The sequence below is a fragment of the Pinus tabuliformis genome, chromosome 5_1 (assembly GCF_031772625.1).
Source record: "Pinus tabuliformis cultivar Carrire ecotype Pingquan chromosome 5_1, CPIR1, whole genome shotgun sequence".
NCBI lineage: Eukaryota > Viridiplantae > Streptophyta > Pinopsida > Pinales > Pinaceae > Pinus > Pinus tabuliformis.
This window is the reverse complement of record NC_142305.1, coordinates 378688902-378832180: the sequence shown is the minus strand read 5'-3', so window position 1 is coordinate 378832180 and position 143279 is coordinate 378688902. Positions and strand designations below refer to the sequence as shown.

The 143279-nt window shown below is 39.4% G+C and overlaps 1 pseudogene; it reads left to right on the top strand.

Annotated features, from left to right (window-relative positions):
• The first annotated feature begins 23580 nt into the window (after positions 1 to 23580).
• On the top strand, positions 23581 to 64861 carry LOC149165028 (uncharacterized; annotated as a pseudogene).
• The last annotated feature ends 78418 nt before the right edge of the window (positions 64862 to 143279 follow it).

Genomic DNA, 143279 nt, shown 5'->3' with positions numbered 1-143279 from the left:
AGCCTTGCAGTCTGAAGATATATTACCATTTGATCCCTATAGTAACATTCCATCCAATCCAGATTTGACACAATTATCACCTAGGGTTTCTGAACTCTTAGATAGGGGAGTTGATTTCAAATCAGCTTTCCTCATTCACTCATTTGAAACGTGTCAAGAACCCCCACTACCATTAGGATCACCTAAATTTGAGTCTGACTTGGGTGTTCATTTACCTGAATACAAACCTACAGACTTCATATCCCCCACTACTTATTCATTTCCTTCCACTTCTGAACAACCTGAAGCTTCCACTTCTGAACAACCTGAGGGGACCTTTTCTATATATTCAAATCCACTCTTTGAAACAAAAGAGGATATTCATTCTCAGGTCCAGAAGTTAGTTATTAAGACTCCCTTAAAGTTATTCAGAACGTCTCCTCCTTCTTTATCCCCTCCTTCTTCACCTCCACATAGTTATACACCCTCTCTATCACCATCCTCTTCTTCTTCTTCTTCATCCACACAAACACCTCATACACCACCTTATACTATGGCATTCCAACCTATTGTACAGGCCAGATATGTAGCTTTAGTCTTACCTCAAAACCTTGATGCATTCCCTCTCGGATATTTAAAACACCTTCCTGGGTATAATGGAGAAACGGGTTCCTTGGCTGAGGACCATCTTCAAGCATTTTTAGATTTTGCAGATAATATGAATATTGAGCAAGAAAATGTTTATATGAGGTTGTTTGTTCAATCTCTTGAAGGAAATGTGAGAACCTGGTTTAGGCAGTTACCTGCAAATTCCATCAGGTCTTGGGAAGAGTTAACAAATATATTCAAAAACCAATGGGGTGTGAAGAAAGATGCTCTTTACTTTTTGACTGAGTTTGAAGAACTTAAAAGAAACTTTGGAGAACCAGTATCTGATTTCATTAAAATGTTCAACAAACTTTATCATAAGATGCCCCCTGATTGCAAACCCCCTGTAGCAGCAGCCAAATCTAGGTTTTCAAAAGTTTTTGAAGATGATTTTGTTGTAATGTTAAGAGAAAGAACTTCTAGGACTCTTGAAGACATGAAAACTAATGCTATAGAGGTGGAAGCAAATAGGGTTGCCTCAGCCACTTTAAAAGAAAAAGAGGAAAAGGCCCAAAGAAAGCTTAAATCTAGTCAAGAGGCCTCTACTTCATCAAAGACTAAAACTGAAGATTCTAAAATAGATGAGATAACTTCACTTCTTAGAAATCTATCCAATAGAATTTCCAAGATTGAGACTCAACCTAGAACAGTTCAACAGATGGTCACTCGACCTCAAAATCAGAATCAAGGTCAATACAAAAGAAATCCACAATTACAAATTCTCCAAAGACCTAGTAATGATCAGTAGGTTCCAACTCCTTTACTGATAGATGATCAACAACCTAATGATAATACCATGACTATCACTGAAGATATTAACAATATGGATACCTCTTCTGGTCAGACCACTATTATTCCTCTTTCACAACATGAGCAAGTTCAACAAGATCAAGAATCCTCACAGGTTTCCAAATACCATGCCTTCTCTGAATTCTTAATTGCAGAGCTAAACAAAAGATATGATCTTAGACCTAGACCTGGCCCTGGAAGACCTCCTAAGGAAACTTCAACAATTGGACCTCATACCAAAGCTATTGAAACTCAGACAACTACTATTCGACCATTAAATCAACCAACTGATACAGCTCAAATTGAAAAAACTGTCTTAACTGCATTTAATGTTGAAAAGGAGTTAGAAAGAGTTAAAATCCCTATACCACTTTCAGAACTTTCCAAAAACCTTAGATATAAAAATCAAGTTTCCAAATGGATACAAAACACCTCTGTTGATGCTGAAAGTGATGTTATTAGCCTTCAAGATGAAAAACCAGCAGTTGTCTTTGGCCCTAGCTCAGATATGATAGATGAAATAGTACCCCCTTTCTATGTGACAGTAAAGACAAATGATTCCATGCTATACAATTGTATGCTTGATTCTGGAGCATCACATAATCTCATGCCAAAAACCATCATGGATCATTTAAATCTTGACATAACTAAATCCTATCATGATTTGTACACCTTTGATTCCAAAAGGGTACCTTGCTAAGGACTGATTAAGGATTTAGTAGTCACTTTTGCCCAAATCCCAGTAAAGAGCATAGTGTTAGATATAGTTGTCACTGATATCCCTCCCAAATTTGGAATGCTCCTTTCAAGGTCTTACTATGCCAAATTAGGGGGAACTCTTCAGATGAACATGTCTTATGCCACTATTCCAGTTTATGGGGGAGAACAACTTAGGTTGTATAGAGAGGTAAGATTTGTGCACACTGTATGCAAAACAGATCAACCAAGGAACCATCCCATCTATGCAATTGATCAAGATTTTGGTTGTTTTCAACTCTCTTCAAATGAAATACATGAATGTTGAAGCAAACTTGTATTTCCTTGGTTGAACCACGCAATCCTCATTGGAATTACTCAATCCCACTGATTGTGCAATCCCACGTAAAAATTGAATATGTAATTGAAAACCCTATACCAAATCAAACTGATGTATGGAAACTATTCTTTGATGGTTCTTGTACAAAGGATGGAGCAGGGTCTGGGGTAGTACTAATCTCACTAGAAAAAAGAAAACATTACACAACCATGTAAACTTGATTTTGAAGTTACCAATAATGTAGCAGAGCATGAGGCTTTCCTTCTAGGACTACAATTAGCCAAGAGTTTAAAGGTACACAACCTGAGTGTTTTCACTGACTCAAAGCTCATTGTAAAACAAGTTAGAAATCTTTGCCAAACAAAACATCCTAGGCTTAGATCTTATCGAAATGAGGTTTGGGATTCAATTGAAAATTTATTTAATGCTTTTAACTTGACTTATATCCTAAGAGACAAGAATATTCATGCAGATTCACTAGCTGCCTCTGCTAGTTCATTTAAAATTTCTGATCAAACTAATATGCTCTATTAAATACAGGCCATCTATCCCAGATAATCTAAAATACTGGTAGATATTTGAAGATGATGAACAGCTAAAATCTTTTCTGCAAGTTGTAGATGAATTTTCAGTTCTACAAATTGATGAAGATAGAACAGAAACAAATGAAAACACAAATGAAAATGATAGTTCAAATTTCAATTCAAAAATTGCCAATCATGATATCATTCAATTGTCTAACAATTTTATTCCCAAAGGTCTCATTCCTTTAGAGAAATTATTTGATCAAAATGATGTCCTCAGAAACCCACAGTCAATTTCTCCACAAGATGACATAGAGGAAGTAAATATTGGAACAAATGAGGTTAAGAACATCAAAATTTGTGCATCCTTAGATCCTGAAATCAAAGCTCAATACCTTAAGTTGCTTGAAAAATATAAGGATGTTTTTTCCTAGACCTATGCTGGTTTAAAGACTTATGATACATCACTGATACATCATAAGTTTCCTTTAAAAACAGAGGCTAAGCCTTATCAATAGAAACTTAGAAGGATTAATCCAGTTCTTCTACCAACTATAGAAAAAGAGCTTAAGAAAATGCTAGATGCCCAGATTATTGTGCCTCTAAGATACTCTGATTGGGTTGCCAATTTAGTTCCTGTTAGAAAGAAGAATGGGGAAGTCAGACTTTGTGTGGACTTTAGGAATTTGAATAAAGCATCATTAAAAGATAACTATCCTTTACCCAAAATGGATCAGTTACTTCAGATGGTTTCGGGAGTAAAAAAAATTTCTATGCTTGATGGCTTTCAAATTAAAATCAGGTAATGGTTGATCCAGCAGACAGAGAGAAGACAACTTTTACTACACCTTGGGGTACATTTATGTATTCTAGGATGCCCTTTGGCTTATCCAATGTTGGAGAAATATTTCAAAGAGCTATGGACATAGCTTTTGTGGGTTAGGTAAACAAATTTGTATCCATTTATCTTGATGACATCATTGTTTTTTCTAATTCTTATCAGAAACATCTAAAGCACTTGATGAAGGTTTTTGACAGGTGTAGGAAATTCGGAATATCCCTGAATCCTACAAATTCTCTATTTTATATCAAAGAGGGGAAACTGCTAGGCCATATAATCTCAAAATAAGGAGTGGTGATTGATCCCAAATGTGTATCTACAATTCAAACATTGTCATTACCTAGAAATAAGAAGGAGATTCAAGATTTTCTAGGCAAGATTAATTTTTTAAGAAGGTTCATCCTGAATTATGTTGAAATTGTTAAAGACATAACTGATATGATCCGAAAGGATCATGAATTCAAATGAACTGTCCCTTCCAGACATGCATTTGACCAAATAAAGAAAGTTGTCTCTGAAGCTCCAACCTTGGCCAGTCCTGATTATACCAAACCATTCAGTATCTTTTCCTTTGCCTCTGAAACAACACTTACTGTTGTTTTATTACAAAAGAATGAAGATTCCCATGACCAACCTATAGCATTTTTTAGTAAGGTTATGAGAGATGCTGAGCTTAAGTATGACATAATTGAGAAACAAGCCTATGCCCTCATACAAGCCCTCAAATCATTCAGGATGTATGTCCTACATTCACCTATTACTGCTTACGTTCCTAACAGTGTTGTAAAAACTGTTTTAACCCAACCAGACACTGATGGGAAGAGAGGTAGATGGATCACTCAAATACTAGAGTATGATATAACTATCAAAACCACAAAGCTAGTAAAGGGTCAGGGATTAGCTAAGCTTCTAGCTGAATCCAACTGTAAAGTGCTAGGCATCAACTCTGTTTTGGAAATACAAGGGGAGAATCCACAAGAACCTTCCCAAAATTCAAATAAGAAGAATCCACAAGAACCTTCCCAAAATTTGAATGAGGAGAATCCACAAGAACCTTCCCAGCATCCTAAAGAAAAGAATCCACAAGAACCTTTACCTTCAAATCAAACCATTTCTGTACACATTGATGAGAAATTTCTTTTATCAGATTGGTATCAAGATATTGTAAATTTCTTGATCCATTTTGAATGTCCATCATCATTCTCCAAAAGTCAATGTAAAACTCTCAAATTGAAAGCAGTCAAGTACTGTATCATAAATGCAAATCTATACTGGAAGGACCCACTCAATATCTTGTTATTATGTTTAACATAATCAGAGACTGAAGGGATCATTGATCAGTTTCATACAGGATTTTGTGGAGGACATTATGCTTGGAGAGAAACATCATATAAGATATTAAGGGCATGATTTTATTGGCCAACATTGTTCTTACAAGTAGGAGCAAAAGTCAGAAGTTGTGTCCCTTGTCAGATGTTTGCTGGTAAGCAAAATTGGCATCTCTTCCACTGATCCCAACAATAGTCTCAGCACCTTTTCTCCAATGAGGATTAGATTTTATTGGAGAGATTCATCCTACTTCAAGCAATCAACATAGATGGATCCTCATTGCAATAGACTACTTTACTAAATGGGTGGAAGCAATTCCAGTAAGAAATGCTACTAATTAAGTAGTAATCAAATTCATTGAAGAAAACATTTTATCTAGGTTTGGTTGCCAAACCCAAATTGTTATTGACAATGCCACATCATTTTCCAATGTTAAAATGATTGAGTTTTGCCAGAAATATCAGATTCTTCTACATCATTCAACTCCATATTATCATCAAGGAAATGGTCTTGCAGAATCATCCAATAAAAGCCTGGTAAAAGTTATCAAAAAAACTTTAGCAGATCATAAAAAGAGTTGGGACACTCATCTAATTTATGCAGTCTGGGCAAACAGGATTACTCCAAAGAGATCTACTAGAAAATCTCCTTTTCAGTTAGTTTATGGGAAAGATGCAATTTTCCCTACCAATTTGGCCTTCCCTGTTTTAAAGTTTCTACAGGATTCAACTGATGAACCTGATGATTTTTCAAGGAGGATAAATCAAATTATTGAACTAAATGAGAACAGAGATGAAGTCCAATACAAATTGAAAAAGTATCAAAATAAGATGAAGAGCCTGTTTGACAGAAGAGCTAGGGAAAGGGACTTCAAAGAGGGTGATCTAGTTCTAAGATGGGATTCCAGAAGAGAAGACAAGGGAAAACATGGAAAGTTTGACAACCTATGGTTTGGACCTTTAGCTATTGCTGAAGTAAAAGGAAACAACACTTTTGTGCTACAAAATCTAGAGGGACTATATTCCACATATCCTGTTAATGGAAGATTTCTCAAGCATTACATTCAGTACTGAGAAGATGAAGTAAATTTCACCACTACCATTGTAAAAAGTCCAGTTTATTTTACTTTTTCAACTGTCAGTGTGATTTTTTCACAGCTAAGACTCCATAGCCTGAGGAGAAGGCACATGGATCTGCAGGTTCTTTGCATTCTACAGGAGAAAGCAGTCCCCAGTTGGAGCCGATGTTGTAGCATTGTTTGGTTTTGGTAAGTTAGCATTTATTAGTTCAAAAAAATGAAAAAATGAAAATATATTTTAAGAAAATGTTAAGTTAGGATATGGACAAAAAAAAGAATAAAGAAACAAAATGTTAGGAATATTTTGATGAATAAGTCCATATCAAATAAAATGTTAGAATAGATGCCCTAAAAAAGGAAGGCAAAAAATAAAATGTTAGATTAGAAATAAAAGAAAAAATAATAAATTCTGAAAGTGTTGCACATCCAAATGCCACTACTCTTAGTCAATTTTATTTTTGCAAATAAAGTTGTGTGCAGATTGTTTAAATGCCACACTAGTTCATACAATCCAATCATACAGTTTAATCATGATTGGATTAGATTTAAATTGTTTGTTAATAGGTAGCAAATAAAATTGGCTCAACAGTTTAATCTGAGCCAATGGAAGCAATAAGGGATAGAAGTAGATTAATCATTAAAAGGAAAATGTTGAGTTGCTAGTCTAAATGCACTTGGGTGACTAAGATTGCAAAAAATGTTAGGAAAGTGATCCAGGTGGATATTGGTGGCCACCCACCAAGTCCACTTGGACCCCCACCATTGTTTCTTTCAGCTTTTCAATTTCCTTAATTGTAGCACAATTTACTATTTTTAGCAGTTTTCCGGGTCCTGAACTTCCGGAGCCGTTTTAAGACCCTAAACGACGTTTTTTGGGAAAACTGGGAGCACCATGGATCCATGGATCGATGTTGCTCTTCCCAAAGTTGCAATTCTCTGAAAGATCTTTCTAACGAGATATTGTACGCGTCAAAAGGAGATCGTATGCCAAAGTTACGACCCCGAGAAGTTGATGTACCAATTTACCCAAACGGGGCCCACAGTTTGGCATTTCATCTTCTAGGGTTAGGTTTTTGGATGTTTAGGGTTTTCCCATGTTTCTCATCAATAAATAGGCCTTCGAGCCTCATTGTAACACAGTTCAGAGGCATGTAGCCGCCACATCTCTTCTCAGAGATAAGCTACCATTGCCCTAGTTGGTTTATTTCCATTGTTGTTTGTAAGCATATTTCAGTATTTTACATTAATGAAATGAAGTATTATTTCTACTGCATCTCTATGTTTATGGTTATCTCTGTAATTTATTGTGTTCCTGTTTAAATCCGAATCAGTGGTATTAGAGCAGTCTGCTTTTTCTCTGTTTTTCTTTGATTGTCCCCAACGAGGTCGGGATATAAGGAGTTGGGGCTTGAACTGGTCGAACCTTTGCAAGACCAGCCTCTTAAATCCCGACGGCCTCCCATGGCGGATGAGAAGAAAGACGAGGGGGCAGGAGATCCTATCAAAATCTTGCTCAAAGAAGCCCTCGAGCGACAAAGGAACGCGATGATGGACAACTTTTCCCAGAGCCTTCAGCGCTACCCAGAGGTGACGCATCGGCTTCCAGCAGCTACTCTGGAAACGCCACGCCCTTTAAGGTACAAGTTAATTTTGAAATCCCCATATTCGAGGGTCAGATAAATGCAGATGTCGTAGATAAATGGTTAAATCTGCTAGAGGGTTATTTTTCTGTTCATGAATTTTCGAGTCAGGAAAAGATTGTTTTGGCTCTTCTCAAAGCAGCCCCCCATGTCAAGGACTGGTGGGAAACCTACTGTGAGCAGAAGGACGAAAATACCGGCTCACTATTTTCAGCCGCACCCACTTGGAATTCATTCCGGGATGCCATCAAGGAGCAGTACTACCTTGTCAGAAGCTATGAGGATCAATACATAAAGTGGACCATGCTGCGGCAGGGAAGGGACCAAGACGTGCCGGAGTTTACCAATATTTTCCATACCCTTCGCACAAAGTTGGGTATCAAGGATTCGGAGCAGCATTTGATACTCAAATACTGCGGCTGCCTGCACAAGTACATCTAGGAAGAAATAGAATTCTTGAACATCTCCTCGCTCGGCACGGCATACCGATATGCCGTTAAGGTCGAGCAAAAGTTTAAACAGAAGAAGTAAAACTTTGGATCTGCAAATCCGAATCAAATGAAAGGTGCCCCCAAACCGCAGAACAAAGGACAAATCCAAGGCGGGGTGGCCCAAGACAACCCGCCAAATCTACAAGCAAAGAATAGTGCCACGAAGCTGAAAAAGGACACGGGAAAATGGTGTGAGTTCCATAAGAGCTCCACTCACAACGCAAGTGAGTGTCGGGCCAAGCAATCATTGGTGGCTGAGCTAAAGGTTTTAGAATCATATGCATGTTCCGACTCTGAGTCAAAACCCGACAAGGGGAATGACAAAGGGAAGCAGATTATCAATGCGGAGCCCAACGCCACCATTGCCACCATGAAGACCCAGAAGGAGGAACTCGAAGATCCAGAGGAGGAGGAGCGTCTCTTCCACTCCTAGATGTGGGTAAAGGGATCCCCACTACAGTTCATTATCGACAGCGGGAGCCAAAAGAACCTCATTTTGGTAGAGGTCGTGAAGCGGCTGGGCTTACCGACCACAGCACATCCACAACCGTACACCATCGGGTGGCTTCACCAAGGACGGGATCTTCACGTGAGCCAGCAGTGTCGCCTTCCATACAACATCAAGCCCTTCATGGATGAGGTATTGTGTGACATTGCTCCCCTTGAAGTTTGTGATGTACTATTAGGACAACCATACTTGTGGAAGTGACATGCTATGTATGAATTAAGGCCCCGTGCTGTTATTATTACTTTGGGAAATAAGTTGTACAGGATACCGGAGGTAGCACCGCCTACCGCCATCTCTTTGGTTACTGCAAAAAAATGCAGTAAGCTCATTTCTAAAACCGGGAAATTTGTTTTCCTGATGATACGCCCTCAAGGAAAGAAGAAGATGGTGGCCACGACCTCCAGACAGGGCCCCTCTGCATGACAACTACAGATGGACAAGGTCGTGGAGGAGTACGAGGACATCTTCACCTCCCCCGCAGGGGTTCCTCTGCACTGTCAGGTCAAGCACTCCATCGATCTGACCCCAGGTGCGTCACTGCCCAATGGACCAATCTATCGGTGCTCCATTCTGGAGAACGATGAAATCAAGAGGCGGATTCAGGAGCTGTTGCAAAAAGGTCACATCCGTCCGAGTTCATCGCCCCATGGAATCTCGATCGTGTTGGTACAGAAGAAGGATGGGACTTGGAGACTCTGTATTGACTATCAGTCGCTGAACAAGATCACTGTCCGTAATACGTACTCGATCCCATGATTGATGACCTGCTGGACCAATTGAAGGGGGCAAAATATTTCAGTAAGATTGATTTGAAGTCAGGATATCACCAGGTACCAATCGAAACCTCCGATGTGTGGAAGATTTCCTTCAAAGCCAAGGAGGGCCTTTTCGAATGGTTGGTTATTCCTTTCGGATTGATGAATGCTCCTGCAACCTTCATGAAGCTAATGGATGACATCTTGCGGCCATTCACCAACTCATTTGTAGTGGTATACTTGGATGACATCCTGATCTTCAGCCGGAGCTGGGAAGAGCACCTCCACCACATCCGAAAGGTTCTCCAAACACTGCGGCAACACAAGTTATGTGCCAATTTGGAGAAATGCACTTTTGGCATGACCCAGGTTCAGTATCTGGGATACATTATTGATGAACAGGGGGTGCATGTGGATCCAGCCAAGATCCAAGTCATTCGGGATTGGCCCTCTCCAACCACTCTAACAGAGCTCCGCAGCTTTCTAGGTCTTGCCAACTTCTACTGTAGGTTCGTGTTGGGATTTTCTCATATCACTTGGCCCTTGAGTCAAGTCATCAAGGGAGGAGCAAAAGCAAAATTCTTTTGGTCTGAATCTCAACAGAAGGCATTCACAGAGTTGAAATATCGCCTCTGCTCGGCACCAGTGCTCGCATTTCCAGACTTGCAACAACCATTTGAGGTCGAGACAGATGCCTCTGACTATGCTATTGGGGCGGTCCTTACTCAACACGAGCATCCAGTGGTATATCATAGTGAGACACTTTCAAACACAGCCCGGAAGTATCCCACTTATGACAAAGAGATGTATTCCATTGTGCAGGCTTGCCGACAATGGAAACATTAAATTTTGGGGAAGGAAACGGTCATCCACATAGACTACTGACCCCTCCAGTTCATATAGACCCAAGGGAAATTGCAGAATGATCGCCATCAGAAGTGGTCCACATACCTACAACAGTTCCATTTAAATATCAAGTATAAGAAGGGCAGCACCAATAATGTTGCAGATTGCCTTAGTCGACCACCGATCATGGCATTAACCACCGTGCTCAACTCTTGTGGGCATGAGACTTCTGACTGGCCACTTCTCTACAAAAGTGACCCAGAATTCGGCCACACATACCAGACACTCTTGGAGGGTCGACATGTTCCAGATTTTCACCTCCAAGATGCCCTGTTATGCCACTTGGGTCACCTTTGTGTTCCTTCAAGCGAGCGTGCCAAGATGATTTGGGAAGCACACTATAGTTGGGTTGTTGGGCATTTCGGGGTCGAGAAAACGGTGGCAGTACTGTAGTAGTATTTCTATTGGTTGAATCTTCAACAGGATGTCGGGAAGTACATCAGATCATGCACTACTTGCGCCATTGCCAAACCGACCATCAAGAAATAAGGCCTCTATATTCCACTGCCTACCCCTAGTCGACCTTGGGAATCCATCTCCATGGATTACATGTCAGGCCTTCCTTCCACTAAGCATGGAAATGACTGTGTTTTTGTGGTCGTTAACAAGTTCTTGAAGATGGCCATTATGGCGGTCTGCAAGAAGAATATCACAGCATAAGCCACTGCTAAACTCTTCTTTGAACGGGTGTGGGTACACTTTGGGATCCCACAGTCTATCATCTCAGATCGGGACAGCAGGTTCCTTAGTATATTTTGGTCCAGTCTTTGGTTGATGCTGGACACCAAACTCACTAAGTCCACAGCCTTCCATCCTCAAACTGATGGCCAAACAGAGGTTGTCAACAGGGTGATTGTACACATTCTGCACATTTACAACTCAAAGCATCCATGCACATGGGACGAGAGCCTCCCCTATGTTCAACACAGCTACAACCGGGCTCTCCATAGCTCAACTGGCCACAACCCTTTTCAAGTGGGCTTGGGATTCCAGCCACTATGTCCCATTGATGTGGCCATGCCATTTGCAGCTACTCACGCAGATTCGGCTCATGTCCAGTCTGAAACAGATAAGGCAAACAACTTCATTGAGCACATCCAACATATTTGCTAGCAGCTCCATGACATTCTGGAGGAATCAAATTCCAAGTACAAGAAGCGACATGATCAACATTGGGTGCCACACAAGTTTCAGGTGGGTGACAAAGTCTTGTTGCATTTGCAAAAGGAACGCCTTACTGGAGCCTATCGGAAACTCAGACCACTCCAATATGGTCCTTACACCATTACCAAGGCTGTGGGAGACAATGCATTTGAGCTCAGCATTCACCCATTCCTTAGCCTGCACCCAGTGTTCAATGTGGACCACCTTTGGCCATACTTTCCACCATTACTAGACACATCTGACATTGCAGAACAGCTCACACCCACAGAGTTAAATCTGGATTGCATGGAACAAGCTGCAATTGATCGGATCATGGACACATAGGTCAAGCAAACTCGCCAGCAGAATATCCAACTGTATCGAATTGTCAAAGCAGGCCAACTCCTTCACCAGGGCAAGTGGTTCACGAGGGACCAAGTTTAGCTGAAGTTTCCTCATCTAATGGAGGAACTCAATGCAATGGGGACCATTGCTTCCTAAGGGGGGGAGGAATGATCCAGGTGGATATTGGTGGCCACCCACCAAGTCCACTTGGACCCCCACCATTGTTTCTTTCAGCTTTTCAGTTTCCTTAATTGTATCACAATTTACTATTTTTAGCAATTTTTCGGGTCCTGAACTTCCGGAGCCGTTTTGAGGCCCTAAACGATGTTTTTTGGGAAAACTGGGAGCAACATGGGTCGATCAACTAATGTTGCTCTTCCCAAAGTTGTAGTTCTCGGATAGATATTTCTAACGAGATATTGTACGTGCCAAAGGGAGATCATATGCCAAAGTTACGATCCCGGGAAGTTGATGTACCAATTTACCCAAACAGGGCCCACAATTTGGCGTTTCATCTTCTAGGGTTAGGTTTTTGGATGTTTAGGGTTTTCCCATGTTTCTCAACAATAAATAGGCATTCGAGCCTCATTGTAACACAGTTCAGAGGCATGTGGCCGCCACATCTCTTCTCAGAGATAAGCTACCATCACCCTACCTGGTTTATTTCCATTGCTGTTTGTAAGCATATTTCAGTATTTTACATTAATGAAATGAAGTATTATTTCCATTGCATCTCTATGTTTATGGTTATCTTTGTAATTTATTGCGTTCCTGTTTAAATCCGGATCAGAAAGTTAAGGGTAGGTAGAAAAATAAAATGAAATTGGAGCATGATAGGATTTTTATCCTAAGTTTAAAAATTGGATATATGTGTATGTAACAAATGGTTTTAATTAACCATAATGTGCTAAATCTCAATGATAATCACGCTTTATCCATTGATTCGCCCCACACCTGTCACATCCGCCATACCTTTTTGACCCCACCATCACCTTTCGCCTCACTCCACTAAACTCCCTCCATTTTCCTTTCATCCCTTGCACCTCCCTTTGATCTGACAGCTTATATTCCTCCTCGAACCTCCCTTGCTATCCGAACGTTATCAGTGGGCAAGGGCGGGGGTGGGGGGCTCTGAATTTGGCAGTTTAAGAAACCGCCCCCCAAAACTACCAACCTCCGCTCCTAGTTGTTCGGGACTTAAAATCCCAAACTGCTTACCGCCCAAACTCACCCCTGAACATGGTTTTAGGCCTTCTCCGTCACCATTGCTCCCACATCACTTCCTTTGTCCCATCATCCTTACGTGGACCAATCTCCCACATGTCTGCCTGTTATCCATTTACTTTGCCACCCCTTCCATAATCAATATTCCATCAATATGTTTCTCAATCTCGTTCGAGAATTAATATGAATTTAGCCATTGATTAACAGATCTGCTCCATTTTATGCCTTATAAACCCCGCTCTTTCATAAAAACTGTTACACAGTGCATTCCCGTAACTCAATTGATCACTGGATACTTGTAGCTTACAGCCAAAACAACAAATTCACCATTCAAGCGAACTTTCTGTCCTGTTCACAAGCAAGCCGACATCCAGGTTCACTCAATCTATTTCAATTGTACTGTTTTTCTGTTATCACTATATTTCAGCTGAATCCTTCCCATTTCTATCACCTTTAGTCTGTAATCCAATCACTAGAATGCATCCTAAGGGGAAGGAAGTTGCAGAAACCCCAAATCCTCTCATTCATCCACAAGTTGATTTCCATCATACTCCCTTGGCTGACAAAGACTGTAAAATCCATGAGTCCTTGTTCGAATTTGACTTGTTTGAGATCTATTGTTGGATGGAGGACCAATTCGTTGATCAAACAGATGAAATTGGACTTTGGGACTCCCATCTTCCTCATTACATCTTCCCTCAAACCCACAGAGCACCTGAATTTGTCAGAAAATGGCAAGCATCTTATGACCCTAGTCAAAGAGCTATTATCTCACCTACAAGAGAAATCTTGTGCTCCATGAATGCTCAGTCCATTGACCAGATGCTGCAGGCCCCAACCATTGTGCCAAACACTCATTTTTCTCATGAAAGCCTAACAAAATCCTATTAGAAACTAGAATTCACTAAAAGAGCTCAAACCCTAGAACTTGTCCTAACAATAGTTAACCCTCTGCCTAAAAGAAACCCTCCCTATGATTCATCAATATTCCCATGCAGAACCAATCAAATTACCACCATTATCTCTTATCTCCTTGGTTACTATTATGATCAATATGTAGATGAAGCCATCATTGGTTTCTTGTCTATCTTTTCTGCTGGTTCCAAACCCATTGTTCTTTTTAACTTTAGTCAATTCCTAGTAGAGGCCATTCATGAATAATTTGTCCAATTTAATACTCAAGAGGTATTCAAGTATGCTTCAGTACTTGTATATCTTTTTATCTATTTTCAGGGAGACAAGTTTCCATTCACTTTGCAGAAGCTAGATGAAGAGGGGAACCAACAATAAGTTATCTTTTGGACTTCTATGGGAATGAAGGAGAAAGAAGAATTTTCATATAAACAGTTCATAGAATTGTTTGTTCATCCAGCCATTAATCTTCTAAGTAGCACTCTAGAACCAAGAATTAGTGATGAAATTGTAAAAGTTTTGCAGCTAGTTGACCAAGCCACAACAAGAGATTGGTACCTTTACCAAAATTATACAGAGATCAGAGTCTATGGCTGTGAGCTTCCACCTTATAAGTTGCCTAAGTACCTCCCTATGAGAATTTTTGCATTAGAATATATTAGGCAGATGCTCAATGCAGATGAAGTGCATTTTGTGGCTGCAAAGAAGAAATCACAGTTTAAGCTAAAGACTCAGGTTGGTCCATTCATCTGTAACACTAGAGCAGCAGGAGAAGAAGCAGACAGGTTATTGAAAGAGATGAAGTTTGGCCTCAGCTTTACTTGGTCTTATGACCCAATGGGAGTGATTTCAAAACTTAGAGTAGAAAATAAATTTACTCCATATCATCACACAACCAGGCCTGAAATTGAGCAATATAAAAATCTGTTAGAATGGAAGGAAAACACCCTTCAAGAAGTTGAAGAATAGGCAGTCTCTACTTCAAATGTACAAACTCCACTTGCACAGGAAAAGACAGCCAAACGAGGAAGGGAAGAACAATCATCCCCTACAACTGAAGTATCAAGTCAAGGCTTTAGAATTGTGCACAGAAAGAAGAGACCTAGGCTCTCTTTGAAGGTCAGTGCAACTAATGAGTCACAGAAAGGAACATTTGACAAACTTGGAGAGACATCTGTTTTCACATAGTTTGGTGGACAGTCTACTCAATCTCCCACTCATTCCACCACATCTCATGAACAGCAGGTGATTCAGACCAGCGAAGGCAGTCAGAAGGATAAAAACCAAGAAGATGATATTTTTCATGTTTTCAGTGAAATTAAGAAGAAGAATGAGGATTTAAAGTTGAGCACTTATACTCAATTCTGGAAACATTCTTCCAGTTCTCAAGCCAGACTTCTTTCAGTGTTTGACTCTGAAAAGGGTAAAATGCAAATGGCTTTCTTACAAGCTTAGATTCCACAACCTGGAACTACTACACATTACCAGAAGAAATCTTCCTTTGAATTCAATGTTAAATATGTACATCCAATTGACCAAATTGAGATGCACAAACAGACTGGCCAAATGATTTCTTCTACTTTAACTAACACTGCCATGAGTCTGTCAAAGATGCAGGTTACCTTGGCTAATACACAGTCACAACTCAAGCACGAGAAAGTTTCCTCATTGGCAAAAGACACCATGATCAAAGCTTTGGAAGATCTAGGGATGAAGATGGGATATGATCCCTTTGATATAAAAGCTGCAGAAGAAATTGTCAAGAAGAAAAATGCTGAGATTTTAGCATTAAGGAAGCAACTAAAATTGCGAGCTTCAGAGGACCCAATGACTAAAGAAATTGAAGAAACTGAGACTCAGAAATCAGACATGATGAAACTCATTATGGAACAAAATCTACAAATAAAACAGATGGAGGAACAAATGGAAAAACTTGTCAAAGAGAAAGAGGAAGCTGTGAAAAAGGCTAATATTCCAATGGATGTAGTTCCTCTTACAACAGTCTCTATAACTACAGTTTCTGCCTCAGGCACAACAACAACCACAGGTACAACAAAAGGAGCTAAACAGCTTGCTGAAGCTGTTCAGAACCTGTCTATTCAGACAGAGGAAATTAAGAAATTGCAGGATCAGCTGAAGACACTACAACACCTGAAAGCAGTTGCAGAGAGCTCACATGTAGTTGAATTGCAGAGGGAAAGAGGTCAAATTGAGAGATTGCATAAAGAAGTCAAAGACTCTTACCTCAGAAATACACTGGGTTTAGTAAAGGAAAATATATGGGGGGAAATTATTGAATCAATCAAATATATTTGGCCTTATATCAGAGTAATTTTTGACCAAAAAGACTTGTTGGAAAAAGCTCAAGAAGCTATTGAAAATTTCTTAAATGAACTTGAGGATAAGCCAGAAACAACCACTGAAATAATCAAGTTTCTGAATTCTAAAGACAACTATGAGCTTGAAGAATTGGGTATTGATGACAGGACAACAGCAATACTGGAAGTGAAGAAAGTTATTACAAAGAAAAATCTCATTCTTCAGTTGAAGGAAAAGTGCATCAGTGTAAATGTCATAGTTCAACATTTTTTCCGCAGGCAGGAACCCTTGACCAGCAAGGGTTTGCCCTCCATATTTTTGTTAAATGATAAGTTAATGCTTATTGAAGACTATGTCTGCAAACTCAGAGAAGTTGCAGCCAGTGCAACTACAATTTCAAATATAAAGGGTACAGCAACACCAAATCTTGTGCTAAATACACTCCGAGATAACTTTTTCATCCTTAATGAAGTAAAACACATATTTTTAGTAAAACCTACTTTTACTAAATATACAGAAATGGATGAGGTTTATCGAAGGGTAATTAAGTTATCTATCCCAGATGAAAAACACTGGGAATAGTTAACTGATTTACTTGATTGAAAGAAGGATCAACAACATTCAGAATTTTGGGGAACAGTCATCAACAGTTCAATAGCAAAATAGTGACAGATCAACTATCAGTTCATTTTTCTTATTTTGTATTAAGCTATTTTTGTAAATTTGTTTAAGATATTTTCTTAACACTAAAACTTTAATAAATAACTCTCTTTCACGATTTATTAAGGGTTGCACCCTTGAAGAAACATTTGTAAGCACTAAATGTACTCAGCTTTTTATGAATCAGTAATAGCAAAGCAAAGTATTCTGAATTTTGATTCATATAGTTTCGTATTCCTTTTAAGTTTTTCCAGTTTTCATTCATTGTGTTTTCTTCATATTCTTGAGTTTTACAAAGATAACCAGGTAGGAGCAGTTGTGTTTCAGTTACTCCTAGAAACTCTCTGAAGTGATCATATTTAAAGCGAATGAATTACAGAAACTACTTGTTTAAGTAATTCCCTCTAAATCATAAAATTATCAGTCTCTTTGTAATCTTAGGCATATTTTGTTAAAACTTTCTGAACATTGTTTGAAGGTTTTTCTTACTTATGGTTATTTTATTTTCTATTTGAAAAATTGTAATAGTCATATCATCTTTCTATTTCTACTCATCACCAAATAAGCTCAATCACTATGTGGATTTTAATATCAACCCTTTGTTTAAGTATTAGTATTATTCAAAAAGGTTAGGCATCATTGTTATAAATTTGTTTCATACATTGGTCCTCCAAAATTAAAACAAAACATCCAAAACATTTTAGATGCTCTGGCATGATAGCTGACCATTATCATCTCAGAGATACAACAATGTATATAACCTTTTTTTGTATGTTATTTTGCAATGTATTCTTGTTGAGAGATTTGCAATGTATTCTTGTAGATTAGTAGATTAGAGTGTTGGAATTTAAGATTTTTACTTCTACAATTTTGAATATAAAGAAATTTAGAGTTTCACATAAAAAAATTGTTTAAATCACCAACTTGTCCAGGTATTTCTCTGTAATAATATTGTTTTCATAAAATTGAGACTTCTAAATGATTGATAAAAGTTTCACTAAAGTCTAAAATAAATTAACTCACATTATCTCTTAAAGTTATTTACAACCCACACTTTCCAAAAGATTTATCTTTTTCTACATTAATGAATGATATTTTAACGTCCACGAGATTAAAATTAGTCCATATGACCACGAACCTCTCTATTTTTCGCCTTTTGCAATTCAATCATTTTCTTACTCAAATTGATGATCCGCTGAAGCAACCTTCTAACAATCCCCTCACTGAAAAGTCAATGCCAAGGAACCGATGCTAACATATTGTCATAATTTTCTTTGATGTCTCTGAAAGCATCACATTCCAAAATGAAATGTTTTTTTCGATTCCATTGCCCCAGAAGTGCAAAAAGTACACACTCATTTTTCCCATGCTTCTTTAGGTCTTTTCCATCGCCCTGTTTCACATCGAAGTTGATGTGAGTTAGTTCTTAATCAAGAAATAAGAATATTTTCTCTCCATGGAATGCTAGCTCCAATGTACTCTTTTTGTTGGAGATCACAGGTGGGGTTGAATTCCCGAACATAGTTCTTCTTTCTACCCAACTATTTTCCCCATATAGGTTTACGAACTTCTCTATAACAAAATTCTTTAACTCCTTGTTATTTGTGTGACAGGCATTAAGGTAAATATTCCATTTTTGCAACCATTTGTTGTTTTGTCTCATCCATGATTTCTTTCTTTAACTCATGCCTTCATTGAAAATAACTTTAGGCCATCACCCTACTCCCATTTGCTCTATTCTTTTTAGGTACCTTATGAAATGCACCATGATTACCTAAAACAATATTAACTAACTCAATTTTTGCTGGTCTCAAAAGTTGAATGGGCAAACCATTTCACTATGTTCCAAATTCTAAAGTCATGATACATATGACTAAGGTAAAAGCTAGTTACATTTTTTTTACATTTGTTGCGAACAAAAATATAATAAAATTAATGAATGTTTAATTTTAAAATTTAAATGAGATACAAAAAAAAAAACATTTTAAGTTAATTAATATATATAAAATAATAAATAAATAAAAATTCAAAATGAAAACAAAATATAATTAAATAATTTATTAATATTTTAATTTAATTGATATCCACTATCACAAATCGACTTAAAAAACCAACATAAAGTAGGGGAGAGATGTCTAATGTTGTGCAGGGACCTGTAGTTATAGTACTAATCCCCCCAAGCCACGAGAAAGCGAGAGATGTGCAACCAATATTTAAACAAAAATATATAACATTAAGTGCAAATATCTTTTAATTTATGTCCAAAATTTCCCAAAATATTGACTGGGCCCACAACAGTCCATAAATAGTATTTTAAATATAAAGAGCACAAAACATCTTATCCCAACTAGAAAATAAATAAAATGGTCTATTCCAGAAGTACAAAGTACCCATCACTTCAACCCCCACTGAACTGAATTGAAGCTATGTATCCCAAATGCACATTCATACCTGCACGTAATAAAATTTAATGTATGTCAGCTAGAATTGTTGTGTTATTCAACAATTCAACCCACTGTGTTCAATAAATGACACCCAACCCATTAAATTTCTCATTAAAACATATCAAAGCACATGGATCAACCATAAAAAATTCCCAACCATTGGATCACATCCAAATCAATCCAGATCACACATTCAAAATTAAAAGATTGCAATCCATGTCAATCCTTACCACCAATTAAATTCAAGTGCAAAAAACTATAAAAGAAGTTCAACCCTTGTTGAAGTTGCATTTTTAACATTCAAACTATTCACCAACCCTAGAGACATACCATCACAAAACATTTCACAGTATATTCAGGTTAGTTATTTTAGTTTTTGCACAGTTTAATTACAGTTTTGTTTTCATTTCTCCATCACAGAACATTTCACAGTATATTCAGGTTATTTATTTCAGTTTTTGCACAGTTTAATTAATTTGTGAAAATCTCTTTGCCACAAGACATGCCTTAAGTTTGTCAATAAACTCATTTGCTACATTAGTGGGTTTGTAGACCCATTTAGAATGAACCAAGTTTCATCCATTCGGAAGAGGAATGAAATCCATGTGTAATTCTTCATCGAGGAAGAATACTCCTCTTTCATGGAAAGATTCCATTCATGTATGGGAGAGCTATTCTGGAAAATGTGAAATGGCATGACTCAAAAGGGAGACAATAGTGGTTGGTGACTGAATATGGTGAGGAATAGAGGAAAAATAGTTAAAATTAGTTGGGTCATAGCCATACATGTGAGGCCTTTTTACTTACAAAATACCCTCCTCAAAGGTTGTTCATGATTTCAGGTTGTTCATTTTTGTTGGTGTTGAAGGCTAATTTTCATCTTCTTAATCATCTTATTGTTCTACACAACCAAAATTGTCATCACCATCTCCATTTTCATCAACATGACAATTTGGAGGAGAAAGAGACAATTTGAGGTTGGAGTTCTCATCAAAATGGACAACCCTTTGAAACAAATTATCTTTTGAAATAAAATCAAACAACATATATCCTTCATATCCTCATATGCCTTAACATGTTGCCCTCGATCAAGGAAGCATATCAAAGAATGTTTTCCCAGGTGTTCCCAGATTGAGACCAAGGCACCAATCCATATCTAGTGCGAAAGCAAATAGATCCAAAGTGAGTCCCTGTAGATCGAGTCTCACCACCATAAGCACTACCAAATAATGTCATGAATAATAGGTGTGTATAAACAACTTGTATAAGCACCTTACTGTCATGACAATGCACCTTACTGTTTTTTTTTTTCCAAGACAACCTGTATAAACTCAACATGTATGAGGATCAACATTTTTAAAGGAAATTAGCAGCTCAATCAAACCTTTACTAAGGCAATCCTAGAGCTTCCTTCATGCCTGGAGAGTGTTATCTATAGGAATAACAATATTGACAAACTCAGAACCATTCCCACAATAGGAGAATCACTAACCATTACTAAGGCAAGCCTAGAGCTTCTATTGAGCGGCTAAATTCCTTTAGCAATGCAAACCTACAAATTCCTTCATGCCTAAAGATTGTTGTCTATAGGTATAACAATATTGACAAACATGAGGCTAAACAATTTAAGTCAAATAACAATTTATAAAAAAAGAAATAGACGAGATCAACATCTTAACTTGAAAAGGAACTAGGTGTCACGTTTTTTAGTTGAAATTCTTCGAACGTCTACATCATTTTATAATAACACATAAAACATTTTATCCAAAACATATAATGATATAATTGAAGGCATATAACCAATTCTAGGTCAATTTCAACACATTGGCAGTGATTTTCCAAGTGCAAATACAGTCATGGTATTTTAAGTGTAAAAACAAGTTATAAAAAAAACCTATCACTGATATATTTGAAGACATACAACAAATTCCTTCTGTAGATTTGATTTTTCAAGGATACTGTCAAAAATGCATATGTATGAAAATTTGTTAAGTTGCTACTAACATACATGTTTTTAATTGCCTATAGGAAAGCAAAAATACTATTAGCTTGTATGAAAGCAAAATTTCAATTATTGTTAACTAAATGCATGCAATAAATATGCAGGTAGTTGCATCTATGGCAAGAGTTAGTTATGTTGCTCGTACAAGGAGAAGTGGCAGGCGAGTGACCAGGGGTGCCTCACTGTGATGTGATTCATCGGATGAGGACGGAACAAATCATGTGAATGCAAACAATGCTCCCAACAATGTTGTTGTTGATGGCCATGCGGCAGAAGTTGATGTTATCCCACCATTAACCACGGAGCCACCATTAACCACAGTACAAGGGGCATGTTCAAGTAACAAGATCAGCGCTATAAGAGGTTGGAAAAAATAAGATATGTTAGCTGTAATTGACGATATATAGTTTAATGGATATTCAATTTGGGCATCTGCAAAGAAGCATGGTATTGCTCCCTCATCAATACATTATTGGATAAATGGGCTCACTCATACAAAACGTAGAGGCCCTCTTACAGTTATGACTGAAGAGGAGGAGGTCGAGGTGGTTGAGTGGTGTAAGGAGATGGCCCAATTAGGACATGGGTTAGAGTTGATACAACTCAAATCCATAGTTTCTCAAATCTATTAGGGGAGGCCAAACCCATTCAAAGATGGGTTTCTTGGTAAATCATGGTGGTTTGGGTTTTAAAAAAGTCACCCAAACCTTGTATTGCGTACAACTGAGGTCCTTGACAAAGACAAAGCTTTAAATTTGTGCCCTGCAATTGTATGTAAGTTCTATGACACTCTTTCTAATGCATACGATAAGCATTCTTATGGTGCAGACCATATATGGAACTATGACGAAACAGGTTTACAGGTAGGAAGGAATTATGGCATGTGGGTAATTTCCAAGAAAGTGAGATGAAACATGCCAAAGATTTTGCCTAAGAGTAGGGAGTGGATAACTATTCAATATTGTGTCAATGCAATTGGTGATTCAATCCTAAGATTTTATCTATTCAAAGGTAAAAATCAACTGAAAAAACTATATACAAAATTGTGGACCACGTGCATGCATGGCTGCACATCCCCATGCATGGATGACTAAATAATTTTTTTTAAATTGGATTTGTCACTTTGCTTCATCTGTACCAGGTGGTTTCTCACCTAAGAACATACACCTATTGATATTAGATGACCATGGAAGCCACGTTGTTGTGCAAACAATTGAGGAAGCAAATAATTTGGGAATCAACCTGTTAACATTGCCCATTCATACCACTCATAGATTGCAACTCCTTGATGTCGGTGTGTCTGGCCCTTTCAAAAACTATTTCAGGTCAAAGCGTGCTTCATGGATGGCAAAGAATCCAGGGGTTGAGGTGAAAATGTTTGAGTTAGCAGATGTTTCAAGTAAAGCATTTAAAAGGGGTCTGACACCATTAAATATCAAGGTTGGATTTAGGAGGACTGGAATCTGGCCACTAAATTATGATGCTCTTATGCATGATACAGGTTGTAGCCAGGTGTTTCATGTGGATGGTCAAGAAGATGGGCATGTCCAACCATATGTTGAAGTGCAAGAAGAAGTAGATGAACAGGATGATGTGGTTGCAGCTAATAATATGATTTCCCACTCTTAAGGACACTTATATGGTGATTATGATGAACATGTAAGTGAAACATAGTATAATCATGAACCAATTGACAGTAACATGGAGGTCATTCTACCAACTGAAGCACGTTGAACTTCTGTTGTTGATATTTTTAATGACTTTATTTAACATGCAACTGATAATGACAATTTAGCTGAAAATGACATTGTTGATATTGCACTAGGAAGCAACAATGAACAATTGGAATTTCCAAGCTAAGTAACCCCACCATCATGGCTGGCAGAAGCCACAATTAATTTGAACAAACATAGTGTCTCAAGAACCAATGAACAAAGCATGAACATGCCTTCACAACTAGCAGAATTGAACAATGAAATTGTTCATTTTTTTGTGGACAATAGATCAATGGAAGAAGATAGTGCACATAATGAGGCATCAGATGAAGAGAACAATATAGTTCAATCAATTGTCCTGGATATTGAAAGGCAAGTGTTAAGCAATGACATGCAGGTGGTAGGGAAGGAGAAGTTACTTGGTCAGTTCCTAAAGCTACCGGTAGAGAGAGTGTTAATGAAAAAAAAAGCAAGGAACACCAGGTAGTCTTCGTTTGGGCCGAAGTTCACAGTTACTCACCTCAGAAGACTATATAACCTTATTAGTTGAGTCTGAAAAAATGAAATTTGAAATTCAGGAATTAAAACAGAAAAAGAAGGATTTAGCCAAGGAGAAGAAGGCAACAAGGGTTGTTGCAGCACAACATCGAGGAGAGGAAAGTCTTGAAAGAGAGAAAGGGAGGTAAGAGAAGGACCATAAAAAGAAATGGCAAGACAGGAAAAGGAAGCAAGAAATGCTTGAAAAGGAACAAGGGATGACTGATATGGTTGACAATTATGCGAGCACAGTTGATGAAACTAGGATGATGCAAACACATTGGACAATATTGCAGATAATACACCATTATTCCAAGACCTCATAAACATTCAAGTCCCTCGCTATCAAAATGGGGGTTTACCCACTTGCTTTATTCCTACCAGTGCAGGTGTCAATTCTATGTATGCTCATCAAACACCTCCACTTAATGTCGGGGTTAATACTGCAAGTGTGAGGTATGGGTACTCAATTCCTCCATGGTTGCAAGGGGAAAATTGGACTCAATCATATGGAAACAATCCACCACATCCTAATCAACCATTATTAGGTAGGCCAACCTACTTGGCTCAAGTAGGCAACTCAACAAGTTTTGGCACTAAAGATTCTCGAGGCCATAAAGAATAGGGGTGTCATATGTTTTTTGTTGTAACCACATTATGTGAATTTTGGATGGATTGCCTCTTTTTCTTGTCACAAGAAGATTTTGGCTTATAACCTAGGTTGTTTTATTTCATATTGTTTTTGCGGCATTGTAACCAAAATCCATTTTAGAAGGAACATTAATAGTCTATTATAATGGAGAAATCTTACCTGAGAATGCAAATGGGATTTTTTGTTATGCCTCTACACACCAAATGATTTACAACACATTTATACCTAAGTTGTTAATTAAATGACAAACGAGTGAATAATGAAATATTGAACAAGTCACTTCTTATAATATGAAAATTCCATAAAACAATGAACAATAAAAGTACCAAACCTCACACCTCATATCAAACCTCATTTACTGTAAGTAAAAGTACCAAAACCTTTCTATCCCCATTTACTGTGATAGGAAAGTAAAAGCAAAAGTATCAAACCTTTCTATCCCAACAGTGATACATGCTGAAATCTGAATAGAATTACTCAAAGTAGAGAAATTGTAAAACCTCATTTATTGTGATATATTCGTAAAAATAAAAGTAAAAGTATCAAAACCTTTCTATCCCCATTTACTGTGATAGGAAAGTAAAAGCAAAAGTATCAAACCTTTCTATCCCAACAGTGATACACTCTGAATTCTGAATAGAATTACTCAAAGTAGAGAAATTGTAAAGATGCCTAAGGCAATTTGAAGACAAACATATGGAAATTCTTGAAAAAATCAATTATCTATAGATTGAAATGAATACCCTACAAATGAGATACAAACATCTTGTCTGAAGCCTCACTTCAATCATGGAGATTCTTATAGGCCAAAGAACTACCATGTAGAAGACTAAAGACAAAATAGTGAGTTGAAGGCAACAATTTCAAGAGTTGTAGCAATCTTCGAAGTAGAATATCAACATATCAATCAATTTCAAACATCAATGTCAATTAAGCTGAGCAAGTTCTGCCATATCTGAATAAAGGAAGCTGAGAAATTGTAAAGATGCCTAAGGCATTTTGAAGACAAACATATGAAAATTCTTGAGAAAATCAATTAACTGTAGATTGAAATGAATACCCTACAATTCTAAAAATGATGGGATAGGAAAGAAAATGTATATTGAGTAAGCAATAGGAGAATGGAGGGTAAAAATATTCTAAATCACGTTTTATTTTAAACAAAACAAAAATGATTGGAATTTTGGTTAATATAAAATTTCTTTTTCAAAATTACATCTTATAAAACATTCTGAGGTTTTTGAATCGAGCAAATACATTGCACTAAATATTATTAGGTTTCCTAACAACAAAACTCAAATTGAGAAGAAAATCATGCCATTAACTAATAACATTGTAATTTGGTGTTTATATTTTTAATTGGGACTCATATAATGATTGACACAAACTTTCCAGAGTCTGCTCATTGATTTTTCTTTGATTTTCCAGAGTCTGTTCATTGATTTCGCTTTGATTGTTCCACCAAATGTTTTATAGTCAAAGAACAGAGAGAGTTACATCTCCAAGTAGCATACCCCATTCGTAGTCTAGATAAACATACAGAGACTATATAAAGAAGATGAAGAAACAGATTTAAAATTAATGGCAATGGACCACTCAGCTGGTACACCAGTGCCTATACAACGCAAACATCCTAGTGAATTGTGAAATCAAACGAGAACAGGTGGACTCTAGAAACATCTGCGATATGGAAATCTCACAAGGTTGACATGCTGGAATGCGCAGAAAGGCATCCAACAAATCATAGAAGGGGAATTGTTATGGAAAACTTAAAATAAAAACAAATATCCATTTATGCACAGAAAAATTATGATGTTGCTCTGAAGGAAGAAACAGGGAATTTGGCCAAGCATGGTTTATAAAAGGGAGTAAACACAATGAAAATCTAACCTATAATTAGAATTTGTGGCACACTGTGGAGCAAGCAAATAGAAAAACCCTAATGTACAAGCAGATAGAAAACAATTTTTTGCAAATTTACAAAAACCTTATCAATTTTTACAAAACCTGATGAATTTTCAGAGAAACCACCGAATGGACTAAAATCAAACACAGAGATAGTGGGATGGTAGGATTAAACCACCATATTCTGGGCATTGTAACAAAAAATAACAGATAGAAAAACCCTAATTTACAAAGCAGATAACAAACAAATTTATCAAAAACCCTTATTTACAAGTAGATAACAAACGTTTTTTTGCAAAATTACAAAAGACCTTTCAATTTTTACAAAACCCCCATGATTTTTCCAGAGAAACCACCAAATGGACTAAAATAAAACACAGAGATAATGAGTTGGTAGGATTAAATCACCATGTTTTGGTCATTGTAACAAAAAATGGCAGATAGCAAACAGATAAAAAACCCTAATTTACAAAGCAGATAACAAACAAATTTATCAAAAACCCTAATTTACAAGTAGATAACAAACAATTTTTTGCAAATTTACAAAAACCCTTTCAATTTTTACAAAAACCCCATGAATTTTTCAGAGAAACCACCGAATGGACTAAAATCAAACACAGAGATAGTGGGCTGGTAGGATTAAACTACCATATTTTGGGCATTGTAACCAAAAATAACAGATAGCAAACATATAGAAAAGCCCTAATTTACAAAGCAGATAACAAACAAATTTATTAAAAACCCTAATTTACAAGCAAATAACAAATATTTTTTGCAAATTTAAAAAACCCCATGAATTTCTAGAGAAACCACCGAATAGAAATGGCAAGATACCAGAACTAGTGAAATTAATTGATACAAATTCACAATATTCACAAAACCCTACCCTAAACCCTAAACCCACCGTGCAACAAGAGCTAAAATTCCCAACAGTGAGTTCAAAGTGTTGAAAAACATAGAGTTTGGCTGGTAGGATAAAGTATCAAAACCAGTGAAACTCACAAAACCCAGGACCATAGAACCAGTGAAAGTAATTGATACAAATTCAAAAAACTCAAAAAACCCTACCCTAAACCTTGTCGAACCCTATCCTAAACCCTAAACCCATAATGCAACAAGAGCTAAAATTCCCAACAACGAGTTCAAAGTGTTGAAAAACACAGAGTTTGGATGGTAGGATTTAGAATCCTACCAGAGAGCTACAAAAGCCACCACCATGGCCAAACATCACCCCAAACATCGCCATTCCTCTTCTGCCACATCTAGAAAGATTTCCTGCAACACAAACACAAAAAAATTAGCACAGGAGCACAAACCCAAAAAAAATTACAGCAAAATCGGAATGAAACATGGGAAAAAATTTCGACTTACCAGAATCGACCTCGAAACCTGCATGTCCACCACTGAACTAAATAGAATCTCACACAGGCTCCATCGCAAACAATAGGTCGCACAATCGAAACAACAACAACCGTATTGGTAAACCCCCCATGGACCAGGTAAAACAACCACAGGCACAACCCTAAACCACCCACAGACCTATCCAAACAACAATTCTCGGTGAGCAACACAAATATGCATGCACAGGTGAACCAGTAGTGGAGCCCAGGTGAACCAGTAGTGGAGCCCAAGCGAACAGTAGTTGGGGGAGCTCAGTACCCACACACTGGGCCCGAATAGGAATGCACAAGGCAGTGAAGTCACGACAGAAACGAGTCCATAGAAACCCTAGACGTAATGTTAAATCTCGAATTTAATGCTCTCACCAAACTAGATAGGTGGCATGACGAGTTGGACAAGAATCGTACGAGAGATAAGGAGTAAAACATGTCGTTTTCCATTGTGGCAGGGAGGGCACACAAAAATTGGCATCCCTCACCTATATTTTCTTTTCATGACCATTATGCCTTGACGAAGGATGCTGAGTCCTTGCAAGTCAGCAGATACATACCAACGTGGGTAATCTCTTAGTAAGGAAAGTTGGGCAAAAAGGTTTCTTGGAGAGCTTTATTTATGCAGGATGAAATGATACAACAAGGAAATCGATAGAAAGATAGGTGGCACAAATCGCAACACACAAAAACATGAAGTACCGTTGGTGTGAATTTATTGAAAGAGCCCAACATGATAGTTTGTCCCCCCCTTACCTAATTCCAATAACCATGACTCTTGGATATGTCCACACTTATGCTTTTCGCCGAATATTAACTAGATCTAAAAGGTTTATGCTAGTGATTTGTCTTCCATAATAAAATACAGGCTATCAGAAATCTTGTACGCAGGCTACGTGGGGCTGTAGTAGAACACATAGGGACTACGCCACGTGCAATGTAATGATGACTCCAAAGTAACATGAACCCCAACCACCCTTAATGAAATGTGTGAAGTGGGTCATGTCTTATCATTTTCTTTTTAAATGATGTGAAATATAAGATGGCCAGTGATCCAAATTTAAATAGGAACACAACAAATTATAGATATAACCATAAACACAGATGCAACAGAAATAAAACTTCATTTGATTAATATCAAAGCACTGAAATATGCTTACATAAAGGAAATAAAATTTAGACAGGAACACAACAAATTATAGATATAACCATAAACACAGAGATGTAGCAGAAATAAAACTTCATTTGATTAATATCAAAGAACTGAAATATGCTTACATACAGAATGGAAACAAACTAGCTTGGACGATGGTAGCTTATCTCTGAGAAGATATGTGGCGGCTGCATGCCTCTGAGCTCATACCGTAAATAAATAAAATAAAAAATTAGATATATATATATATATATATATATTTTTTTTTTTTTTTTTTTTTTTTTCCTTTTTTTTTTTTTCTTTGGAATGTCCACTTTACTCAATGTTTGTTTAATCTTTTATCAACAAAGATTAATTAAATAGAGATAATAAGTGAAAAGTTGGTCCTCCATTTTTAGGACTTGCAGATGTGGGTTCTATCCTCACTTGTGCGAATGAAACCTTAATCTTCCATGCTTAGTTAATATAATTTAAAAATTACATATGGTTTGTTTGCTCCATTTTTTTTTTATTTTTTTTTCTACGTATGGTTATAGTGATTAAAATTGAATATTTTGAAATCATATATATATATATATGTGTGTGTGTGTGTATGTTTTTGTAAGGTTGGTAGGATCTTTCTTTTCATTATCTTTCAAAATCAAGCAGGTTACATCAATGTGTTAAATGGTTAGGTGGCCTTAACCTACCCTGAGGGAAACCAAGTTTGTTGACCAGCTAACGACATGATAAGCCATCCAGAAATAAAATAGAATAAGTCTATTTAGCCATGCTAAAAATGTATGATTGTCTTTATACTGCATAACATCTAGATATTTATAAACATGCTGAAAGTACTGAAAAGACAGAAATTGTTGCATACACTAAAAGTAAAAAAAAAGGTGATACACTACACTACTCATCGTCAGCTGAGTCAACCGGGGTCGGGTCCTTTGCACTTGACCCAGGAAGTTCAGATTGCGAAATGCATGGGATGTGTTGTTCTATGCGGCTGAGGCATCCATTTTGCTTCTGAAGCTGGAACTTGATTTGTTGAAAATCCTGACTATAATCTGGGAAAGCCTATGCTGTCATGGTCGAGCCTGAAGGAATGTGCTCCAAGGCCTTGACCAAAAGGCTCTTCATCAACCAATACAAGTGAACTGTCTGCTTGTACTGAGAAGTACGACCCCGAGAGTGCCCAGGATCAGGCACCAGGGTCTGCCAATCATCCACGTCAATGTCCAGAAGCTCAACTTTCTTATTTAACTCCTCTTCCCATTGAGCTATGAGCCGACGAACTAGGGTTGAGCCTACATGATATGCAGTGGCTGCTTCATCAATAATCCTGGAGGTGGACTTACGCCCATGAGTTTTGTCGGTAGAAGTACTGGGAGAATATGACATTGTGATCGCTTTGGTTTACTTCCCAAGACCACGGGAAGCCTTGGTGGTCTTTCTTGTCTTGGAAACAGCGCGATCCATAGTGCTTGCGATGAGGGAGCGATAAGACAGACTGAAACCAACCGAATTAAAACCAGAAAGCTGACCCAGAGCGAGCCAAAACCCAAGAGCCAAGAGCTTCCAAGGGTCGCACCTAGCTGGGGGACCTGTCAGGGTGATCAAATGTGAGAACCATGACCCATGAAAAACCCAACGGTATCTCTTTTTTTAGCCCAGGCCCATGAAAAAGGAGTAATCTCAAGGTTCATAGACATCATTCCAACCGAACGCAGACCAGTGGAGGGTATCATTAAAAACCAAGCCATTTCCCTGTCGAGACCTTGATAATACAGGGCCACGACTACATATTACCGAAGAAAAACTTAAGTGAGTGCTCCAATGACATAACGAGAGAGACTATGGGAAGCCCATAGTCCTTACCAACAACATGCACATGCGAGCCAACAGAACTCCAAAAAACAGACACAGGAATATAAAAAACTAGACAACCTTCAAACAATTCAGTAACAACAAGACCCTCTTCTAGGGAATACATCTTCCAGACCAACGTATTCACGGTGCATCCCTTCTTCCATGAAACTCGCAGACAAGAAGACGAGCCATGACAAAGAGATATGTGAAAAGTCAAAGAACATAACCGAGGCCAGCGACCTGAACTCGTTGTAGGAGAACCCGAGCCCTTCAAAATACCTCCATAGAATTCTTCAACGGCCTGCCGAAATGCTTTTCTCCAATACTATGCCAAAACAAATCACAGACGGAGTACTTACCAATCTCACTGATGAAAAAGCTGGGAGCTTGCCGCGTTTTCATTCTATTACCACCTTCCCACCTTGCATTGTTTGTGATCATGCTATCTGCCACCCCTCCATGTGCTTCGTGCATGTGGAGGGTGGCGTAGGGGCACCTTGGGATCCGTAGAAAACCCATTACTTGTTGAGATGATTGATATTTTCCTGCTCGCACCCCGATCGAGGCATATATATGTGTGTGTGTTTTAGAAATAGTTATATCTATATAATTTATTAGTTATTTATAAAGTATAATTAATATTATGGTGGGTCGGAAAAAAAATAAAAATAAAATAAAATAAAATAAAATAAAATAAAATAAATAAATAAATTGATAAGAGGTATGTAGTTTTATGTATAGAATTAATGTTAAATAGTACTCAATAACATATGACTTCATTAAAGGTATTTTTAATGATGATCACAAAAGATGTTAATTTTTTTTAGATATTATTTAGACTAAAATTACCTTTTGGTCTTGGATTAAGACTTAAAACTTCTTTTGATTCATTAAAATCTCATCTTCCATGGACATGAGGAACCAAGTGAATAGCCCAAGACCAAAAAGTATCTATTATGAGTGAAATTTTGGCCCCCTTATGGACCACCAATGGATCATTTCAAGGCGTATGATTTTTCTCGAATAATGGTGATGAGTCAACATAGGTTCGCATATAGCAACCAATGATAGTTCTCTTCATTATTGAGTAGAAATTGAGTTATGATAGGTTTTTCCACCTTTGAAAAATAAGAAGAAGTATGTTGGGAGGTGGGGTTGATCTTAGAGAAAAGCAAGAATTTTTGTTTGCCTACGGGTTAGGAGAGACTAGTCAAGTAACCAAGTGGAGGCATCAACATTGTTCAAGGTATAGTGATTCTCAGGTAGCATGGATTTTCATTAATTTTTGGTGAATACAACATGGAAGACATCAATTAAACAAGTGTTGCATGACAACTTAGACTATGCTCAAAAAAGTTAGAAAATAGATAATTGATAATTAAACTTAATACGACTAAAGACACAAGAGTGTTTTTTGTTAGAAAATAACTAAAATAAGAAAAACATTATTTATTTAATGAATATGTAAAGGAGGATTGAATTGTATATCCTAAAAGTAAAAGGAAATTTAAAACTTCTAAAAGCAAGTTCATATAAGTAGTTATCAATTGTAAATTAGTTATTGAGATAGTGATGACATAATATATTCATACCATCTCATATATATTAGTCCCTAATATTGTGCAATTGGTAAAAGGTAAAAAATATATATCATATACTATGTTAATTAATAAGTATATATATATATATATATATATATATATAGAGTCCACGAGGTGTAGAGCAGACAATGACAAGGTGTTTTGATAAGGCACTCTGTGGTGTAAAGGTCACTTGGTTGGAAACTCTGTGGGAAAAAAACCACCAATGCTAAGGGTTAGTGTAATCTAGGTTGGGTGCAATCCCCGAGTGATTTTGACAGCTTAGATGCCCCTGGTTCACGACTACTTAAGCCATAAGTTAGGTGTGCCAGTCATCTCAAGACTCACATAACCTAGCAAATATATAAATATAAATATAAATATATATATATATATATATATATATATATATATATTTGTATTATATACATCAATGTATATAACTCGTTAAAAAATCTTCATAATATTAAGAGTTTCAAATAGGAAAAAACAATTGAACCAACTTTTAGCTTTTTCCAATAGTTATAATTTTTTTTAATTGCCTTCTTACTTTCACTTTTCTAAGATTTTAGGTTGCCTTTTTTTTTTTAATTCTCAAATTACTTATTTAATAAGACTTCAATTATTTTCACCAATACAAAAATACAGAAATAAAATTTTAATATATTGAAAAAAAATCCAAATGTTTTACATTGGAAAAAAAGTAAATATTTATAGTCAAAACATAACTAATACAAAGTGAACAATGATCAATTCCTATAGTCTTTGCCTTCGACATGGACTAATAAAACAATATTTAATTGGCTTGTCACTTGAGATAAACACCTACCACCCCTTAAGGTTTAGTAACCATGTTAGGGTCCAACCCTAACCCCTTTATTTATGTAATAAGCCCAAGGGGCCTCGTCAGAGTCATAGTTAGTTAGTTGAGTTAATAAAGCTCATAAGCAGTTATCCACATTAATAATGATTGTAAGTGGTAGACCCACATTATAGAAAAGGGACTACAATTAGTTATAATGAGTCATAGTTAGTAAATAAAGTAGTTAACCCGTATTATGTAAGGGACAACTATTAATTAGGGCTTTGGATGTCATAAAGCTATAAATAGTCTTAGGTAGAAAGGGAGGAATCATCGAGTCTTATTGTAATCGAGCTTTGCTCTATTGGAGGTTGCCCCCTCGAAGAGGCAAGTGAACATTGTCTTCCGCTTCTGAATATTAAAATATCTTTGCAGCTTATCTCAATTCATGTCACATTTCTGTGTTTCTGGCAATATTGTTTCGTATTTGTGGCATTATGGTATTCTTCGCAAGTTAACTGCATAACAAGTGGTATCATAGCACTTTCTAGGGCCAGTTGTACCTCTAATTTTGGCAGATTTTTTTATAGGCTAAAGACATGTTCCGACATCTTTAAAACATAGGATCTATCATTGAGCACATAAACCTACAAATTTGGGGAGGCATGCACGTAGGAACTACAAGAGGTGGTCATTCTTGTTAGACTCCCTTGTAACCCTTATGAGTAGCCCTTCAAGCAGTAACACATTAGATAGAGCCGCACATAGACTGTACTTCCACACACCCTTGGGTATATCGAAAGCCCCCACTAGGTTAACCTAAAACCTCACCTTAGACAAGCCATTAGTTGTCTTACTACTCCAATACACTGAGAACAACACTCGAGGATATTACTCGCACATACAAAAGGGTAGTCGGGTAGTACGGCTAAGGGTATGGTTGATCCTACTTAGTTGGTGCTTTGCAATATTGTCTCGAGTATTATTGTTGGACCCCTACGTATATCACGAGTTGTAGCACCTGACACTCCTTTGTGACCATAGTTCCCTCAACTATCTGATGATCGACCCCCTACCTTTTCGTCTAGATCAGATCCAACAGTTGGGGTTCAATCACTGTTGTACATATCATATCTAATATTTGGGGTTTTGTTGTTGTCGTACAGATCAAAGTTAGCAGTTGGGGTTTCACAGCACAAATAAGACTCTTTATGCAGTGAGGGTTTTGGTCGCTATAGTCCAGATCATATTGTTGCAAAGCATTTTGCAGTGCCAAGACTTTCGGGTTTCTGCTACTACAGTCCAACCTCGATTTTCACAAGATATTTGGTAGTATCAACATTTTGGATTTCGGCCACTGCAACATTGATCAGCTGGGAGTCTGGGGTCATCATTGGACGCTTGCAAGAGACCGAGCCCATAATATTCAGGACGATGAGTTGATCATAGTGGTACCATTCACCTGTAAGCCCCAAATTTTCGGTCCGAAATTTTTCTCGAAGCCACTTCAAGAGACCCACATCATTAGATTCTCAAGCTTTCCCTCTTTCCAACCATACTACCCTTAAGTAAGCTCAAAATCTGACCAGGGCTAGTGTACGAATGGTACCAAGTCTTAAGTTATGGCTACAGAGAAAGTTAAAACCCTGGAGAAAAAATGCAATGACTTCTAGGTGTCCTTTGACGACAAAATCACAACAACAATATTGCAGCCTTGAGCAAGTCCCGCAAACCCATGGGGGAAGAACATAATGTTGATGCACACGTAGAAGCAGAATCCAACCATCACATTCATTTCCACGGAGGTCACCAATATTCGAGCCACTAGACACCCAAGTTGGACACGTACAAATTTGATGGCTCTAACCTAACAATATGGGTGGCAGAAATGGAGTAATATTTCCACCTTAATAATATCTGGGATCAATTATTGAATTGAGGCTTCTGGTTGGTTCGAAACGCGTCGACAAAGGTCTTTCCTCATGTGATTTTCGCCGAAGTTCTGCTTACAAATATCTGCGATGATGACACTAAACTACATGTTGGAGTTCTTTACTTGGACCAAGAGTGATGGCAGTGGTGGAAATGGCATTAGAAATTTTATACCGGGAGGTCAACTTAGAACGTGCTCTCAAAAGCCATTGGTGACCGCTTTGATAGGGAATCTCACTTTTTGGGTCGTCTCACTAAGGTAAGGAAAAAATGTACAGTATGAGACTACATTGCAGTCTTTGAACAATTGGGCATTCAGACTAAGGGACTAGGAGATGCCTTTTACATGGAATGTTTCATCAGTGGCGTAAAGGAAGTCATCCAAGCCCATGTCCGAATGCATCACCCAACTACTTGGTTGGAAGCATGCCGCAAGGCCTTAAATGTAGAAGCAACTTTAAATGCCCAATCCAATCATCCAAATTTTGTCGCCCGAGCATGTTCCACCCTTACTATGAGCCCCACCCAAACACTTAAGGTTCAAAAGGTGTCATTGGCAGAAATATCCGAAAGAAGGAAACAAGGACTCTGCTACTACTGTGATGACAAATACTCCCTGGGACATAAATGCAAGGAACCAAAATTCTTTCAAATCGACGCTAATGAAAAAAGCTCTGCTGATGAAGCTCCATCCACTAAAGTGTCAAAGGAGGAAGAGGATGATCCCCAAAAAACCCTGGACAATGATACTAAACCTTCATGAGATGAGTCGGTTATCTTACTCCATGCCTTGGTAGACATTTATTCTCCCCAAACTCTCAAAATCAGAGGTTTTATTAAACTTCGACCAATAGTGGTGTTGATTGATAGTGGCAACACACATAACTTTATCCATAAGAGAGTAGAAAAAGTCGTTCATTGTTTTGTAAGGGTGAGATATAATTTCCAAGTCCTTATCACTGATGGGGGGACCATGAAATGTGAAGGACGTTGTGAAAATATTAAGCTTCATATGGGTATTATCACCTCAAAACCCACATGTTTTCCATTGAAATGGGTGGTTGTGACATTGTCCTTGGCGTTGAATGGCTCCGCACACCTGGCCCTATCAGGATGGACTCCTAAGAGTTATATATGAGCTTTAAGTAGAACGACCACACTCATACACTACGGGGACTCCAGATAGGTGCTCCTACTATCATCAACTTTCATTGAAAGGAGAAGCTTTTAAAAAAGGGCCATCATGGGATAGTAGCACAATTTAATGACATCCATGCCATTAAATATACTACTGCTAACATTTATCCTGATATGAAATAAGTATTAGATCACCACCAGTGGGTCTTTGACAAACCTAAAGAGCTCCCACCCTGTAGGGGTGAACATGATCATATCATCCCTTTTCTCCCAGGTACTGTTATAGACATTTTTGGGCACTCCAATCCCAATCATAAATGTCCATAAACTAAGGGCTCATAATTCCCTAAAGGTGTTGTTCCAACCCCTAAAAGAACAAGGTCAACTGATTACAGCATCTCCCAGAAGTTCTCCATGAAAAACTACTCAGAACTGGTCAAAACTGGACCATTTCACCTGCTCCATAGTCAAAGTGCGTTGCATCCCACCTGAATACACACAGTAGGTGCGATGCATGTTGAAAAGCCCTTCTATGGGGTGCGATGGGCGAGAGTGGACAAATGGTAGGGTCAATCCACAAGGTGGAGGAGCATGGAATCTTCCAGAAACTTCTCCTGTGACACTTGCCTCTCTGCATTCGACCAGGGATGAGTAAGAGATCATCAATCTCCAAGTGGAATCAAGAACTATCACAGAGAGGACACTAATAAAATCTCAAAAGCTGACTCATTCCCCTTGCAAACGTCTATATATGGATCCCTCATCCCAGAGATCCAGAGGCTGGAATTTTGTATCTTGTAAGGAAGTGCTATTGGTTTCCGGGTGCAATATCATAGTGTTGGGTGATCTAAGCTTTTCATGAGGTGAAGAAGGGCTTTCTTGCTGAGAGGATGATGCTGGGCCAGAACAGTTGGTTGTAATCCTCTTTGCTCTTTCTTGATTATCAATAAAACTATTCAAGTTTTCCTCCACATTCTTGTATGATTGATGATTTATGCATTTGTGTGGTCAATATACATCTGGTCCTATATTGTTTATGATAATAGATCTATGTCCTTGGATAGTGTTATGCTGCTTTGATTCTATAGGTACTCTTTGAAGCTGGGTAGACAAGGAAGTGAGTGGCAAAGACCTATCAGGAGAGAGAGGAATCGAGCAAGGAACCAAGCGCAAGACAGAGGTTGGTCTCCTTATTCTTCTCTCATCTATTTCTCATAAAGGAAAACGAAAGTAGTTTTTAGTTTGTTTGTTTCTAAGGTAGCTACCAGCCTTAGTGGGACTAGAAGCTCTGCATAGACACTAGTTTTCCCGATAACAAAATGGCGACTTCGCTGGGGAGCGAATAGATTGTTTGTCTATCTACATTTGTTTACTTTATAAACTTACAGACAAAGCCTGAAGTCAAGCCAGCTAGCCTTCGAACTGCATTTGCTATGCAAGTGCAAAGTAGATCAATGCTGCTTCAGTCTATCTCCGGGTTTTGTTTATGAATTAAACAGTTGATTTACAAGCTCTCTAATTGTCCTTGTGGTGGCTCTAGTAACCTCTTTAGATCTACCCCTGTGATTGATTTACTGATTACCACTTGCTTGGCCTAAATCCCTGAACTGAACTGCAAACTGTGACCCGGAACCCAGTCAAAGTCTCGTCCCTGGTCCAGCGCACTGTCTGTTCTATGAACTCCAAATGCATCGCACTTCTCGAGTGTAGTAGGTGCGTTGCATTTCAGTTTCACTGTGTTACAGGTGCTCTGATCAGACAAGGCCTTGTTCCTAAATTTTGGTTTCTGTGTTCACTCTTTTCAGCTCTATTCAAGAATTTTGCTGCCTGTAGTCAGTACACCTCTGTTTGAAACCCCTTTCCTCGCTGTTATTCCGCCTCCATTGTGCAAAGAACTGTAAATGTTTTTATGTATTTTTGAGTCATTTTCAGTTCTCCTTTACAAAGAAGTAGCATAATTGTACTGTCGTTTCTTGATTTGAAAGAGTCGCAAGTGTCGTTTTCAGTCATAGAAGAGAATCTGATTGTTCTTGATAGTCGATTACACTGTTACTCTTGTATTTGATTTGAATTAGTAGTTTTTCAAGAGTCGAAAGCAAGTTTTCAATTCCAAATAACAAAGTGTCGTCATTGTCCTCATTTTGTTTCGAAAAGAAGCTTGTTAGTAATTGTCGCTTTGAAAAATAATTCAGATTTGCGTTGAGCTTTCTTTTTATCATTCACACATTAAGAAGGCTGAAAACAAATACATGCACGTGCATTTGCATTTAGACTGTTTGTTGGTTTGATTTAGGACAGTGCATATAGTGTGTGCTCTTTGCTCTTTGTTGAAAGAAAATCATCTCTCTTTCTTTAGTAGCTAGGATTTTCATTGCAAAAAGAAGATTAAACTATTGTTTATTATCTTAGATTGCATGTTAGGAATTGTACATCTACATCACACGGTGAACCTGAAAGGCAAATTTCTTAAGCAAGATCAACTATAAAATAAATTTAATGAATCTAAAAACGCTTTGGAACCTAACGCACAACATCTAGAAGTCTAGGCTAGAGACGTATTCTGGCGTCGCAAAGCCTGGTAACTGTTGTTTTCACTGTTGGTTGGGTAATTCCTCCACTTTGAGACGATAAGTGCCAGTACGGACTTGTGCTCCCACGTACCGTCGAGTATATTTTGGGAGACCACAATAGGCTTAATCCTTTATCCATAGGAAGCCGTGTCTGCCGCCCTATCGATCGCAATGCACTGAACACAGCATTCGGGAAGATTGACTGCCGTACCATAAAAAGTATTCTGTAGTTTTGCGATTGGTTTGGTAATCCCTCTGTCTAGATTTCCAGAGCAGTCCCTTTCATTCCTTTTCAGACTCCTTAACGGAAAAGGTCCATCTGAGCACTTGTCACTTCAGGCTCATTAAAAATCGAAGGCGACTAGAGTCATCTTTTGTTTTTTCTCGACTCTTTAAAATTGAAAAAACAAGTTGTGTCAAAGCGTCTAAAATTTATTTTAAACGGAATAAACATCACCTTTCCTAAGTTGGTCTTAGGTTGAGAAAAATGGAGTCCACCAACCAAGGAGTTCCCCTTGGAGGAAATCCTAGTCCCTTCTCCTCTTGGGGAGATGTTGGTGCACCCCATATGGCCACATTGTCCCTTCCATGATTGAAAATCGGCTTGCCCGTATGGCTCTTCTCAACTTCTGTCGTTCAGAATACCGTGATTCCTGAACAGTCAAGTCAGCAACTAAATGATACCAGAGTTACCCCCCAAACCTCTACTTCATCCAATTCTTCCTCTCCTCCTTCCTCTTCGCTTGATGAAGCTGGTAAAGCCCAAAATCAAGTAACTGAGAAGAAGAAGGAAAAGAAGAAGAAAGATAAGAAGAAGGAGCTAAAGGCGAAAAAGGGCAACCAAGCATCGTCTAGCGAAAATCCACACACTGCACCGACCAGGCCTAAATCGCCATGTGTCATTTGCAAAGGAGACCACTATTATCGAGATTGTCCTTGCATCCCTCAGATCTTAAGGGACTGGTCTCCTCGTTTTCACAATCCGGTGTCATCAACCTCTGACAATCATGTTGAGCATACACCGTCAACTAGTGAAAGTGAAGCCCCTGGACAAAAAGGAAAATATAAATTTCCTTGTAAATTGTGTGAAGGCGATCACACCGTCCACCGTTGTCCCTTCTTAGACGAAGCTAAAAGAGTTTTGGACAACCGTCCGGTTTCACCGTTACGGCTTCCTCCTGGATACAAGAAACTCTTGCCGAGTCCGTCACCAGTTGAAAATTCGGCTAACACGCCCTTGTGGTCGGCCGAAGCATCTATCATTGAAGATAAACCATCTGAATCCACACCAGATGAAAGTCAAAAGGTCGAGGCGACAGTTGACCTGGTCATGCCTTCAGAGGATCAATCTTCAGATGATACAGTCACCGAAGAGGACAAGAACGACACTGTTCAAATTCTCTTCGTAAGCACAGACTTCGATGAACATGGGGGCAGTCTACCCGTTCCTTTACCGCAGGAAGGAAGTTCGTTAGAGTCATATCCGGCCGTCTATTCGGTCCCACCTCCAAGCAACCTGGTTGTTTCCTTTGATTGGAATCTACTAGGCAGACCCCGTTTACCAGCTAGTGTACCATTTTGAATCATTGCTCAAATATATAGAATGGTCATGGTCGGTACCATCATAGATGAAGGGGCTTCTATGAGTATCCTTTCCTCAACTGCTTGGAAAGCGCTTGGTTCGCCATCGCTTTTGCCTGAGATGAGAAATATAACAGCCTTTGACAAAGGAACCAGTCGACCGTTAGGGATCCTTCCCAATGTGCCGATAACATTGAGAGGGAAAACCGTTCACATGAACGTAATGGTAGTCCAAGGACCCCTGGATTATAATCTACTCCTTGGACGAGACTATATTTATTGCATGGGAGCCATTGTCTCCTCACTCTTTAGAGTAATGTGTTTTCCGCATGAAGGAAGAGTGGTCAAGCTCATAGACCAGCTTTCATTCCTCGGTTCACACATAGCAAATAGTCATATACCAACCCTGAATGGTCTTTTCACGCAAGGAATGTCTCATCAATCCCTAGTTCATCCTCCTGATGAGCGCAAGTGATTCGGAGGATATGACTGAAACCCAGGGGGCATGCACCCTGGCCTGTTTCGACAAGAAAACCTTGGGTATAGGGTAGGTTTCCGCGGAGGATATATGACCGGCTGACACACCTGTCCGTTTTGGAAAATGGGATTAGACCAGAATAAGATACCTCTGTTAAGGTAGGCCTTTCCCGATAAAACAAATGTTTTGTCTGCAAATTGAGGGGTAACCTGGAAAAGGTAGGCCTTTCCCGATAAAAGAAATGTTTTGTCTACAAATTGAGGGGTAACCTGGAAACTCTACTTCGCTATACCTGGGGGCATGCAAACCTTTTGGCATGAAAGCGAAGAGCGACCATTTATTTTTTAAATTTATAGGTCCTCTAACCCTTTAAACTCGTAGGATTGGTCGTTTCCTAACTTGCATAAAGAAAGGATGCGGGGCAAAGCTTTGAAAAGATGTTGTTTATATATGAGACATCCTTATTATACGACTGGATTATCGAGCAGTTTTAACGCGGAATTCAAGCTCGTTAAAAAATAAACATAAGCAATGAGCAAGTGTTTCCCCCAGCGTTTAAGCTCATTAAAAAATGAACCAATTTCCGGTAAATAACCATCGTGAATGTATTACTTCAGCCTTTGAAGCCTTGGTCGTGTTCTCATCATCACCTCCACTCTGTATTGGCCGATCATTCACCTCCACTTGATTGTTTACCCTTTTGAGGAACAGTTGCGAAGAGTGATCCTGTTAGCCATCCTTGTGACATTGCCGTGATTGGAAAATTCCAACCCTTACCTGGAATCAGCTGCTACCCGAATCTATCACTCGTTCCTCAAAGACGAGTCTCCTTTAAGCTCTTTTCAACTGACTCGTAAAATATGAAAATATTGCCGAGCCATTGGCCTCTCCAGCTCGTTAAAGGGACCGGAAGTGCTATCCCTCCTTTAGATTTTAATCTTTTTGGACCTGAGGGATTATTACACAAAAAGATCGAGCGCTTGTTTTGTTCGGCTTGTTAAAATTACCGAAAATTCATCCCTTTTGTATTGTTTTATACTTTTTCGGACTCAAGGGATTATGTGACGAAAAAGGACTTTTGGAGTTTCCTTTACGTCCCTTTTCAGACTCTCTAAAATTGAAAAGGACCGAGTTATCTCTGTCTTTAAACTCGTTAAAACCGAATAGCGACAAACTTGTCCATAACAGACAAGAACGAGTTTCAATATCGCTAGGCTCGTTAAAACATAGCGATGGGTTTGCCTGAAGGGAAAATTATAGAACAAGCATATGTTATCCTCCTCAAGCTTGAAAAAAATAAAGAGGTACTGGTCAGCAATGACTGGGGAAGAATTGGGAAGAAAACTTGAAGAAACTTTGTTGGTAGCAAGTCGCTCTTGAACATGACACTTTCACTCCGCATCCGAGTCGGGTTGGGTTGTTCCATTCACTTGTCACATCACCATGGTTCCATCACACCATCCACATTTGGGGTTAATGCTACCAATCCATCATGTCAGTGTCGTTGATATGTTCAAGAGAAGTCGCTCAGAGAATTCACCCGTGTCTCATCCACTGCAATACATTTACGCTCCATTCTTTCATGACCGCCACCCTAAACCTTATATCACCAGATCGTTTTCACCTCCATTAAAATCATTTGCTCCGTTCTGTGTCATTGATGTGGGATTCACTAAGGCCCTCCTATGACAGATCGATTCTTGTCGACATCAGCTCATTATCCAAGAAGTTGGTCTAGGAACACCCCTTTCAGTACTTTGAAGCTTGCATGCCTCAATGGCAAGTTTCTCACTTCCGGCGACAGGTTTAGATCAATGGCCTTCGACCGAAAGATTTTGCGTGGTGTTCGACGCCAAGTCCCTTATTCACACCACGTGAATTGTACTATAGTACCTTGAGGGTCATCATCATTATCGGTGATTCCTCTCGTGCCTGTTAACAGCTTACATCATTGGCTGGTAATCAGGCGATGTCTTTCCATGTTCGACTCCAGAACATCTCTCACATGGATCGACTTGTACTTTGAGTGAAGATCGAACGAGATTGAAGACCCCGAATCTAGTTTCATCCATCCGGGCTGCGATATATATTCAGGAAAATAAAGACATCAAATGTACATCATTGCTGCACAGATAATCATCCAATCTAAGGGATGATGGCTCTACCAGAATCATCAGTCTACACTCAGACGATTGTCTGTCCTATGTACATGAAAATGAATTTATAAAGCTGAGCATGGGAATGCCCGCCTTAGCTAGATCATGAAAATATTATGAAGATAATGTATTGTATTGTATCTTATTACAGGTCGCCTTCCAGCTTGAAAAAACTTCGGATCCTCATGATAAAGCATTTCACCCGACATCAAAAGATTAACGACCTCATGCTTTAGGGGGCAACTGTTATAGACATTTTTGGGCACTGCAACCCCAATCATAAATGTCCATAAACTAAGGGCTCCTAAGTCCCTAAAGGTGTTGTTCCAACCCCTAAAAGATCAAGGTCAACTGATTACAGCATCTCCCAGAAGTTCTCCATGAAAAACTACTCAGAACTGGTCAAAACTGGACCATTTCACCTGCTCCATAGTCAAAGTGCGTTGCATCCCACCTGAATACACACAGTAGGTGTGATGCATGTTGAAAAGACCTTCTATGGGGTGCGATGGGCGAGAGTGGACAAATGGCAGGGTCAATCAGCAAGGTGGAGGAGCATGGAATCTTCTAGAAACTTCTCCTGTGACACTTGCTTCTCTGCATTCGACCAGGGATGAGTAAGAGATCATCAATCTCCAAGTGGAATCAAGAAATATCAGAGAGAGGACACTAATAAAATATCAAACGTTGACTCATTCCCCTTGCAAACATCTATATATGGATCCCTCATCCCAGAGATCCAGAGGCTGGAATTTTGTATCTTGTAAGGAAGTGTTGTTGGTTTCCGGGTGCAATATCATAGTGTTGGGTGATCTAAGCTTTTCATGAGGTGAAGAAGGGCTTTCTTGCTGAGAGGATGATGCTGGGTCAGAACAATTGGTTGTAATCCTCTTTGCTCTTTCTTGATTATCAATAAAACTATTCAAGTTTTCCTCCACATTCTTGTATGATTGATGATTTATGCATTTGTGTGGTAAATATACATCTGGTCCTATATTGTTTATGATAATAGATCTATGTCCTTGGATAGTGTTATGCTGCTTTGATTCTACAGGTACTCTTTGAAGCTGGGTAGACAAGGAAGCGAGTGACAAAGACCTATCAGGAGAGAGAGGAATCGAGCAAGGAACCAAGCGCAAGACAGAGGTTGGTCTCCTTATTCTTCTCTCATCTATTTCTCATAAAGGAAAACGAAAGTAGCTTTTAGTTTGTTTGTTTCTAAGGTAGCTACCAGCCTTAGTGGGACTAGCAGCTCTGCATAGACACTAGTTTTCCCGATAACAGGTACCCAACCGCCAAATGCCTGCCCCTATCGATACCCTTTTGCACAAAAGAATCAAATTAAAAAAATCATCAAAGAACTCCTAGAAGTCAGTGTTATTCGTCCTAGCATCATCCCTTATTCATCTCTAGTGGTCATGGTTTTAAAGAAAGACAATGAATGGTGCATGTGTCCAGACTTTAGATCCCTTAACAGGCTCACTATCAAGGACAAATTTTCTATCCCAGTAGTTGAAGATCTGCTTTATGAACTACATGGTGCCAAATTTTTTACAAAGCTCGACATTCGCTTGGGTTAATATGGATGAAGGAAGTTGACATTCCCAAGATAGCCTTCCGCACTCATGAATGCCATTATGATTTTTTGGTCATGCCATTTGGTCTTTGTAATGCCCCATCCAACTTTTAGAGCCTCATGAACCACATTCTAAAACCATATCTTAGAAAATTTGTCCTAGTTTCTTTTTATGACATTCTCATCTACAACATAACATGGGACACACACCTTCAACATGTTGACCAGGTATTGCAACTACTCCAACATCAAAAATTATTTGTCAAATTATCCAAGTGTTCCTTTGGCATGGAAGAAGTAGAATATATGGGACACATTGTGGGCCATGAATGAGTGAGGGTTGATCCTAAAAAGATTCAGGCAATGCAAGATTGGCCCCAACCAAAAACCTTGAATAGTTGAAGGGGATTCTTCGGTCTCTAGGGCTAGTATCGCAAATTTGTGAACAATTATGGACGCATTGGTCGACTCCTTATTAAAATTCTCAAGAAAAAATTATTTATTTGGACTAATGCAGCTTAGTGGGCCTTCTTGGGTCTCAAACAAGCCATGTGCTCCACTCCAATATTGACCCTACTAGACTTCACAAAACCTTTTGTGATTGAATGTGATGCTTAAGGTATGGGCATTGGAGCAGTATTAATGCAGGAAGGTAGACCATTGGCTTTCACTAATCAACAACTCATTGGAAAGCATTTGGGTCAATCAACATATGAGAAAGAAAGTATGGCCATCCTACATGTAGTCGACACTTGATGACCATACTTATTGGGGCGTCATTTCAAAATCCGCACTGACCATCATAGCCCAAAATATTTCCTAGAGTAGTGTCTATCGTCGCCACAACAAAATAAATGGCTCAAAAAAATGTTGGGATATGATTATGGGATAATTTACAAGAAGGGGTGTGACAATGCAGCTGTTGATGCCTTATCACACCAATTTGAGGAAGAGGGAACCCTTTTATCCCTCTCTCTACCCATCCCCGATTGGATTGCATAAGGCCATCATGAATGGTTCTCCCACCCCTCTTTGTCCCAACTCATTAACAAATTATGAGAAGATCCTAATTCCTTGGAGGATTACTCTTGGAAGGATGAGGTTCTTCACTATAAGGATTTGGTGGTGCTATCCCCAATCTCCACACTCAAAACCCACATCTTGGAAGAGTTGCACTCCTCTCCCGTTGCAAGACATTTAGGTTTTTAGAAGACTTATGCACGAGACTGTTGCTCTTTCTTTTGGACAAGCATGAAATTGACATTCTTACTTTTGTAGTTGAATGCGACCTATGCCAGCGAAACAAAGGGGGAACAATCAAGCTATTGGGAACCTTACAACCCTTGCCACTCCTTGCTTCCATTTGGACAAACATTTCCATGGATTTCATTAAAGGTATCCCAAAGTCAGGAAACAAATTAGTCATCATGGTGGTTGTTGACAGACTTTCCAAATATGCTCATTTTTGTGCTCTACCACACGCATTTACCCCAACACTAGTGGCTCCAGTTTTCATGGACCAAATATTCAAACTGCATGGCATGGCAACTTCCATTGTGTCTGATCACGACCCCACTTTCACTAGCAATTTTTGGCAAGAAATTTTTAACCTATAGGGCACACAACTCCAAATGAGTACAACCTATCATCCCTAAACAGATAGTCGAACAAAAGAAGTCAACGAATGTTTGGAGACCTGTTTGCAGTGATTCACTTTAGACAAGCAACATCAATGGGTATAGTGGTTGCCTTTAGCTGAATGGTGGTATAATATTAACTATCATGAAGCCACCAAGATGACGCCATATCAGGCAGTATATGGCCAACTCCCACCTTCACTAGCTTCTTATATCCCTGGATCTTCCAAAGTACAAGAAATTGATAAGTTCATGCAGAACCATGTAGGCATGATAACTCATCTCAAAGATAATCTATGTCAAGTTCAAAATCGAATGAAGCAACAAGCCGACCAACATTGTTCAGAGAGGTCATTTCAAGTAGGTGAATAGGTGTTCCTACGTCTTCAAGCTTATAAGCAAACCTCTCTTAAAGAAAAGGGTTGCCAGAAACTAGCCCCAAAATTCTATGGGACTTATCAGGTACTTCAACGTATAAGATCAGTTGCTTACAAACTGGCCTTGTCGACTACTTCAAAAATCCAACCAGTATTCCATGTATCCTTCCTCAAGAACGTTTTGGGGAACAATTGCAGGGTTCAAACAAGTTTGCCAGAATTGGATGAGGAAGTTTCACTTTGGCTCCGACTTTAACAAGTCCTCGATACTCGCAAAAGACATCTCCGTGGCAGGACAATCAAGGAATTCCTCATCAAGTGGAAAGACACCTCTCCATCAAATGTGACATGGGAACCAACCACTATTCTTTAGTAGTTTCTGCAGCTTCAGCCTTGAGGATGAGAATGCTTTTGATGGGGGAGGGCATGCTATGGTCCAAACTTAACCCCTTTATTTATGTAATAATCCCAAGGGACCTCATCAGAGTCATAGTTAGTTATTTGAGTCAATAAAGCTCGTAAGCGATTATCTGCATTAATAATGATTGTAAGTGGTTGACCCACATTATAGAAAAGGGACCACAATTAGTTATAAGTGACCCATAATTAGAAAATAAAGTGGTTAACTCGTATTATGCAGGGGACCACTATTAGTTAGGGTTTTGGATGTCATAAAGCTATAAATAGCCTTAGATAGCAAGGGAATAATAATTGAGTCTTATTATAATCGAGCTCTGCTCTATTGTAGGTTTCCCCCTTGAAGAGGCAAGTGGACATTGTCTTATGCTTTTGAATAATAAAATATCGTTGCATATTGTCTCAATTCATGTGATATTTCTGTGTTTTTGGCAATATTGTTTCGTATTTCTAGCATTCTGGTATTCTTCACAGGTCAAGTGCATAACAAACCAAATATGTAGGGATACAACATGGACCCCTATCACCTAGGTCTATGTTGGGACCTTACATTGGTGAACTAATGAGCCAACATACTAGGAGTATGCATGCCTAAATAGGCCTTACAATCACATGCCCATTTACATATGATTAATGTACAATTATAAAAAATAAATTATTACAATTTTATGCCCAAGCATGTGATGCTTGAAATATCAACTTGTTGCATTACATGTATCACTCCTTCCTCCAAATATAATGCACTGAATGAAGAACTCCTTAACCAAGTATTTATTTCTCCTATCCATGTAGTTTAGTATGCCATTCACCACTATCATGCCTTTGCACTACTTTCTAAAGTGAACCAACCTCACTAATCCTCTTGAGATCTACTAGCTATTCCAAAATAATAATAAAAAATCCAAATCCACCCACAAACCCTTCTAGTAGATATCCTTGCAACTCTATCAACAAGAAATCATCACATGCTCAACCACTATATCTCTTCTTCCCAAAGAGTTTTGAAACTTAACCAACCCATGCATCATATTTTTCACATGCATTATCTATATTTCTTGCAATCAAAAACTACAATCCTTTCATTGCAACTACAATCTCCACCCAATGGTTTTTATAGTTTCCAAATATCCACAACATTTTTGTCCCAGTTAGAAAGTGGTCTAAGGAAGTCTAATCTCAATATTGATTTTTCCATGGCCTCAACCATACATATCTAAAATACATTCCATCTAGTTGAAACTACTAGATCTTTGGCCTCCATTTATCATTGGTCTCCATGAGTATGGAAATAAGCACTCATCCAAATCCACCTTGGTTTTGTAGCATGATTTCTTGCTCCTTACATATCTACACTTATCCTTAAAAATTCAATTGCTCAAATAATAGATTAAATGTAGTAAACACAATATATAGGTCACACATCAATCACTCAGTAATACACCACCATTAGTAATCAACATTATCATAATTGTTCTTTATGACTCCATGACCTCTTTCACTAGGATGACAAACAACTCTCTATGATGTGCCAATCTTATTTTCTTAATAGATTTTACACAAAGTTCATCTGACTAGTCAATGTTCATTTTAAATAAAAACACACCCACCTAATTGTCTTCTTTGTCAAACATAAGAATTCATTATTTTTCTTAGGAGAAGGATTCATATTATACTTTGTAGGCCTTGTGTTATCTAATATAATTGGCTCACGAACCACTAATAGTAAACCCATCACTGACCTAATGAAGGTCAACTTAATTACTCTTTGATTTATTCATGATAAACCCAAAAATAGGCAAAGGTCCAAACGTATCACTATGTATCAACTCTAAGATTCATTTTGATCTTGTAGCACTATATAAGAATATCACATGATTATCTTGACCATATATAAAAAATTCATAGAAATCAAAATCTAATGAGAAATTAGACATACATTCAATCATACATTTATTGTGTAATGCTCAAAGGCCTTGTTCTCCAATATGTTTCAATGTTTGATGCCAAACCATTGTCTTCTCTCCAAGGGTAATAAGGGTCATTTCTTCTTCATTTCCACCATTAGTAATAATAGCTTCCCAACATCTTTTATAGAGTTCTAATCCAAACTCCACAACATCATTTCTCCTTGAACTATCTTGCGAGTTTCCTTCTCAAATATCATAATCACACTTGCATCACTCATCTTACTTATGTATATCTAGTTTTTGGTTACGTCTGAGATGTTGATTCGGATTCAAACAAGAACTCAACAAATACAGATATAACCATACATATAGAGATGCAGCAGAAATAATACTTCATTTCATTACTGTAAAATACTGAAATATGCTTACAAACAGAAATGGAAATAAACTAGCTAGGGCGATGGGAGCTTATCTATGAGAAGAGATGTGGTGGCTACATGCCTCTGAACTGTGTTACAATGAGGCTCGAAGGCCTATTTATTGTTGAGAAACAATGGAAAACCCTAAACATCCAAAAACCTAATTCTAGGAGATGAAACGCCAAACTATGGGCCCTGTTTGGGAAAATTGGTACATAAACTTCCCAGGGTCGTAACTTTGGCATACGATCTCCGTTTGATGTGCACAATACCTCGTTAGAAAGATATATCCAAGGAATACAACTTTGGGAAGAGAAAAATTGGCCCATGATCCCATTTTTCTCCTAGATTTCCCAAAAAATGTCGTTTAGGGCCTCAAAACGACTCCGGAAGTTCAGGACACGAAAAACTGCTAAAAATAGTAAATTGTGCTACAATTAAGGAAACTGAAAAACTGAAAGAGATAGATGTGGGAATCCAAGTGGGATAGGTTGGTGGCCACCAACATCCACCTGGATCATTCCTCCCCCCTTAGGAAGCAATGGTCCCCATTGCGTTGAGTTCCTCCATGCAATGAGGAAACTTCTGCTGAACTTGGTCCCTAGTGAGCTGTTCTGCAACCTCTGATGTGTCCAGTAATGGTGGGAAGCTTGGTCGAGGGCAGTCCACATTGAACACTCGGTGCAAGCGAAGGAATGGGGGGAATGTTGTGCTCCAAAGCATTGTTCCGATAGCCTTGGTACTAGTGTGAGGACCATATCGGAGTGGTTTGAGCTTCTGATGGGCTCTTGTAAGGCATTCTTTCTGCAGATGCAACCAGACTTTGTCGCCTAATGGAAACTTGTGTGGTACCTGATAGTGCAATGGTGTCCCTATGGGTGAGGAGAAGATGTTCCTGTCTGCTTTCATGACCGTATCCATCTGCTGCTAGTGCTGCGTGGAGGAACCCTTCGCGGGGGTCATGGGTGTGGCGACGATCTTCCCCTTACTTTGGGAGCGAACCAGATAGAAAATGAATTTCCTAGTCTCGGAGATGAGCTTGCTGCATTTCTTAGTAGTGATCAAAGAGGTGGCGGTAGGTGGGCTACCTCTGGTATCCTGTATAATGAATTACCCAAAGAAATAATAACAGCGTGAGGCCTTGACTCATACACATTATGTCACCTCCACAAGTATGGCTAGCCTAATAATACATCACAAACATCCAGAGGTGCAACATCACACAATACCTCGTCTGTGAAGGGCTTGATGCTTTAGGGAAGGTGGCACTGCTGGCAAACTCAGAGATCTCGTCCTTCGTGAAGCCACCCGATACTGTACGGCTGCGAGCGTGGTGTAGTCGATAGGCGCAACTGCTTCACGACCTCTGCTGAAATGAGGTTCTTTTGGTTGCCACTGTCGACAATGAATTGCAATGGTGAACCCTTCACCCACATCTGTGAGTGGAAAAGACGCTCCCCCTCCTTTGGGTCTTCGGGCTCATTCTTCTGGATCTTGGCGGTGGCAACAGTGGCACTGGGCTTCGCGTCAATGATCTGCTTCCCTTTGCCATTCCCCTTGTTGGGTTCTGACTCAGGGTTGGAACATGCATCTGATTCTGAAGCCTTCAACTTGGCCACCAGCAACTGCTTGGTCCGACACTCACTTATGTTGTGAGTGGGGCTCTTATGGAACTCACACCACTTTCCCGTGTCCTTCTTTGGCTTCATGGTGTTGTTCTTTTCTTGCGGCTTCGATGGGTTGTCTTGGGTCACCCCACCTTGGCTCTGTCTGTTGTTCTTCGAATTTGCAGATCCAAAATCTCGCTTCTTTTGTTTAAACTTCTCCTTGATTTTGACAGCGTATCGGTACATTGTGCCGAGTGAGGAGATGTTCAGGAAATCCATCTCATCCTGGATGTATCTATGTAGGCAGTCGCGGTATTTGAGTACCAAATGTAGCTCAGAATCCTTGATACCCAACTGTGTGCGAAGGGTATGAAAAATGTTTTTGAACTCCGGCACATCTTGGTCCCTTCCCTGCCGCAGCGTGGTCCACTTTATGTATTTGTCCTCATAGCTTTTGACAGGGTAATACTGCTCCTTGATGGCGTCCCGGAATGAATTCCAAGTGGGTGAGGCCGAAAATAGTGAACTCATACTTTCATCCTTCTGCTCGCAGTAGGTTTCCCACCAGTCCTTGACATGGGGGTTGCTTTGAGAAGTGCAAAGTGATCTTTTCATGATTGGAAAAATCATGAACAAAAAAAAACCATCTAGTAGATTTAACCATTTATCTACGGCATCTGCGTCTATCTAACCCTCGAATATGGGGATTTCAAAGTTAACTTGTACCTTAAAGGGTGTGGCATTTCCAGAGTAGCTGTTGGAAGTCGATGCGTCGCCTCTAGGTAGTCGCTGAAGGATCTGGGCAAAGCTGTCCATCATTGTGTTCCTTTGTCACTCGAGGGCTTCTTCGAGCAAGATTTTGATAGGATCTCCTGCCCCCTCGTATTTCTTTTCATCCACCATGGGAGGCCGTCGGGGTTTGCCAGGCTGATCTTGCAAAGGTTCAACTAGATCGAGCCCTAACTCCTTATACCCTGACCTCGTTGGGGACATGCAAAAAAAAACAAAGAAAGAGAAGATCGCTCTGATACCAATGATCCAGATTCAAACAAGAATCCAACAAATCACAGATATAACCATATATACAGAGATGCAACAGAAATAATGCTTCATTTCATTACTGTAAAATATTGAAATATGCTTACAAACAAAAATGGAAATAAACTGGCTAGGGTGATGGTAGCTTATCTCTGAGAAGAGATGTGGCGGCTACATGCCTCTGAACTATGTTACAATGAGGCTCAAAGGCCGATTTATTATTGAGAAACAATAGAAAAACCTAAACGTCCAAAAACCTAACCCTAGGAGATGAAACACCAAACTGTGGGCCCCGTTTGGGTAAATTGGTACATCAACTTCCCAGGGTCGTAACTTTGGCATACGATCTCCGTTTGACGTGCACAATACCTCGTTAGAAAGATCTATCCGAGGACTACAACTTTGGGAAGATAAATATTAGTCCATGGACCCATGTTGCTGCTAGATTTCCTAAAAACGTCGTTTAGGGCCTCAAAACGGCTCCAGAAGTTCAGCACCTGAAAAACTGCTAAAAACAGTAAATTGTGCTACAATTAAGGAAACTAAAAAACTGAAAGAGATAGATGTGGGGGTCCAAGTGGGATAGGTGGGTGGTCACCAACATCCACTTGGATCATTCCTCCCCCCTTAGGAAGCAATGGTCCCCATTGCGTTGAGTTCCTCCATGAGATGACGAAACTTCTACTGAACTTGGTCCCTGGTGAGTTGTTCTGCAACCTCTAATGTGTCCAGTAATGGTGGGAAGCTTGGTCGAGGGCGGTCCACATTGAACACTCGATGCAAGCGAAGGAATGGGGTAATGCTGTGCTCCAAAACATTGTTTCCCACAGCCTTGGTACTGGTGTGAGGACCATATCGGAGTGGTCTGAGCTTCTGATGGGCTCTTGTAAGGCGTTCTTTCTGCAAATGCAACTAGACTTTGTCGGCCAGTGGAAACTTGTGTGGTACCTGATAGTGCAACGGTGTCCTTGTGGGTGAGTAGAAGATGTTCTTGTCTGCTTTCATGACCGTATCCATCTGCGGCTGCTGCTGCATGGAGGAACCCTTCGCGTAGGTCATGGGTGTGGCGACGATCTTCCCCTTACTTTGGGAGTGAACTAGACAGAAAATGAATTTCCTAGTCTGGGAGATGAGCTTGCTTCATTTCTTAGCAGTGATCAAAGAGGTGGCGGTAGGTGGGGCTACCTCCGGTATCCTGTATAATGAATTACCCAAAGAAATAATAACAACGCGAGGCCTTGAATCATACACAACATGTCGCCTCCACAAGTATGGCTGGCCTAATAATACATCACAAACATCCAGAGGTGAAACATCACACAATACCTCGTCTGTGAAGGGCTTGATGCTGTAGGGAAGGCGACACTGCTGACGAACTCGAAGATCTCGTCTTTCGTGAAGCCACTCGATACTGTACGACTGCGGGTGTGGTGTAGTCGGTAGGCCCAACCGCTTCACAACCTCTGTTGAAATGAGGTTCTTTTGGCTGCCATTGTCGATAATGAATTGTTGCGGTGAACCCTTCACCCACATCTGTGAGTGGAAAAGACGCTCCCCCTCCTCTGGGTCTTCGGGCTCATTCTTCTGGATCTTGGTGGTGGCAACAATGGTGCTAGGCTTCGCGTCAATGATCTGCTTCCATTTTCCATTCCCTTTGTCAGGTTCTGAATCAGGGTCGGAACATGCATCTAATTATGAAGCCTTCAACTCGGCCACCAGCGACTGCTTGGTCCGAAACTCACTTGTGTTGTGAGTGGGGCTCTTATGGAACTCACACCACTTTCTTGTGTTCTTCTTTGGCTTCATGGCGTTGTTCTTTTCTTCGGCTTCGACAGGTGGTCTTAGGTCACCCCACCTTGGCTTTGTCCTTTGTTCTTCGGATTCGCAGATCCAAAGTCTTGCTTCTTTTGTTTAAACTTCTGCTCGATTTTGATAGCGTATCGGTATGCCGTGCTGAGCGAGGAGATGTTCAGGAACTCCATCTTGCCTTGGATGTATCTATGTAGGCAGCTGCGGTATTTGAGTACCAAATGTAGCTCAGAATCCTTGATACCCAACTGTGTGCGAAGGGTATGAAAAATGTTTGTGAACTCTGACACATCTTGGTCCCTTCCCTGCCGCAACGTGGTCCACTTTATGTATTTGTCCTCATAGCTTTTGACAGGGTAATACTGCTACTTGATGGCATCCCGGAATGAATTCAAGTGGCTGCGGCTGAAAATAGTGAGCCCATACTTTCATCCTTCTGCTCACAGTAGGTTTCCCACTAGTCCTTGACGTGGGGGGCTGCTTTGGGAAGTGCAAAAGTGATCTTTTCCCGACTAGAAAAATTATGAACAGAAAAATAACCATTTAGCAGATTTAACCATTTATCTACGACATCTGCATATATCTGACCCTCTAATATGGGGATTTCAAAGTTAACTTGTACCTTAAAGGGTGTGGCATTTCCAGAGCAGCTACTGGAAGCCGATGAGTCACCTCTAGGTAGCCGCTGAAGGATCTGGGAAAAGCTGTCCATCATCGCATTCCTTTGTCGCTCGAGGGCTTCTTCGAGCAAGATTTTGGTAGGATCTCCTGCCCCCTTGTCTTTCTTTTCATCTGCCATGGGAGGCCGTCGGGGTTTGCGAGGTTGATCTTGCAAAGGTTCAACTAGATCGAGCCCTAACTCCTTATACCCTGACCTCATTGGGGACATGAAAAGAAAAACAAAGAAAGAGAAATCGCTCTGACACCACTGATCTAGATTCAAACAGGAACGCATCAAATCATAGATATAACCATACATACAGAGATGCAACAGAAATAATACTTCATTTCATTACTGTAAAATATTGAAATATGCTTACAAACATAAATATAAATAAACTAGCTAGGGCGATGGTAGCTTATCTTTGAGAAGAGATGTGGCGGCTACATGACTCTGAAATGTGTTAGAATGAGGCTCGAAGGCCTATTTATTGTTGAGAAATAATAGAAAACCCTAAACATCCAAAAGCCTAACCCTAGGAGAAGAAGTGCCAAACTGTGGGCCTCGTTTGGGTAAATTGGTACATCAACTTCCTGGGGTCATAACTTTGGGATAGAATCTCTGTTTGATGCGCACAATACTTCGTTAGAAAGATCTATCTGAGGACTACAACTTTGGGAAGAGAAATATCAGTCCATGGACCCATGTTACTCCCAGATTTCCCAAAAAACGTCGTTTAGGGCCTCAAAATGACTCCAAAAGTTCAAGACTCGAAAAACTGTTAAAAAGAGTAAATTGTGCTACAATTAAGGAAATTGAAAAACCGAAAGAGACAAATGTGGGGGTCCAAGTGGGATAGGTGGGTGGCCACCAACATCCACCTAGATCATTCCTCCACCCTTAGGAAGTAATGGTCCCCATTGCGTTGAGTTCCTCCATGAGATGACAAAACTTCTGTTGAACTTGGTCCTTGGTGAGCTGTTCTGCAACCTCTGATGTGTCCAGTAATGGTGGGAAGCTTGGTCGAGGGTGGTCCACATTGAACACTCGGTGAAAGTGAAGGAATGGGGGAATGTTGTGCTCCAAAACATTGTTTCCCATAACCTTGGTACTAGTGTGAGGACCATATCGGAGTGGTCTGAGCTTTTGATGGGCTCTTGTAAGGCGTTCTTTCTACAGATGCAACCAGACTTTACCGCCCACTGGAAACTTGTGTGGTACCTGATAGTGCAACGGTGTCCCTGTGGGTGAGGAGAAGATGTTCCTGTCTGCTTTCATGACCGTATCCATCTACTGCTGCGTGGAGGAACCCTTCACGGGGGTCATGGGTGTGGTGACGATCTTCCCCTTACTTTGGGAGAGAACTAGATAGAAAATGAATTTCCTAGTCTGGGAGATGATCTTGCTGCATTTATTAGTAGTGATCAAAGAGGTGGTGGTAGGTGGGGCTACCTCCGGTATCCTGTATAATGAATTACCCAAATAAATAATAACAACGCGAGACCTTGACTCATACACATCATGTCGCCTCCACAAGTATGGCTGGCCTAATTATACATCACAAACATCCGGAGGTGCAACATCACACAATACCTTGTCTGTGAAGGGCTTGATGCTATAGGGAAGGCGACGCTGCTGGCGAACTCAAAGATCTCATCCTTTGTGAAGCCACCCGATACTGTATGGCTGTAGGTGTGGTGTAGTTGGTAGGCCCAAAGGCTTCACGACCTCTGTTGAAATGAGGTTCTTTTGGTTGCCACTGTCGACAATGAATTGCAGCGATGAACCCTTCACCCACATCTGTGAGTGGAAAAGACGCTCCCCCTCCTCTGGGTCTTTGGGCTCATTCTTCTAGATCTTGGCAGTGGCAACAGTGGTGCTGGGCTCCACGTCAATGATCTGCTTCCCTTTGCCATTCCCCTTGTGGGGTTCTGACTCAAGGTCGGAAAATGCATTTTATTCTAAAGCCTTCAACTCAGCCACCAGCCACTGCTTGGTCCGACACTCACTTGTGTTGTGAGTGGGGCTCTTATGGAACTCACACCACCTTCCTGTGTCCTATTTTGGCTTCGTGGTGTTGTTCTTTTCTTGCGGCTTCGACGGGTTGTCTTGGGTCACCTCGCCTTGGCTTTTTCCTTTGTTCTTCGGATTCGCAGATCCAAAGTCTCGCTTCTTTTGTTTAAACTTTTGCTCGATTTTGACAGCGTATTGGTACGCGTGCCGAGCGAGGAGATGTTCAAGAACTCCATCTTGTCCTGGATGTATCTGTGTAGGTAGCCATGGTATTTGAGTACTAAATGTAGCTCAAAATCATTGATACCCAACTGTGTGCGAAGGGTATGAAAAATGTTTGTGAACTATGGCACGTCTTGGTCCCTTCCCTGCCGCAGCGTGGTCCACTTTATGTATTTGTCCTCATAGCTTTTGACAGGGTATTACTGCTCCTTGATGGCGGCCCGGAACGAATTCCAGGTGGGTGTGGCTAAAAATAATGAGCTCGTACTTTCATCCTTCTGCTCGCAGTAGGTTTCCTACCAGTCCTTGACGTGGGGGGCTACTTTGAGAAGTGAAAAAGTGATATTTTCTCGACTGGAAAAATCATGAACAGAAAAATAACCATCTAGCAGATTTAACCATTTATTTACGGAATCTGCGTCTATCTGACGCTCGAATATGGGGATTTCAAAGTTAACTTGTACCTTAAAGGGTGTGGCATTTCTAAAGTAGCTGTTGGAAGCCGATGCATTGCCTCTGGGTAGCCGCTGAAGGATCTGTGCAAAGTTGTCCATCATCGCGTTCCTTTGTCGCTCGAGGGCTTCTTCGAGCAAGATTTTGATAGGATCTCCTACCCCCTTGTATTTCTTTTCATTTTCCATGGGAGGCCATCGGGGTTTGCGAGGCTGATCTTGCAAAGGTTCAACTAGATCGAGCCCTAACTCCTTATACCCTAACCTCATTGGGGACATGCAAATAAAAACAAAGAAAGAGCAGACCGCTCTAATACCACTGATCCAGATTCAAATAGGAACGTAACAAATCACAGATATAACCATACACATAGAGATGCAGCAGAAATAATACTTCATTTCATTACTGTAAAATACTAAAATATGATTACAAACAAAAATGGAAATAAACTAGCTAGGGCGATGGTAGCTTATCTATGAGAAGAGATGTGGCAGCTACATGCCTATGAATTGTGTTACAATGAGGCTAGAAGGCCTATTTATTGTTGAGAAACAATAGAAAACCCTAAACATCCAAAAACATAACCCTAGGAGATGAAATGCCAAACTGTGGGCCCCGTTTGGGTAAATTGGTACATCAACTTCTCGGGGTCGTAACTTTGGCATACGATCTCTGTTTGACGCGCATAATACCTCGCTAGAAAGATCTATCTGAGGACTACAACTTTGGGAAGAGCAACATCGGTCCTGGACCCTTGTTGCTTTCATATTTCCCAAAAAACATCTTTTAGGGCCTCAAAACGACTCCGAAAGTTTTGGACTTGAAAAACAGCTAAAAATAGTAAATTGTGCTACAATTGAGGAAACTGAAAAGCCAAAAGAGACAGATGTGGGGGTCCAAGTTGGATAGGTGGGTGGACACCAACATCCACTTGGATCAGATGTGAAAAATGTTAAGACCTTCCATATTGAGCAAAATTTGACAATTCCACATCCTATGATTTTTGTTGTTGATTCAATTCCAAGAAAATGTCAGATTCGTTGTACTTTTTCTCAAAACCTCTCCCGGTGAGGAGTCATCTAAAATAAAGCACCTCAATTAACCATCCATACATGTTTGGTTGAGTGTGTACTTGTAGATTCCAAGTATATATCACCTCCTTCTTCCTTTGAGGTTTCTATTTATGTGGAAGGGGCATTATCATATCCATTGCTTTTATCAACATTTTTATATATGCCTTTCTTGTAATGCCCAACAATACCACATTTCCAAGATTTCTTTATAGATTTTCTAGAGATTTAAATATACCACTAGATTTAGATTTTCCCCTTAAAAACTTATTTTTATTTATATCCCGGGGACAACCTTTTATCTATAAGCAATCCTTGGAAAAACCTCCATGGGTTTTCATCTTATCTCCTATGATAACTATAGTGCAACTATATACTCAAATTTTAATGTGGTTGCAATAGCACCATAAGTGGCCACAACCATAATATCCTAAGAATATGACAAATAAAATAACACCATAATACACTTATCTTCTTCAGACATTTCAATATCGATAAATATTGACTAACTTATCAAAGCGTCAAACGCATTGAGATTCCCTATCACAAGGTCCTAATCATTCATTTTGAGATGATACTACTTCTTTTAGAGGAATAGTTTGTTTACTAGCTACTTAGACTGATGCAAACCCTATAAATTTTTCCACAACTCAACATCAACTTTTCTCCAAGCATCAAATGTCACTAAATATAAAAGACACAACTTGATAGTAATCTTGGCCTTCTTACCCAACTTCTTGTAGTATTATTTTGTCATAGTCATAGGTTTATTTCTAGACATATCACCTATTTATCTATGTCCACAATAAGATCTTTCATCTTCATCTTCCATAAATTGAAGCTCTAGCCATTACAATTATCTATCATTATTCTTGAACTACTCTCCATTTTTCTTCGCACACAATTCAACTATGTAAAGATCCTATTAAAAATAAGTTTATTGTAGACCCAAGATACACTTTTCTCTTCATAGAATGAGATAAACCCTAACAAACTTTCCCTAATACCAAATGAAGAGTCTAATAAACCCATGCAAGAAAAACAATACTAACAATATCTAAAACATAAGAACAATAATAGCATACTCACAAAATATATGTAAGAATTTCCCTTGAAATAGTTAATCGGAAAATCAACCTAACTAAAAGCCATACCTCTCTCTATATCATTGTATTAATTCAATTATTCATCATTAAATATTTAGTTATCCTATAAATTCGTTTGACCTTGATGAACTTGGATTATATTACAACTCTATTGCCTTAATTGGGATTAGATTATAATGGTTTGAAACCATTAGTTGAAAAAGCACAAAACAAACCCAAAAAAATAATTCTTGGGGGCCTACTATACCTTCATGCTTCCCCAAACTCCCTTCATTTGAGGGCTAGTTCGTGAACCCCCTCTAAGATGTGTCTAGCTCTACCTATAAAGAATACAACACATATCAAACACAAAATGTGGAGAAACTAAATAGAATAAATGTTTAGTAGAGTAACGAGAAAAATATGAAGGTCAAGATCATGTAAGCTACGTGATTAGAACTTGTGCTAAGAAAGGAAAGAAATTATGAGCTTGACATGTGTGCCTCAAGGTTTTCTTGCTAATTGTTGAGCAAAGAGAGTATCCTTAAAATAAATAAATGGTTATCATTTGTATTAAAAAAAATAAATTGTGGTGGCACTATGCAATAAATTAATACAAAACCAAAAGGGAGTGTCTAATAGAATAGTTTCAAGTAGGTCCAAAATTTCAGATGATTTCTAACTAATTGAATTCTTACAACTTTGGAAACATAGCTAAATTTTTTGATGGTATATAACGTAATGATCTGAGCTAAAACTAAAATAGTCTTGCAAAACTTATTAAAACTTGAGCTTAAAAGAAAACACACCCACTAAGGGATTCTTGGTTGACATCTTCATGAAGATTTAACTCCAACATTGCATTCTACATTTCATGTCTTCATGCATTTATTGAACTATTTATTCATCCTTTCTTACAATTATCATTGACCTGATGGAAGTCTTTGGAAAATAAACTACAGAGTGAGCACTCCTGGAAAAATATAAAACTAATTCATATAACATGTTGAAATATGTTTCCATTCTCTATATGTGGTAACTTTAATGATCCACATTAGAATTTTTGGCCTTCTCAAAATCAAGATGAGACAACAATATACTAGTTAAATGAGAAGAAGCTACCTTGAGATCTTCAATTGTCCAAGCACCCGTCCTTTGGAACCAATGCAAATTAGATGATTCACAAGGGATACACTTACTTGCATGCCTATGGCCTCCATACAACTCAAGTATATCGAGAATGTCCCATATCTAGGACTATCAAAGCACCCAATAAATCTTTGTGTAGAGCATCCAACATAAAGAAAGCATAAAACTTCTAGCTAAGCCCCAACCCTCCATGAGCAACAAGACAAACTCAAACCACAAATCTCTTTTCCAAATGAGCATTGGAGAAAACTAGAGGGTGGTTTTGAAAATAACAATGTTAAACCTCCACATCACAAGAAAAAAGTAAAACTTTCATATAATAAAATACCACTTTCATATAGCCCTAAGGGTTAGCTCAATTGGTCGAGTTCTTGTCGCTAAAGCACCTTGCTAATGGGAGGTCATGGGGTCAATTCTCCTTGATTCCCTTGGGGTTAGGCTCTACCTAATAAGGCGACTAGAAGTGATCCCTTCATGTGGATTTTCCTGGATATTTCCTCGGAAAAAGATAAAATAAATAACACAACGTTCATATATTAAGCTCCATGGAGTCACCCTATGACCACTAGTCCAGTTTGCATGTAGAAGTGTGACCCTAGCATCTCAACAAGAATGCTGCAACTCCCAAGGCTACCAAATTTAATTATCAACCCGAGGTTCGTACATTCTAAAGAGGTATCGACACTATATGTGCAACATAAAATGTGTCCTTATTTCATTCATCTGATGTAATGGAGTGAATGTCATGAAATCAAAGCCTAAACTAATTGCAAAAATGGAATTGTTACTCTATTTGTAAGAAATGGAAATGCTACTTGCTCAACTTGTAAATGCTAACTAATCAATTCATGAAAGGACAAAGGTTAATCTACTTGCAGAAATAAAGCTATTTTATCTTGCATAATTCATCAAACTACCAATCAAAATTGCATGTACCATCTACCTAGTTCACACTTGCTTGTAAATCAGTAACCTACTTGCATCATACTTGTGATAAAGAAACTAAGTCTACTCTATTTTTGCAGTGAATAAAAGGAAGGGTTGGAGTGGCTTAGGAGCTTCCCCTGATCATAAAATCATAGTTGGGGGTCATTATTCATCTAGACTAATTCATAGTTGTAGTGGGGATCAAAACTGATGAAGGAAAGTGGTGTTACAAGTTTGCTACAGGAGGAGATAAATCACTGAATGACCAAGTAAATCAAATGAAAATGGGATGGGACAAAGTATTTTATTGAGTAGGATGTCTTAGGTCTCCATTCCAAGTGGAATCACTCCAAAATACCCTTGTTCACACATGCTAAAAATAGCAGAAAATTACTAGTCTAAAATCTAGAAATTCGAGAACTAATGAGCTAGTTAACCTATCAAATGCCTAACCTAATCAAGTGAAAATGCAATGGGGTAAATTTTGCTATTAAATTGAATATTATTATGATCTAATTCAAGTGGAATAAACTCAAATGAATCTCATTAACATGTTCTAAAAGATAACAAAAAATTACTACTATTTTGCTACAAGGACTTCCAGAAATGCTAGATTCATGAACTAGTAATCGAATCCAAGTAGCTCAATGATGAAGATGAATTTTCAAAGCTATTTTAAGGATGAATCATCCTTGTGACTCCATAAATAACCTACAAAAGAAACCACTTCAACCATTTAACCCAATCCTACAACAAAAAATCATCAATACTGTTATCACTCAAGAAAAAATATTTTAAATTCTGAACATCAATTTTTTAAATTTGTCAAAGGGTTGGTGTCAGTTTTGGGTCTAGTATTTTCATCTTGTTAAGAGTCTTGTTAGTATGTCAAATGGGGTCAATTCTCTGTTTTAGTCTATCATTGGTCTCATATCTCACATGAATATCATATGTCGAAACTCATTTCAAAGTTCATATGCGCTACGAAACTGTCTAGGTGATTTCGTAGCGCAGAAACCTGGTCTAGGTGATTTCGTAGCGCAAAACACCGATTTTGCACTGACTGCACTACGAAATCGGGGATTTGTGCTGATCCATAGCAAATCTCATCCAGCTGTCAAATTTATCAAAATTCGCTATGTTTACATCAACAGTTGTCAGCTTATACACTTTCCCTGTCGAATTCAACCGTGATTCGGTGGTTTTTGTCCAGTCTAGCGTTTGTTCCCTCGACGGACTGCTAGCCGCCTTCACTTGCAGCCATGCATGCTCCTGTTCTCGTTTTGAATACGTTATAAAGTAGGAGACTGGAAATAGAGTGTGCCATGCAAATATTCAAGCATCAAAGGTTTTTGCAGATATTATTCGAACCACATTAGGTCCTTGTTCTATGATTAAGATGCTACTTGACGCAGGAGGAGGCATCGTGGTTACAAATGATGGTAATGATATCTTGCGGGAGTTGGATTTGGCACATCCAGCTGCAAAGTCGATGATTGAATTAAGTTGCACTCAGGATGAGGAAGTAGGTGATGGCACAACATCTGTGATTGTGCTAGCTGGTGAGATGCTGCATGTAGCTGAAGCCTTCATTGACAAGGCTTATCACCCTACTGTAATTTGCAGAGCTTATAGTAAAGCTCTTGAGGATACTATTGCTGTTCTTGACAAGATTGCTATTCCCATTGATGTAAATGACCGCCCTACAATGTTGAAAATGGTTAAGAGCTGTATTGGCACAAAATTTACTGGTCAATTTGGAGACCTCATTACGGATATGGCAATTGATGCAACAACTACCGTGGATCCTCTACTGAAGCGGTAGCATCAGAAGCCATTGAATCAAAGGGGTTTTCACCCTCTCCCGAGGGATCCCTTATGGGATATAATTCTCTGCACTATATTCTTCAATCAAATCTCTCGCCGTTACTCTACAATGAAGTCAGCCAATTGCTTTTAGGTGTAAATTGTGGCAAAGTAGTGTCACTCTTGTCTCTGCCAGAGACAGTACTTGCTATATCCAAAGAATCATCTTTTGATTTGTAGGCATATCGTTTCAATGCTGAGCCAGAGATGATGCGAGCTCCACGCATTGTTCGTGTTGGTCTTATTCAAAATTCCATTGTTCTTCCCACAACTGCTTCATTTTTAGAGCAGAGAAAAGCCGACATGCAGAAGGTTAAATGTATGATTGAAGCTGTTGGAGTTGCTTGTGTAAACATTCTCTGTCTACAGGAGGCCTGAACCATGCCATTTGCTTTTTGTACACGAGAAAAGAGGTGGTGTGAATTTGCAGAAAGTGTGGATGGAGAATCAACTCAATTTCTGAAGGATCTGGCACAAAAGTATAACATGGTGATTATCAGTCCTATTTTAGAGAGAGATATGAATCACGGTGAAGTTCTCTGGAACACTGCAATAGTCATAGGGAATCATGGCAACATTATTGGTAAACACCGTAAGAACCACATTCCAAGGGTTGGTGATTTTAATGAGAGCACTTACTATATGGAAGGAAACACAGGACATCCCGTGTTTGAGACTTGCTATGGGAAGGTTGGGATCAACATTTGCTATGGAAGACATCACCCTCTAAACTGGTTAGCATTTGGACTTAATGGAGCAGAGATTGTGTTCAACCCATCAGCTACTGTTTGGGGTCTCAGTGAGCCAATGTGGTCTATAGAGGCTCGCCATCTAACCAGAATTCACTTCCATGATTTTATGTTGGATGTACATAGCCTTCTTCAAAAGAAAAAAATGTCTAAGTGATCCTTTGGATGCTGTTGCTAACGATATTTCAAGTGAAGCAATTATGTTGTGCATTGATGAGTTCATGGTAACAGATGTGGCAGATGCATTGATCCTGAATCGGATGTTTAGACATTTATTTAACAAAGGAATTATCTTGGTTTCCACTTCCAACAGGGCTCCTGATAATTTATATGAAGGTGGTCTTCAGAGGAATCTATTCTTGCCTTTCATCTCACTTTTGAAGGAGCGATGTGTTGTTCATGAGATTGGATCTTCCACTGACTATCGAAAGCTCACTTCAGCTCAGAAAGGATTGTATTTTTGTGGCAAAGATTCTTCTCGTTTGCTCAAAGAAAAATTTCAAGAATTGATAAGTGGATATATGGCCACTCCAACAACTGTTGAAGTTGTCATGGGACAGACATTACAGATTCCTTTTGGAGCCAATGGTTGTGCTTATTTCCAGTTTGAAGATCTCTGTGAGAAACCTTTGGGTGCAACAGATTATTTTGGGCTTTTCAAGCATTTCCATACTCTTGTACTGGAAGGCGTACCTATTTTTGGAGCATACAACAGGACATCAGCATATCGTTTTGTCACATTAGTTGATGTAATGTATGAGAACAAGGCGAAGCTACTTTGTTCAGCAGAGGCATCACCAGTGGAGCTGCTTACAGGGGCAGTCTCCTACTTTTCAGGAGTAGTAAAGGAGATGAGACGTTAAGGGCCAGCAAGGAGTTTTAAACATCCACCAAGAAAAACTAAAGGAGACCACTTGTCAGAGAATGAGATTTGATTGTAATAAAAGCTATTACCAGCATGATATGGAATTAGACTCCTAATTGTCTTAGGTTTCTAAAACTTCTAGTTGGCAGTTTGTTGCATTTAATAATTAGTTAAAGTATGAGTAGGTGTCATAGCAAGCAGAATTCGAGTTCCCCTCATGCTGGAGGAGGAATCTCAGCTTTGTAAAGAATTCTATATATAGCAGAAACAACAATGTACTTGAGGTTGGAAAATTTCAGAGAAATTGGAACTATTGTGCTATGTATATGACTCTGTTTTAGTAATACAATACTGGGCTTTAATTCTCAGGAATCAGAAGGAATTTACTTTTTAGAATGTTGTGTATCATCCTCTCTTTAGTATTTGCAGTGGTATAGATTTGTGATTACTTAGAAATCACTGATTGTGCTCTAATTTCCTTTACATATTTATAAACTGTGTTGTCCTGTATGTTTCTGGTGTGTTCTGAATGGTTGAATTCTATATGTCCTGACTTCTATGTAAGGTTGATATCATTGTTATACTGAAACGGATTTGACTCCATAAGCCCAATGGATACTTTCTAGTTGTGTTTCCACCACTCATATTTTTACAATTGATTCATAATTGTTAGCCATCTTAATCATAATCAAAGATCATTAATCCTTTGAGAGAGCCCTCTCAAGTTGGGGAGGCTAAGCCTCAGTCTAAAGTAGGTTTGAAATAGTTACTTAAGGTCTTCCTGATCAGCAGCCTATCAGGGGTCTGATTTTGAGATAACAAATACTAAATGCAGAAATAGGAAAAACAAGAACAAGAGATGCATTTGAATAAGAAGTGAAAAGAAGAAAAGTAAATTATACAAAAGGGCTCTGAGGCTCTTGGGATGGCCAAGCCCAAGGATACTCATAGTACTATGAAGGAGACCAAGATTTAGAAGCTAAAAATGGCACTAATCTTCATTATTTGAATCAATCTAAGTACAACCTTATTAGAAATGAAAGTGGAGCTGCAAAAATACAAGTTTTCTCCACAAGAAGGCTAAATAATACATGCCTCTAGAGGAAAATTCGAATTGGTACTTATACTAAATGATGAGGAAGCATTCTCCTTAAAAGGAGGAAGCTTTCCCCTCCAAAATCCCTCAAATAGTGGATTCCCAACACTAGGAATCTGCATTGAATGACAAGGAACACATTCCTAGATTTTCTCAACCACTGTTGCTCCAAAGTTTGTGCAATAATTTCATAATATCATGTTGATTTATTATCCAATCTTGATCCTCTTGTAGTAGGGAGCAAGTCCCTAGATTATCTCCTCCTCTAAATCTTCATAATATGCCCAATATTCTCACAATATTCTACATAAATAAATAATATTAGGCACAAATATGCAATTATATTTAACCTTCCCAATGAACATATTAAAGCTAAAAAAACATTATTAAGTGTAGAAGGAGAGGCTTAATATAGCCTTCATGTTCCTAAGAAAGGTTCGATATGCCTTAATTTGTGTCTAATTTAGAGGCCCAACATACCCCATGTTGAAATTGTTGCTCATCCTCTGAGCAACCTATCCATCTTCTTGCCCGTGGTTCTTTCCTTATGCCTCATATGACTTTCATGATATCCCATACTGATGTGGATGTAACTGCCCTTGCTAGCTAAAATTTGTGTTTATTTCAATTTCTCAACATTCCTTTGATTCTCTCTCTCCTTTCATGACTTCAATAAACTTTTATCAATGTAGAACAAGGAGTTTCTTTTTTCTGCTACATGAGTGAGAGTGTTTATGGAAACAAAGGTAGAATAAATGTTCTTTTTATGATGCTGAGGAGAAGGTAGAATTCAACATGCAACCCAAGACACTTTATCCTTAATGACACAAATTCATTGATCTTTCTTACTGATATTTAAATATGTGGCAGCTACAAAGTATGCTTTTGAGAATTGAGAGAGTTTTAAGGGTTTTCATGCCAAGTATTGGTGGATAAAATTTGTACTTACCCTTTTCCTCATGATTCTTTCCACCTTCATAGGGTTTGAGGGCAATGTTGTCCACTACCAAGCTTCCTGTAGCAACTTGTGACTTTCCTGTAGCACTTTTTGCAGACCTTGTAGGTTCCTATGCAGTGGAGGTTGTTGTAACAAAAGAAGTTTTTGACATTCTTGTTTCAAGGTTGAGGAAAGAAAAATTACAAGATGCACCCTTTCCCTATTCAACACACCATATTATTAAGAAAATGCTCAACCAATCCAATTGTTTTCTCTTACTAGAATCCAAATTGTAAATTTGCAGAGTATTTTTTCTTGATGATTGAGGTGCTTTTGGAATCCTTATGCCAAATGTTGGAGAGAAGGAATTTTTAATTACTTTTCCTTTGAATGTTTTCTTACTTCCCAAGTCTCTAGCATCTATTCTGGGTGAAATTTGCCTTCCTATAGCACTATGATAGCTTCATGTAGCAAATTGTTCCTTCCTGTAGCAATTTTTTACTTCCTGTAGAAAATTTGTTCTTCCTGTAGCAATTTTGTTTTCTCCTATAGCAACCAAACCGAATCCTATAACAACTACTCCTTGCATGCCAAGAGGTGGTGGGTTCACTTTTTTTTTTTTTTTAATATTGATTTTTTCATTATTTTTCTTTTTTCAAATTTTGTCTCTTTTTTTTTTCATTGCATGCAAAATAAACTCAAAGTGCTTTGAGTTAATTGAGTTGGTCCTCACTTATCCCTTCGCACTCCTTGTCCTCCATCACCACTAAATGATTACAACCCACTTTCTCAAGTCCTCTTCACTTTTGTCTTGTTCCTCTCCCACACATTTGGGTGTGTTGGCAGAAAGGCAAAGTTATTTTCTAGATAAGGCTGAGGTTGCTTTGCTACTCATTTTGGCTATAAAAAAACCTTTTCCTTCATACACTTACAACTTTTTTCAAGCTAAACTAAGTTCATAGGAAAGTTTTAGAGGATTGCATACCTGAGCCTTACCCTTGATGTATTTTTTCAGGTGATATTAAGGCTGCTGATATGACTGTTGAAGCTACCTTTGGTGGTTCTGAAGCTACTACTGATGACCCTGGAGGTCCTATTGCTAATAACCTTGAATCTGGAGGCCTTCTCGGTTTTTGGTTGTTGTTGTTGTTGTTGCTTCACATCCCTGGCTAAAATGCAGCTGTTGAGATGCTCATGATGTGAATGTTGTAGTTGATGATTGACTTGATGCTTGAATGAGGCTGTTGGAACATTGATGAAGCTGTTGGAATTATCTTTGAGGTACAAAATTCCATTTTCATCAATCATTTTTCATTGGATGGAATCTTCTCATTGCTGATTGAAGTTCCATGTGATCAAAATATAGGTGCCACCTTGGATCAAAGGGTGTTGTTGGAGATCACACTAATCTTGTAGCAATCTGTAGAGGTCTTGTAGCTACTCAAAATTAAGGAAATGACTCTCCAATGTCTTCAATATTATTGGTTCTTCATTCTAGTGCTATCAATTGTGGTTATGTAAGGTAATTGAAGACTACTATAGGAACGTAGTTATTCATGTAGCAGTCACATAAACTCTTCTATGACAACAATATCCTTCATATAATTCTTCCAAAAACATTGATAATTCATGATCAATCTATGGACAAGGATAAAAAACCTTGGTTGTGGTGAAAGTAATGAAAGAAGGGGTGAAAATGGAGATTTTTCATGGACAGGGATGAAAATGAGAGTGGAGAAGAGGTCAAGTGGTGTGGAAAATGAATGATGAGGCTATGGTGGACCTATATCAACATTTCCTAAAGAATACATGACCTTTTGACCTCTTTCTCCAATCGGATCTGCCTCTTGTAGCAATTCTGGTCCCTCTTGTAGCATTTCAGGACAACCTCCTGTAGCAGAATTGTTTTATCCATATCTCTCAAATGGTAGACTGGATTGACTTGAAATTTTTGAGCATGTTTCCATCATCCTTATGCACCTCCCCATAAAAAATCTTGGCCAATGGATGCACGAATCTCGAGAAAAATTAAAAATGGTTGTAGATGATGGAGGTTGATTTATCAAAAAGTGTGCACTGGAATTTGCTGAAATTGCTTAAGCATGTTATTATCATCCATATGCATATTCCCATGAAACAGGTAAGCAAATGGATGCAAGGTTTTCAAGATACGATAAAAACAATTTTATGCTCTGTGTATTTTGGCCTCGTGTAGCAAAACAGATCCCTCCTGTAGCATTTTAGGACAACGAGGAAAATGAATGGGAAAATCTTAGGAATGATGGGTGGATGGTGGAAATAGATGAGGGTGATGGATTCGCATGGCCTTGGTCTTGTTGGAGCATCTAGGCAAAGGAGGAGAAAGTCTAAGTTTGACTTCCTTTGACTAGATTTTTGATCAATTTTTTCCTTTTGGTGCTAAAGTGTTCTTGTTGCTTGCAAAGGTTGGAGAGCACCTGCATTCATTAGAGATAGATACATGGAGAAAATAATTTTTTCTTTTCATTTTTTTCCTTTAGGCCTACTAGCTGCCTCAATGAGGTTTTCAACTAGTAGGTCTGCCTAGGTGCCCCAAAAGAGGTTTTCATCTAGGATATTTTCTTTCTTTTTTCTCTTTTTTCCAACCCATTGACCACCTCATGGAGGTTTTAAATCAATGAGCCAATCTCAGGTTCCTCAAATGAGGTCTTCACCTGAGATTTTATTTTTTATTTTTATTTTTTAATTTTTTTTTTTCTATTGTACTCTACTTGAAAAAAAACAAAATCTCTTTCAAGTATAGGAATACTTCCAATGGATCCATCTACACATCAAGATGATGTGTAGGCTTGAAATATATGCTTTGACATGTACCTGAATTTCAGATACCAAATTGCTTTGATTTTGACAATATAAGCACATTTGAAGAAGAGAGCGATGCTCCATCTTGTTGATTTTATGGAACCAAACCTCAATATAGCTTTGATGCCCTTCATTCACTTGCTCATCTAGATCATTCTTCATGTCTTATTCTACCATGACATTCAAATCTTCCTCTTTTTGTAGATTATTCTCTTGAACACATGGATGATTTGATGGTAAACATGAGGGAAATTTCTCAATCTCTGATTCTGATGTCTACTCTTCATCAAGTGTAGCCCATGATTCTTTGGTCTTCTCATTTGAATCTTCTTTTTCTGCATGTTGTCCTTCAATGGCATCAAGAAAATATTTTTTTTGCAATACTCTTCCTGAGCTAAGATGAATACCATTGAGATCAAGAGGAGATGTTAGGAAGTGTTGTACCTCAACATTGTAAGTGGGTTGAGCTACTTCCTTGTGTGGGTTTGGAAATGGTGGTACAAGTAGTTGAGTGGGAGTGGATCTTTGATATGGATGTGGTTGGGGTTGCGATTGTGGTGGAGGTGGATGGTAGGGATAACATGGAGTTGGGTATGGAGGATATTGAGGAGAATATTGAGGATATTATGGATTTCTCCCATAAGGTCCTTGCCAACCTTGTTGCCAAGATTGGTTTTGGGGTTGAGATGGCCAAGGTTTCCAAGGAAAGGGTGTGTTCCAATTAATTTGAGATGGATGTGCATAACCTTGAAATTTTGAATTATGTTCTTGCATCATACTAAGTTGACTATGCTGCCATGGTCCTGTTGGAGCTACATAACATAGCTTCTTTGGTGATTGACTTGCTCCATTGTCCTTTTTGTAAATTTCCTTCAACCTTGGTAATGATGGGCAATATTTAATAGAAATGTGCGATTCTGCATGGACAACACAAATATCAACATCTTCTTTTTCCTCATCTTGCATTCTTAACATTTCTATCTGTTCGCTTAGGTTGCTAAGAATTTCTGTTTCAAAGTCATCAAACAAATTTCCAAGTTTAGCTTGACTTACCGATCTTGATGTTGATTTACTTACTCTTTCCCTTCCTCTTGATATGCATATGCATGTTTCGCAAATTTCCTCAAATGATAATTGGTGTACATCACCTTTACTCATGATATCAAGGAGATCAATCCACTTATCCCTAATTGTTCTAAGTAAGAGGGTTTTTAGTGTGTTAGATCCTAAATGATTTAATTTTGCCTTGTTAACATTATACTTGAACCTCTCTATTAGATCCTTAAGGCTCTCATCTTCTTTTGATTCATTCTAAAGGTTTCTTCCTTAATATCATGGTCTTTATATTTTTCTAGAAATATATTTTGCATATCATTCCATGATCTTATTGAATTGGTCCCTAAACTCATGAACCATTTAAAAGCTCTATCCTTCAATGTTGCTGGAAACAATCTCAACTTTTGAGTGTTTAGTAAGTAACCATAAGATCTACAAAGGATTTTAAATTGAAATAGAAAGGTTTCCGGATCCTCTGACCTCATACCATGGGAGTTGGGAAGAAAAGATGGAGGGATGTTCTTCATACGAACATTGATATCAGTATCTTGAATGGGAAATCCAAGAGGATTTTCTTCTTTTTCATCATCTCCATCCATTTCTTCTACCTTCTTTGTCACCTCCTCTTCTTCTACCTATAAAAATGGATGGTGATGTGGCTCTTACTGCACCATGTGATCAAATGTGGGGGGGGGTTGTGTTGGAGAAGTAATTTTTTTTTTTTGAATAAGAATGCTAATGCAATGCAATTTTTTGTTTTTGAAATGAAATATGCCTAATGCAAATATTTTTTGTTTTTTCAGAAAGTAAAAGAAATGAATCAACTAGGGAAGAAAATAATGCATGCTTTGACACCTCCCTGGCAACGACGTCAAAAAGTGATGAGCCCCAATATTGTAACAAGAATGTTGCAACTCTCAAGGCTACCAACTTTAATTAGCAACCCGGGGTTCATACAAACTGAAGAGGTATCAACACTATATGTGCAACATACAATGTGTCCTTCTTTCATTGATCTGATGTAATGGAGTGAATATCATGAAATCAAAGCCTAAACTAATTGCAAAAATGGAACTGTTACTCTATTTTCAAGAAATGGAAATGCTACTTGTTCAACTTGTAAGTGCTAACTAATCAATTCATGGAAGGACAAAGGTTAATCTACTTGCAGAAAGAAAGCTATTTTATCTTATATAATTCATCAAACTACCGCTCAGAATTGCATGTACCATCTACCTAGTTCACACTTGCTTGTGAATCAGTAACCTACTTGAATCATGCTTGTGATAAAGAAACTAAGTCTACTATGTTTTTGCAGTGAATAAAAGGAAGTGTTGGAGTGGCTTAGGAGCTTCCCCTGATCATAAAATCAATTTCAAGGGTCATTATTCATCTAGAATAAGTGATAATTGCAGTGGGGATCAAAACTAATGAAGGAAAGTGGTGTTATAGGTTTGCTACAGGAAGGGACAAATTTGCTACAGGAGAAGACAAAATTGCTATAGGAGGAGATAATTCACTGAATGACCAAGTAAATCAAATGAAAATGGGATGGGACAATTTTTTTATTGAGTAGGATTTCTTAGGTCTCCATTCCAAGTGGAATCACTCCAAAATACCCTTCTTCACATGTGCTAAAAAATAGTAGAAAATTACTAGTCTAAAGGAAATTCGAGAACTAGTGAGCTAGTTAACTTATCAAATGCCTAACCTAATCAAGTGAAAATGAAATGGGGTAAATTTTGTTATTAAATTGAATGTTTTTATGATCTAATTCAAGTGGAATAAACTCAAATGAATCTCATTAACATGTTCTAAAAAATAGCAGAAAATTACTACTATTTTGCTACAAGGACTTCCAAAAATTCTAGATTCATGAACTAGTAACCCAATCCATGTAGATCAATGATGAAGATGAATTTTCAAATATATTATTAGGATTAATCATGCTTGTGACTCCATAAATAACCTGAAAAATAACTCACTTCAACCATTTAACCCAATCCTACAATGAAAAATCATCAATACTAAATGCAAAAATAGGAAAAACAAGAACAAAAGATGCATGTGAATAAGAAGTTAAGAGAAGAAAAGTAAATTATACAAAAGGGCTTTGAGGCTCCTAGGATGGCCAAGCCCAAGGATACTCAGAGTCCTATGAAGGATACCAAGCTTTAGAAGCTAAAAATGGCACCAATCTTCATTATTTGAATCAATCTACGTACATCCCTGCCAGAAATGAAAGTGGACCTGCAAAAATACAAGATTTCTCCATAAGAAGGCTAAAGAATACATGCCTCTAGAGGAAAATTTGAATTGGTACTTATACAAAATGATGAGGAAGAATTCTCCTTGAAAGGAGGAATCTTTCCCCTCCAAAATCCCTCAAATAGTGGATCTGGTTCACAACACTAGGAATCTGAATTAAATGACAGTGAACACATTCCTAGATTTTCTCAATCACTGGAGCTCCAGAATTTCTGCGATAATTTCATAATATCCTGTTGATTTATTATCCAATCTTGATCCTCCTCTAGTAGGGAGCAAGTCCCTAAATTACCTCCTCGTCCAAATCTTCATAATTTGCCCAATATTCTCTCAATATTCTACAAAAATAAATAATATTAGGCACAAATATGCAATTATCTTGAAACCTTCCTAATGAGCATATTAAAGCTACAAAAAAATTATTAAGTGTATAAGGAGAGGTTTAATATAGCCTTCATGTTCCTAAGAAAGGTTAATAGATGGGCCTTAATTTGTGTCTAATTTAGAGGCCCATCAAGAGGTATGAAGGGGTGAGTTGTGGTTAATGCCTATTCCATTTCCCATGAACCATCATGCCACTTGTCCATTGATATTAGAGGCATGTGACTTTATAATGATTTGGTAAGGTTGTATTCACGAGAGATATTATTTAAAAGGTGGTTCACGACTCTCAACACTTGATAAAAGTATATAAATTTGAAGCTTCTCACCATAAATTTAGCTCTTTTAATCAAGTTGAAGAGATTTGAAATTCTATAGAACCCGATTTCTCATTTGTCATGTTATGATTAATGAATGTGAAACAACAATTAGGCTTTTAATTCCTTTTTATCTTAGAATGGTCAATCCCTTGAATAAATCTTACACTTTTGCTTGATTCTTGGTAGAATTCCCTAAGCCCCCCAAAAAAATTAGTTCAATATTTTCGTTAGGGTTAAAATGACCTCCTTTGGAAATTGCCACCCCTGATCAAAGGAATATATTAACAATTGAGGAAAAGAATATTGTATTTAAGCAAAGGAATTCCTGTCCTGTCAATAAAGGAATGCTTATCATTTTAGGAAAGGTCATTGATTTACCTAGTGTTGTACACATGCCAACACATATTTTGAAAAGAAAAAAAATGGATCCATAGTTACATGTGTGAACCATCACTAGTGAAGAATAATAAAGTATAAATTTTAGATGGAATATGGGTTAACATGTAAACCTCAAAATTATAATTAATAGGCATTATCACAAATAGAGGGCATTTGATTTGTTATATAATGCCCTAAGGAAAGTTAGGAGGTTGCACTAAAGTTAATGTGGTAAAATTGGGGGCCATGTAGACATGTAGCAATTCAATTAATGGGTCAAGGAGAATGTAAGTTTAGGGAGTATGTAAATAAAAAAGACTATGATAACATTTGCATGGTAGAATTGGTGCCACATAGACGTGAAATGAGGATGAGTTCATGAGAAGAAGGGATGGGGATTCACAAAAAGTTCACATGCCGTGATCTTTATTTTTAAGAAAAACTGTTACACTAAAATTTGTCACCATGACTATCTATAGTTAGTATGGCTTCATCAACTGTCATACTATCCTCCTTGGCAAGTCTCATACCTCTGCTCCTCATGTCAAACTCCAAGAAAGAGAGAAAGTCCTTAAAAAGTCAATTAACTCTGGTTACGCAGTTTGTCTTGGCCTCACCTGCGTATATGCACCCCAAGTTCACAATTCCTGCGTACTTGTACGCTCTGTCTGTAAAAGAGTGGGTGCGTACTCCTGTAAAGGTCAAAAGGTGCAAGTTTCACTTCAAAAAAGTTACTTGTGGTCATTTCTAGAGCATTCTAGAATATGGTTTGACGTGGATTGAGCGCCTCCAGATGGTTCATGCATCCCAATGAAAGAGGAACTTATCCCATGAAGAGGGGAGCTATCCCATTGAAAGAGGGGCTTATCCCATTCATGGTGGACCTGATTAACTTCCTCCAAGGCACTATAAATATAGGCATTGGGCCAGAGGGAGGGGAGGTTGAAAGCTGAAGATTCCTAAGGGTAGATGCTGCTGAAATTAGGACTCCCTTATAGAGCTTGAGAGGAGAGATTCCCATCCTTTCTTAGCTTCATTTGGAAGTGGGTGAGCTGATCAAAGTAAAGGAGAACTCTTGCTGGACCCTGGGAGGGACCTGCACAACACCAAGACACTGGTTGTAATGGTTTCTTTTGTTTCCACTTAATACAATTAAGCTCATTTTTCTCAACAAGTTGTTATACATAATTTGTTTCATATACTCCTTGGTCTTTATGATGAATATGTTTTATTTTATGAGTTATTCAGGTGCTATGTAATTGTTTGATTGTTAGTGAATGCAGGTTTCGAAGAGAAGGAGGAGCTCATCCGGATCAGAGAGGCCGGACTGCTACAAACAGCGTGGGACTAAAGGTATGTTTTAAACACCTGATTACTTGTATTCTAAATGCATATTTAGGGAAAGATAGTGTTTAATTGTCTTGTTTGTCACTAGAAGGCTTTAGCTTCTAGGGAGGTCGGTTTTGTCCGCAAAACTGACTCTTTCCGCATGACAAAATGGCGACTCCACTGGGGAACTCCATGATTTGAATGATTTCTCCTTTGTGTGAAACTTTGATTTGAGAAAAGTCGTTTTCTTTCTGGTTTTTGGCTGTTTGACTGTGCATTTGGGTGGAATAGTTTAGGGTTAAGTTAGATTTTATTTTTTCTTGGTTTTGCTAGTAGTACGCACCCTCTGCGTTAAGCACAGTGCATACTTGTACGCACTGCAGCTTTGTACACAGAGCGTACACGCACCTGTGCAAACAGGTTGCCTGTGTACCCCTGTCAAAAGCTTAGAAAATTTCCATTTTTTCCTTTTTCTCCTATTAGATTTTGTTTATAACTTGTTTGCTGCCCAGATCCACTGTTCACCTGTCAGAAGCTTTCATCTTGGCTAATTTCATTGGCATTCCTGCTTTAAGCTTTTATCAATTGGGTGTTTTGAGTCTCTTTTTTGAGAAATTCTAAATTTGATTTCCTTTGGTCATTACTTGGAGGTTTGTCTCAGTCTTTTCACAATTTTGCATCTTTTTGCTCTTGTTTTTGCAAAAAAATTTCCCCCTCATTCGCCGGGGGGGGGGCTAAATTGTGTATGAGTGTTAATCGCCTTTGAGTGTTTTTATTTTTTGATCTTTGGAAATCTCACCCAATTTTCTCGACTTGCACTTGATTGGTTCTTAGATTACATTAGAATCGTCTTGTGTTTGAGAATTCTCGTGCATAGATCACATTTGCATAATTAGAATTCTCATTTTCAGAATATGAATGAAAAATGTGCATAGATTACATTTGCATACTTTTCAAGTGAATTGTGCATAGATTACAATTGCATAGTTTACATTCTGAAAAATTAATCATAGATTTAGATAAGTTTTCTTTGATTTGAATTTACACAAAAATAAATAAAAAAACTATTTTGGAATTGATTTGCATTAGTTTTTCTTGATGAAATTAGTGCATTAGAGAATTTGTTATATTTTCTCTTAGTGATCAATTTTTTGCATTGTTGGAAGTGAATGGAAACTCTCTCCTTACCTTAGTTAGGATTCATCGAATTGAAAGGATTACATTATCATATTCGATTGCATTCAGTTTTGAGTCGGGTCATAACACCATTGGTTTCGTATCCATTTACCTATTTGAGTAATAACAGCCTTAATAACACGGCGCTTAATTAAAATTCATCTAGTAATATTTTTATTTTCTAGGGCTCTGATACACCAACATAGCTTAGGCTAGTGTCTTGGAGTAGGGAGTAATTAACTCTCCAAGACAGTAAAACCAAACAAGTAGCTTATCTTGTGGTAGGATAAATCCAACTGTTTCATTTGTACTCTGGGAAAGCTCCTCTTAAAGGAGAAGCACGAGACCGTGTCCGAACCAGTGAGGGGATCAATCCTCCTTCATTGGGAAAGACGCCAGATACGCACGTACTACAAACGGTAAACCTCGGATTATTGTCGAGGAGCCTGGGGTCACTTGTCGGTAAACCTTGGATTATTGTCAAGGAGCCGGCAAGGGGATTGAGCTTGTTACTCTGCCCTTGCGTGCTATCGGGTCGTAGACTGTTCCCCCAGGTATATTTGTTGCTGTTGGTGACCTTAGTGACTATTATCTTTAGGGTTCTACCCAAGGTGACAGTGGAGGGAAGATCCCACTGTACCTGGAGCAGACGTCGGCTTGACTCACTTGGATTTTCTAGGGGGTTCACTTCACTCGAGACGGTTAAAGTGGAGGAACTTGGTCCAGTCTATTCATTAAGCAGGTTGCCGGGGTAACTGTTCCACCCGCCACTTCTGTACTGAATTCTGCGATGTTGGATTTCATCACCAACTAGTGTTTTCGGTCTGGAAAGTTACTGTTTGTGTGTGGTTTGACTCCTAGATTTGATAGCGCGTGTTAATTTGTTTGTTTTTACTTTTAGAGACCATAGGTGTGAATTGCGAATTTTAATTGTTAGGTGTGAATTGTCAATTGTTAATTTTAGTTTTAAATTGTTAATAAAATTCACTGAAGTTGAATATAATGGCAAATGTTTCGGAATTTACCAACCTAGGAACCCCTCCTAACGAGAATCCTAGTACTTTTCCTTACTTTGGAAATGTTGGTCCTCCTTATATGGCTACTTTGTCATTGCCTGGATTTACAATAGGTTTACCGATATGGTTATTTTCAACTGCGTTGGCCCAAAGTACTCCAATTGTTTCACCTCAACCGAATGCTTCACCTCAACAGAGTTCACCATCTCAACATCACCAACCTTCTGTTGACCCTTTACCTTCTTCGCCTAATTTTTCTTCCTCCATTTCTTCCTCTTCGCTTGGTAAAAGTCTTGATACTAGTAACCAGGTGTCTAAGAAGAAGAAGAAAGGGAAGAAGAAGAAGAAGAAGAAGAAGCAAGATAAGAAAGAAGTCAACCAACCAACCACGAATGTAAGTGTTAGTTGTGTTGAGGAAAACTCCGACATGCATCGTAAACCCAAATACCCTTGCAGGCTTTGTAAGGGTGACCACTTCCTTGTCAATTGTCCTGGTATTCCAAAGGTCTTGGAAGTATGGTCAGAAAAATCTCATCAACTTTCCATTGATCCATCAACCAGTGATAGTCAGGTTCCTGGGAAAAAGGGTAAAGTTAGGTTTCCTTGTAAGTTATGTAAAGGGAGTCATCAAACTCACATTTGCCCTCACATGGATGAAGCCTCAACATTGTTGGAAAACCTTACTGTTCCACAGCAAGAATTTCCAACTGGTTACCGTAAACTTTCTCCCAACCTACCGTCAACTGACGGAGTGATTGATCTAAATTCAAGTACAGTCGATCACACTCTTCCATTGGAGAGTGAAACTCATGTCACTCAGGTTGATGATCCATTAGTTGATCAAGTGGTCGATTCAATTTCACATTCGGTCGATCCCACTTTCCCTTTAGAGAGTGAACTTCATACCGCTCAGGTTCTTCTTGTTACATCAGATTCTTCTATGCCGGGGGGCATTTCACCTATTTCTACAGAACCCCCTCCAAGTACTGAGGTCTTTTCCTTTGATTGGACTAGACTGACAGAACCTCGTCTTCCTTCCTCCATCCCTTTCCAAATCATTGTCAAGGCTGGTGGTAGGGACATACATCGTACTCAGGTAGATGAAGGTGCTTCTGTTAGTATTTTATCCTCAACTGTTTGGAAAGCTTTGGGTTCCCCTCAGCTTGCGCCTTTTACGCAGAATCTGAAAGCTTTTAACAGAACTATTAGTGAACCTTTAGGGATCCTTCCTAATTTTTCCATTACCTTGGAAGGTAAAACTGTCTGTATTGATCTTATGGTAGTTCGAGGTCCCTTGGATTTCAATTTACTCCTTGGGCGAGACTATGTTTATGCAATGAAAGCTGTCGTATCGACACTCTTTCGCGTTATGTCTTTCCCTCACAATGGAAGTATTGTGACTATAGATCAGCTTTCGTTCCCTAGTCTTGTTTCAACTACCAATAATATGACACCCCTAAATGTTCCTGATTCTAAAGTGGTATCTACCCTGCCACAGGTTAATTATGTGGCAATTGGTCCCATGTTTTCAGTTACCGACGTACGTGAGCCTCCCACTGTTTGCTCATCTTCCTTTGATTTAGATTCGGTAATTGACATGGAAAACTCTATGGGATTACTTGAACACGATGTTCTTATCCCTTTTGAGTCCCTTGACATGTGTTCCTTCCAGAGAAGTATTCTTCCTTCTGATGAAGACCTCTTGGAAGCCATGATCAAGGTGTGTCCATTGACATGTCTTTCTTCCAGTTGGAAGCCATGATCAGTGTGTACGAGGATAGTTTTTTCCTGTATCAACCTCGTTAAAAAATGAAACAAGCTAGCATGAGGATAGTTCTTTTACTGAGTCAACCTCATTAAAAAATGAATCAGGTAGATTTTAGGATATGTAGGTAGATTGTAGAAACAAGGGTTTTGAGGATAGTTCCTTTTACTGTGTCAACCTCGTTAAAAAATGAATCAGTTGGTTTGAGGAAAGTTCCTTTTACTGAGTCAACCTCGTTAAAACATGAATTAGGGTTTTGAGGATAGTTCTTTTCCTGTGTCAACCTCGTTAAAAAATGAATCAGTGAGTGTGAGGAAAGTTCCTTTTACTGTGTCAACCTCGTTCAAAAATGAAACAGTGTGTACGAGGATAGTTTTTTCCTCTCTCAACCTCGTTAAAAAATGAAATTGGATGTGGTGAGGAAAGTTCCTGTTACTGAGTCAACCTCGTTAAAAAATGAATCAGTGAGTACGAGGAAAGTTTTTCCTGTATCAACCTTGTTAAAAAATGAAATAGGCTGTTACGAGGATAGTTTTTTCTTGTATCAACCTCGTTAAAAAATGAAACAAGGAGTCATGAGCAAAGTTCCTTGTCTTGTGTCAAGCTCGTTAAAAAATGAAACAAGGGTAGGTTAAGTAGGTAGTTTGTAGAGAATAGTCTTGAGCATAGTTCCTTGTCTTGTGTCCAGCTCATTAAAAAATGAAACAAGGATTTTAGAGCATAGTTCCTTGTCTTGTGTCAAGCTCATTAAAAAATGAAACAAGGATTTTAGAGCATAGTTCCTTGTCTTGTGTCAAGCTCGTTAAAAAAAGAAACAAGGCGTCATGAGCATAGTTCCTTGTCTTGTGTCAAGCTCGTTGAAAAATGAATCAAGGTTTTTAGAGTAGAGTTTTTGTTAGGTAGATTGTAGAGAGTAGAAGCGAGGATAGTTTGTTCCTCTCTCAACCTCGTTAAAAAATGAAATTGGATGTTTCGAGGAAAGTTCCTGTTACTGAGTCAACCTCGTTAAAAAATGAATCAGGTTCGAGGATAGTTCCTTGTCTTGTGTCAACCTCGTTAAAAGATGAAACAAGGATAGGTTATATAGGTAGATAGTAGACAGTAGTTATGAGCATAGTTCCTTATCTTGTGTCAAGCTCGTTTAAAAAATGAAACAAGGGTTTTGAGGATAGTTCTTTTCCTGTGTCAACCTCACTAAAAAATGAAACAACTCCCACAAGTCTTTCCAAGATCTTGAAAGTCAAGCTTCATTCCATCCACCTCATTGAATGCAATGAAGCTTGGGGGGCATGTACCTCGTTTTGCGTCATTATGCTGGGGGCATGTGAACTTATAACAAGCATAGTTTTTCGTTTCAAGCTTGTGTAAACATGAAACCGAATCCGAGCATAGTTCTTTTCCTGTGTCAAGCTCGTTAAAAAAATGAAACAAATCCTCCTCTAATTGAGTCAAGAGTTTGACAAGATCTCGTAGATGTTAAGTTGTATATTTAGGTTAGTTATTTCAGTTTTTTGCATAATTTTCTTACAGTTTAGGTCGAGTCTTTCAAATGATCTCGTAAATCAACCTTCGTTTCATCCAACTGGTTGAATGAAATGAAGCTGGGGGCCATGCGCTCTAGCAGTTATGCTTAGGGGGCATCAAGCACAGTTTTCTCTCTGTTTCAAGCTTGTGTAAAAATGAAACTACTTTGAAGCATAGTTTTTCTCTGTTTCAAGCTTTTGTAAAAATGAAACCTATCTCGAGTCAATTTCGGTTATTTTCAAGACTCGTTAAACGCATGAAAATCCCGAGATTATTTTGCTATTTTTCATTCTCGTAAAACAAATGAAAATGCCGAGTTCTTTCCGTCTTTTCCTACTCGTAAATTAAATTGAAAATCGGCCATATGAGTACATTTTTATCATTTTTTCGAACTCATTAAAGCTTACGAAAAAATGAAAACCATGAGTACATTTTTATCATTTTTTCGAACTCGTTAAAACCTACGAAAAAGTGAAAGCCTTAGAGTCACCTTTAAGCTCTTTTCTGACTCCTAAAACATGAAAAGATCGCCGAGTTTTTCTTTTTAAACTCGTTGAAACGGAACTAAAAAGACGGTCCTCTTACAGCCCTTTTCTGACCGTAAAAACATGAAAAGATTGCCGGATTTTTGTCGTTTCAAATTCGATATTGGAAATAAAACGACGTGTCCTTGATCGCTTTTTACTTTTCAGGTCAGAGACACTAATCATGAAAGTACTCCTTGGTCGTAAAGATCAAGCGGTTCTCTCAAGTATTATTTTATACTTTTTCGGGCTTGGGAGACACAAATTTACGAAAAAGTTCAACCCTGTAGTCTTCTTAAGTTTTTTCAGACTCTCTAAAATTGAAAAACGCCGAGTTTCTCCTATACTGGACTTGTTAAAATTTCACAGTAAAGGACCTGTTCGATTACAAACAGGAACGGACCACTCCTTCTTAGGGTTCGAATCTAAACTAAGTTGGACTCATCCGAAGGATGAGCTTATAATCAAGCATATGTTATCCTCCTCAAGCTTGTAAAAAATAAATAGGTACTTGCCAGAAATGGTGAGGGAAAAGAGAGAAAAATGAGCCTATTTGTTATCCTTTGTCTCAGAAGAAACCTTATCACCACTCTTGAACACGACACTTTTCATTCACCTGGGTTGGGAAATCCTTTGCCTCACAGTTGATTGAACCACATTGAAAGTCTTCACCCAGGTATTAACTTTGGGTCAAATGTCACCACGCCATCTGTTGTGTCGTTATGTGTTCAAGAGGTCGCTGCAAATAAACCATTCATCTGCAAAATACCTGTCATCCATATTGACCATCCCTGAGTCAGTCCTTACAGCTACATTTCTTCAACTTGATTTATGATTTCGTGTTGTGGGCATGCCTGCGACGGATCGCTTTCTATCGACATCAGCACATTATCTAGAAATCATCAGTACCTTGAAATCCACATGCATCAATGGCAGATTTCTCGCCTTCGACGACAGTTTACATCATTGACTATCGATCGAAGGATTTCGTGACATGTTCAACATCAGCACATTCATTCACATCTCATGGATTGTACTGGGTACTTTGAGAACCATTGACATCACTGGTGGTCTCTCTCACACTTGTTAACAGTTTACATCATTGACTGGTAATCAAGTGGTTTCTACCATGCTCGACATCAACTCATTTATTCGCATGGATAGAATCGTACTATTTCGGGAAGTAGAAATGAAGACCCTGGATCTAGTTTCCACCATCCAGGCTGCGAGGAGTTTTGTATTCATTGTATAATAGACTAACTATAAACAGATGGCTGCGTCCATACTGTGTCTACATAAGTCTATGATTATGATGTACTGCGAAATCATTCCTGTATCAGAGCAGTAGTTAGTTTTTTAGTTAAAGTTTTTGATCTGAGTATGGGAATGCCTACCTCAGCGATGATATGATCTCATACATGTATTTTGTGTTGAATACTTGCAGGTTCCAACCGGGCTCTCCACAAGATAATCCTTGAAATGATAAAGTACTTCACCCTTCCTAGATGATATGAAACCCTAATCTACTACAGGCTTCGCACTTTAGGGGGCAATCTGTTACACTAAAATTTGTCACCATGACTATCTACAGTTAGTATGGCTTCATCAACTGTCATACTATCCTCCTTGGCAAGTCTCATACCTCTGCTCCTCATGTCAAACTCCAAGAAAGAGAGAAAGTCCTTAAAAAGTCAATTAACTATGGTTACGCAGTTTCTCTTGGCCTCACCTGCGTATACGCACCCCAAGTTCACAATACCTGCGTACTTGTACGCTCTGTCTGTAAAATGGTGGGTGCGTACTCCTGTAAAGGTCAAAAGGCGTAAGTTTCACTTCAAAAAAGTTACTTGTGGTCATTTCTAGAGCATTCTAGAAGATGGTTTGACGTGGATTGAGCGCCTCCAGATGGTTCATGCATCCCAATGAAAGAGGAACTTATCCCATGAAGAGGGGAGCTATCCCATTGAAAGAGGGGCTTATCCCATTCATGGTGGACCTGATTAACTTCCTCCAAGGCACTATAAATATAGGCATTGGGCCAGAGGGAGGGGAGGTTGAAAGCTGAAGATTCCTAAGGGTAGATGCTGCTGAAATTAGGACTCCCTTATAGAGCTTGAGAGGAGAGATTCCCATCCTTTCTTAGCTTCATTTGGAAGTGGGTGAGCTGATCAAAGTAAAGGAGAACTCTTGCTGGACCCTGGGAGGGACCTGCACAACACCAAGGCACTGGTTGTAATGGTTTCTTTTGTTTCCACTTAATACAATTAAGCTCATTTTTCTCAACAAGTTGTTATACATAATTTGTTTCATATACTCCTTGTTACACCAAAAAATGTCACCATGACTATTTGCAGTTTGTATGGCTCCATCACCTGTCATACTATCCTCCTTGGCAAGTCTCATGCCTCTGATTTCCATGTCAAACTCAAAGAAAGAGAGAAAAGTCATTTAAAGTCAAGTTATCTCTGGTACGCAGTTTCTCTCAGCCTTACCCGCGGGTACGCAATCCAAGTTCACAATACCTGCGTACTTGTACGCTCTGTCTGTAAAGCAATGGGTGCGTACTCCTGTAAAGGTCAATAAGCGCAAGTTTCACTCCAAAAAAGTTACTTGTGGTTATTTCTAGAGCATTCTAGAAGCTTGTTTGACATGTATGGAGCTCCTCCAGATGGTTCATGTATCCCTATAGAAGAGGAACTTATCCCATCAAGAGGGGAGCTAACCCACCCAAAAGAGGGGCTTATCCCATTGATGGTGGACCTGATTAACTTCCTCTACAGCACTATAAATACAGGCATTGGGCCAGAAGGAGGAGAGGTTGAAAGCTGAATATTCCTAAGGGTAGATGCTGCTGGAATTAGGACTTCCTTGTAGAAGCTTGTGAGGAGAGATTACCATCTTTGCTTGTTTCCATTGGGAGGTGGGTGAGCTGATCAGAGTAAAGGAGAACTCTTGTGGACCCTGGGAGGAGCTTGCACAACACCAAGGCTCAGGTTGTAATGGTTCCTTTTGTTACCTTTAATACAAATTAGTCCATTCTTCTCAACAATTTGTTATTTATGAGTTGTTTCATATACTCCTTGGTCTATATGTTAAATATGTTTTATTTTATGTGATATTCAGGTGCTATTTAATCGTTTGATTGTTGGTGAATGCAGGTTTCGAAGAGAAGGAGGAGCTCATCCGGATCATCGAAGCTGGACTACTACAACAGCGTTGGATTACAGGTAGGATCTAAACACTTGATTTCTCATATTGTAAAAGCATATTTAGGGAAGGATTGCTCTTATTTGTCTTGTTTGTCATTAGAAAGTCTTAGGCTTCTAGGAAGGTCGGTTGTGTCCGCACTAACGACTCTTTCCGCGTGACAAAATGGCGACTCCACTGGGGACTCAATGAATGTGTTTGAGTTCTTTTTGATTTAATATTTTGGTTTGAGAAAAATCGCTTGTTTTCTGATTTTTGGCTGTCTAGCTGTGTATTTGGGTGGGTTAGCTTAGAGTCAATTTAGATTTTTAGTTTTCTTAGCTTTGCCAGCAGTACGCAGGCTTTGAGTTCAGCACAGTGCATACTTGTACGCACTGCGACTGTGTGCACAGAGCGTACCCGCACCTATGCAAACAGGTCACTTGCGTACCCCTGTCAAATTTGAGAAAATTTCAATTTTTGCTTTTTGCTCTTTAGATTTTTGTTTTTACTTTGTTTTTACTGCCCAGATCCATTAGTTTACTGTCAGAGATCTTCACCTGAACTTGTCCCGTTAGTGTCGAGGGTTTTGGTGGAATTCATAGTGATTTTGCCTTAGGGTTTGATTTTTAACTGGTCCTGTAGTGACTTTAGCGTTAGAGGTTGTCAAACTTTGGATCTCCTTGGTTTTGATCAGTCCTCTTAGGAGTCGGGCCTGTCATAGAAGTCACCCTTGTGAGAGACCTACCTTTGTGTCTTCTCTTTGCAAATCTCGAAAAGTTTGTTTGTTAAAACCTTGAATTTCATTCTTGAGAAAAAAGAACAAAAAGATTTCGACTTTGTTTTTTGATCAGTTTATGATTCTGCATGGACTGATCCTTAGTTGCATTTTGACTGAGTAAAACATCCGGGAATCATCTTTGTAGGCTTTTGTCCTCATTATTTTTTGCTTTTAGGTAAATTTCCTTTTAATTTGCTTTTGATTGAATTTGATTTGATTGTATTAGATTTGTTAAATTTGATTTGATAAATAGTTTTTACATGCTTTATTAATATAGAAAAAACACAAAAATTCTTTTGGAAAAAGTTTGCTTTGGTAGCATTTGTAGACTTTTGGGAGAAAAAGGAAATTTCGTAGAATAATTAGTGGTCATGAGTTGTGTGTTTTGAAAAGATAAAGAGATTGTTTCTTTGATTGTCTTTACTAAGAAAGTTGTTTTCTATAAAATTTGCATTCTCTCAACTCTCTTAGCTAGGAGATTCATTGAAAAAGAAAAGTAGTGTAAATCATCTTAGGTGCATCTTTGTAGTGGTTGCGAGTCGAGTCTACACACCACCAGTTTCATCTCCACTACCTTTTGTCTTTAAGAAAAACCATAAAATTAACGCTTAAAGTAAAATCAACTTAGTAACTTTTTATTTACTAGGGCTCTGAAACACCAATATAGATCAGGCTAGTGTCTTGGAGTAGGAGAGTAATTAACTCTCCAAGACAGCAAAACCAAACAAGTAGCTGATCTTGTGGTAGGATAAATCCAACTGTTTCATTTATACTCTGGGAAAGCTCCTCTTAAAGGAGAAGCACAAGCTCGTGTCCGAACCAGTGAGGGGATCAATCCTCCCTCGTTGGGAACGACGCCAGACACGCACGTATTACAAACGGTAAACCTCGGATTAACCATTGTCGAGGAGCCAGGGGTCACTTGTCGGTAAACCTTGGATTATTGTCAGGGAGCCGGCAAGGGGATTGAGCTTGATACTCTGCCCTTGCGTGCTGTCGGAGTGTAGACTGTTCCCCCAGGTGTATTTGTTGCTGTTGGTAACCTTAGTGACCATTATCTTTAGGATTCTACCCGAGGTGACGGTGGAGGGAAGATCCCACTGTACCTGGAGCAGATGTCGGCTAGACTCACTTGGATTTTCCGGGGGGTTCACTTCACTCGAGACGGTTAAAGTGGAGGAACTTGTGCCGGTCTATTCATTAAGCAGGTTGCCGGGGTAACTGTTCCACCCACCACTTCTGTACTGAATTCGGCGATGTTGGGCTTCATCACCAACTAGCGTTTTCGGTCCGGAAGGCTACTGTTTGTGCATGGTTTGACGCCCTAGATTCTTTAGGCGTGTGATTCATGTTTGTTTGGTTCTTTAGAGACTTTAGGTGGTTTGTTTTGAGATTTTACTTTGTTTGCGTGTGCAGTAGTTAAAAGTTTTTAACTGTGGCGGAATTACCGAGACAGTCCCGTAGACTTCGGGGCCAATCTCCTGAGATTGTTTCCGTGGCCGAATTGTTGAGGAGATCCCGTAGACTTCGGGGCGACCCTCCTCGAGACGACCCGAGTAATCTAGAAGGTTTGAAAGTCCTCGTAACTCCTCCTATTGGCAGTAGAGTAGGTTCACCTGAAGAAGGAGAGTCTTCGTTGGTAGTCCATCCAGATTACCAAAGTCTAGAAACAGGTTACAATCCTGAAGCTGTTGCAGTTTCTGAGCTTGCTGGTAGTTTTTCATCTACTAGTGATATAGGCGAAGAACCTGAAATATCTGAACCTGTTACTCCAACTTCTAGTGTTCCTGATTCACCTAGGATTGAAAGAGTCATAACCGAAAATCTTCCTTCTGGTTTGTTAGCTATTGAAGAACTTACTCCAGAAGAAGAAGTAGGCCTTGTTCTTGAAGATCAACCTACTCTTGACCTAAGAGAGCGTGAATCTATCTTTTACAGTCCACCTAGAAGTACTACTTGGTACCTTTCGTTAACTAATTATTTAGACAACTCAGGGGTAGGTTTTTCTCCACCTCGTACTCCTTTTCCACCTGGAGGTATTTATACTCCTGTAAATATGTCTGGTCAGTCGTCTGTGTTCACTCAATCTCCTGAATCTTTCTTGTATGGCGGTCCTTCTGTTCCCTCCGGGTATCAATCACTTTCTGGTACCTTTTCGGGGGCATCTCCTCAACCCATTGATCATGGGTTATTAGCTGGAAACAATGGTAATAAACCGTTGGGTGTAGGGGACATTTACATGATGTCAGGTTCAGTTCCCGTTTCTCAACCTCAAGGTGGCCAATTACCGCCTGGGGGGCAGCCTCAATTAACGCCTGGGGGGCAACCTCAAGGTATACAAATTGCATCTGGGGGGCTACCTCAAGGACATTATGTACCCATAGTACAATACATGCCTCAAGGTCAACCCCAGCCTCAATATGTACCCCAGGGTCAACCTCAGTATCAATATTTACCTCAAGGGTATCAACCCCAAGGGTATCAACCTCAAGGTCAAGGTCAACCCCAGTATCAGTATTTACCCCAAGGTTATCAACCTCAAGGTCAACACTCGAGTCAAGGTTATCAACCACCTCAAGGTCAGTCATATGTTCAAGGTATGGGAACTGTGCCTTTCAGTTATCAATCCTATCCTCAATCCGGTTATGGATCTCAGTATCCTCAACCTGTTACGGGTCCGTACCCCGGAATGATAGTGTGGGATCCATCACAAGGTCAACAGGTGTTGCAGCCAAGTATACAGTTGTTACCTCAAACTGGACAACCCGTAGTTTCTGGTTCACCCCAGCAACCGCAACCTGTCCAGTCAAATGTTCAAACTTCTGTAACTTCGGTAGTTACTCAGCCGCCAATTGCACCTAGTACTCCATCTCAAACGGCTGCTGCAACTACCGCAACATCCACCGCACTTACTTCTGGAGTATCGACAGCTCCGATTTCTACTGTCTCTGCAACCACTCCTCAGACATCTTTACCATTGTCCGGATCTACGATTCAAACCACGGTCCAGATGCCTGTAGGGCAGCCTGGTTTAAGTACTGTTGTAACAAGTCAACCACAATTCGCTTATCAACCGTACCAGGGACAATACCAATACGGGCCTGCTGTCCAACAGCCGGTTTACCAGTATCAACCGTATCCTGGGTACACTTATCAACAACCTCAGCAACCCCAGTACGGTCGGTTAATCCTGGTTTTCCAGGAGGATATAATATCCCGAATGCGATTCCTGTTCCAAGTTATCCTGGATATCCTCCTCCTGGGACTGGTCTTGTGACCCAGAGTTTTAGAGATCCTAACCGGAAATTACCGTTTATCGCAACTTTGGATTTACCCGACTTGACGCGCCTAACGAATGATCCAATTCAATATCTTCCGTTCTGGCCGCCAATGCCAAATAAGTTGCCCAGTGATATACCCAAGTTCGAAGGTAAGTCTGGAGAGGATCCGTCCAATCACGTGATGACTTACCACCTCTGGTGTGCTTCAAATTCTATCTCGGATGATTCGATCCGCTTACGTCTTTTCCAACGTACGCTCATTGGTCTCGCGGCCAAGTGGTACATTGAGTTACCACGGGCCTCTTTTTACAATTTTAGCCAGTTAGCTACCTCGTTCCTAACTCATTTTCAGTTGCTGGTCAGATACGATAATGGAACTGAGTTATTAACTTCATTAAAACAATCGACGTCCACTTATATTTCCGATCATATTCATGAATGGAGACGTCGAAGACGTTTAGTGAAAGTTTTTATCCCGGACCAAATCTTAGCTGAATGGTTTGTAAAATCATTATTACCGAAGATTACTGAAGATGTAGCTAAGGCCGGAGTAGTTACTGAGGAGCAAGTCATTGCTCAAGCCCAGTACCTTGACTTAGTTTACACTCAGTCGGGTACGTTGCACGAGAAGATCCCAGATCTTCCTAAGTCGAATCAAATCGCTGCTGCTCCTTCGGGGTCTCATGCTGCTGATGGCATGATTGGTACGGTGAATACTAAAAGTAAGAAGAAATCCTCAAAGAATTCTTCTCCAATAATAACCTTACCAGACTCCCCGACAAGAGAGTCTTCTCCTGAAATTACCGCCGACATTCACGCTGTAGAGTCATCTACGGCTAAATCAAAAAACGGTGGTAAGAAGAAAGGCAAGAAGAAGGATAAAGCAGACAAGGCTCCAAAGGAGAAAAAAGAGAAGTCAGAATCTAACGACGAAAAGCGCAAACCTCGCTATCCTTGTTTAATTTGTGAAGAAGATCATTTCACAAGAGATTGCCCTCATCGGACAGAGGTTGTGAAAATCGTTAAAGGTTCCCCAACTCCTGCTGTTTTGAAAGATCCATTTCCGAAGCAGGAGAGTAAAATGATAGGTTCTTCATCGAGTGCCAGTGAAGAACCCATATTGATGATGTCTCATGTACGGATTGCGACTCGATCGCAAGATTATGGTAGTAAGAATCCTGTTGATGGCAAAGAAGCAGAATCTTCTCATTCTAATCCATCAACCTCAGCTCCCGGTTCCGATCCACTACAGATCGAGAAACCTAACCCGGACTTAGTAATCAAACCGCCCGCCAAGGGTATACTTCAAAAGTCTGCTTTCAATCCACATGCGAGAGCAGCTCAGAATTATAACATTGTTGAGGATTTAGCTGTTTCACCCTCAGCAATGTCGGCTTTGGAAGTGCTGCAATCATGCCCAGCACAACGAAAATTACTCTTATCGGCTATAGGAGCTGTTGATATTCAGGACCCGAACCTGATAATCTTTGATCTAGAAAATAGTACACCGCGTCTCCCTCATCAGATGGCTTTCCAGATCCCAGTGATAGTAAAAAACAGGCCTATTCATCGGACTGTAATTGATGAAGGAGCTTCTACGTGTATTATGTCGATTCAGTGTTGGAGATCGCTTGGTTCTCCTTCACTGAACCAATCCCCGACGATTCTTAAGGCCTTTGATGGCCGTGGGTTCCATCCGTTTGGCATTCTACAGGATTTGCCTATAGGGGTTGAAGGAAAAACCGTTAGTCTGGATGTGGAGGTGGTTGATGCCCCTCTAGACTACAACCTTCTTTTGGGTCGCAGTTGGTCTTACGCTATGACAGCGGTCGTGTCATCGGTCTTCAGAGTTATAAAGTTTCCACACAATGGTAAGATCGTAACGATAGATCAGCTGGCTTACTTTTCATTCGACCCAGCCTCTTCAGAGAGTATCCAGCATGTCGGTAAAACGACTATCCCTTACAAGGATGTTGGTGTAGGATTAGTTAAAGATTCCGGTTTACTGGGAACTTTTCCTTTTCCTTCAATCAATGTAGACCCTTCATTCGCGTCCATTCATATGATTACTTTAGACACTATTATTTACGATGATCCTTGGGTTGTCCCATCTGAATCTGAGATAGACTCATTCGGTGATGCTATGCCTTTGAGTCCATATGAAATTGCTTATGAAGCCGTGCAGTCTTTTACCGACTCGCGTTCAACCCATTTCGACCAAATGAATGTGGTCCGTGAGGAATCACTTTTCACATCAACCTCAGAACGGATAACGTTTCCTGAAGTCGTGTCATCTGACGAACAACTTCGCGAAATCCTAAGTGTGGACGATCTACCATGGGAAGATCTTCATCATCGATCTTCGTTTTTACCTGAGGGGGATGACTTTGAAAATGATTTTTCATCAATTTTTACAGCTGAATATGTCAAGGACGCTCAGAATCCCATGAAACATCCTGATTCAGAGTTGAATTTGGGAAACATTTCCCAAACTATTGCCATTGACATCTCAGTTAAAACTGGAGTTATTGAAAACATTCATATAGGTGCCTCGTGTACAGATGACGGAATTCAAACATACAAGGTCCTTTTTCAAGAATTCCGCGACGTGTTTGCCTGGTCCTATGAAGAAATGCCAGGAATTGATCCCTCCATTGTTGTTCATGAAATCAAGACCTACCTGGACGCTAAACCCGTTCGGCAACGTCTGCGTCAGATACACCCTAGGAAAGCGGCTGCGATTAAAGCAGAAGTTGAGAAGCTGTTGAAAGCAGGTTTCATTTATCCGATCCCGTTAACGGATTGGGTATCGAATATTGTTCCGGTTAACAAGAAGCAAGGAACAATAAGAATATGCATCGACTATAGGGATATAAATCGTGCTTGTCCAAAAGACAACTATCCCACGCCCTATATCGATCAAATAATTGATGATTGTGCCGGCAGTGAAATATTTTCCTTTATGGACGGTTTTTCTGGTTACAACCAAATCAATATTCTACCTGCCGATCAACCAAAAACGGCTTTCATTTGTCCTTGGGGGACATTTGCTTATTGCAAATTACCTTTTGGACTTAAGAATGCCGGAGCCACTTTCCAACGGGCAATGTCTTACGCGTTTCACGACATCAAACACATTGTGCAACCGTACCTCGATGATTTGCCTGCTCATTCTTTACATCGAGCTGATCACCTCGTCCATTTACGCGCTATTTTTATGAGGTGTCGGCATTATCGAATTCGGTTGAACCCACACAAATGTGTCTTCTGCATAGAAGTGGGACGATTGTTAGGATTTGTCGTTTCAAAAGCCGGTATCCATGTCGATCCCTCGAAGGTCGAAGCCATCATCAAATTGCCTCCTCCTTCGAGTTTGCGCCAACTCCAAAGTTTGCAGGGGAAAGCAAACTTTTTACGTCGATTCATTCCTAACTACGCCGAGGTTACAAAGGGCTTCACCCGGTTGTTAAAACAAAACGATCAATTTTCTTGGGATGAGATAGCTCAGAAATCTTTTGATGCACTTAAGCACGCGTTGACCCATGCACCGTTGCTGCATCCTCCCAACTACAACCAGGACTACTTTTTGTATCTCGCCGCCTCCCACTCCACCATTGGAATGGTCTTAGTTCAGGAAGACGAATTCGGAGCAGAACATGTGATATATTACCTCAGTCGGACGTTGAATCCCACTGAGCTAAAATATTCGCATGTGGAGAAATTGGCCCTGGCAGCTGTTCAGGCTGTCCAGCGTTTTCGTCATTACATTCTTCTCCGTAAAACTACAGTGATTTCGGATTGCAACCCTATGATCTATATTCTGACTAAACAATTGCTAGGGGGCAAGTACTCCAAATGGATTGTTATCCTGCAGGAGTTCGATTTGGAGTTCGAGAAGTCCAAGTCTAAGAAATCCTTAGTTTTTGCCGAATTGATGTGTGACTTCCCGCGTGCTGACACGGAAACTGTGGCAGAGGAACCCATTGCGGATGAATCTCTGTTTCTTATCAGCACTTTAGATCCGTGGTATGGGGATATAATCATCTATCTCCAAACCCAATCCTTTCGGCCCGAAGCTTCAAAGTCGGAACGCCGGAAAATTCGATTCCAGTCCCAACAATACAGAATTATTGGAGATACTCTTTATCGTCGTGGGGCGGACTTGGTTTTTCGTCGTTGCTTAACTCACGAAGAGGCAGAAAGGGTTTTGAATGACTGTCACTCTGGGGCATGTGGCGGTCATATGTCTGGGTATGCCACAGCTCAGAAGGTGTTGCGTGCTGGCTATTTCTGGCCGTCCATGTTTAAAGATTGTATCATTGCGGTCCGAAAATGCCACAACTGTCAAGTTTTTGATCGCAAGATGCGCGCACCACCAGCTCCTCTCCACCCTATAATTGCCGTTGGTCCTTTTGCTAAATGGGGTATCGACTTTATTACATGTAACCCTCACTCGGCCGGGGGGCATGCGTATATCATCCTTGCGGTTGATTATTTTACTAAGTGGGCCGAGGCGATGCCTACATTCGAGGCAAGCGGCAAGACGACAGCGATTTTCGTATTCAATCATATTATTGCTAGGTTTGGTGTCCCACAAGCGATAATCACTGACCATGGGCGCCATTTTCGAAACATTATGATGACAGAACTTACAAGCCAGCTTGGTTTGCGCCACGATAGCTCAACACCTTATTATCCACAAGCCAACGGTTTGGTTGAATCCATCAACAAAGTTCTAGTTGTCATGATCCGGCGAATCATTGGCATTCATCGGTCGAATTGGCATAACATGTTATTTTCAGCGCTTTGGGCGTACCGAACCTCAGTAAAAACATCAACAGGGTTCACTCCTTTCCAACTAGTTTATGGTTTGGAAGCAGTGTTGCCCATTGAATGCGAAATCCCATCACTTCAAATGGCTATCGAATTACTCCCAGCTACCTCCGAAGAGGAGAAACGTCTGTTATACTTAGCTAAATTAGATGAGACTCGACGTGATGCTGCTTTGGCAATCGAGACTCATGCAAAAAGGATGAAAGATCAGTATGATCGTAACGTAACCCCTCGTAATTTTTCGGAAGGCGACCTAGTGCTATTATATGATCAAGCTAACGATAAACTAGGTGCTGGAAAATTCGTTCCCATGTGGCATGGGCCCTACATTGTCAAGCGAAAGCTAGCAAAAGGGGCCTATGAGCTGGTTGATTTTGATGGGGACTCTTTGGGTAAGCCCAGAAATGGACTTTACCTAAAGAGGTATTATGCTTAAATGGTGGGTATGGAGATTCAGTTAGTTTAGTTAGGTTAATTTTTCTTTCTAGCTGGTATGTTTGCTTAGTTTAGACAATGTGCTTAGCTTAGAGAGTGTTTTTTTCGTCGTTATTCTGGCTTATCTTGGTTTTACTCTTGATATTGCAGATGTCGACGCCTCTCCAAACGTACATTGGATTTGCTGATGGTGCTTGTTGTAGTACACGGAATATCTCTTCCGCAGCTTGGGTTATCTATTCGCCCTCTGACGAGTTAGTTTCTATGCATGGGGTGAGCCTCGGTCAAACAACAAACAACATTGCAGAATACAGTGCAGTGATTGAACTATTATCTGAATCTATTTCATTTTGGATTCGGAGTTTGATAGTGAGGTTAGATTCTGAACTCGTTGTATTACAGCTTAATAGAGTCTATGCCATTAGAAATCCAGTGTTATTAAGATTGTTTTTGAGGGTGCGTCTCTTGGAACGTGAATTTGATTACATCGAATATCAGCATATTCCAAGGTCTCTAAATACATTAGCAGATGCAATGGCGTCTCGAATGTTAAATAGACATTTGTAACAATCATAAATGTAAATTTATAAACATTTCATCACACATGTTTAACAAAATAAGCCGGTAATAATGATATATATAGATAGGAGTGTGTCAAAAATATACATCATCTTCGATCATAGGTTGAAAAACACCTTATGATCGGCAAAAATGATAAGTACAAAAAACCAAAAATGTCACATGTATCTACAAAACGTGACTAGCCAATCACTGGTGGTGCTCTCTATACGAGACCACTGCCCGCGCTACCCTACACAAGAACCTCCTGAAAGGTCCTGGGACTGCGACCACATAGCGCTGAAGTCGGATAGGAATGTCATCTATAGTGGTCTCTGGTATACCCGCCGTCAGACGCTCTAGATCCTGTTCCACCTTGGCTAAGGTCTCTGCGGCCGCATCCTGTGGGGCTGGTGCTGGTGCAGCTGGTACTCTTCTCTCAAAAGCCCGGAGATTGGCCGGGCGCCGTGGACCTACATCTGCATTTTGAAAATTTGTCACTGTCAGTTTTGAGACGATATATAAAAAACAAAAAAAAAATAGATAATTTAAAAAATTTGTGAAAAATGAAGTACCTCTGTCATCCCATTGTTCTCCCTGTGGAAGAACCATGTCCGGATCATTCCGAAAATCCATTCCGGCATAAGGAAAATCCTGAATCGCAAAGACCTGGTTCTCCAACCAGTGAAAGTAACCATCAGGAAATCGAACAACCCCCGCTCCCTCATCAGGATGCCGGGCCATTACTGAAACCCATCGCGTCAACTTAGGCTCCCGAGGTTGCCCAACTGGAACTGTAAGATGCTGGGGGATCAGCATTGGAACTCTCTCTAGGGCAAAGCTCACAACTAAAGGCCCATACCCAAAGGTCTTCAATTGTCCGTTCTTTGCCCTGGTTAGTTGGCCCTTCATATTGGCCAACACAGCATCGCACCAGTTAAAAATGGTGCCTCGGAAGCAGTCTATAGCCATCCGCATTTGGGACCCGGTGGCATTGTGCAAAGCGGCCGCGCCGCAAAGTTTGGTAACTGTAAAGGCAATTACCATAAGTTCAGGTCGGGATATGTATTTGATTTCTATCCCCTTCTCCTGGTTTTGATTGTTGCACCACTCTAGCCGGAGGCTAGCAAGGGATTGGCCACCCGGCCTAGTTCCGGACAGAGTCAGTTGCTCGCCCCTATTAGGCAAGCCAGTGAGAAAATATATGTCAGAGGGCTCTATCTCGAGCTGGTGCCCTCCGATGTAGAAGCATTGATCCTGAATATTCCACCTTTCAACCAGCCACTCTAAGAATGGCACCTAGGCCCTCATGCCAGGTATGGTCCAGTACTTGTAGAGACCGCATGCCTTTAAAGCATAAATGGAGGGTTGATGATTTATTGCGGCCAAATCAACGTCCTCGTGTTCTCTTTCACGCCAATCAAGCATGGTGTGCACCCTGCATATCATGAAACATCTGTTAGAGTCCATAAATTTTTAAAATTTTGATCTATTTTGGAGAAATAAGGGTTTCAAAATGCGTTTTGTGCGGTACGCACCCTGGCTTTTAGGGACAGAGCGTATGTACGCAGCTGCCCTTAAGGCCGGGTGCGTACGCCCGATATTTTCTCCATTGAGAAAATATCGAGGTACGCAGGTCAGCAGTGCATGACCTGCGTACCCCAAAGGGCGCATCTTGAAACCCCAAGGCCTCCAAAAAATCAAATAAAAACCTAAAAATGAATTCTAAACGGATGGAAATTAAGAGAAGGATGTTGTAAAATACCTGGTGAAACAGCGTTCGATTCTGACGGTCGGATTCTCCGCAAAGTCCACGGGAAGTTTCTTGTCAAAAGCCCTTTTCTCTCCCTCAACAATAAAATGGTAAAAATGACATGGTAAAAAGTATTTTTATAGGTTTTTTGGATGAATGAATGCTAAGTTTGTTTATTTTCTACTATGAAAAGATATTTTTCAATGTATTTTTGCCCATCTTAAACAGGTATGAGTAATGTGTTGTTTTTGTGCAGGACAAAGGGACTTTAGGGTAAAATCATCATTTTTTACGAACCAAGACATCAGAGTCATCTTTTAAGCCCTTTTCTGACTCCTAAAACATGAAAAGATTGCCGAGCGTTTCTTTTACACTCGTTAAAATGGAATTGAAAGATGGTCCTCTTACAGCCCTTTTCTGACCGTAAAAACACGAAAAGATTGCCGGATTTTTGTCGTTTCAAATTCGATACTGGAAATAAAACGACATGCCTCTGATCGCTTTTTACTTTTCAGGTCAAAGGCATTAATCATGAAAGTACTCCTTGGTCGCAAGATCAAGCGGTTCTCTCAGGTATTATTTTATACTTTTTCGGGCTTGGGAGACACAAATTTACGAAAAAGTTCACCTTGGAGTCTTCTTTAGTTTTTTCAGACTTTCTAAAAATGAAAAACGCCGAGTTTCTCCTATACTGGACTCGTTAAAATTTCACAGTAAAGGACCTGTTCGATTACAAACAGGAACGGACCACTCCTTCTTAGGGTCCGAATCTAAACTAAGTTGGACTCATCCGAAGGATGAGCTTATAATCAAGCATATGTTATCCTCCTCAAGCTTGTAAAAAATAAAGAGGTACTTGCCAGAAATGGTGGGGGAAAAGAGAGAAGAATGAACCTATTTGTTATCCTTTGTTACAGAAGAACCTTATCACCGCTCTTGAACACGACACTTTTCATTCACCTGGGTTGGGAAATCCTTTGCCTAAAAGTTGATCAAACCACTTTGAAAGTCTTCAACCGTTTCTGGGTATTAACTTTGGGTCAATCGTCACCAAGCCATCTGTCGTGTCGTTATGTGTTCAGGAGGTCTCTGCAAATAAACCATTCATATGCAAAATACTTGTCATCCATTTTGACCATCCCTGAGTCAGTCCTTACAGCAACATTTCTTCAACTTTAACTATGATTTCGTGTTGTGGGCTTGCCTGCAACGGGTCGCTTTCTATCGACATCAGCACATTATCTAGAGAGATGACTTAGAAATCGTCAGTACCTTGAAGTCTGCATGCATCAATGGCAGGTTTCTCGCCTTTGACGACAGTTTACATCATTGACTTTCGATCAAAGGATTCCGTGACGTGTTCGACATCAACTCATTCATTCACATTTCATGGATTGTACTGGGTACTTTGAGAACCATTGACATTACTGGTGGTCTCTCTCACACTTGTTAACGGTTTACATCATTGACTGGTAATCAAGTGGTTTCTACCATGCTCGACATCAACTCATTTATTCGCATGGATAGAATCGTACCAATTCGGGAAGTAGAAATGAAGACCCTGGATCTAGTTTCCACCATCCAGGCTGCGAGGAGTTTTGTATTCATTATATAGTAGACTAATCATAAACAGATGGCTGCGTCCATACTGCGTCTACAAAAGTCTATGATTGTGATGTACTGCAAAATCATTCTTGTATCAGAGCAGTAGTTAGATTGTTAGTTAAAGTTTTCAATCTGAGTATGGGAATGCCTACCTCAGCGATGATATCATCTTATATATGTATTTTGTGTTGAATATTTGTAGGTTCTGACCAGGTCCTCCGCAAGATACTCCTTGAAATGATAAAGTACTTCACCCTTCCTAGATCATAAAAACCCTAATCTACTACAGGCTTCGCACTTTAGGGGGCAATCTGTTACACCAAAAAATGTCACCATGACTATTTGCAGTTTGTATGGCTCCATCACCTGTCATACTATCCTCCTTGGCAAGTCTCATGCCTCTGCTTTCCATGTCAAACTCAAAGAAAGAGAGAAAAGTCATTTAAAGTCAAGTTATCTCTGGTACGCAGTTTCTCTCAGCCTTACCTGCGGGTACGCAATCCAAGTTCACAATACCTGCGTACTTGTACGCTCTGTCTGTAAAGCAATGGGTGCGTACTCCTGTAAAGGTCAATAAGCGCAAGTTTCACTCCAAAAAAGTTACTTGTGGTTATTTCTAGAGCATTCTAGAAGCTTGTTTGACATGTATGGAGCGCCTCCAGATGGTTCATGTATCCCTATAGAAGAGGAACTTATCCCATCAAGAGGGGAGCTAACCCACCCAAAAGAGGGGCTTATCCCATTGATGGTGGACCTGATTAACTTCCTCTACAGCACTATAAATACAGGCATTGGGCCAGAAGGAGGAGAGGTTGAAAGCTGAATATTCCTAAGGGTAGATGCTGCTGGAATTAGGACTTCCTTGTAGAAGCTTGTGAGGAGAGATTACCATCTTTGCTTGTTTCCATTGGGAGGTGGGTGAGCTGATCAGAGTAAGGGAGAACTCTTGTGGACCCTGGGAGGAGCTTGCACAACACCAAGGCTCAGGTTGTAATGGTTCCTTTTGTTACCTTTAATACAAATTAGTCCATTCTTCTCAACAATTTGTTATTTATGAGTTGTTTCATATACTCCTTGGTCTATATGTTAAATATGTTTTATTTTATGTGATATTCAGGTGCTATTTAATCGTTTGATTGTTGGTGAATGCAGGTTTCGAAGAGAAGGAGGAGCTCATCCGGATCAACGAAGCTGGACTACTACAACAGCGTTGGATTACAGGTAGGATCTAAACACTTGATTTCTCATATTGTAAAAGCATATTTAGGGAAGGATTGCTCTTATTTGTCTTGTTTGTCATTAGAAAGTCTTAGGCTTCTAGGAAGGTCGGTTGTGTCCGCACTAATGACTCTTTCCGCGTGACACTCCTTGGTCTTTATGATGAATATGTTTTATTTTATGAGTTATTCAGGTGCTATGTAATCGTTTGCTTGTTAGTGAATGCAGGTTTCGAAGAGAAGGAGGAGCTCATCCGGATCGGAGAGGCCGGACTGCTACAAACAGCGTGGGACTAAAGGTATGTTTTAAACACCTGATTACTTGTATTCTAAATGCATATTTAGGGAAAGATAGTGTTTAATTGTCTTGTTTGTCACTAGAAGGCTTTAGCTTCTAGGGAGGTCGGTTTTGTCCGCAAAATTGACTCTTTCCGCATGACAAAATATTGACTCTTTCTGCATGACAAAATTTTGTCATGCGGAAAGAGTCAATTTTGCGGACAAAACCGACCTCCCTAGAAGCTAAAGCCTTCTAGTGACAAACAAGACAATTAAACACTATCTTTCCCTAAATATGCATTTAGAATACAAGTAATCAGGTGTTTAAAACATACCTTTAGTCCCACGCTGTTTGTAGCAGTCCGGCCTCTCCGATCCGGATGAGCTCCTCCTTCTCTTCGAAACCTGCATTCACTAACAAGAAAACGATTACATAGCACCTGAATAACTCATAAAATAAAACATATTCATCATAAAGACCAAGGAGTATATGAAACAAATTATGTATAACAACTTGTTGAGAAAAATGAGCTTAATTGTATTAAGTGGAAACAAAAGAAACCATTACAACCAGTGCCTTGGTGTTGTGCAGGTCCCTCCCAGGGTCCAGCAAGAGTTCTCCTTTACTTTGATCAGCTCACCCACTTCCAAATGAAGCTAAGAAAGGATGGGAATCTCTCCTCTCAAGCTCTATAAGGGAGTCCTAATTTCAGCAGCATCTACCCTTAGGAATCTTCAGCTTTCAACCTCCCCTCCCTCTGGCCCAATGCCTATATTTATAGTGCCTTGGAGGAAGTTAATCAGGTCCACCATGAATGGGATAAGCCCCTCTTTCAATGGGATAGCTCCCCTCTTCATGGGATAAGTTCCTCTTTCATTGGGATGCATGAACCATCTGAAGGCGCTCAATCCACGTCAAACCATCTTCTAGAATGCTCTAGAAATGACCACAAGTAACTTTTTTGAAGTGAAACTTGCGCCTTTTGACCTTTACAGGAGTACGCACCCACCCTTTTACAGACAGAGCGTACAAGTACACAGGTATTGTGAACTTGGGGTGCGTATACGCAGGTGAGGCCAAGAGAAACTGCGTAACCATAGTTAATTGACTTTTTAAGGACTTTCTCTCTTTCTTGGAGTTTGACATGAGGAGCAGAGGTATGAGACTTGCCAAGGAGGATAGTATGACAGTTGATGAAGCCATACTAACTGTAGATAGTCATGGTGACAAATTTTAGTGTAACAGATTGCCCCCTAAAGTGCGAAGCCTGTAGTAGATTAGGGTTTCATATCATCTAGGAAGGGTGAAGTACTTTATCATTTCAAGGATTATCTTGTGGAGAGCCCGGTTGGAACCTGCAAGTATTCAACACAAAATACATGTATGAGATCATATCATCGCTGAGGTAGGCATTCCCATACTCAGATCAAAAACTTTAACTAACAAACTAACTACTGCTCTGATACATGAATGATTTCGCAGTACATCATAATCATAGACTTATGTAGACACAGTATGGATGCATCCATCTATTTATAGTTAGTCTATTATACAATGAATACAAAACTCCTCGCAGCCTGGATGGTGGAAACTAGATCCAGGGTCTTCATTTCTACTTCCCGAAATAGTACGATTCTATCCATGCGAATAAATGAGTTGATGTCGAGCATGGTAGAAACCACTTGATTACCAGTCAATGATGTAAACTGTTAACAAGTGTGAGAGAGACCACCAGTGATGTCAATGGTTCTCAAAGTACCCAGTACAATCCATGAGATGTGAATGAATGTGCTGATGTCGAACATGTCACGAAATCCTTCGATCGATAGTCAATGATGTAAACTGTCGTCGAAGGCGAGAAATCTGCCATTGATGCATGCGGATTTCAAGGTACTGACGATTTCTAGATCATCTTTCTAGATAATGTGCTGATGTCGATAGAAAGCGATCCGTCGTAGGCAAGCCCACAACACAAAATCATAAATCAAGTTGAAGAAATGTAGCTGTAAGGACTGACTCAGGGATGGTCAAGATGGATGACAGGTATTTTGCAGATGAATGGTTTATTTGCAGCGACCTCTTGAACACATAACGACACAACAGATGGCGTGGTGACATTTGACCCAAAGTTAATACCTGGCTGAATAATTTCAATGTGGTTCAATCAACTGTGAGGCAAAGGATTTCCCAACCCAGGTGAATGAAAAGTGTCATGTTCAAGAGTGGTGATAAGGTTTTCCCAACCCATGCGCTCTAGCAGTTATGCTTAGGGGGCATCAAGCACAGTTTTCTCTCTGTTTCAAGCTTGTGTAGAAATGAAACTACTTTGAAGCATAGTTTTTCTCCGTTTCAAGCTTTTGCAAAAATGAAACCTATCTCAAGTCAATTTCGGTTATTTTCAAGACTCGTTAAACTCATGAAAATCCTGAGATTATTTTGCTATTTTTCATTCTCGTAAAACAAATGAAAATGCCGAGTTCTTTTCCTCTTTTCCTACTCATAAATTAAATTGAAAATCGGCCATATGAGTACATTTTTATCATTTTTTCGAACTCATTAAAGCTTACGAAAAAATGAAAACCATGAGTACATTTTTATCATTTTTTCGAACTCGTTAAAACCTACGAAAAAGTGAAAACCTTAGAGTCACCTTTAAGCTCTTTTCTGACTCCTAAAACATGAAAAGATCGCCGAGTTTTTCTTTTTAAACTCATTAAAACGGAACTAAAAAGACGGTCCTCTTACAACCCTTTTCTGACCGTAAAAACATGAAAAGATTGCGGGATTTTTGTCATTTCAAATTCGATATTGGAAATAAAACGACGTGTCCTTGATCGCTTTTTACTTTTCAGGTCAGAGACACTAATCATGAAAGTACTCCTTGGTCGTAAAGATCAAGCGGTTCTCTCAAGTATTATTTTATACTTTTTCGGGCTTGGGAGACACAAATTTACGAAAAAGTTCAACCCTGTAGTCTTCTTAAGTTTTTTCAGACTCTCTAAAATTGAAAAACGCCGAGTTTCTCCTATACTGGACTCGTTAAAATTTCACAGTAAAGGACCTGTTCGATTACAAACAGGAACGGACCACTCCTTCTTAGGGTTCGAATCTAAACTAAGTTGGACTCATCCGAAGGATGAGCTTATAATCAAGCATATGTTATCCTCCTCAAGCTTGTAAAAAATAAAGAGGTACTTGCCAGAAATGGTGAGGGAAAAGAGAGAAAAATGAGCCTATTTGTTATCCTTTGTCTCAGAAGAAACCTTATCACCACTCTTGAACATGACACTTTTCATTCACCTGGGTTGGGAAATCCTTTGCCTCACAGTTGATTGAACCACATTGAAAGTCTTCACCCAGGTATTAACTTTGGGTCAAATTTCACCACGCCATCTGTTGTGTCGTTATGTATTCAAGAGGTCGCTGCAAATAAACCATTCATCTGCAAAATACCTGTCATCCATCTTGACCATCCCTGAGTCAGTCCTTACAGCTACATTTCTTCAACTTGATTTATGATTTCGTGTTGTGGGCTTGCCTGCGATGGATCGCTTTCTATCGACATCAGCACATTCTCTAGAAATCATCAGTACCTTGAAATCCGCATGCATCAATGGCAGATTTCTCGCCTTCGACGACAATTTACATCATTGACTATCGATCAAAGGATTTCGTGACATGTTCAACATCAGCACATTCATTCACATCTCATGGATTGTACTGGGTACTTTGAGAACCATTGACATCACTGGTGGTCTCTCTCACACTTGTTAACAGTTTACATCATTGACTGGTAATCAAGTGGTTTCTACCATGCTCGACATCAACTCATTTATTCGCATGGATAGAATCGTACTATTTCGGGAAGTAGAAATGAAGACCCTCGATCTAGTTTCCACCATCCAGGCTGCGACGAGTTTTGTATTCATTGTATAATAGACTAACTATAAACAGATGGCTGCGTCCATACTGTGTCTACATAAGTCTATGATTATGATGTACTGCGAAATCATTCATGTATCAGAGCAGTAGTTAGTTTGTTAGTTAAAGTTTTTGATCTGAGTATGGGAATGCCTACCTCAGCGATGATATGATCTCATACATGTATTTTGTGTTGAATACTTGCAGGTTCCAACCGGGCTCTCCACAAGATAATCCTTGAAATGATAAAGTACTTCACCCTTCCTAGATGATATGAAACCCTAATCTACTACAGGCTTCGCACTTTAGGGGGCAATCTGTTACACTAAAATTTGTCACCATGACTATCTACAGTTAGTATGGCTTCATCAACTGTCATACTATCCTCCTTGGCAAGTCTCATACCTCTGCTCCTCATGTCAAACTCCAAGAAAGAGAGAAAGTCCTTAAAAAGTCAATTAACTATGGTTACGCAGTTTCTCTTGGCCTCACCTGCGTATACGCACCCCAAGTTCACAATACCTGCGTACTTGTACGCTCTGTCTGTAAAATGGTGGGTGCGTACTCCTGTAAAGGTCAAAAGGCGCAAGTTTCACTTCAAAAAAGTTACTTGTGGTCATTTCTATAGCATTCTAGAAGATGGTTTGACGTGGATTGAGCGCCTCCAGATGGTTCATGCATCCCAATGAAAGAGGAACTTATCCCATGAAGAGGGGAGCTATCCCATTGAAAGAGGGGCTTATCCCATTCATGGTGGACCTGATTAACTTCCTCCAAGGCACTATAAATATAGGCATTGGGCCAGAGGGAGGGGAGGTTGAAAGCTGAAGATTCCTAAGGGTAGATGCTGCTGAAATTAGGACTCCCTTATAGAGCTTGAGAGGAGAGATTCCCATCCTTTCTTAGCTTCATTTGGAAGTGGGTGAGCTGATCAAAGTAAAGGAGAACTCTTGCTGGACCCTGGGAGGGACCTGCACAACACCAAGGCACTGGTTGTAATGGTTTCTTTTGTTTCCACTTAATACAATTAAGCTCATTTTTCTCAACAAGTTGTTATACATAATTTGTTTCATATACTCCTTGGTCTTTATGATGAATATGTTTTATTTTATGATTTATTCAAGTGCTATGTAATCGTTTGCTTGTTAGTGAATGCAGGTTTCGAAGAGAATGAGGAGCTCATCCGGATCGGAGAGGCCGGACTGCTACAAACAGCGTGGGACTAAAGGTATGTTTTAAACACTTGATTACTTGTATTCTAAATGCATATTTAGGGAAAGATAGTGTTTAATTGTCTTGTTTGTCACTAGAAGGCTTTAGCTTCTAGGGAGGTCGGTTTTGTCCGCAAAATTGACTCTTCCGCATGACAAAATTTTGTCATGCGGAAAGAGTCAATTTTGCGAACAAAACCGACCTCCCTAGAAAGTAAAGCCTTCTAGTGACAAATAAGACAATTAAACACTATCTTTCCCTAAATATGCATTTAGAATACAAGTAATCAGGTGTTTAAAACATACCTTTAGTCCCACGCTGTTTGTAGCAGTCCGGCCTCTCCGATCTGGATGAGCTCCTCCTTCTCTTCGAAACCTGCATTCACTAACAAGCAAACGATTACATAGCACCTGAATAACTCATAAAATAAAACATATTCATCATAAAGACCAAGGAGTATATGAAACAAATTATGTATAACAACTTGTTGAGAAAAATGAGCTTAATTGTATTAAGTGGAAACAAAAGAAACCATTACAACCAGTGCCTTGGTGTTGTGCAGGTCCCTCCCAGGGTCCAGCAAGAGTTCTCCTTTACTTTGATCAGCTCACCCACTTCCAAATGAAGCTAAGAAAGGATGGGAATCTCTCCTCTCAAGCTCTATAAGGGAGTCCTAATTTCAGCAGCATCTACCCTTAGGAATCTTCAGCTTTCAACCTCCCCTCCCTCTGGCCCAATGCCTATATTTATAGTGCCTTGGAGGAAGTTAATCAGGTCCACCATGAATGGGATAAGCCCCTCTTTCAATGGGATAGCTCCCCTCTTCATGGGATAAGTTCCTCTTTCATTGGGATGCATGAACCATCTGGAGGCGCTCAATCCACGTCAAACCATCTTCTAGAATGCTCTAGAAATGACCACAAGTAACTTTTTTGAAGTGAAACTTGCGCCTTTTGACCTTCACAGGAGTACGCACCCACCCTTTTACAGACAGAGCGTACAAGTACGCAGGTATTGTGAACTTGGGGTGCGTATACGCAGGTGAGGCCAAGAGAAACTGCGTAACCATAGTTAATTGACTTTTTAAGGACTTTCTCTCTTTCTTGGAGTTTGACATGAGGAGCAAAGGTATGAGACTTGCCAAGGAGGATAGTATGATAGTTGATGAAGCCATACTAACTGTAGATAGTCATGGTGACAAATTTTAGTGTAACAGATTGCCCCCTAAAGTGCGAAGCCTGTAGTAGATTAGGGTTTCATATCATCTAGGAAGGGTGAAGTACTTTATCATTTCAAGGATTATCTTGTGGAGAGCCCGGTTGGAACCTGCAAGTATTCAACACAAAATACATGTATGAGATCATATCATCGCTGAGGTAGGCATTCCCATACTCAGATCAAAAACTTTAACTAAAAAACTAACTACTGCTCTGATACAGGAATGATTTCGCAGTACATCATAATCATAGACTTATGTAGACACAGTATGGACGCAGCCATCTGTTTATAGTTAGTCTATTATACAATGAATACAAAACTCGTCGCAGCCTGGATGGTGGAAACTAGATCGAGGGTCTTCATTTCTACTTCCCGAAATAGTACGATTCTATCCATGCGAATAAATGAGTTGATGTCGAGCATGGTAGAAACCACTTGATTACCAGTCAATGATGTAAACTGTTAACAAGTGTGAGAGAGACCACCAGTGATGTCAATGGTTCTCAAAGTACCCAGTACAATCCATGAGATGTGAATGAATGTGCTGATGTTGAACATGTCACGAAATCCTTCGATCGATAGTCAATGATGTAAACTGTCGTCGAAGGCGAGAAATCTGCGATTGATGCATGCGGATTTCAAGGTACTGACGATTTCTAGATCATCTTTCTAGATAATGTGCTGATGTCGATAGAAAGCGATCCGTCGTAGGCAAGCCCACAACACGAAATCATAAATCAAGTTGAAGAAATGTAGCTGTAAGGACTGACTCAGGGATGGTCAAGATGGATGACAGGTATTTTGCAGATGAATGGTTTATTTGCAGCGACCTCTTGAACACATAACGACACAACAGATGGCGTGGTGACATTTGACCCAAAGTTAATACCTGGGTGAAGACTTTCAATGTGGTTCAATCAACTGTGAGGCAAAGGATTTCCCAACCCAGGTGAATGAAAAGTGTCGTGTTCAAGAGTGGTGATAAGGTTTTCCCAACCCATGCGCTCTAGCAGTTATGCTTAGGGGGCATCAAGCACAATTTTCTCTCTGTTTCAAGCTTGTGTAAAAATGAAACTACTTTGAAGCATAGTTTTTCTCTGTTTCAAGCTTTTGTAAAAATGAAACCTATCTCGAATCAATTTTGGTTATTTTCAAGACTCGTTAAACTCATGAAAATCCTGAGATTATTTTGCTATTTTTCATTCTCGTAAAACAAATGAAAATGCCGAGTTCTTTCCGTCTTTTCCTACTCGTAAATTAAATTGAAAATCGGCCATATGAGTACATTTTTATCATTTTTTCGAACTCATTAAAGCTTATGAAAAAATGAAAACCATGAGTACATTTTTATCATTTTTTCGAACTCGTTAAAACCTACGAAAAAGTGAAAACCTTAAAGTCACCTTTAAGCTCTTTTCTGACTCCTAAAACATGAAAAGATCGCCGAGTTTTTCTTTTTAAACTCGTTAAAACGGAACTAAAAAGATGGTCCTCTTACAGCCCTTTTCTGACCGTAAAAACATGAAAAGATTGCCGGATTTTTGTCGTTTCAAATTCGATATTGGAAATAAAACGACGTGTCCTTGATCACTTTTTACTTTTCAGGTCAGAGACACTAATCATGAAAGTACTCCTTGGTCGTAAAGATCAAGCGGTTCTCTCAATTATTATTTTATACTTTTTCGGGCTTGGGAAACACAAATTTATGAAAAAGTTCAACCCTGTAGTCTTCTTAAGTTTTTTCAGATTCTCTAAAATTGAAAAACGCCGAGTTTCTCCTATACTGGACTCGTTAAAATTTCACAGTAAAAGACCTGTTCGATTACAAACAGGAACGGACCACTCCTTCTTAGGGTTCGAATCTAAACTAAGTTGGACTCATCCGAAGGATGAGCTTATAATCAAGCATATGTTATCCTCCTCAAGCTTGTAAAAAATAAAGAGGTACTTGCCAGAAATGGTGAGGGAAAAGAGAGAAAAATGAGCCTATTTGTTATCCTTTGTCTCAGAAGAAACCTTATCACCACTCTTGAACACGACACTTTTCATTCACCTGGGTTGGGAAATCCTTTGCCTCATAGTTGATTGAACCACATTGAAAGTCTTCAGCCAGGTATTAACTTTGGGTCAAATGTCACCACACCATCTGTTGTGTCGTTATGTGTTCAAGAGGTCGCTGCAAATAAACCATTCATTTGCAAAATACCTGTCATCTATCTTGACCATCCCTGAGTCAGTCCTTATAGCTACATTTCTTCAACTTGATTTATGATTTCGTGTTGTGGGCTTGCCTGCGACGGATTGCTTTCTATCGACATCAGCACATTATCTAGAAAGATGATCTAGAAATCGTCAGTACCTTGAAATCCGCATGCATCAATGGCAGATTTCTCGCCTTCGATGACAGTTTACATCATTGACTATCGATCGAAGGATTTCGTGACATGTTCGACATTAGCACATTCATTCACATCTCATGGATTGTACTGGGTACTTTGAGAACCATTGACATCACTGGTGGTCTCTCTCACACTTGTTAACAATTTACATCATTGACTGGTAATCAAGTGGTTTCTACCATGCTCGACATCAACTCATTTATTCGCATGGATAGAATCGTACTATTTCAGGAAGTAGAAATGAAGACCCTGGATCTAGTTTCCACCATCCAGGCTGCGAGGAGTTTTGTATTCATTGTATAGTAGACCAACTATAAACAGATGGCTGCATCCATACTGTGTCTACAAAAGTCTATGATTATGATGTACTGCGAAATCATTCCTGTATCAGAGCAGTAGTTAGTTTGTTAGTTAAAAATCTGAGTATGGGAATGCCTACCTCAGCGATGATATGATCTTATATATGTATTTTGTGTTGAATACTTGCAAGTTCCGACTGGGCTCTCCACAAGATAATCCTTGAAATGATAAAGTACTTCACCCTTCCTAGATGATATGAAACCCTAATCTACTACAGGCTTCGCACTTTAGGGGGCAATCTGTTACACTAAAAATTGTCACCATGACTATTTGCAGTTAGTATGGCTCCATCAACTGTCATACTATCCTCCTTGGCAAGTCTCATACCTCTGCTCTTCATGTCAAACTCCAAGAAAGAGAGAAAGTCTTTAAAAATCTATATATCTCTGGGTACGCAGTTTCTCTTAGCCTTACCTGCGTGTACGCACCTCAAGTTCACAATACCTGCGTACTTGTATGCTCTGTCTGTAAAAGGGTGGGTGCATACTCCTGTAAAGGTCAAAAGGCGCAAGTTTCACTTCAAAAAAGTTACTTGTGGTCATTTCTAGAGCATTCTAGAAGCTTGTTTGACGTGTATTGAGCACCTCCAGATGGTTCATGTATCCCTATGAAAGAGGAACTTATCCCATCAAGAGGGGAGCTATCCCATTCAAAGAGGGGCTTATCCCATTGATGGTGGACCTGATTAACTTCCTCTAGAGCACTATAAATACAGGCATTGGGCCAGAAGGAGGGGAGGTTGAAAGCTGAATATTCCTAAGGGTAGATGCTGCTGGAATTAGGACTCCCTTATAGAGCTTGAGAGGAGAGATTCCCATCCTTTCCTAGCCTTATTTCGAAGTGGGTGAGCTGATCAAAGTAAAGGAAAACTCTTGCTGGACCCTAGGAGGGACCTGTACAACACCAAGGATCAGGTTGTAATGGTTTCTTTTGTTTCCACTTAATACAAATAAGCTCACTTTTCTCAACAGATTGTTATACATGATTTGTTTCATATACTCCTTGGTCTGTATGATGAATATGTTTTATTTTATAAGTTATTCAGGTGCTATTTAATCTTTTGGCTTGTTAGTGAATGCAGGTTTCGAAGAGAAGGAGGAGCTCATCCAGATCGGCGAGGCTGGACTACTACAAAGCGTTGGACTAAAGGTATGTTATGAACACCTGATTACTTGTATTCTAAATGCATATTTAGAGAAAGGTAGTGTTTACTTGTCTTGTTTGTCACTAGAAAGCCTTAGCTTCTAGGGAGGTCGGTTTTGTCCGCAAAATTGACTCTTTCCGCATGACAAAAACCATAGGTCACTTCCAAGGTATCATTTGTGGACCATGAATCTTGAATCACACAATCCAAAATCAAGGTAGTAAGATAAAATAATAAATAATTCCAATGACCAATTCAAACTAGATCAAACTAAGGTGTAGAAATTTGGAGATAGAATTGCAACTGCTCAAGAAATTTGATCTAAATCAAGAGACACAATTCTACTCTACTATTCTGCAGAAATCGACTCACAATTTAGAACAACATTTGCAAACATGCAACAATCACATACACAAGTACACATATTTATCTAGGGGAAGCCAATTGGTAAAACCCCCTTAAGCCTGGTTGCATTAATCAGATGAATAGAGAATGCATTACAATTACTTGCTCGCTCTGAGCTCAACCTGCAAGTGAATAACCTTTTTGTCTGCTCAATGAGAAGCTTTGACCTAGACTTAGTCAATTTATACCTCTGCTTGAGCCCCTATTTCCTTGCACAATTCCTAGGAAATAGGCCCTTCTTTTTTAGGAATTTTCCTCCAATTTATTGTGCAATTTCCAAGGTTGGATCTTTGACTGCATGCAACACCTGTACACTCAAGACTAGTCTACAACTGATGTTACACTGCCTTGGAATTTCCACCACAGTTGGGGAACTCGAATTCTCTACATGCACTAGCTATTTTTGGTTGATTGATCAGTTAACTGGATGATCACTGAGTTATTCTATTGTCCCACTGCAAAACTGACCTCCAACTAGTTATATCAACAATTAGAACTAGTTTAATTGAATGCAACTGAAAACAACTGAATTGGATTGCAACAAATTAGCAATCACACATGCATAACTGAACTCCAAGCCCTTTAACTCGAATTTACTGAGCTCACTAAGTGACAAGAGCCATGTCACCTAAGTTAACTACCTCCAAGTTGTTTGCTGATGTGTAAATTCAAATTTTCTCAATTTAAACAAGGTAAAGTCAAATTGAGACTTCCTTGCTACACTTCTCAACATAAGGAAGATCTAATTTGATTTTTCAAGATGATCAATGTGCCGAAGAAAGCTAGGGGATTCATACCCAAGGCCAATTTGAGCGTTGATAATCAAATTTGACTAAATATAAGAATAGGGTTCTACTAATCAATTATGTTTTGGTTAAAGATATGGCATTTCCACTTGTTATTTAAAGTGAAACTAAAGGTGCTAGAGGGTTGGGTGGTGAAGGAACTATATTGGTGGGATGTTGTTATTGAAGGAATGGAGAATATGAAAATCATAATAGTGCCACCCACCTCTTTTTCTTGTCTCCCTTATTAATTGGATATATAATACTAATGTTGTATCTAGGATGATAAGGTAGTTAACTTAATTTTATTTTCCATGTGGATTCTTTTTACCTATTGATGGTGCTGGACCCGCCAACATGTTAGGGGATCTCCCCGGTAAGAAGTCCCAACTAGACCTCAGACCATTTGGTGTAGGAGTCCTAGCAGTGGTTCATATGGTATCGCCTTAACTGTGGTTGCATGTAGGGGCAAGAAAGATGTCCCTGTTGGTAGCAAGGGTGTGACATGTGCAGCAAGCCAAGGAAGGTGTATGAATGGTTCTATCACACGGAGAGTGGGGTGAGTGCGCCCCTTGGAAACCTGTGAAAAAATGTGGTTAAGAAGGGAACACACGAGCAAGGATGCATCACAAACTGGAAGGCAAGTAAGCTGACAATCCTAAGTGATGGTTAAACCAACAGCACATTTCAGTAAGATTCATACATACATATACAGAAAGAGTCTACACACACATGCGTAAGCAAACATATACATATATCATTTAGAGTAAACAAGATAACTAAAATACAATACGACATATACATGAAACTTGTTGGCTCTGTTATATTAAGAAGTGAAAGTTCCGATCACACAATACAACCATGAACGACCACTAGTCCCGATAACGGAAAGTTACAGTCACATACCCTGCTCCTCCAAAGAGACGTACTAGCTCTGCACTGTGGAGAAGCCAAGGTTCATTACAATACTCTCCAAGCTTTCTCTAAGATACTCCTATCGGAAGCTTGGCCGACCAAAAGCCTCTACAATGAGTTATGAGGTACTATATATAGAAAAGGGTGGGGTGAACCTTGACTTTCCCCTTTGTGATTGTTCACCCTTCCTCATGGCTCTTCAACTACTCTACGACTGTTACATTCAACTATCGACACTTGGACTTCCACTTTATAAGATGTTACATCCATTCTACACATGTACCCATCGGAGACAAAATATGCTTGAGAAAGCCATGCAAGCTATCACTAACACTTGGATAGTTGTGGTAAGACCAACTCTTTAACATCCTTGCGATGACGACGATGGCGAACTGATGCCAAGCTTGGTTGTTCATGATGGCGTCCGTGCACTTCAATGGTGACATCCTGATGAAAGAGAACTCTTGCCTCCATTGAATCTGGGTACATTGATATGGCTCCTCTGTCCAACTCGTTTGATAACATGCACATGATTGTCTTGAGTGCAGCTGGACTAGCAACATACTGATGCATAGTGTATGTGTTGATCTCCGAGTGTGTGCTACTGACCATGCATATTAACTTGTCAAAATACATGTTTAGCTCCAGTCAAGCTTGCTTCTTGTCTTTGCCTCGGTGAGTGTGCCAAATGGGTGGGATCGCATGCGTGTGCATAATGACATCCATGCTCCTGAATACCCTTACATGTGATTGACAACACTGCTCACCCTGTCTTCTCCATGCCAGCTACTGGATGGGTCCATAACCTGTATGGGCACAATTTCATTAGTCTGTGCATGTTGCGCCTCCTGTTGTGCCTGTTCCTGTTCTTCCTTGAGTTGCTGCTTCAACACCTACAACTCATTCTCTATTTCTCTCTCTTCCTTCGTGCGATCCTCTTGTCATGCTGTTGCCTCATAACCTCAATCTCCAAAGATGCTTTCATCACAGGTGGATTTTCTTGAGCTTGCAACTTTGTTCTGCCTCTGCGCTGTCAACAACCCTCCTCTTGCATTTGTCACATGCAGGTGTGCTACCTTCTACTGCTACTGATGGTGCTACTTGCTGTGACGCTACTTCCATTTCATCTTGATATCCTTGTCCATGAACAACTTGATGTCTTCATAGATAGGCAAGTTCATAGACACTTGATCGACTGCATCCCCAGTTGTGCTTTGAACGGTGTCTTCGACTCTTCTCTCCTGGAAGCCATTGTACCTGTGCTGCTGAGAGGCAGATGAACACATGTGATACCTGGAGACATAACAACACTCATGGCAAGAAATCTGTCAGTTGAAAACCAAAACAAATTGAAGGACTGACATGCAACATACCTGTGTGACTGTTTGTGAAGATTACACAATTTTCACGGGAGGCTGGGAGATTGACTGCCAAAACTACACAAGGCATAGTCGGGGCTGTTGAGAGGCTGGATGACTGCTGGAACTGCACAATGCACAGTCTAGCCTGGCCTACTGAGGACTGAAACTATGCAATGCGCAATTTCGGTCAGCAGTAACATGCAAACCAACAGACTGCATTGCGTAGTTTCTGTGGCCAACCTAGGATTGCGCAAGCAAGCCTGGAGGTTAGTGTTGGGCCAAAATTGCGTAATTTCTGGAGGGAAACAGAACCTTCACTTCTAGAAATGCGCAATGCTAGTCGGGTAAGGCAGGTCCAGGCCAAGGTAGCCCAGACATGTCGACGGGTGACTGAAAACATGAGAACTCTGAATGCATGGTGAAACTGAGTGTAAACAAGAGTAAATGATCATACATGAAAACAATAAGTGCAGGATTCAGAAAACGGGATAAACATGCATGTGTGTGAAGCGATTCGCCGCAACGACGACGTCGGTGCAAAAACAATGTCATGCATGCGACAACAGTGAGATAATAACGAAAACTGAAATGTGCTTCTACAAGCTAACATAAATTGAAATGAAAACAAGCACTCACTGAAATCAAGAAGACAACACTCACACAAAGAGAAACACAAAAAGCGAGAGAAACAAAGTGCAAGACATGAAAAGTAGACTTACCCTGAAACACCTAAGCTAAAAGTGCCGAAGACTCCTGGATGTAATGTGGGATGTCAGAGTTGCAAGGTCGATGTGAGGAATGAGCTCTGTAGCATCCCATTGATGAGTTTTGATAAGATCGAGGTTATGACGTGCATGCCACAAATCTAGGAAAAAGAGACACTTGGCGAGAGGTTTAAAAAATGAGCTTTGCATGTAACCTCCAACTGCTAAGAATAGGTCCTTAGATCTAGGGATGCATTTTGCATGCTACCTTTTGCTATTTCAGGAAGAGCAGCCCATGCATGCAAATCAGTTTCGCTCGGTCTTGGAGGTAACCGGTCAACCTGAAGGCACATGCGACAGCCTGCTTGACTGAGAGAGGGATTTGCACAGTTTCTGAGAGGAACTGGGCTGGCTGTCCCAAAGGGATTGTGCAATTTTTGGGAGGAGCAGGTTACTGCTGAGCAGAATTACGCAATTTCTGGGAGGAGTAGGTCACTGCTGCCCATAATTGCGCAATTTTTGGGCTGAGCTGCAGTGCTGGGCCAGATTGCAAAATTTTCCCAAGGAAGACTGTCTGACTGTATTGTGCAATTTTTGAGCCCAGTAGGCCGGCCAACAGATTTACGCAATTTCTAGAGGGAAGCCTGGTTCCCCTCCAGAATTTTGCAATTTTCTGAGGGAGCTGCTCAGTCAGCAGCTAGCCCAAGTTCGGAGTGGAAGCCTATGAAGGGAGAGAAGCAAACTAACATGGACAGGCTGGCAAGCTACTGAAAAACCAATGAAGCCTATGTACTTGACAGTGCAAGACATGCTGCTAGGATGGTTGGTAGGGATGCTCCAAAATGAAGCTAAGGCAAAACTTTGATGGTGCTTGTAGCTGCTACAACACTTGGCGATACACTGGTAGAACTCCAACTCTCAGAATGGACCTTGTTAATGAAATGCAAGTCTAACACCTTCGGAAGTATTGTCCAATTCTCTATTTGTCTTGGTTTCCACACTTGCTTGATTGTAAGATGTAGCATCTGCCAAGCTCTTGGTCAGTCGGCACACATTCCAAGCCAAGTCAACACAATTGTTTCGATTGGGGATGAGGGGTATATTGGTGCACAAGCTTTATGGTCGTCAGAGTTTTAGTTTCATCTCTGGTGTTGCTCCATTGCCAACAGGCCTGCACAGTACTCCGACGGAGTCACGCAGGAACACAAGCATCAATCCGCTACCAGCGAGCCTGGTCAGTACCCCAGCAGAGTTACTTGCATTTCCTCTCTGAGCAGGAAGCCTTTCTCTTCTTTCGCCTTATTCATTTTTCATTTTTTCAAAATTTTTCACATTTTCATTTTTTCATTTTTGATTTTTCGTAACTGTGCATAGCACTTATTCATTTTAGAGGCGGAAGAGGGATCCCGACTTATTGAGAGAAGAAGAAATTGTTACTTCAGAGAAGTAGTTTAGATATACCTATGACGTGCTTGTTAAGGTTTTCCCCCTCACCTTACTTTACTTGACTGAGCTGACAAGGATTAACCCAAAAACAACTGACTAGAGTAGGTGATACTAGTTAGTGCGCAAGCGTTGTGTTTTCACCAAGGTTCACTTCGAACAGTACATATTTTCCATCGATGTATCATGGACTGAAGATAACAAGTTCCTCATACAGAGGCAAGACGATAGATAACCAAGTATTAACAATTGCACAAGTCCTCTTGTACTTTACCCATCTTGTTTCAAGAGTCGCACATGGTTTCATGCAAAACTAACCTACAGACATAAACAAGCAAACAAACAACAAAACAAAGCAAAAATAGAAGTAAATGTGAGAGCAAAGCGAGTAAGGAAACAAGCAGGCAAACAAACACACATGCAAGGTGAGAAGCAACATACATGCAAGCAAATAAACCAAAAGCAAATACTACTCCTACTCCTAAGCTAATGGTGCATGGGTCTGCTAACGTGAAGTGATACTTCCAATGCAGCCACCGACGCATTGGTCAACCCATGTTGGTGAAGGTATGGTTCACGAACAACACAACAGTGAGAAGTAGCAAACATGAAAGATGTAACAATGAAGACAAACACACTTTGAGTTCAAATGTGTCCACATAACATAAGTGAGTGCAAATGCATGACATGCAATCCGTGGACTTACCATGGTGTTGTGCTACACTACGTGCAGATGTTAAGTGTATGGATTCTCTTAACTGTGATATGCAAGCAAACGTGAGGAAGGTAGACCACTTGCGTTGCACAAGTGTGCTTGTTGTGTAAGATTTCTCCAATGCAAGAGTGATGGGACCATGTAATTCGAGTGGAGGAAGGGAAATCTGGGTGTTTGGTTGATCTTCAATGAAAAGCAGAGAGTGATGAGGAGCCTTGCATGTTTCAACAATCTCCTGATCGGAAGTGAAACAAACCTCAGGACAACAAGGCTCTGACATGACCATTAACTCGGGCTGAAGTGCCTCAACAACTTGCAGGGTTTTGACTTTGTCGATAGGTAGATCATTGGAGACAAGTGGCTTAGATGGATTATCAATGAGTGAATCAACATCATGATCAAATGAAGAAGTACAGAGATCACGATAGCCATGATCAGAAAATTTGGGATGTTCATCGGCATCCTCATGATTTGATGAATCATGCAGAGGGGTAGATGAGAAAGAAGGATGTTCACCCTCTGTGTTTTCAGAAATGACAGATGACAGATTGGACATTTTTTTAGAGGAACATGTGTCATCTCTACAATTTAATGATAGACTGACATCTGACGTGTCCTGTGAGCGATCAGAAGTAGAAACATCCGGAAATGAGTTTTCACAGGGGAAATCAACAGTGGCAGAATCACAAGGGATGTCAGAATATAGCGGGTGAGGCGTGGATGGAAGGGAGTCATCCTTCACTGCGGGTTCTTCATTAGATTCCTGCACACAGTCATCATGAATGATGGCGCAGGTTGGCTGCATAACAACAACTCTGTTGACAACTTGATCCTCGTTCACAGTAGATGAGGAGTCCAAGATGGAAGAACACGAGACAGTACAATTCAGAGGATCAACAGACACGGGGACGAAGGTTGAGGGAACGAATCCACATGACAACCAGCAGGCTTGCAAGCCAAATATGCACAAATATCAGGAGTGGGTGGGGTGGGAGGATGTGATTGTTCAACAGATGTGTGTGCATGTTCTCCCACATCACTCTGCGGTGGTGGAGCTATTTGATGAGGTGAAGGTGGACAGTCACTTGTGAAAACAACTATGCATGCCTATGATTGCGCAACTCCGTCACCGAAGTGTGCTGAGCGGGGTTCGGATGATTTCAAGAATTGTAGATTTATGGATATGTAAAAAAGATACTCAATTCTTCCATTGAGAAATTCCTAATCAATTTTATCCTCGGGAAATCAGTATGCAAGATTACAAAAGCGTGTGTGAAATTGTTCAATGGATTCATCAGGTGCTTTTCGCAATTCCAGAATTTCTTTGTTGAGTGCTTTACGGTTAAAGTGATTGAAAGCATGGTCTATCTCTGCGATCATATGAGAAAGAGAATGAATAGATTTTTCAGGCAGCGTGGCACAATAGTGCATTTGGTGCCCTCGAAGCGTGTAGACGAACAATGCGCAGGTCATGTATTCTTCAAATATTCCATGTCTTTCGCATGAGCGTACAACACCAACCACATGCCTAACCAAGGCTACGTAGCCTCCACCATCGTATGTTTTATGTGAGAAGTTATCCTAGAGCTCTTATGAGATTTCAAAGTTGTTTCCATAAGACATACACTGCGGAAGAGAAATGACAGATATGAAAAGATTCAAAACATATTGTGAGGACTCAGCTTGTCATATGGCCCTCCTTCTAGCACCATAAATGTTGACGGTGCTGGACCCACCAACATGTCAGGGGATCTCCTTGGTAAGAAGTCCCAACTAGACCTCAGACTGTTTGGTGTAGGAGTCCCAACAGTGGGTCGTACGGTATCGCCTTGACCACGGTTGCACGCAGAGGAAAGTAAGATGTCCCTCTTAGTAGAAAGGGTGTGATATGAGCAACAAGCCAAGGAAGGTGTATGAATGGTTCTATCACACAGAGAGTGGGGTGAGTGCGCCCCTTGGAAACCTGTGAAAGCACATGGTTAAGAAGGGAACCCACGAGCAAGGATGCATCACAAACTGGAAGACAAGTAAGCTGACAATCCAAAGTGATGGTTAAACCAACATCACATTTCAGTAAGATTCATACATACATATACATAAAGAGTCCATACACACATGCGTAAGCAAACAGATACATATATAATTTAGAGTAAACAAGATAGCTGAAATACAATACGACATATGCATGAAACGTGCTAGCTCTGTTATATTAAGAAGTGAAAGTTCCAATCACACAATACAACCATGACCGACCACTAGTCCCGATAATGGAATGTTACAGTCACTGCCGCTTGCTCCTCCAAAGAGATGTACTAGCTCTGCACTGTGGAGAAGCCAAGGCTCATTACAATACTCTCCAAGCTTTCTCTAAGATACTCCTATCGGAAGCTTGGCTGCCCAAAATCCTCTACAATAAGTTATGAGGTGTTATATATAGCAAAGGGTGGGGTGACCCTTGAATTTCCCCTTTGTGACTGTTCACCTACCCTCATAACTCTTCAACTACTCTATGACTGTTACATTCAACTATCGACACTTGGACTTCCACTTTACAAGATGTTACATCCAATCTGCACATGTACCCATGTGAGACAAAATAGGCTTGAAAAAGCCATGCAAGTTATCACTAACACTTAGATAGTTGTGGTAAGACCAACTCTTCGACATCCTTGCTATGATCGACGGTGACGAAATGATGCCAAGCTTGGTCATCCGTGATGGTGTCCGGGCGCTTCAATGGTGACATCTTGCTGAAAGTGAACTCTTGCCTCCATTGCATCCGGGTACACTGATATGGCTCCTCTGTCCAACTTGTCTAATAACATGCGCATCATCGTCTTGAGTGCAGCTGGACCAGCAACATATTGATGCATATTGTATATTCTGATCTCCGAGTGTGTGCTGGTGACCATGCACATCAACTTGTCAGAATACATGTTTAGATCTAGTCGGACTTGCTTCTTGTCTTTGCATCGGTGAGTGTGCCAAATGGGTGGGATCACATGCGTGCGGATAATGACATACATTATCCTAAATACCCTTGCATGCGATCGACAACATTGCTCACCCTGTCTGCTCCATGCCAGCTGCTGGATGGGTCCATAACCTGTATGGGCGCAGTTTCATCACTCTGTGCATGTTGCACCTCCTACTGTGCATGTTCCTGTTCTTCCTTGAGTTGCTGCTTCAACACCTGCAACTCTTTTTGTGTTTCTCTCTTTGCCTTTGCGCGATCCTCTTATCGGTTCATTGCCTCATAGCCTTAATATCCAAAGCTGCTTTCATCACAGGTGGATCTACTTGAGCTTGCAACTTTGTTCCATCTTTGTGCTGTCAACAACCCTCCTCTTGCATTTTTCGCATGCAGGTGTGCTACCTTCTGCTGCTACTGATGGCATTGCTCGCTATGACACCGCAGCCATTTCATCTTGATATCCTTGTCCATAAACAACTTGATGTCTTCATAGATAGGCAAGTTCATAGACACTTGATCAAATGCATCACCAGTTTTGCTCTGAACGGTGTCTTCGACTCTGCTCTCCTGGAATCCATTGAACCTATGATGTTGAGACGTAGACGAACACCTGTGATACCCGGAGACATAACAACATTCATAGCAAGCAATCTATCAGTTGAAAACCAAAACAAACTGAGGGACTGACATGCAACATACCTGTGTGACTATCTTTGAAGATTGTGCAATTTTCAACGGGAGGCTAGGAGACTGACTGCCAAAACTGCTCAAGGCATAGTCCGGGCTGTTGGGAGGTTGACTGAATGCTAGAAATGCGCAATGCATAGTCTAGCCTGGCCTGTTGAGGACTGAAACTATGCAATGCGAAATTTTAGTCAGCAGTGACATGCAAACCAGCAAACTACATTGCGTAGTTTCTGGGGCCAGCCCAGAATTGTGCAATGCAAACCTTGAGATCAGTGCTAGGCCATACTTGCACAATTTCTGGAGGGAAGGCAGAGCCTTCACTTCTAGAAATGCGCAATGCTAGTTGGGCAAGGCAAGATCCAGGCCAAGACAGCACAAACCTGCCGACGAGCGACTGAAAACATGAGAAGTCTGAATGCATGGTGAAACTGAGTGTAAACAAGAGTGAATGATCATACATGCAAATAGCAAGTGCATGATTCAGAAAACAGGAAAACATGCATGTGTGTGAAGCGAGTCACCACAACGGTGAACATCGGTGAAAAAATAGTGTCATGCATGCAGCAGCAGTGAGATGCTAACGAAAACTAAAATGGTGCTTCTACAAGCTAACATAGATTGAAACGATAGCAAGAGCTCACTAAAATCAAGTAGACAACACTCACACAAAGCAAAACACAAAAAGTGACAGAAACGCAGTGCAAGACATGGAAAGCAGACTTACCCTAAAAAAACTAAGCTAAAAGTGCCGAAGACTCCTGGATGCAATGTGGGATGTCAAAGCTACAAGGTTGATGTGAGGAATGATCTCTGCAGCATCCCGTTGATGAGTTTTGATAAGATCGAGGTAATGACGCACAAGCCACAAATCTAGGAAAAGGTGACACTTAGCAGAGGTTTCTAAAATGACTTTGCATGTAACCTCTAGTTGCTAAGAATAGATACCTAGATCTAGGGATGCCTTTTGCATGCTGCCTTTTGCTATTTCGGGAAGAGCAGCCCATGCATGCAAATCAGTTTCGCTCGGTCCCGGAGGGAACTGGTCAACTTGAAGGCACATGTGATAGCCTGCTTGACTAAGAGAGGGATTTGAGCAGTTTCTGAAAGGAAATGGGCTGGTGGTCCTAGAGGGATTGTGCAATTTTTGGGAGGAGCAGGTGACTGCTGCCCAGAATTGCGCAAGTTCTGGGAGGAGCTGGCCTGGCTGTCCTAGAGGGATTGCACAATTTCTAGGAGGAGAAGGTGACTGCTGCCGAGAATTGCGCAATTTCTAGGTTGAGCTGTAGTGCTGGGCCAGATTGTGCAATTTTCCCTAGGAAGCCTGTCTGACTGTATTGCGCAATTTATGAGCCTAGCAGGCTGGCCAATAGATTTGTGCAATTTCTAGAAGGAAGGTTGGTTCCCCTCCAGAATTGTGTAATTTTCTGAGGGAGTTGCTCAGTCAGCAACTAGCCCAAGTCTGAAGTGGCAACCTATGAGGGGAGAGAAGCAAACTAACATGCATAGGCTGACAAGCTACCGAAAAACCAATGAAGCCTATGTACATGACAATGCAAGACATGTTTCTATGATGGTTGGTAGGGAGGCTCCCAAACGAAGCTAAGGCAAAATTTTGGAGGGTGGTTGTAGCCACTACAACATTACCCTATACAATTGAGTCAAATATGAGAGGAAGAAGTGAATCATTTATCAATTCTTTATTTCTCTTTAAAATCCTAAAAGTCCCAAGCTAATGTTTTCAAACCATTCCATAATTTGAGTTGATTAATAATGATTTTTGACTTGTTTACTTGCTTTATTTACTATTTCATACTGTTTATGTAAGAGAATTTATTCCTTGTACAAGAACATTCATATATAGCATCAATATGTGTAAATTCATTGAGTTGCTTGGTAGGATTCATTCATTTATTTCTAAGGTCCCTCTAATATCATATTCCATAAGGCCAAAGGATAGGCACTAATCCTTTTGCATCTAACCCATTGTTTAAATTTACATCTTTCAATATTTTCATTGTTGATATCCACTCTATCATACTACAAGTTCTGACCTTCATTGTAGATTAGAGGTAGCAATCATGGATACACCCTCAAGTTAGAAAATCACTAAATAGAGAGGAAAGTTATATTTGAGATAGGGGACCTAAGTCATTTACCATGTTTGGACTTGTCATCTTGAGAGGTAAATGAAAGAGATAACAAACTTTAATCATCTCATACTTCTCGTTTGGTGGCTTCTTCAATCTTGGACAATATATTTCATGTATGTTTAGACCACAGAGTAAGCAACATATTGTTATAGTTATGTTGAAGATACAATTATTGGTTATGTGATGTTGTGTTTCACACATGAAGCACTTTCATGCTTTCCTTCCACATTAAGGGTCATTATATAATAGTTGTTTCCTTGTAGCCTAAAAAACATGTTTATCTTCTTAAGGCTCTTAATATTGGTCTCTCCTATTGAAATAGTTTAAGAACCTCGTGTTGATGGTGTTGGATCCCACCAACATACAGGGGGTCTCCTTGATATGAAGTCCTAATTAGACCTCACGCCGTTTGGTATAGGAGCTCCATCCAAAAATGTGGCCCGACTACCATATTCTTAAAGATTTTCCTTGGCTGCAATAGTTAACATAAGAGAGCAACATGCATGTACTTTTGAATGAGCAAGTAAGTATGCCTTGTGAAATGTTCAATTACAATATGTATCAAGGTTCTTTCACTGGGAGGGAAGAGAAAGTGAGTCTTTAGAAGAAAAGTAGTAGTACTATTCTAATAAAGACACACACACATATATGAAAGAATCGTTAACCATCTAGTGAAATAGTTCACATAGACATAACGATCATTAAAACAATTACAACACACATTCAACAAGATGAGTACCAAAGCCAATGAAATAGTTCAATTTCTTTAGTACATAATGAAAAAACACATACCACAAACATATGAATAATAGTCTTACAACATTCACGATATATGCATGAAAGTGTGTTGGCTCATTGAACTTCAAATATTAAGCGAAAATTCCAAGACACATTGATACAATGAGACACCGCTAGCTCCAATAATGGATCATTAAGCCACTACTTGCTCTCCAAAAGAATAATATTTCTCTCTAATGCCTAGTTGGAGAAGCCAAGGTGAAAAGTCCTTTGCTTGAGTAATGAGGCTTCTTTTATAACAAGAGGGATGACCTTTCACATCACCATGACTCTTGGACTTCTAGTATGAACTTTGGACTTCTTTAGAATTTTCCTATTGACTCTTTTGTCCATATATGAATCTTGGACTTCCACATATTTAAATTTACAATATTCTCCAAAATTGCATCATTATTTCCACATCATCATGTGACGACAACATGACAAGTCATTGACATCGATGACTTAAACCCACGGTGACCTGTAACATGGATTTCTTTGAGAAGTGACGACGATGCCACTATGTATTCAATATTTGTAACAAATCTTGCATTGTTGTTGCCTTCTACCCTCAATAGGGTCTTGAAATGTAATGGAGTCTCCATGAGTCACTTTGATCATTTGGATCCAACATTCCTTCAGCTGTTGCAACATGTGACTTTTGTGCCTTTGCCTTTAAGATGCTTCCTTGGGCAATTTGTTTTGACAGATCTCCTCACACATATTTGCCACAATTAATTGGACACTTTAATATATTAATCACTCATGGCATGCAAACATTAGCACGAAAATCTCCTATTCTAACATGATTCATGCAAATTTTCTGATTGTGGATCAAGAATGTGTAAGGGAGAGAGAGGGGCCTTCTGGGCACAAAGCACACTTGCAAGAGACAGAGAAGAGCATCACTACTCGCTAAGACTGCGCCATGCACAACTTTAGAGGAGGGGCAAGAAAGGTGGGCACAAGTCGCAACTGTAAGAGGTGATGCTACAAGGACTATCCTCTGAAATTGTGCCATGCGTTAGGGAGGAAGGGAAGTGCCACAAGGAGGGCATAGGTCACAGTTCTAAGGCATAATAAAGAGCATCACTATCCACTGGAAGTGCATAGTTCACTACACTGAGAGGCATAGGTAGGACTGACATAGGGAGGAAGGATAAGTAGCAAGGATGAGGGTCCTGCTGACTATAAATGTGCAATGCACAGGGGGGAGAGAGAAGGATTAGGATGGCGCAGGGCACAGTTCTAGCTAACAAGGGGGGTCACCACTAGGAATTAGAAGTGCACAATGCGCTCTTCCTGGCCTAGAAAGCAAGTTGCAAAGTTAGAAAAATGACTAATTACAAAAGGGTGAAACATGGAAAAACACAATGAGTTAGGGGTATAATCGAGCGTTACACATCTCAACTCATTAGTAAAACTCAAACAAGACCCAAGACTAAGAGATATACATCAAAATTCCAATTCACAAACATTCTACAAGTGCAACAAACAAAGTGTGTGCAGTTGCGACATAGAAGTGTCGTTTTTGCAACTAAAAGTGCAGTATGACTCAAAAGTGTGTATTGTCACTCTTAATGATCCGGTGGCACTTAAAAAGGAACATGCACAATTGAAACATAAACTTGATGACCAAAAGCGACACTTCACATGATAAACAGTGGGCTCCAAAATTCAAATATAGCAAAATTTTGGAGGGTGTTGCACTGGCGACAACACCTCCATGGTTCCATTTTATAGTGAGAAAAAAACCTTTGTTCTTAGGTTTTGTGGAAAAACATTCCAACAATGTTCATTAGTATTAGATATATATACTCATATTCTTTGGGTTTATGTCTTTATTACTTAACTCATTTCAGTTATCCCACTGCTTTTAATTCTTATCATTTTGGGCTTCTGAAATTTGGCTTGATTAAATTTCTTTTAAGCCTAGTCATCCTTCCTTCTCTCATTTTCTTGAGCGTTTGACTCCATTTAATATTCAATTTCAATGATTATAAAAAGGGATTTCTAATACAACTTAGGTATAGCTCTCCTAACTTGTGATTGGATGATAGGCCAAAGAATCAAGATGGACAAGTATGTTAGTATAAGATTTAAAATTTGATATCTTAGTTTCTCAAATATCTCTTTCAAACAAAAATCATAATCACCATGCTCAAAATCTCAAGGTGCAAATTTTGAGACAATTTATTTGGAGTGTTCACAAAATATGTCATTTTGAAAATCAATAATTTTAAATCCTTAATGAGATTCATCTTCAAAAAATAAGTCAATAATATTAATTGTAGATTTGCATAACAAATAATAAATACTAAAAATACAATATATAACAAAATAAAAAGAAAAAAAAAATACAAACTAAAATATAAAATAAAATATATTTTTTAACTCGAAATATTTAATAAAAAATTAATAAAAAATAAAAAAAATTATATATTCCAAAATATATATATATATATAAATTTAAATATTTAATAAAAAATTAATTAAAAATAAAAAATAAAAAATAAAAAAATAAAAAATATAATAATATAATAATATATAAAATAAAACTCTTACCTAAAATAATAGGAAAAATATAATATAATAATATTACAAAAAACAAACAAAATATAAATAATATAAAATATGGAAATGGATAAGACAAATAAACGGAATAGAATATACTAAACTCATCATAAATAAATAGTGAATACTACACATATATTAATATGTTATAAAAATATAACAATTACACACTGTTAGAGACATGATCGATGTTAAAGAGGTATTATAAATATATTTGGCTTATGGTAATAGAATAGTATAGTAGATATTAATGTTTATTGTATATTGAAAAAATAATTAAGGAAAAAGTTATATATATATATATAGATATATTAAAAATATAAATAAAGAAATAAAGAATTAGGAAATAAAAATAAAAATTAATAAGAAAAAGAAGTAGAAGGAAGTAGTACTCATTTAAGTTATTTATAAAATTTTAGAGTTGGAAATAGTAATATAAGTATAAGTTTGTTTTAAGTCAATATTCTTTAATTTTTGAGGGCAACTTTTTGAGCAAATTAATGATGTGGCATGTGTGTGGCATTTAGATATATGTGATAGATAAATGAGGCTTTAATGAAGATATTAGATGTTAAAATCTTGAATTGCAGTAGCAGTTAGTAATATATCACTTCATCATGTACCATCTTCATCGGGCCATGTGACAATGATAAAAGGAAGTTGATAACTTATGGAAAATCTTTCATTGATGGACAACTCACGTAGTATGATATCATTGCCTTTTAACCTTGGAAATCAAAATGTTGAGAAATCAAATTTCTTGTAGTTCAGGTATGCTTTCTCAGTCATGATAAGTACTTGTGAAATTGTTGCCTTCTTTATTAAATTTTTATGTTTTCTCTTCTTATATAATCAAATCAAAGTGCGATATCCAAGACCCAATAACTAAGACAAAGACTGCCACACAGACCTAAGTAAAACCTCCTTCAAAGCTTCTCCACCAAGTCAAATCAACAAAGTTAACTCTGTTCAAGCATATGAAATATGGGCATCTCCTGAAATTTCGACTCTTACTTTTTTGATCCCTAAAATTTTGGCCCCTGAAATTTTGGGCATGCAATACCTCAAAAAAATTCACAGAGCAAGGGCAAAAAATGCTTCATCTTCTCTCTCCTTTTGTCTTCCTTTTCTCTCCTTTGACTTCGTCGTTTTTCCTTCTTGTCTTGGTATATATATCAATGTACATGATGAGTGAATGAAAGGTCTCCAAAGTGGTATGTTTCCCTCTATATATACACATCTAGGAGGTCGAATAGGTGGCTCTTGGAGCCTAGGCCGACTTGTTCCCAAGGAGGGCCGACTTGGTCTTGTGGTGATACTTTTGACTCTTTTGACTCAAAAATAAATATTTTTCTTTTTCATACAATAAGTCCAAATGGGACTTTGACTCATGACAAAATTCTTTTGACTCAATAAACCCTAGAAGCATGAAGAACATGCTTCACTAATGAAATAATAATAATAATAATAATAATAATTTCTTTTTCTTCTTTTGCTTTTACAAGAAATATATAATGACACAAGTACAATGATAATTATGAAGACCAAACCTAGTAACATTTTCCAACACAAAAATTCTTAAATGAGCTTTTAATTATCCTTGAAAGGAGCAATTGACTAATTTTCCCTAAGTATGGAGTACAAGTAAAGAAGTGACATTTTCAATGTATTATGTATGAAGGTCCGCTGTACAGAACAACATATGTGCATAGATATACATGTGTGGAAGGGAGGGTGTGTGGAAGGATGGGCACACAAAAGGATGGGTTTGCAAATATTCCACACACAGAGGAAATGGTTAAGCATGAAAGGGCGTGAGGGAGTGATGTGCACAACGGGGAAAAGGTGTAGAGTGTAGATATGTGTAAGACCCCTACATCACTACTTCTTAGGAAATGACTAAGTATGGAAATTGAGGCAAGGATGAACAATACATAGTGGTGACACCAAAATAGATCAATAGGAGGCCAGAGTTTGGATGGATTTGGACAATGAAATTGGTTATGTCCAAATTAATAGCAACGACAACAACAAAACAAAATTCACAAGTAATCAATCTTCAAGGGCCACTCAAAATCCTCATAAACCAACTCAATCTCCTCAAGTAGACCCACATTAATGTCAATTTATACTTGCATCGAGGCACAATGCTTGTATGGCTTAGATTGTCAGTCCTTCTCCATCCCAATAAAACTCATGATTTGGTTCCCAATAAACTATTTTTTTGTGTGCCAAAAAAGGGGTAAACCAAGAAATTATTGAAAGCACCATAGATGAATTGGGCTCTTGTTTGGGGTCAAAATAAACCTCCCATTCCATTATAGATAACTCGGATAAACTTCAACTACAATTTTTTCTCATTATACCTCGTATATCCTTTGCCAATTTGAAAAAAATCATATCCAACCTCTGACTAGAATGCGTAAGGATGATTTATACGCCAATAACAGAACCCATGCAGCATCCAACCAATGCCCAAGGGTTTTGAATATGAGAGTTTTACCATTGAACCACCCCACCATCATTTTTTCTAGCAAATATAGAATTCCCTCTAGTGCAATGTCCTTCCTGGACACATTCTCACCTTATCTCTCTGAGGAAGCATGCATCGTTATTTTTTGTGTGATTGAGAGACTATTATATAGATGAAGGATCTATCTTCTAGCCTAGAATTTCCAAGACCATTGCTTTGGTGAGAGGGGTTGGAAACAAAGTTTCTAGCCTATATCATCTAGGGGGAAGAAAAAACGCCATGCAGATTGGGAGGAGCCCCAAGGGAAGCTTTGATACCACCTTTCCCATTATAACATGCCTAAATAATACCTCCAAATTGAGGACCCAAAAAGCCTCCACACGTCCTCAAAGTAGGATCCTAAAAAGCTGAAGATAATTGATGTTGTCTATTCTATAGGCCAATAATTTCCATAATATACTAGAATATCTACTCATAGTTGACAAAATGATCTTTGTAGTTTAGCTCATCCTCCATTTAAAATGTGTGATTAGAAACCTATGCCAAAGATATATGTGTAGACACGATGCTACTGCTATGCAACTTGGCCACTAGCATGGATGACCATCGCTTATAGTATGCTGTCAATATTAGGTGATTGGTTTCCTTGATATTTTTAGAATTTTTTAGAGCCTTAGTATTTTCCTCAACCTTATAAATCTAAATCAAGTTGGGATTTCCTATACTCCAAAAGTTCTTCTTAGGCACCATATTTTTGAACGATTATTTTAGCCTACTTATTGCATCACTTCTAAGATTTCCCACCCTAATCCTATCAAAGACGATGCAACAATTTGGTCTTGAAAGTGATTTGACATATTTATATAGGCTTATCATGTTAAAAATAGCAACAAGAAATCCTAATTTAATTTGTCCTTGAATTAAATTAGGAATTAAATTGAAATTATATTCCCATAGCAACTTGTACTAGTTAGCTAAGTTAATTTGACTTAGTTGGCTTAGGAAATTCAAGTTGGAAGTCTATCTAGAGTCATGTAGGGTGATCCCTAAATTTTAGGGGCCCATGTTGAGTTCTTTTGATTTGTAATTAATTAACTCAGTCTAATTGAGTTATAGTCAATTAAACCAGTTCTAACTGTTGGAGGAACTAGTAGGAGGTCTAATATTGGGGACGGGCACCAGTGCATCTTCACTGCCACACCAGTTAACCGAAGATTCACTCATAAATAACTCATGCATGTCATTTCAGAGGAAGACCCAGTTGAGATTAGAGTTCAGGGATAATGTACTATCAGTGGTATAATTTTCTGAGTTGTACAGATGGCGCATGCAATTAGTTGAGGGCCCATGGATGGATTGCGCAATCATGGGTGGAGACTTTCCCAATTAAATATGGGTTAATTCTCTCAGGAATTGTGCAAGGAAGTAGGGGCTTGGAAGGAAACTTAATTGGCTAAGTGTTGGCTTGAGATGGTTTGTGAGGCAGAGAGATAGATTATACTTATGCAGGAATTGTTCGGGTTGAAAAGGAATTGTATTTTCTTCTTATATCTTCTCGTTAATGTAATATAGATAGTCGGGGTTTTGAGTAGTTGATTCCCCCAGAGAAATATTGTGTTATGTGTGATTGCTATTCTTCCTTTTCTGCTTATTGTTTTCATTGATCAATTTTGGTTTCCGGTGAAAAGTAGAGTAGATTCTTGTCTTGTGTTTTAGCATATCACATAAGCTGTTGAATCTAGAAGTAAAAATCTACATGGTATCATAGTTGAAGAATGTATAGAAGAGGAGAATTCGAGTTTGTTGTGCAGGTGAAATTGAATTTGCAAGTTCATACTTAAGAGTTAGCAATATGTCATTCTACGGTTTGAGACTTGAGAATACCCTGGAGGGAAAATCAAATTACATAGCTTGGAAGGACAGGATGGAGGCAGTGATAGAAGACAACGGGCTCAAGGAATTCATAGATCATGATATTCCGAAGCCTCCAACATCTGATGCTAAAGATCTGGCTGAATGGAGAAAGTGTGTGGCAAAAGCGAGAAGGATTATCCTAGAAGGAGTTCAAGATCACATTGTCTCGAATCTCCATGATAAGGAAACTCCATTTGCAATGTGGAAGGCATTAACAAATCTATTTCAAAATAGAAGTGACCATAGGAAGTTGGCATTGAAGGAAAAACTTTGAAAGATCAAGATGGATAAGGGCAAATCAATTCCGAAGCACTTAACCAAGTTCACCCAATTTCAGGATGAGCTCGGAAGTGTCAGGATTACTGTTGCTGAAGAAGATCTGGTGAGCCTAGCACTTCTAGGACTTCCTAAGAGCTGACATGGTTACCAGGACTCTGTTAATGGGAGGGAGAATCTACTAGAGTGGGAGTGGTTGTGGTCTGACTTGGTACAGGAAGAGATTTGATGGACCACCAGAGACGAATCCTCATCAAAGCATGATGATGAGGATAATTGTGCCTTAGCTGGTAAAGGAAAATAAAGGGAAAGGGGAGTCATCCCATTCCAAATTAGATTCTTGTCAGGGCAGCAAGAAGAAGGACATGTCGAAAGTCAAATGCTTTCACTGTCACAAGCTAGGGCACTTTGCCAAAAATTGTCCACTCAAGAAGGTCGTGAGAAGCCCTTAGGAGGAGTGACAAGTGAAGCTCTTGCTTCACAGTTCGAACTGTACATTACCCTCATCACTTGTAGTATCATCGATGATGGGTAGTGTGTGGTACCTAGAGAGTGGAGCTTCTTTCCACATGACTGATATCAAAGAGCTCTTCAGTAACTTGGAGGAGAAGGATCTCCAGATGCATATTGAGATGGGTGATGATGGGAGGTATAGTGCTACCGGGATCGGTACAGTTACCTTTCAGAGGGATTCAGGTTCTCCCCTCACTTTGTGAGATGTTATGTATGTTCCTGGTTTGAAGAAGAACTTGGTATCTTTTACCATGTTGGAGGATAGAGGAAATGAGTAGGGGAAGGTGTTCCTTCATCACATAGCCACAGGAAAAATGAAGAGGATAGGGGTTTGAGTAAAGAACCTTTACGAGTTGGAGGTAGAAGATTGTGTTGCCTTGAGCACGAAACCAGAGAAGGTGCAGAGCCGAGACATTGGTGAGTTATGGCACAGGAGGTTGGGTCACTTGCACCATGGCACTTTGAAGATCATGCAACAAATTTCTACCGGTCTTCCCAAGGGTACACTAGAGCAGGTAAACTGATGCAAAGGGTGTACATTGGGAAAGTACACTAAAGCTTCCTTTCATGACAAAGACAGTTGAGCACAGGCGATCCTCGATCGAGTTCACTCAGATGTGTGTGGACCGTTCTCAATGGCATCCACGACCAAGCATAGGTATTATGTTACATTTGTTGATTATTTTTCTCGTAAGTGTTGGATCTTCTTCATGCAGAAGAAATATAAAACTTTTGCAAAGTTTTTTGAATTTAAAGCATTAGTCTAGAAAGATACTAGCAGGAAAGTTAAAGCTCCCAGGAGTGATAATGGTGGAGAGTATGTGTCGAATGTGTTCAAAAAATTATGTGCATCAGAAGGCATTCAACGAGAGTGCATAGCACCTCATAACCCATAGCAGAATGGGGTGGTTGAGGGGAAGAATAGGATTTTTGTGGGAGTGGCACGAGTGACGTTGCATGATCAAGGCCTACCATTACACTTGTGGGTTGAAGCATGCAACACAATTGTTTATTTTCATAACAGAATCCCTCATCGAATTCTCAGGATGAGTACACTGGAAGAGGATTTTTTCAAGGAAGAAACCAGATGTGGCACACTTTAGGGTTTTTGGTTCATCGATCTACTGCCATGTAACCAAAGATGCATAGAAAAAGCTTGACCCAACAACAGTGTTGGGCATATTTGTGTGGTACAGTGATACACCTCACAACTATCGGGTGTACCTGCCAACTAATAGGATGACAGTGGTTTGCAGAGATGTAAAATTCGATGAAGAGAAGGCCATGAGCTATCCCCTTGAGAGGGAGCTTCAACTACATGCGGTTGAGGAGCTTTTATCTCCTAAGGAGGAACCTCAAGATGATGTGGAGCAACCACATGCAGAGGAGCAGGAAGTGGAGATACCCACTCTTACAGAGTCTTCCAAAGATGGGAGAAAGCACACTAGAGAGGCTGATAGGTTATTGCATGATTCTATAGAGAATGTGGGAGCACCCACATCACAACACATACGTAGGACGTCACTGGAGAGGTACACTGGCTACACGGCTCTCATGAGCGGATGTGTAGAGATTGAGCCATTCTATTTTTAGGAACCAATGCGACAACCAGTTTGGGTTGATGCCATGGTTGAGGAGTATGACCCCATTGTTACGAACAATGTTCGGGATGTGGTCCCAAGACCGGCAGACAAGTCAGTGGTGAGTTCCAGATGGATTTACAAGGTAAAGCAAGTAGCGGGTGGTAGTGTGGAGAAACACAAGGTCAGCTTTATGGCCAAAGGGTTTTCTTAGGTGGAGGGGATCGATTATTATGCGACTTTTTCTCCTACTGCAAGGTACTCATCAATCAGATCCATTCTAGCAATGTCAACATAGATGGGATGGAAGATACATTAGATGGATGTAAATACAACATTCATCAATGAAATGATTGAGGAAGAGGTTCATATTGAGCAACTTGAAGGATTTGAGACCTCCATCAAAGATTTGCATGTGTGCTGACTCAAGCGAGCGCTGTATGGACTGAAACAAGCACCCCGTGCTTGATGCACCATGATTGATAACTATTTCATTGGGTTGGCTTCACTAAAAGTGAAGTAGATGTGAACCTTTACCATATTGTGGTTGAAGGTAAATTATTGATTATTATTTTATATGTTGATGATTTGATTCTGACAGGTGATGATAAGCTGATCAAATTTTGCAAATAGGATCTTGCAAGAGAGTTTGAAATGAAGGACTTGGGGCTCATGCACTACTTTCTAGGTATGGAAGTATGACAAGGTGATGAGAAACTTTTTGTCTTTAAGGGAAAGTATGCCAACTAGATACTCAAAAGGTTCCACATGGAGAGTAGTATACCCATGTAGACTCCTCTAGCTGGTAACTGGAGGAACGAGGATGCTACTTCCACTAAAGTAGTGGAGGCTATTATTTATAGGCAGCTTGTGGGTTCACTCATGTATTTGGTGAACACATGATCAAACATGTGTTAAGAAGCTAACCATCTTAGTCAAGAAATGGTTAAGCTGTCCAAGCTATATTGGAAGGCAACGAAACATGTGTTGAGATACCTCAGAGGCACTACTCAATATGGTCTTTGGTACATATGGACAGAGGGAGTGAAGCTTCAAGGCTTCACGATGTAGATTGGGTAGGGAGTCCATCCGACAGGAAGAGCACATGAGGTGGGATCTTCTGTATTGGGTTAGCAAGTGTTTGTTGGTACAACAGGAAACAAAGATCAGTGGCACTTAGTTCAGCACAAGCATAGTACATGGCTGCTAGTCAAGCAACTTGTGAGGCTATTTAGATGAGGAAGATTCTTGTTGGTTTGTTTGGTTAGCAGATGGATCCAACTGTGATTTACTGTGATAATTAGAGTTGTATCAAACTCTCTGAGAATCCAGTTTTTCATGATCGGTCCAAGCATATTGATATCTGGTATCATCATCTTCGAGATTGCGTGCAGAGGAGAATTATGTTGTTGGAGTACATTCCCAGAGAGGAGCAGGATGCATATATTTTGACAAGGGCTTTGTCAAGATACAAATTTAAGTTTCACAGAGGCAAGATTGAGGTAGCAGATACTCCCTTTCTTGTTGAGAGGGAGTGTTAAAAATAGCAACAAGAAATTCTAATTTAATTTGTCCTTGAATTAAATTAGGAATTAAATCGAATTTATATTCTCATAGCAACTTGTAATAGTTAACTAAGTTAATTTGATTTAGTTGGCTTAGGAAATTCGATTTGGAAGTATATCTAGATTCATGTAGAGTGATCCCTAAATTTTAGGGGCCCAAGTTGAGTTCTTTTGAGTTGTAATTAATTAACTCAGTCTAATTGAGTTATAGTCAGTTATACTAGTTCTATTTGTTGGAGGAACTAGTAGGAGGTCTAGTAGTGGGGACGAGCACCAATGTATCTTCATTGCCACACCAGTTAACTGAAGATTCACTCATAAATCACTCATGCATGTCAGTTCAGAGGAAGCCCCAGTTGAGATTACAGTTCAAGGACAATGTACTATTAGTTGTATAATTTTCCAAGTTGTACAAATGGCACATGAAATCAATTGAGGGCCTATAGATGGATTGCGCAGTCATGGGTGGAGAATTTTCAAATTAAATATGGGTTAATTCTCTCAGGAATTGTGCAAGGAAGTAGGGGCTTGGTAGTCAGCAAAATTGGCTAAGTGTTGGCTTGAGCTGGCTTGTGAGAAAGAGAGAGAGATTGTACTTGTGCAGGAATTGTTCGTGTTGAACAAGCATTGTATTTTATTCTCAGATCTTCTGGTTAGTGCAATATAGATAGTCGGGGTTTTGAGTAGTTGCTTTCCCTAGAGAAATATTGTGTTATGTGTGATTGATATTCTTCCTTTCCTGCTTATTGTTTTGATCGATCAATTTTGGTTTCCACTGAAGAGTAGAGTAGATTCTTGTCTTGTGTTTTAGCATATCACATAAGATGTTGAATCTAAAAGTAAAAATCTACATATAATGTTATATTTAGTTTCAATAGAAGCTAGGAGGATGATAAATCCTCAGAATGGAAATTTAACAATTACATCGTTTTCGCGTGATCATTATCTATATTACGATGAAGTTTAGGAACATAATCATGGTATGAGGTGAGATGGGTTTTTATATAATTGAATAAGGAATCTAGATAATATTTTAGAACTAGATTTAGATTAGCAACCATGTCATTGTGTGCATTTTAATCACAAATTCTTGCATTCCCTAAGAGGTGGAAAAATTAGAAAAATTTATTTTGGTCAATCTATATCTTTGAATAGGTTATATATTGGGGAAATATAACATTTGAATTTTGTTGGAAATATTTGTATCGTATTTTTCATTAATGAAAAGAGTTGGCATGCATTTTGTTGAGGCAATGAACACATATTTTGATTGTGCCAAAAAGGTCGATTTGAGTGTTTTTGCACAACAAATTTTAAGTCTTAAATTATAAGCATGGAAGCAATTTGGGAAGGTAGTGAATGTTATAACACACACTCTTCAATTTGAATAACTAAATTTGACCAATAATTGAAGCTTAGGGTGCATTTTAGTGAAATTAATTAAAAAATAGTGAAAAGTGAGTTTATTTGATTTCTTGCAAGTAAATGGAGATAGGTTGGAAAAATGTAAAACATGGGTTTTATAGGCAAGGTTAGGGCCCATAGCTGAGATCTTTTAATTTCCCCCAAAAACTGTTATTGTGTGGCTTGTTGATGCAACATCTTGTCTACGACACAAAATTGAAAATTTTCCTATTTATTTCAAATTTTAATGTCAAAATGACCTCATAGGGATATGAGCATGTGGTTTCATTATAGTTAAGGTTGATAACTTATTTATTTTGTTGCGAATATAGTATATTCATGATTAAAGAGGCTTTTAAATCTTAAGCCTAATTTTACCAATGTTGATTTCATTCTTGATTGGTTATGGTAATACACTTACCTTCCTTATGTCCTTCTTGAATGCAATTGAATAAAGGAGGGAGACCTAAATTACAAGAGACATATCAATATAGAATATCTTATTAGTGATTTGAGAGAGGGATACAAAGAGAGAGGGGACTAACAAAATCTATCAATCTAAGGTTGTAAAGTTAGAGTAATGAACTAGTGGTTGTTTATCGCTATAGGATTTTTTTTTTTTTGGCTAAATATGAGAATTTGTAGATAGGAAATTTCCCACATATTGTAACCAGTGTAGATCCATCTTAAACCTGGATTTGTCAAGTACCAAGAGGGATCAAATTTCTTAAGGTGTATTTTTTTATCATTTAATTTCATGTCATGTATTAATTCTTTCATATTATACGATAAAAATTTACACCTTGAGAATTTCTATCCCTCTTGGTATTGATAGATTTGGGTTTAAAATGGTTTTCTTTTAAGATGTTGTCATGTACATATCTACATAAGTAATTATTTATTTTTTCTATAATTATTCTTTTGTCATGTAAATATATACATACATGTTTTTTTTTTTGTTGTTGTCATGTTCCCTATAGGTTGTAAAACACTATGAATATAGTCTAATATTTTTTGTTCATTGTGAACTAACAAAAATATTATTTTTATAATTTCATTAATAAGTGATGAACATAAATAAGTATTCATTACTTTTATGATTACAAACTAAAATCTTTGTTATTATTGACATATGATAAAATTAACAATATTTTCTATTTTTAGTTCTAACTAAAAAACATAAATTTAAAGTTGACTTATCTATATATTTGTTTAAACAAACCTTTGTTACTATTATTAGTGACATATGGTAAAATTAACGATCTTTTCTATTCCTAGTTCTAATTTAGAAACATAAATTTAAATTTACTTTAAAGGTGGCATGCATTTTTTTCACTTTAAAGCCTGCTTGTATTTTTTTACTTTAAAACCTACTTGTATTTTTTTTTAAATTTTTTTAATGTAAGTATTCTTTTTTATTTTTCAATATATATATATATATATATATATATATATCATATATATATATATATATATATATATATATATATATATATATATTTAAAATTAAATTCTAAATTTGATCCAATTATACTTGACTCCGCCTTACCGAGTCGTAGAGTGTCTCTTGGCGCAATAAAGGCCCCAAACATCGGATAATTCATTATTGAATAAAATAAGAGTATGTTCTACACTCTTAGATTTCCTTCTATGTATATTTAGTTGAGTGTGAGAGTTGTGATTTTGTATGTAACTTTGATCTACAAACCCCTAAGGCTTGCAACAAGTGGTATCAAAGGAGTGGATGCTAGGTCAAACACAATTCTACCTAGCCTTCACATCTCCCCACTAGAAACCTATTGTGAAAGAAATTCTAGTGGGGAGGTGTGAAGGATAGGTAGAATTATGCAAGTGAGAAGTACATGGATTAAGAGACCAAAGCTATAGAATAAAAGTTCATGAGAGTTATAATATAAATAAAGAATGTGTTGAAGATTGTATAATGGAGAACATTTTGTAGGAGGTCAAGATACATAATGACGGTAGAAAGAGTTCAATAAAGGCCCAAGATGAGAGATAAAGATCTTGCAAGAAAAAATAAATCATTTTTGTAGAAGGCATTGAAAATAATGTTTGTCATTGAATTGGCCTAGTAAAGGACAATCCCAAATGATGAAGATGAACCATTTATTCATAGAGAAGAACTAGGTGAGGTGAAGTTGTTGAATCCCAAGAATAAGTTACATATGTATTATGGAAATTGAAAATATGGAAAAGTTAATTTAGTGGATTCAAGAATTGTACCAACGGAATTGAAGAATCGTGCATCTATAGGGTACGGGAATTCAAAGAAGGACAAATGAATAAGATAAGAATAAAATATTCAAAAGTGGAACAAGTGATTATATAATTGAATAGTAAATTCATAATTTTTGAATATATTCCAAGAATGAGTAGAAGATTTTAAGATTTAATGTAGAGAAACAATTAGTAGAAGATTGTTTTAAAGAATTTTGTTGGGTAATTATGAGAGTAGGCATAATGAGAGAAAGTAAGAGGATTACAATGAAGTTTTGAGGATGATCTTAAATTGTCGATTAAGAAGAAGATGTGTGTGAATAACGTGTAGACCATAGAAATGGATTTTCATTTAGTCTTGGAAGATGAGAAGTTGTTGATAAAGAGAAAACTCAAGAAAACACAAGAAAACACAACAAGTGAAAATAATATGTTCGAAGATGCATAAAAGATGTAAAGAAGATGAGTTTATAGGAAAGGAATTTTATCCAAAGAATAGACAAGGAGAAAAGTGCATGTTGTTTATATCATGCCAAAGGAAGGTGAAGAAAAATTTGCAACATGAGATTACAAGGGTAAGATTAAGAGATAAAGAAGTTTGTGCAATGGTATTGAGAAATTGAGAGAGTCTATGTGCATAATGAAAGTGTTGTCACATAGTGAGTGATGTTGCAGAAAAGAGAAACATTATAGAAGAGAGTGGTCTTGTAGCAATGGAGTTGCAAGGAGATGATGCTACAACAATTGTAAATGAGGAAATGCCATAGATGGGAAGTATTGACTCCCATAATTATTTGGGTGTTGATGTGTTTCTAGGTGAAGAATTTGGAGTGATTGAGAAGAAGGATGAGGTGGAACAATTCCAAGGAAGAAATAGTTTCCTCGAAGAAGTATAGAAGCATACTAAAGAAAAGATGTAGCAAGCATGTTGCAAAGTGGAGAAGATGTTGAGGTGAAGGTGAAACAATGAAAACAAGAGGAGTTGATGCCAAAAAGCATAGAAGATGGAGAGTAGTGGAGTGGATATGCAAAGTGAGTCCATATATGGCAATAATAATGATGATGCTAATAGAGAATATTCAAACTACAAAGACGATGATGTTGTGATGCTTGAAAAACAAACATTTGTGGTGTTTCTTAAATAACATATATGCATTGAGTTAAATTTTCAAATGGAATTAGTGATGGTGTATGATAGGGAGGAGAGGGAGGTAGTGAGCACCATTTGAAATTAATTGTAGAAGATTGTAGGGATTGTAGTGATGAGAAAGAAGAAGATGCCATATGTGAAGGTAATTAGGAGGTGTTGGTTACATTAAAAATTTGAAGAGGTGAGATGATCCAGGTGGATATTGGTGGCCACCTGCCAAGTCCACCTGGACCCCCACCATTGTTTCTCTCAGCATTTTCAGTTTCTTTAATTGTAGCACAACTTACTATTTTTAGTAGTTTTTTGGGTCCTGAACTTCCAGAGCCGTTTTGAGGCCCTAAACGACGTTTTTTGGGAAATCTGGGACAACATGGGTCCATAGACCCATGTTGCCTCCCAAAGTGGTAGTGCTCGGATAGATATTTCTAGCGAGCTATTGTACGCGTCAAACGGAGATCGTATGCCAAAGTTACGACCCCGGGAAGTTGGTGTACCAATTTACCCAAACGAGGCCCACAGTTTGGCGTTTCATCTTCTAGGGTTAGGTTTTGGAATGTTAAGGGTTTTCCATTGTTTCTCAACAATAAATAGGCCTTCGAGCCTCATTGTAACACAGTTCAGAGGCATGTAGCCACCACATCTCTTCTCAGAGATAAGCTACCATCGCCCTAGCTAGTTTATTTCCATTACTGTTTGTAAGCATATTTCAGTATTTTACATTAATAAAATGAAGTATTATTTCCGCTGCATATCTGTGTTTATGGTTATCTCTGTAATTTGTTGCGTTCCTGTATAAGTCCGGATCAGTGGTATCAGAGTGATCTGCTTTTTCTCTGTTTTTCTTTGCATGTCCCTAACAAGGTCGGGATATAAGGAGTTAGGGCTTGAACTGGTCGAACCTTTGCAAGACCAGCCTCGCAAATCCCGACGGCCTCCCATGGCGGATGAGAAGAAAGACGAGGGGGCAGGAGATCCTATCAAAATCTTGCTTGAAGAAGCCCTCGAGCGACAACAGAACGCCATGATGGACATCTTTGTCCAGATCCTTCAGCGGCTACCCAGAAGCGACGCATCGGCTTCCAGCAGCTACTCTGGAAACGCCATGCTCTTTAAGGTACAAGTTAATTTTGAAATCCCCATATTCGAGGGTCAGATATACGCAGATGCCGTAGATAAATGGTTAAATCTGCTAGAGGGTTATTTTTCTATTCATGAATTTTCGAGTCGGGAAAAGATTGTTTTCTCTCTTCTCAAAGCAGCCCCCCACGTCAAGGACTGGTGGGAAACCTACTGTGAGCAGAAGGATGAAAGTACTGGCTCACTATTTTCAGCCGCGCCCACCTGGAATTCATTCCGGGATGCCATCAAGGAGCAGTACTACCCTGTCGGAAGCTATGAGGATGAATACATAAAGTGGACCACGCTGCGGCAGGGAAGGGACCAAGACGTGCCGGAGTTCACCAATATTTTCCATACCCTTAGCACAAAGTTGGGTATCAAGGATTCAGAGCAGCATTTGATACTCAAATACCGTGGCTGCCTGCACAAGTACATCCAGGAAGAAATACAATTCCTGAACATCTCCTCGCTCGGCACAGCATACCGATATGCCGTCAAGGTCGAGCAGAAGTTTAAAAAAAAGAAACGAGACTTTGGATATGTGAATCCAAAGCAGGGGAACGGTGCCCCTAAACCACAGAACAAAGGAAAAAGCCAAGGCGGGGCAGCCCAAGACAACCCGCCAAAGCTGCAAGCAAAGAACAGCACCGCGAAGCTGAAAAAGGACACGGGAAAATGGTGTGAGTTCCATAAGAGCTCCACTCACAACACAAATGAGTGTCGGGCCAAGCAGTCACTGGTGGCTGAGCTAAAGGTTTCAGAATCAGATGCATGTTCCGACTCTAAGTTAGAACCCGATAAGGGGAATGAAAAAGGGAAGCAGATCATTGATGCAGATCCCAATGCCACTGTTGCTACCGCCAAGATCCAGAAAAATGAACCCGAAGATCCAGAGGAGGAGGAGCGTCTCTTCCACTCCCAGATGTGGGTAAAGGGCTCCCCGATACAGTTCATTGTTGATAGCGGGAGCCAAAAGAACCTCATTTCGGAAGAGGTCGTGAAGCGGTTGGGCTTACCGATCACAGCACATCCACAACCGTACACCATTGGGTGGCTTCACCAAGGACGAGATCTTCGCGTGAGCCAACAGTGTCGCCTTCCATACAACATCAAGCCCTTCACGGATGAGGTATTGTGTGACATTGCTCCCCTTGAAGTTTGTGATGTATTATTAGGACAACCATACTTGTGGAAGCGACATGCTGTGTATGAATCAAGGCCCCGTGCTGTTATTATTACATTGGGAAATAAGTTGTACAGGATACCAGAGGTAGCACCACCTACTGCCATCTCTTTGATTACTGCAAAACAATGCAGTAAGCTCATTTCCAAAACCAGGAAATTTGTTTTCCTGATGATACGCCCTCAAGGAAAGAAGAAGACGGTGGCCGCGGCCTCCAGACAGGGCCCCTCTGCACGACAACTACAGATGGACAAGGTCGTGGAGGAGTACGAGGACATCTTCACCTCCCCTGCAGGGGTTCCTCTGCACTGTCAGGTCAAGCACTCCATCGATCTGACCCCAGGTGCACCGCTACCCAATGGACCAATTTATCGGCACTCCGTTTTGGAGAACGATGAAATCAAGAGGCAGATTCAGGAGCTCCTGCAGAAAGGTCACATCCATCCGAGTTCATCGCCTTGTGGGAGCCCGATCGTGTTGGTACAGAAGAAGGATGGGACGTGGAGACTCTGTATTGACTATCGGGCGCTGAACAAGATCACTGTCCGTAATAGGTACCCGATCCTGCGGATTGATGACCTCCTGGACCAACTAAAGGGGGGCGAAATATTTTAGCAAGATCGATATGAAGTCAGGATATCACCAGGTACCAATCGAACCCTCTGATGTGTGGAAGACTGCCTTCAAATCCAAGGAGGGCCTTTTCGAATGGTTGGTTATGCCTTTCGGATTGACGAATGCTCCTGCAACCTTCATGAGGCTAATGGATGACATCTTGTGGCCATTCACCAACTCATTTGTAGTAGTATACTTGGATGAAATTCTGATCTTCAGCCAGAGTTGGGAAGAGCACCTCCACCACATCCGACAGGTTCTCCAAACACTGCGGCAACACAAGCTATGTGCCAATTTGGAGAAATGCACTTTTGGCATGACCCAAGTTCAGTATCTGGGATACATCATTGATGAACAGGGGGTGCATGTGGATCCAGCCAAGATCCAAGTCATTCGGGATTGGCCATCTCCAACCACTCTAACAGAGCTCCGCAGCTTTCTAGGTCTTGCCAACTTCTACCGCAGGTTTGTGTTGGGTTTTTCTCATATTACTTGGCCCTTGAGTCAAGTCACCAAGGGAGGGGCGAAAGCAAAATTCTTTTGGTCTAAATCTCAGCAGAAGGCATTCATAGAGTTGAAGGATTGCCTCTGCAAGGCACCAGTGCTCGCATTACTAGATTTACAACAACCATTTGAGGTCGAGACAGATGCCTCTGACTATGCTATTGGGGCAGTCCTTACTCAACATGGACATCCAGTGGCATATCACAGTGAAACACTTTCAGACACAGTCTGGAAGTACCCCACTTATGATAAAGAGATGTATTTCATTGTGTAGGCTTGCTGACAATGGAAACATTACATTTTGGGGAAGGAAACGGTCATCCACACAGACCACCGACCCCTGCAGTTCATACAGACCCAAGGGAAATTGCAGAATGATCGCCATCAGAAGTAGTCTACATACCTGCAATAGTTCCACTTGAATATCAAGTATAAGAAGGGAAGCACCAATAATGTTGCAGATTGCCTCAGTCGACCACCGATCATGGCGTTAACCACCGTGCTCAACTCTTGTAGGCATGAGACTTCTGATTGGCCACTTCTCTACAAAAGTGACCCAGAATTCGGCCACACATACCAGACACTCTTGGAGGGTCGGCATGTTCCAGATTTTCACCTCCAGGATGCCCTGTTATGCCACCTGGGTCACCTTTGTGTTCCTTCAAGCGAGCGTGCCAAGATGATTTGGGAAGCACACTACAGTCGGGCTGCTGGGCATTTCGGGGTTGAGAAAACAGTGGCAGTACTGCAAAATTATTTCTATTGGCCGAATCTTCGACAGGATGTTGGGAAGTACATCAGATCATGTACTGCTTGTGCCATTGCCAAACCGACCATCAAGAAGCACAGTCTCTATACCCCATTGCCTACCCCTAGTCGACCTTGGGAATCCATCTCCATGGATTACATGTCAGGCCTTCCTTCCACTAAGCATGGAAATGACTGTGTTTTTGTGGTCGTCGACAGGTTCTCGAAGATGGCCATTATGGCGGCCTGCAAGAAGAATATCACAGCAGAAGCCACTGCTAAACTCTTCTTTGAACGAGTGTGGGTGCACTTTGGGATCCCACAGTCTATCATCTCAGATCGGGACAGTCGGTTCCTCAGCACATTTTGGTCCAGTCTCTGGTCAATGCTGGACACCAAACTCACGAAGTCCACAGCCTTCCATCCTCAAACTAATGGCCAGACAGAGTTTGTCAATAGGATGATTGTGCACATTCTGCGCATGTATAACTCAAAGCATCCACGCACATGGGACGAGAGCCTCCCCTATGTTCAGCACAGCTACAACCAAGCTCTTCACAGCTCCACTGGCCATAGCCCTTTTCAGGTGGGTTTGGGATTCCAGCCACTATGCCCCATTGATGTGGCCATGCCACTTGCAGCTACTCACATAAATTCAGCTCATGTCCAGTCCGAAACAGATAAGGCCACCAGTTTCATTGGGCGCATCCAACATATTCGCCAGCAGGTCCATGAAATTCTGGAGAAATCAAATGCCAAGTACAAGCAGCGACATGATCAACATCGGGTGCCACACAAGTTTCAGGTGGGCGACAAAGTCTGGTTGCATTTGCAAAAGGAACGCCTTACTG